The sequence below is a fragment of the Ruditapes philippinarum genome, unplaced genomic scaffold, assembly GCF_026571515.1.
Source record: "Ruditapes philippinarum isolate M1 unplaced genomic scaffold, ASM2657151v2 ctg1028_1_1_1_1, whole genome shotgun sequence".
Lineage (NCBI taxonomy): Eukaryota > Metazoa > Mollusca > Bivalvia > Venerida > Veneridae > Ruditapes > Ruditapes philippinarum.
Genome location: NW_026864813.1, coordinates 188,320 through 311,070, shown reverse-complemented (window position 1 = coordinate 311,070; position 122,751 = coordinate 188,320). Strand labels below are relative to the sequence as shown.

Below are 122,751 nucleotides of genomic sequence, written 5' to 3'. Positions count from 1 at the left end.
AGTATGTTTCTGTCACTTGTTTGCTTGCTGCCGTTAGAGTTATATACGGGTAACATGAAACATTCCAAGTTGTTGCCTTAAATTAATATAGTCATTGAAAACTAATTGCCACTATAATTATAGAATTATAGCAATTTAAAGTGTAACTCGTATTATTATTTTTATATGCATATATCTTAAATGATCATTTTATGTGTCACTGCAGGTGTCTTAAATTGTATAGATGACAACTGGCACAGGTGTTTGAACAGGTCTTTTCATTTTGGAAAAACAATGCAGACGTACAATGATTCCGTCCAATATTGTGATAAGCGTCTTGGAAATGTGGCTAACTTTAGTAAATCCCCATCAAATTTTATCGAAAATCTGGATGGTTCATGCCCAAATGTGTCATTGAATGTGTCCTTGCAAAATAAACAAAATTACTGGATCCGTAAGTAAATTAATACAGTTCAATCTTATTTCATATAATATTTAAATATTGATAAATACGGTTGGACAAACACGGAAAAATGAATGCGTTTTATGTACATAAAATTGATACGAATGTGTAAAGATTCTTAACGGTCCATACTGATACACTTCAAAACCATTGTAGCGAACATATACTGTTAGTGCATAAAAACTATTTATGTTAGGTTTTACGCGGCTGAACACAGTATAGGTCATATGGCGACTTTTAAACTTTACCGGTGGAGAATTCGAAAGACCTCAGGTGCCCTTCCGAGCATCATTTTAGGCACAAACGGCAGCTTGCTTGCTAGCTTCCTCACATGCAAGTCCCCGTCTGGATACGAACCTGAAGCGGTGTGACGTAAGTGATTTGAAGTAAACGACGTTAACCACTTGGCCATGAAAGATAGTTTTATATAAATATGTAAGTGATTGGTTATGTATTTAACTATACATGTTATTGGATCAAGTTTAACAATGAACAGTATCCTTACAAACAACACCACCTGAATGTGAATTTAATGCATGATTTATATTAGTTATATTTAATAATAGAATTAACTAAAATATTGCAGTAAAAACAGAAAGAAAAAATGCACAATGTCAAGTTGTAAAACGTAATGGAGGACACTTTGAATTTCATAATACATCATGCTTGACCAAAGGGTATGCTATCTGTGAAAGTGATTACAACACCAATGACTCATCCAACTCGACATACAAAGGTATTATTTTTTTGTAAATGTTATAACAGATCCGACGGTTGATGCAATCAGTCCGTCTGCATGACCGAGCGTTATGGGAGGTGGAGATAGAAGTGGAAATTAATGTAAGTATCAGAAATGGGACATGAAACCAGTGCATTGATTTAATGTTGGATATGTAGATTGATTTTGAAATATACTTTCACTTTTGAAATAATTTACATCAAAGTACAACTTGCAATAACATTTGAATTTAATTTACTAAGAAATTGTAAACATTAAGTGTGTGTGCGCAAATATTTTTTTTTAATGATTAACAATTCAAAGTGTCATTAGGATATAAAAAAATGTTATAAATATGGGATATAATCGGACTAATACTGCCAGCCTATCATACAGTTGTATTATCTAGACCACCAAAATATAAAGAAAACAATGTACAAATGTATCATGTTACTTCTAAGATTTTATTTGTGTACATTTATTTCAGTGTTGGTAACATTAATCTGTATGCCTATACATGTATACATTTCAATATATTTTTCTGTAATTGATATTATGTTTTATCTTTTTTCTGTCTTTTCTGTCTTCTTGAAGCATCTGAATGGATTTCGTTTCCGTCCGTTGAGTATAATATTAGCATAGCGCAAATGGGGTATTCCGAATGCTCGCAGCACTGTGTAAACATCAGCTCTTTTGTGGCACACAATGTCTCAAATGATCCGGCAAAACTGCTCGGAGAGAAGCTAGACAGAAATAAGACATACTGGGTGAATGTCAGCGAAACTTTACATACGCCAACGGACGCATCAATGTGCAGATTATTAATGGCATGCCCCAGAACAGAGACTGGGTGTTCAAGAGCGCGGTTTCAACCGTTCACTTTTAATTGCACACTGAAAACTCATTGTATATGCGAGAAGGATTCGGTCGAACAAAAGAAAGGTAACCAGTAGTTATGTTAATATAATTATGTAATTTAAATGAAAACCATATGTCACTGGAATTAATAAATACAGCCGTGCGAAACTACTAAATAAAATTTTAATATCATTGCAACATTATGTTCCCCATTCATAAATAATCCTGCATAGTAAAACAAATGTCCCGGTCTTATATTCTTTATTGTGAGACTTTAATTAGACTTTAAATATATATTTATTTCTGCCAAATTAAAAATAGAATTTTCAGAAGTTGGACTTCTATTCCCCAGAGTATTATCCAAATTTTAATGAGTATATTTGTATTATGTGTAAACTTCATAGAAACATTTATATACCTTAAGTAAAAATTATATCCCTTTAACTGTCTTTATACCGAAAAATAAGTTTTCTGCTAACCATGGATGCTATCGCTAGTATAAATTTTATTCTTCAATCTTATTTTTAACATATCTTTGTCGTTATTTGTATCGCCCCTGTAACATCTGCATCTTACATTAACTCCGAAAGCTAGACTTAATAGTTTTCTTACGTGTTTCTGCTGTAAAAGGTCACCAATGTTGTTATATTTTCAACTACATGGGATTGTTCGGTGTTTATTGTTTGTTGCCCCTATTCATATTGAACATCCAACTGACTTTGCACTTATACATATGTTAATTGTAACAGTTATTCGCAGGTCCGTCCCTTCTGTTCTCTGCCCTTGTGCACCCTCCGTATTTTTGAGTGTTTTCTATGTATCGACTAATGCAGCTGTCTGTTTTGGTGCTGCATTCTGTGAACGACGTTGTGCCAAATGATCTTTGTTGTCTTTTTTATATCAAATTGATATCACCCATACTAACATCCAAATTTCTCGATAAACATGTTAAGGCTTATTTTTTATTGCCTTAGTAAGTGCAATGTATATAAGTAGTATATTTTCCATTCAGTCATTATTCCAATTTTTAGAACCATACCTCGATAGTTAGACTATCCTTCACAGTAACACATAAATCATAAGACAGTCTCCACTTTTAGATTTATAGTCTCCATTGCTAAATAACAATAGCTCTTAGTAAATGTGATATCATTTTCTGCAGAAGATGTAACGATTGAAAGAATCACCAGCGGGGTCAATGAATTTGTCATTTTGTATGATAAGAATAACTACACCGAATCTGATAGGATTTGTCACAGCCGATTCAATGCATCATTAATGATTGTCCACAATAGTTTGTCATACATTCAAAATTTGCGTACATGGAGTTTGCGAAACGGCTCGTTTTGGGTTAAAGGTAGATAAACGTAATTACTTTAATATAGACAGGAATAAAACAAAAAGATTATCCATGAAGTAGAGTTCATGTTGGATTTCTCCAGGTACTACCTGTTAACGGGTTGTTAAAAAGTCAGTATAGTTATTTCAGTAATATAACTAGTTTAAAGGCCGGTGTTTTTGGTATGTTTTTTTTTTCATAATCGAATTTTATTATTATTGTTGTATCCTTATTACTGTTTAATACTTGTTTAATTGAGAATAATAGTGATGCTTATTTTTACAGATCATGGTTACCTTGATGAGAACATACAGAGGGATTGTCTATCTTACAATTCATATGATGAAACAATATCTTCAATACCATGTGAAAACAAACAATATGGTATCTGTATTTGTTCCTCACGTAACAAATCAAATACATACGATCTGGAAAACGATAAAATTTTCATGGAATTACTGCAAAATATGACTGTCGATTCGAAAAAAACGTCAAGAAATAGGAGAAAGAAAGGCAGTGCCGAAGATACGCGTCAATCATCAAAAGCAATTGGTGTATTCAGTGCACTTTTTCTGTGTGCAATTGTTTTGCTGATTGTATTAGCAGACCTATCGAAACTTAAAACTAGGAAATCCTCCTAAAACCTCAAAAAATCAGAAAAAATGCATGTACTCTATTTTGTAAATATTGTTTCACATGTTTATAACACTTGTATTCAGATGATAGAGATACATGTACCATGTTCAACAATTTTATTGATCTATTAAGATATTTGATATCATTTTATATGCTCTTTTTCTGTGTTTTTGTTTCAGAATGAAAAGTAAAAACTGAAATGAATATGAGTAACTGTTGCAAACAAATTAAAAATAGATTATTTCCGCTTTACGGGATTTTTCATTCAGCCTTGTAACAAAGTAAGACATAATTCATTTCCGTCTTTCAATATCCGATATATGATGACTTTTGTAAAAATGTTACTTGAACTTGCAAGTTATAATCAGCTAAAAGTGTTTGGGCTATTCAAAGCGTCGCCAGCATATTTGTCAGGTTTGCAATTCAATCATGAAGTTATATTTTATTTAATGTTATATTTTACTATGCAAAAATTCTCAATAATCCACGTAACCCACGGACATTGCTGTAGAATTGGAATTAAATATCTTTAATAAAAATTTCTTTCTCTTTTACATTCATAGTAAGTGACAGTAAGCCCATCAAAGTGTTAATGTTGAGTAAACAGGTAAAAATCAAATTAACAAGTTTATATTTTACTATGCAAAAATAACCAATTATCATATTAGCCCACATACATTGCTGTAGATATCTTCGGAATATTCAATTAGTGGAACAGTCGTTTTATAATATATATAGCTATAATGTTATCCAAAACATTTCTTATAATCAACTATTGGTCAATCACCATTATAATAATCAATCTCTTGAAAAATATTATTGACTCAACTCAATTTGACGGCGAAAGCGGGAGCATAATATCACTCTAGCTATGTGATATGAAATGTGAACTTAACAAACAATGAAAGAGGCAAAGCTTTAAGTAATTTAAATACTAATGTTATTACTTTATTGCATTTGTTTGACCATACTACTATTAAACCTGTTCTAGTTTATGCTAGTGAAATATGGGGAACTTTGAATACAACAACCAGTAAAGTGAATAAAGAGGGTGTGTGTCTATTTCAAAGCTTTAGTGAAAGGTCATTTGAACAATTACGTACAAAATTCCTAAAACATATGTTAAGGGTTCACAAAAATAAACAAAAAAACATGCAATGATGCTGTGTTAGGTGATTTTTTTGGAGATCTGTTTTATATTTTGATTTCATTATCAGTTGTATTAGTATTATACAAGGTTAACAAGATCTCCAGCTTTTCAACTTTTAGAAAAGGTTATGTTGAAAGTGAAAGGTGTGTACTGTACAGGGCAGTTCTCCTTCAATTTGAAGTATTACCTCCAACTATATATAATGGTTAGTAAATTTTGAGATTGCATCTCTTCAGTAGAGCTAAACTACATGTAAAATCTTTATCTATCATTTTTGGAACGACTTGAGAAAACTGAAGATGAGATACAGCAATAAGTTATTGGGTATCTACGTATCATTTTATATGTAATATGAAGTTTAATAGTTAAATCTGGTTAGCAAAATTTTATTTTTTCAATTATTTTCTTACTATTTCAGTTTATTGTTACTGCTTTAATGCGAATCACGTTTTATTTTCTCTAGCATATCTATTTGATCTCTGATCACATTATTATTGTGATTTATATGCCATTTAACATGACTCTTGATTGGAAATAAATGTTATTGTATTCTATTGTATTCTTTTCTAGTGTCAGAGTTAACACTTGCACTCTTCTAACAATATAACCGAATCTCGTTGATCATTTTGTCATAATAAATTGTTGCAAACAAATGCATTTTTACCACGAAAATCTTTAACAACGATGTGTACGTAAAGAGGTTTATTAAAAAATAATATAACGAGCAGAGCGCGTTTAAAACAGCATACATCCCTGCATCACGGACGTAAATGCCTTTGGATAATATGTGAAACGGATTGATATTGTTTATGAACACGGAAATCTTTATTAAACTTAATTTAGAACGATCGTTATTTTTATTATAAACAACACAGGTCTTGTTCAAGTTATATGTAGAGTTATTCTAAGTTCAATTTGCAGCAAACTTCTTTTAATTTTGATTGATTTGTGGCAGTGCAAGAGTAAATTAGTGAACGAATTTTTTTAATCACACACCCGTGTCGTTTTTGCTACTCCGTAAAACTTGGTGTTGCACGGCCGTGCATATTTTTTGACGTGACATCATTTGCGGTATATCAATCTATTGTAAAGAAGCGCTAAATGTTAGATTTACAATGTAGGCGCTTCAATTCTAAAATGATTATCTTTTCTCAATTTTACAGTCTTTACTTATGGTTTGTGATAAATAGAATAATATATTCGTGTAGGTTGCATAATGTATTTAATTTAACTTGTTCAGTAAATTCAGTATTAAACGTACACTCGTAAAAAATCGTCTATTTCTGTTGTTGTTGTTTTGTTTTTTCCTACGAAAGAAGACGTAAAATGTATCACACTTGTTTCTTAGAGATCAAAGGTGAAATAGTGTCGATCCGTGAAAAAACAAGTTCGCCAGACCTAAGTTCAAGGAATTCTTTACATAGTTGATTATAAATTCTGCCCGGAATATCAGAATAAATTCGAAGTAATTGACCAGAACGCCATCTGTGTCTGTATCATAGATTAACATTCATTAAAAGAACAAATGCTTTAAAATTCCTTCTCACTTATACAAACGTTTGTGGGATTAAAGCATCAAGGATATAAAAAGAACAAAAATGTGTGAAAAATTTGGAATTTTACTTTCTTTATTGGTGAGATTTTTACCCATTATGTCTTTTATTAGCTTCCGAGTTTGATACTTAGAATGGATTGAGATAACATTTTTTAAAAAAATAGATTCCAACATTTTGATTTGTTGTTAAAATCTCCTTTTAATCATCTCTTTACGCCTGACGTAACGTAAAAAATGTCCCCATTTTTCTTTAAATTTATTCGTCAAAACATAACATAGAATAAACAAGACATCGTTTTTGCGAAATTCAATAAATTCAATTTTTCATTCAGCATTAATTTGAAATAAATATAAAAGCAACGCTTATAGGCAAGCAACGACACTGTGTAAACTGATTAAATACATATCAAAATTGATTTAACTTGATACTTTTTTTACAATTTTTTTTGTCCATTTTTTAGGTTTTAATGTCCTTCTACTAGATTTGTTTTCAGTAATTTGTCAATTGTATGTATTTATAATAATGACAGGTATTTATCTAACTAATGAATCCGAATTTGTGTACCATCATTAATAAATAACTGCTTCTATATAAGTCCTAACTTAAATCACTGGAATCAGCTTAAGTTATTGGCTTTACTGCTGAGGTACATTTCACCGACTTTTTACTATTGCTATTTTTTCTAGTCATTCGGAATAACTGATTATAATACTATTTGTGTTGAGGAATGATTCCTGCTATCCGGTGTTACGAGGGTGTGAATGATTCACAGATACGAAGAATCGAAATGAGTCTCTGATTTCCACCTCTTTAGTTGTGCTGTCTTTTGTCTCCAGGGAGTATCCCTTTTCCGCCAGAATTTTTTCTCACCTGTACCTTTTAATTGTCTTTTTATTAAAGGGAGGGTTTCATTTAAACTGATTCACGTAAAATCAGCCACCAGGATGTTCATATTTCGACAAATATTGAAAGATTCGTGTTTTATGTAGATATACTTGTAATCCAACAAAGATCAATCTTCATTTGCACTGAATCAGTTTTTGAATTTTTGCATGACAATATAAAAAGTGTTTGCACTAGATAGTAAAACAAAGAGGAAAACGCTTCTATTGTTATTAATATTAACAAAAAGAAAGCCCGAGTACGATAGTACAACACAACTTTTAAAGCACGCCTATTTATTTATTCAACATTCAATACTTTGTACTTGTTTACATTGTGACTAAATGTATCACTCAGCGGACCGATTAAGCGTAAATATGCTAAGATTTTTATTTTTCAAAGCTTTGTATTTTTGCTGTCCTGTTAGAATTATCAACAACGTTATTTATTGATTATAAAGCTATATCATAATATGCTTCATTTGAGTGAAGGTAGTACATTTATAGTGATTAAGATTTCAAACTGCAACTTTGTTTAAACTTTGCTTTTTTCTAAAATGCTTACATTCAGCTCTATTCTTCAAGTAAAAGGCAATTTGCATGATCTTAATCTAATATAAACAACATTATAAAACAAATGTTTGCCCTTTCTAAAGAAGTAAAAATCAGGCAAAATGCGCCATTTTGAAAACAAAATCAACATCCAAGAATAGCATATAAAACTGTCGAATCATCAGGCTTTCTTATAAAAAAATATATTGTTGATTCAATTACTATTTTTCATTATTTTTCATTGTTTTTGTTGTTTTTTTCAAAATAAAATTTCCGTATTTTTTCAAGTCATAAATTTGGTCTTGCTTGATTTTGCAATGGAATACAAAGCATTTTTGTTCTTGAATAGGTCCTTTTCCAAACTCAGTTCGCAGATGGTAATAATAAGAACACAACAAAAGGAGAAGATTTTCCTGTTTACAGAGTAGCAACAGTATTGGTAAGTTCAACTAGAATCATTTCATTACGGGATGGTTTTCCATTTTCTTTTTGTTCGTTTTCTTATTTTATTGCTTTTATTTATTAACCCATTACTGCATGAGCATTTTGTGGAAAAAATGGCTTTTTCATTGAAAAGCCTCTTGTTACAAGTTCAATTTGCTATGAAACCATAAAAGATGCTTCAATATTCATCAAACTTGGCACAATTGTTAACTGGACGATATTCTTTGTAACAGCATGCTCAATCTTTCATATTACCATGTCAACGAGGGAACATCTCAAAAATGCCAAAAATCACTATTTCGCGTTGGTTTTTTCCATCAAAACTGATTTCAAAGTGCTTTTAAGCGTTGGTTACACGTTACATTTTGATCGAGCTGAGGCCAATTTTAGTCACTCACAATTCCAAAATCTTCCCTGGCACCCCCTGATGTATCATTTTGAAGTTATGACATTTTTAACAACATTTCTCAAACGAAAACAAGTGTTTGGGTACTAAATAAGGCATTTTACACCATTTGAGTCTTCCGAAAGGTGGGGATGAAAAAGCGTGAAAAGTAATGGGTTAACATAAAATAGTGAGATATATTGGAATTACCAAAAACGAGATTTTTCCATGTTCAAACATGGCCTTACACATTTTGAAGAAAAATTGTTTTTGGCGGCAATTTGTATTGTTTTCATCTAATTCACTTTAAAGGATTTAATTTTGATTGCTTTTCTTTTTTGATGAGGAAATAAAGTTTAGAAACTTTTAACTCTTATCTTGATAAAGTATCTAAAATAGACCTGTCCTATTTCAATCTGGATGAAACTATTTATCATATGAGGGGAAATTTATTTGAAATTCGTACTTACTGATAAACAAAGACTAAAATTAAACGGCACAGATGTGTCGGCTGATCTAGGTATCCGCTTGTCGCATGGGAAATATATGCTGCCGCCGGCAGACTAAGGATATAATAACCTGTTGTATGAAGATATTAACTGACAACTGACATCGAAAGAAATCCTTTGATTACTATTTTTTCTTGAAATTCTAAAGAAATAACTCGATTAATCTGTCAAAATAATCAGTTTTAAAGAAATAAATATGCATATGTTATATTATATTAATGAAGTGATTAATCGACTTTTTCTTTATGTATAAAGTTGAAAAGATGTTTCTAATGCATAATCCACAAAATGTCTTCAAAACTTAGAAAAGCCATTACTGTAATATCATAGGAGTGTTTGATTAACTGTAATAAGATTTTTTCCAGAATTATCCATGGATGATGGCGGCAAAAACTGGATATGAAGGTATTTTAGTCGACTTACTCGAAGAGATTACAAAAATTGCGAACTTCACGTTCAGTTTTGACAACAGTCCAAATAAAGAGTACGGACGAATAAAATATACAGCTGAAGGCATTCAAGTCAATGGCGTGATTGGGGATTTAGTCTCAAATGTACATTTTTATATATTTCTTAATTGTCCGTGGTACCTTATTAACGCATGCTTAAATTTCGAATTAAATGTTTACTTTCTATGCGAGTCATATTTATTCCTCGAGCCCATTGAATAAAGTGTGCTAACAAGATAAAATTCTTTACCTTATGTATTTTTACATTCGCTGTTCTAAGTTTCAACTTCGATATCTTTTTTTTTTTTTTTGGTTATAAAACTTGTAAAAGAAAATATACAGTTAAATTTCAATCTTGGATTTTTTGAAAACCGTACTTATTAGTGATGTGTTAATACAAACGTTTTTATCCGTTTTGTAAATGTTTTGATTAATTATAAAAATATGTTATGTTTCATGTATTTTTACATCGTTTTCAGACAGCTGATTTAGCGGTCGCCGATCTAATGATATCAGAAATCAGATCTAGTGTCGTGGCATTCTCAAGTCCATTCGCAACAACTGGGGCTCAAATATTGATGCGGCATCCAGATATAAAGGGAACTCAAAGCTTTGGCTTGCTCTTTATGCCTTTCTCACTAGCTCTTTGGATGTGTATCATTGCGGCTTTGCTTATATCAGCTGCTGTACAATATATCATAGACCGACACAGTCAACCAGATGGACAGAGCGCTTTTCAAAGTTTACATTACACTTTGTCTTTGTTTCTTCTCAAAGGTGTGTACTTCTTTCTATAAGGCTTTCCCACAAATCAATATTTTACCTTATGCGATATATTCTGTTTATTCTATAAAGATATGTTATTATGATATCGGATTTTGTGTATGTGTGTGTGTGTTTTTTGTGGGGGTTTTTTTTGTTGTTTTTTTTTCTTTTTTTTCCATATAAATGTAGTTTGATCTGTCACAGTCTCATGACTGAGGCATGTTCCAGGTTTATAACATAAAATGCCAAGTAATGAAATATCTTCTGCTTCTACATTTTGCAGACACTCGAGATTTACACCCTGTTTCAACTGCTCGCAGGATTTCATCGGTATTTTTTTGGACATTTTCTTTACTAATTATTGTCTCATATATAGCTTCATTGGCAGCGTATATATTGTTCTCTTCTACACAAAAACCAGTCATTCCGTTTAAAACATTTGACCAAATGTCAAAACAGGCTGATGTTCAATACGGTGGCTGGTATGAGATGCCACTCAACTTAAATGATAACGTGCAAATATTAATGAATAGACATATTCGCTCAAGATACACCTATTATTCTAACATTGAAGAAGCTGTTGAAAGAGTCATGGACATTGATAAACCCTTTGCAGCAGTTGTAGAAGGGTACGAGGGACAAAAGGTGATAAATCAAAATTGTGAACTAATGCTTTTACAAGAAAAATTGTTTGAAATAGATTACGGTCTAGCTTGTCGTAGAGACAATCAAGGACAACAACTTTGTTCTGACATATCAGAAGCAATAACAAATCTTACGGAAACTGGAAAGCTCTTTGCCATAATGGATAAGTGGTGGCGATCATCAAATACTTGCGATAAAGTATCAGAAGATAGTTTCATAACCGGACACTTAGGTGGAATTATATTTGGAAATTTTAAGCCGATTGACGTATCTGATATGTTATTGGTTTTCGTTTTGCAATTGATAGGAATCGTAATAAGCATATCAGCAACTGTTGTGGAACAAAAATGTTGGAGAACTGACCAATGTCATAAGGTAATTGCTTTTGTTATGGCGTGTGATTGGCCTTACTCAATGATTAACATAGTTCGCCCCAAAGAATTGACTTAATTGCGTAGAAAAAATATTACGATTGAACACACGCTTTTAAATAATTCAAGGAATCATAAAAAATGAATAATTAATGATTATTTGTATAATAATATCATACTTGTAGGGAAGAAAGACATACGATAATGAGAACAATTTAACATTATTCTGATAAACATTACCATTTTGATTTATTATTAAAAAATACTTCCATGGTGCTTTGTATCCTATACAGTTGCAATTGTCACTTAAAAATATATACTTTGCCATTATTAAAGTAGTAGTAACGGTAGTAACGTTAGTAGCGGTATCAGTAGCATAAGCGGCAGCGGTAGTATTAACAGTAGCAGTAGTAGTAGCGTTCCTCTCGTTGTTATTGTTGTTGCTTTCAGGAATGGGGGTTTGTTGCATTTTTGGTTTTCTCTGATTCATTTGGGTGTTTTTGTTTTCTTTTTGTTTTGTTGTGTTACTTTGTTAGGAAATTAAATTAGTGATTTTTTTCTATCATATATTAAGATAAACAATTAAACATCGCCTGACGAGAAAACTCTTAATATGCAATATATTTTAGGACTGTCAAGATGTAATAAAGAGAGAAAGTGGATCGAATGGAACAGATAAACTTGAAAACACAGCAAAAGAATCAAGATTTGAGGAAACAGTTAATGAAATCCCAGTCACAGATTAACCCGAATGTCCTGATATTGATGCATAATAACATGAAATTAAATACTTTTTAAGACATAAAATATATATTTCAACTCTCTTTTGTTAAAGAAACAGCAACATTTATTGTGATCTATAAAGATGTTAACAGCCAGAATATCGGCATATTTGTATAAAATCAGATTAATAAGTGAAAGGGATGTTATTATTGTTGTTTTTAACCAAGAGATAGCTTGTTATGTTTACGAATTTTGCAAGACAATTAATCCAACTTAACTTTGGTTGTACATGTAACAGTGTAACAGTTGTAAATAATTAATATTTATATTTGGCATGTGCGAAAGAATTTTTTTGAAATAGATTTATGTTACGTGTACATATATAAATGTATACATTTAACCTACAAATCAAGCAATGGTTTTCGTTTTTAAAAATATCATATTACATTCTTTGCAATAACGTTAGTAAAAACTTTGAATACGTTTCAAATTGAAATATATTTTTTTCTCAACATTTAATCAACCATAATTGCAGAAATCATCTACCTTTGAATTACTCTGAAACATTTTCTTTTCTGTTTATTTAGTTTTCCATTTTTTTGTCGTTTAGGACAAATTTAATGTTCTACTTTGCGACCATATGTCGTTCTTTTGGGCATTCTAAAAGGTGTTCAATTCTTTTCTATATTCATACTAAGATGGCTCATTTTTTGTATCTTAGTACATGTACTAGATTAATTATCAAAAAACACTTTTAAACACTAGTGAAAAAATGTTTAAACAGAAAATTAGCGCCATGACTAAAGACTTAAGGTTGAATCGTATTTCAATATGTTTTGTTATTTTCGTTCAATTTTTATTGTTAAAGTTGTCAATAGGAACTACTGTCAAAGGGATATTGTATAGATCATTTATTTCACTGATTTAAGCTTTTACTTTCATCTTTTAAATGAATTTGGCTGATCAAGTATAAGAGATCTGTGAAGTTGGCCCATATTATGTGGATATTGATGTATTGAACAAATTAAACTTTCACCCTTAATCTGACACGAATTATGTGTAAATACAATATAGCCATTCATAATTTTATGGAAACATTTCATGGCGTTGGCCCCGGAAATGAGAAATCTAACAATATGTCGGCATATGTCTGACATTGAAAGGTACTTCAAAATGCATATCTACATGTATTAAAACTAAAATGAATTAAAAGTAATTAACGTCGTTAAATATGACCTGGTAAAATATCAATGAATTAAGTTTGTTCAAGGCTTAATAGGCCTTAGAAATGTCAAATTGTCAATATATTCTATAGTAATACTAATCTAAAACTTAACCAGCACGGTTAAGTGAGATTCGGCGACGTTCAAATGTTTTTGCAAAGTCTTACAGTAATGATGCAAGCAACATGGTTCTACATTTACATAATAGGCTCTCTTCTAAAATGTAAGTTTTTAATTTTATCTTTCTTCCTTCTTATGAAATGAAATACTTTCTTTTAAAAAAGCAAAATGAAAAATGAATTTATACAAGGTCTTCTTTTATTTCAATGGTTGATTATACGCTTCGTCTTAACATGTGTTTCTCTTCAACATCTCTATTTATAACTGTGTTGGTCATCATTATTAAGTAGGATCAACCTACGAGGGGTTATCCAAAAATTCGTGGACTTTTTAAATATCTCTTAAACTTGTCAACTTGTATTGTAATGAAATTTCATCATCATACATCATAAAATACTATCAACACATTTTGAGAACAGTTTAATGTGTCAATAAATAGTGATTTTATATTGCTTTTAAATACGCACATACACGGCACCCGGCGCACGGTCGAAAAGCGCAGTAAGTCATCGTATATTTCTTGCTAAAAAAATAATAATTTAACGTAGAAAACCCGCTGAACATCGCATGTTTCTTCTATGATGTTATTTAAGTAATTTTTTTGAAATAATGGACGTCATTTCCGTTTATTTTTGTTGATATCGCTAGAAATGCCAGACGCCTTTATTGTTTACACCGGGAAAATGACGGACACGCGGTAATTAGAAAATCGCGCGATCATAAAACGATCATAAATTTTTGTTGTAATTTGGGAATGACACCTACAAAAACATTTGATAAAAATCAGCAGACAAACAGAGAAAAGAGAATTTCACGATCATTAATGTTAAAGTGGCATACGAAATTTAGTGATGGACATTACTTTGAGAAGCAGTAACATTCATTGACTGCGTAATGTTGAAGCACAAGTTGTACGTTAATATTATGATGTTGACGTCAATAACTTTTTGGAGTAAGCCGCTGTCGCCGACATGTGTTTATGTAAAATTAAATATTGTTGTAATGTAAGAAGCTACTCACATGAAATTTTCTGTGTTTATTTGTTGCTCATTCTTCTAAGCAGTGTAAGAATTTCATATTAATATCTCAAATATATTTAACGCAACAAAGAAAGTCCACGAAGGGCAATACAAAAGTGTAATAAGGCGTAGCTAAAGCGCGGAAACACGATCCGAAAGGCGCTTAATAGATTCGACATTGCTACATCTAAATGATAATTTTTTATCACATACCTGTGCCGAGATTGTGACTCTGTAAAACTGTATTGCACGGCCGTGCATATATATTTTGACGTGATGTCATTAGCGTTATACAAACATAGTGTAAAGACGCGCTAAATTTTAGCGCTATAAGTAGGCGCGTCAATGTAAAAATGACTCTTTTTTTCGGTCCTTATTTTTGGTATGTAATAAATAGAATATTAAATTCGTGTAGGTTCATTACAGTAACTGAATTTATTGAACTCGTCGAATAAAAAATCTAATGTTCGCCAGAGCCTCGCATCAACTCGTTCAATAAATTCAGTATTAAACTTACCCTCATTCAATATCCTCTATTTATTACATTAAGTTTTAAGCTTCAACAATCGAGTCCGTATTAATACAAAAAAAGGTTACACGAAGTGATAAAGCTGGCCGAGAGCCAATCATAAGGCGGCAGGGGCAAAAAGATATTATTCTTTTGCAAGTTTCATTGTAACAGCATGTTGTTGCTCATTTTGTATTCATTATAGCATCGATTGGACGAAAAAGGGTTGTTATAACGGGATTTTTGTGGGGGGATGGTGACGTGAAGTTAGACGTCCACGCCTTTTGCCATTGATTGGTCACGCCAAATTAAAAGCAAAAAAAATGTGCAAAGTCGCACAATTTCGTATCACTTTTTGTGCTTTTCCGCATTTTTCACTTTGTTTTCGAGCTTTATTGTCGTGTGAAATAACGATAGCTCTTAAGAATATCACATTTTATGTCTTTACGTCAAAAGAATGATAAACGATCTGTTATTTCATACTTTTCAATTTTATTTATGTTTGTTTAGAATCCCTCTATTATATCTTCATAAACTAGTATTTCAATAGCTTATTTAAACAAAACAAAATTACAAAGACATATTACTTATTCTATTTCTAATTAATTCATCCATCCATTCAAGAGGTGATACATTAATGTGTATCACATTTTAACGTCTGTCTCATGCTATAATTTTTCGTACAAAACTGATATAAGATTATTAATTAAATATAGGTGCAGACACAAATAGGGGAACATGGCAATGGCAGTTATGTGTTGACACATGCTACCTTATGAGTCCAGCACAGATAACTTACAAAGACCTGCCCTCTCACTGTCTCTCGAGACATGCAAGTAAACCAGTGGACTTTGGATCAAAGCAAAAGGAACAAATTCAGGAGTTGTTGTCTGCTTGCTTATTTGAGCAATTAGAACAGTCACCATATTGGATAAGCCAGTATGGTAAGCGAAATATTGATATTTTTCTGTATTTTTGATACGTTGATGTGAACAATATTTTGAAATCAACCTGCCGCGGTTTCGAACCGTTTGCTATTCAGAGGAGAAAATGTGTAAGCGGCCGGAAACCTCAGTATATTTTAACATATAAAGTACTAGGAAATGGCATGTCAAGAATAACGTCGACAGTTGCAAAATTTGCAAATTGGTTGTGGGCTTAAATATGTACATTATTATTATTTTCGTTATTATTATTAATACAATCACAATAATTATTAATATTATTATTTCTTTAATTATATTTAACGTATTGTTTACCAATTATTTCTACACATTACAGGTAGCGGTGTCTGTAGGACGATTACATTTTCCAAACATAATGTAAGCATAGAAGAAAATGTGTCATGCACTTCTGTAATGCACCCCATCTGTGAGACGAACAAATCGTTGTGTCATCTGCCTGCAAACAATACCTTGAAATTTGATGGTACATTTATTTTCTTTAATAAATATGATTTTATTTCAATAAATGTAGGTGTTACATTGAATACTGTTTGATATTATTTGATCATAAAGAAATACGGTTTTAAAATACTATTTAACATGCTATCTTATCATATTGGCAAAATGAATGGAACACAATGTTTAATTTCTTTTTTTTTCTTCCTTTTTTACTTTCCTTTAATGTAATTAATGATTATTAAATTATTATACATGTATTTTGTTTGGCAATATTGACCGGAAACATTGAAATATTGAATAACCTTTTGCCGGAAATTATCGGATTGCGAAGTAAATCTTCCATTTTTCAATGTATGGTATAATGGTATACATGGTTTAAATATATCTTTTTTTCTTTCTTCATTATATTTTGCGAAAATTGAAAACTTTATTATTGTGCATGCAAATCACCCATTGTGTAACTTGAATTATGAAACATTAATGACAATTAATCAGATTCAGGTCAATATTGATGACAATATTTATTTGTTTGTATATATTATATTCACAGAATGGATAGATATAGGAAAAAACGATACATCGTATTTGGTATCTGAGAATAGATACACGTATTGTGAAGCCAAACAATTATGTGAAACAACGTGGTATGGTACTATGGTAACACCCAATGATAATTTATATATGCCAATATTAGCATCGAAATTAGGATTGACTGGAATGATGACTCTCGAAATCTGGCTGAAAAATTCTGGTAATGCTTTAAATTGGGGATTGGAATGAATACAAAATCATTACTTGAATATTTGGTTTGCTAAATTCTAATATATTTGAATATTCGAATTCTATTTAAGTCACTTACGGTATCGTCATCCAAAATTTGATAAGTGAATACTGGTACTGTTTTATTCAACTTAGTTATTTTGAGAAACTGTCCAATTTGTGCTATGTTTGAATATTGATTCAGATTAGTTATATACTAGTATTATTTAAAAATTAAATATATCATGAGGACTAGGACTCGTAAAATGGTTAAGATCTCGGCCTAGGTATCCTACTTTGTTGATGTCCATGTTACCTCACATACAACTTGTAGTGATAAGTATATAATCGATATGAAAAATATAAATATTGTAAGGCCGAGATCAAAATGGAGCTAAAACAAAAATGTTTCAACGCAGATGTACATGAATATCGTACATTTAAAGCCCTATTTACTAAATCTACCACATTTCAGGCCCATAATTCCTTAGATAGATTGATATTATAACTATGATCTGCTTCTTCATGACTTTTTATATCTTTATTCATTTTTTACCTAGGCATTACATGCCCACAAAACAATGGATCAGGAAATACCACAGTGTTTACAGGACCGTATGTTCAAGTCGAACAAGCGAGAAAAGCAAATGCACGTATCAAAATGCTGTGTGAAAGAAAAACGTCAACAATACTAACGACATCGCCATCTACAGCGAAATGGCATTCAACATGGTCACATTTACCACAACAAATATCATCATTACGACCTACAACGCAACGTCAACATCCCTTGTCATTTACAACATATGGCAGTTCACCATTGGAATCTACACCACAACGACAAACACTGTCTGATTCTACTACAGCAAGTCAAAAATCACAATGGCATTCAACACAGCAACAACAAGCTAAACCACAATGGCAATCACATTCATCATCGCAATTTGGACCTCAATGGCAGCCAGAACCGGAAGCAATAACAGCAATGCTTGCTCTCTCGAAAATGTCGGGTAAGCCCTTTTTGCCACTTTTTCAGATTTGAATGTTAAAGTGATATTATGGTCATATTTTCGTTGTCAAATTCAGCTGAATTGACTTTATATTTCAACAGATTGACTGTTAAAATGGTGTTTGTGACCAACAGTTGATATTGGAAAACGTTCAGGATAAAATTATGAATCTGCCTAAAATATAAAAAGACTGTCCCACTCTTTTTATAAACTGACGTTTTGGGTAAATTCTAATAGATATTTACTTAAAATTTATTTGGATCTGTGCATTATTTATTGTTTATTGGAAGTAAATTATTAAATTAAAAGGAGCAAAATGTAACTTATTTTGATATTCACCTGTTCACTCACTATATACCCTTGGATGGGCATAATGTCACTTAAAGAATACAAATACATGGCTTTTTCTAGTTTATTTCATTTTTTATAATTTTTATAGCAATATCTATTATCTTACTACATATTTACTCAAGATAAAGCTGAACCTAAGTGGCTAAAAGTTGGCAAGAAGAAGTATTTCGTCAATTACAACCTCAGTTTTGAACAAGCAAGACAACTCCATCAATTACTTCAGAATAATGTCCAACCCCGTATCAAAAGCAGATCCTTTCTGGATTGGAGGTAAGAAATGTATACTATTAAATTAAGTGTGAATGTTTCCTTATAAAATTGCAAATACTTTACCAATTATGTTATGCCATTTTATTAGATTATTTACATTCTGCGGTTTATAATTTTGTATAAATGATACCCTTGTAATAGATTATAATTTAAAGTTTTGATTTCATGGACAGACACAATTTAGCAAAATGTTACACTTGTAATATTGGTTAAGAAAGGTTCTCATAATAACTTTATTTTAGTACTCTCCCTTGCCATTTCCAAATCACTATGTTCTTCGCCGTCATCTTCTTTATATTATGTGATATTAATCAACGGTGGAAGTTACAATTATAAGTTATATGATTATTACTTTGTAATTTGATATAGTAGCAAATATTATGTAATTGAATAAGCTTCATACTGTCATTTTCTCAGTAGTTATATCAGTTATTTCTAAAATAAATCTGTGAAATATAATTTATATATCGTACTGTATATAAAACACTTTACATCACTCACATTATATCACTTACTGTATGATATCACTCACTGACTAGCACTCACTGTATGCCTCTTTCTCACTAACACTCAATGTGTGTCACTCGCTGACTAACTCTCACTGCTTGTCAGTGTTTCGTCGAAATAAATCAATACATTAACGCAATTTAAATTTTATTTACTTCGTAATCGGAAAGCCATAGACATTTGCCAAAATACTGGTGTCGAATAACAATAGAACGAAGTACGTAAAATAATATTCAGGTAATTTTGATAAGGTAACCAGCGTTGCTTCGTTGAATCATTTACGAATTCGGCGTTACCTCTTTAAACCGTTCATAGTTATATTGTATCTGCTTATTTAAGTGTAATATCACCAGAGTAGTTTAGCAAAAGTCTCCGATACACTGAATATCAAAAACCATAGTGTAATAGGTACGTTACTGTTTTGATAATATCAGTAATTATATAAAGTCGCCACCAATAGATTTGTCATCGTTCTCACAAAACAACTTTCATGGAAATATTTCAGATGAGGTTTAACACATAATATCTCAACATTTGTATGCGCTTTTCATTTCTTTAAATTTGATTTTCAATAAAAAAAACAAATATTGGTTCATTTTTTTCGTGGTACTCCTTTTGGCCACAAAACTGCACAATTTTGCGTTACGTTTGCACAATTCCTGCGTTATTTGCACATTCGTGACTTACTGGATATACACGGTGATTTTGTATCAATTTTTCAGCTTATATGGTAACAGACAATGAACTGGATGAGACAGATGTCCACCTCATACCGTACAAGAATGAGCCAGTCCAATTCAAGTTGACAAAAGAGAACGTGCAATCTATGTGGAGGCACCTTCGTCAGCAAAGGAATCCCAGTCAGTAAATGACGTCAACAAAGGATAATAAACAACCGTTTGCATAGATAATTTTGAGCTTTGTTGTTTGGTGTGCTTTTTATTGCTTATTAATATGTTTCCGTGTCTTTTAAATAACCGTTTGGTTAATTCAACTTTATTTGTATAAGGTCAAATTCACGACAAGACCATGTCAAGATAATTTATATTTTCCTTTGGGTACGTTTCATTTTAAAACGTTTGGAAATGTAAACGTCAACCTAGTTGTTTCTATAAATTGACTAATAATTCCACAAGATTTTCATTATGTTGAGGTGGGCTTTTTCTGTATTTAAACTATACATTAAGTGAACTCCCTCTGTTTAATTTATTTTCGCTGTGTTTTTAAATTAGTAAAATATTTCGCTTGAAAGGAGCTTCTAGCTATGAACTATGATAAAGCTATAATAATGCTTATGTTTCACTAGATTTATTTATTGTTTTAGTCCATTTTCATTAAATATCTGAACATAGATGTGTATTACGTTTGTTTAATAAAAATTAAAGTATCATGTTTTTTATTTATAGTTTACGAGGGTGTCCCAAAATGTATTGGTTGTGATTTTAAAGCAGCATGCCTCCAGATGAGCCAACATATTTCAATAAAATCAAACTTGAAAAAATTATAACTGAGATTTTAAGAAAAGTAAACGGATTCAAGATTCACCGAATAATTAAAATGCTGTGTGCGATTAACGACTTACTTTTGCAGTATTTATTAACGTACTTTTACTAACGCAGGATTCTGACCTTTTTTGCTAATTTACATGAATTTAAATGCCATTTGCAATGTGTAAATTACTTTCTTTGTTCATTTCCAAATATTTTACTTTTAAATACATTTTTGGAAATTTTCATAAAAATCAGCATGAATCTTGAGGCATTCTGCTTTAATTTTAATTTATAAAAACACGGTTCAATAAAAGTGATGTAGTAGACCTCTCTCAATGTACAATAAAAGGTTCAGACTTTTTTGCTGCCGCAATTTGAATTGTGACTATAATTTTTAAAGGAGCCTATTTTAATTCTTTTTATTTACATTTAAAAAAGATTTAATGGAAATGCTTTGATTAACTTATACGGAAAATATAATTAAATTTACATAATGAAATTATCACAGTTTAGATATGTTTGAAGCTGTAAATTGAATGTATAACACAAGAAGTGAAGTGAAATTTTCAGACTTATTTTGTCAGTTCGTGGACTTTACATACTTCGCAAAGCTTGTACGAACAAAAAGCTTAACTTCATTTGAAATATTAACTGAACAAAAGTTGCAATTAAACACCTAAGGTTTTTGTGGAATAACACAAGTATAATTGATGGTAAATAGTATGGACATAAAAGGAAATTCACAAATCACAATTCGATTTTCCATTACCTGACACACAGAATTTTTATTTTATCTCCGCCATCCCTACAACTAAAAGTGGCAAGTCTTGTATGTCTTCCAGATTTCAGTATACAATTTTAACATTCCATTGCAGATAGGGGGAATATAAAATCTGCAGAGTTGTTGGCAAATTCATGCACAATTTCATGAAAATTTAAAAATATGTAATTGTGAAGTGAACAAATAGAATTATTTGCACATATTAAACAACACTAACAATCCACGTACATTATCCAAAAGAAGTCAAAGTATGCAAAAATAGCCCCTACTGCGCAGTAGAAATATGGCAGTAAATACTGCAGAAAACTGTAGTAAGTAGTTGCACATAACACGGAGATTAATAGATGAAAATTAATTCTGTTTAATTTTCTTAACATCTTAGTACATTTTCTCAAGGTTGATTTTCCTGAAATCTGTTATCTCAACTGCAGGCATGCCGCTTTAAATGCAAGAACAATTTTTGGCGAACTTACCAGTAAATTCGACCACGTCCATATTCTTCTGTACCATGAATTTAAGTGACTAATGTTCAACATTTATAAATACACATCCTTTGTAAATACAATTATAGGCATCTTCAATTTTCCCAATTCTTTCTCAAAGCCATTCAATGGGAACATATTTGGCTTAAAACATCTGCTAACTTCTTTATTGTAAAATCATGAGAAGAAATAAGATAACGGGAGATTTTTTGTTTTGTTTTGAACGTTCCAAAGATAAGTATATCAAACAACCATTCTATCTTATTCAGAAATTTGCCTATAGCACATGTTTATAGTTCTTTCTTCCTGAACATAATAATTATTAACAAATCTCAATTAACCACTTTAAGCATTTTAAATATGAAACCGTTTTAAATGTTGTGTAATAACCAACACCAATGTTTACAAATATATATTGATAAATGGTGTTTAATTTGAGTACATAATAACAATTTATCATGAATATATTTGTTTTGTTTCTTTAGTGGATTTTAAGCCAGACTTCGCTAAATTAAACGCAATGCATATTCGCTTAAACTATAAAGTCAATGTATTGTTAAACCGTTTGACCGGTTACAGGCCGCACACATGAAATTCTTATTGTCAAGAACAAGATGATCCGAGTTTTGCTCTACTTGTAATGCTTTTCGTGAATGATATCACGAATAATATTAATATTGATCTAGGCAATATATTTATTTATTACGAAGTAAAGTTTTTCCTACTCTTCCTTATAAACTGATGACGAAGCACATTAAGTGACTTTATCAGAAACTTTACAATGCTGAAAAAATGTTTAATGTGTGAGATACGTGTATAAAAATGTGTACCTAGAAAACCAAAGCAGAAGCCGCCGTACTTATTAACAAAGACGGAGATGTAAAATTCTTAAAATTATTTGGGATGACTCTCTGCGGAAATGGCAATTTATCTAGAACGCAAAAGGGCATTGAAAATCATGAATTATTGGATATACTAATTTATTCTATAAAAATAAAAGGCTTTTGAAAAATTAAAAAGCATTTCTGAGGCATATTGGGCCTTAAACTAACATTTGTTACCCCAAGGAAGAAACAAATAATTTTACAATATTAGTGTTTTTGTCTTAAATACATTCACGAAACGATTAACCCATAATGAAAATGAAGCTGGCAACGAGCGTTCCAAAATAAACAAATAAAAAGATAAATATAATACTAATTTAAGTGAACACCTAATAGATTCTCTAACGTAATTGCAAATTGTAAAATATTGACTTTCAAAAAAATAACGGAAATTGTGGCGTAATAAGGGAGAGCAATGTAAACGACATTTTTTGTCAAATTATAACAGCACATTGCAAAATACCTTTAATCAAATCATATACACGATTGTCCGTTGATATTGTTAAGCTGATGCCATAATGTCATGTGATTTTATTATAAAAGACCAACCATGTCGTTTGTTTGCGTTTTTTCGTTCTTTTTTTCTCCCATCCCAACCCGCCACCTGCTGAGAATTAATTATTCCTGTCCCAAAAATAAAATAAAACTGTTCACCTTATTTTGCAAAAATATCAAATTTATTATAAGTTTAAATACTGAAAGGAAGTGCAACATATTTGACACGATCCTATCGTCAATATAAAACAAATGCCTTTTCGACATTAACATAATTAAACTAAGAACTATTGCCGCGAATTTGATTATGAAACTTCCTTACAGAGGTATACGTTACATGGTGATATTGAAATACTTAGACATATCAATAACGGTTTCTTAGACATTTAGTTAAAATAATTGATCACGTGATTTGTTTCGATCTCGTTTCTATCATATAAAAGAATTACATTTCTTCTCTCCTGCAGAGTCTAAAAGTATCTCATTGTATTGAATCAAAAATTAAAAATAGGATTTTGGATAAAAATTTAGGATCATCTTATATTTGTATTATATACTTTACATAAACATATACTTTATTAAAACTAGGAAAATATTAAATCATTTTTATTTATTCCACTTTCTGTAGTATTACATGTAATTAAAATTCATAAAAATGTAAATTATTATTTTTATTTATTTTTTTCCGCGTTCTGTTGTATTACATGCAATAATAATTCATACGATCCTTAATCATTAATTTTTATTTGCTACAAGTACATTTAAGGGATATATATGCCAATAGTATCGTTGTATACTTGTCGAATTTATATTAAAATTTTCAAGCAAATAATTGTATGGCACACTGCAAAGACAAGGATACACACACCATTAGGATGATTGCAACAGTACTTGGAGTCATAATTGTTGCAGGCCTCATCAGGACATGTGGTAATTTCATTTTTAAAGATTTTATTTGTTATTAATTAAAGCTTTGTATCATTTCTATTTAAGTCTTTGTCGACTATCATTTAAAGGGAAAATGTATTGTAAAATGTTTTAACATAAAGCATGATGGAGTCATGACCTGCCTTTTAACATAACTGCAATGGTATGGGTGGATTAGAAAGTTCTGATAGATCGTGATTTTGATGAATATAATATACACACTTCACTTTTTACTTGTTTAATTTCAAGATCTTGGCAATATTCTTTGTATGATATAGTAGTATTATAAAATTATATTTATATAATAGATGTAATTAATATATTTCTATTTTTCGCTAGACCTGCAAAGATAAATACAAAATGTACCATCGGAGAAAATGTTTATAACGAATATTTAAAAAAGAAAAAATTCACAATTTCTTATTTAGATGTTGCATTCTGTTTACGCTGTTGCTAGGGATGTGAACGGTAGCTTTCATTTACCACTACTGTGAACAAGCTCAATCAAACTACGCCAGCATTATTTTCAACATTGCAGTTTTAGACTATGTAACTCTATTTCTATTTCAAAACGGAGGAGGGAACTGCATTTAGCGAGTAATCAACGATTTGACATTATATACGTTTGACGTTTAATTGACGTCAGTATGACTTGTAAATAACCATTTTCCATATTGCATAAAATTTTATGTTGTTTTGTTGTTTTTCTTGGTATTTTTATTCCAAGTATGCATACTGAAAATTGTTCGTGTTTCAGAATGTGGGCAAAATTCGGGCTGGCATGCATGCAGGGACAAGTGTTACCATTTTGATAAAGTCACAATGCCATATGACAGCCTAATAGGGCATTGTAGGAATTTGTCTGGAAGTGCACCAGTAGATTTAGGTTCCATGACGTCACAAGGCATTGCACAGTTGTTTAATCTATGTCACGTTTCCAAGATAGATCATACACCATACTGGATAAATATGGAATGTGAGCAATATCTTTCACATTTAATAACTTAATGTCATTGTACTAATGAAACTACATATTGATATAAACAGGGCCAAAGGCTACATCGTACTGTATTTGACTAATGTATACATAATCTCGAAAATGCACGTAATAAGAAAGAGCACATTCAGTTAATCGATTTATACAAGCAAGGCGTATTATGCCTTATTTCAATAGAAAATAGGTGTATATGTGGAACAAAAACAGCTTATGCTCGCAATAAACTAAGATCACCATTGTTAATGTTACATCAGTAATATTATTATTATTGTTATCATCATTATTATCATCATCATCATCATCATCATCATCATCATCATCATAATAATAATAATAATCATCTTTGTAGTTTTTTTTTCTAGAACTCACTATCACTAATACATTTCAAACTGTGTCATTATCAGAAGAACAGCAATAATATATTTCTACGTGCACGTCCAAATTACCTGGCTTCTGAAATTGATTAAAATGATATTAGACGGAATTTATATTTATCATGTTAATTCAAATTTAAATAAAATGACTACATATTCCATATACATTACAGATCCGTCTATGCCTATGTGCCGGACAATTATATTCGATGGAAGTAATGTGGCCATTAACCAAAATGAACAATGCTCGTCATTTATGAATCCTATCTGCGAAAAAGAAAAATCATTCTGCAAGACATCGAACAGTAGTCACACATTAAATCATGGTTAGCACTTTACTTCACAAAATAATATCTTCTTGATATATTAATATTCTGTTTCCGTTTGAAATCGATGGAATCTTCTTTATACAACTCTAATTTGAGAAAAGATTACAAAAAAACTATTCTAATGTACTGAAATATGTTTTTATTAACATTCCTGCTGGTTTATCGGCTTGTTTGTGTGATGTTTTAATTTAAAAGAAACTTCATTTGGTTGTTGGGTGTAGTTTTTTTACAAAAATATAGTAATTATATACATGTATAATAAACTACTTGTTTGAATTTCTGTGATTTGTATATCATTAAAGAAGATTAAGATTAGATTGAGAACTAAGTAAATTTGTTCATATACGAGTTAGTCGTATACTGCATTTCCTTATTAATAAAATAAAATGCATGAAGTTTTGGCTGATGTTTATTTACAGGCTAAGCAAAAATAAGTGGTAGATTCGTTAGGTCAGATCTATCCGCTGTGTAACAATATAACAAGCCATTCATCAGCTAATGATAATTATATGATTTAATAAAATTACTCGGTTCATGCAAACAGTTCATTGTTAATCAATAAGTAATGAATTTTTCTTAAATTCTTAAATTTTGATTTTTTAGTTTTGTATTTCTCTTGGGTTACTTTTTTTCAGATTGGGTTAGAGTTGGTGGACAAGGGCTATATTACAAGTTATCTCGCACTGAATACACCTATTGTCATGCAAAATATCAATGCCAAAACAAAATGCGTGGTCAGTTATTTGCTGGCGGAAACTACACTTATATGGGACTTTTGGGCAAAGAGCTTGGAATAACAGGACGCATGAAAGTCGAATTTTGGTTAAACAGTCCAGGTATTTCCTTTTCATTCAATCATTTTTTTAATATTCAAAAGGTTTTGACCCCTCCCATAAAAAGCTGACTGTAATGTTATCTAAACTTCAATGTAAAAAAGAGACATTTGCAAAGTATGATATTATATTTTATACTGAGAACTAAAACATTAATAATAGAAAAAAAAACGAAAAAAAAACTTATTAATAAGTAAATTAATAATTTTCTGAAATTTTTATACTTTCCCTCTGTTGCGTGTGTTTTTTATTTTTAAAAACTTCTTTTTTAAACAAAAAATGAATTTTCTTTTACCGAGAAAAAAATTTTCATTTTAATCCTTTAAAGATTAAATGTTGAAAAAAAATTTCAAAATTAAATTAAAAGGGATGGCATTTATAAAAAAAAAAATGGGGAATGGGTTTTTTTTGGGGTTTTTTAACCCTAAAAAATGGTTAAAATTGGGTTGGTAAGAATTTCGCTTAAAAATTTAACGTTTTTTTAGTAAATGTTAAATTTCCAATTTAATGTTGAGTCAACAGTTTCAAAATATGTTCAATTTTAATTGAATTTTTTTTTTCTAAAAGTGTTTACAGGGTTTTATTTTATGTTCTACTAAAAACATGCAAAAAAAAATGTTCAGTTTTTTCTGGAAAAATACTTATAGGGGGCCCGCAAGACTTAAAACCGGAACTTTCCATGTAAAATTTTTTTACAAGAAAATTTTTTTGTTAAAAAAGCTATTTGTAGTTTTTTAAATTTTCTGTGGATTAAAGAGAATTTAATATTTTTACTCAAACAATTTTCCTTAAAAGTTTTTTTTTCTGTTTTTGAGGGTTCTGAAAAAATTCTTATTATTGTTTAAAACAATTGACGATAGTAATATCAATTTGTATAGAATTATAAAAACAAAGTAAAAAAGAAATTCAAAATGATGTTAAATTATCGAAACCTTTTCATTTCTTTAATAAAATGAGGGACATGTTTTGAGAAACATTTAAAGTATTTACACCAAAAAGTAACTTTTCTGTCCCGAGAGGGTAGAATTCTCTAGTATTTCTAAAATGATCTATCTTTTGATGGTATAGTTTTGGCAATGAAATAAAAAAAAATGTTCAGTGTCTTCTATTAATTTAAAAGCACCACATTCAAAAGCTTGGTTTTGTTTGAACAATATGATTGTTATACAAGTCGGAATTAAAACTCCTGCAATTATTTCTAAGGCGTCTGTGGTGTACTGTTGGTGAACGCTCACTGTTTATAAAAAAGACGGAAGATTTAAACATTTCTTTCAGTTTTCTTTTAAACTTTGCTCAAGTGTCTGGTCCTCTTAAATTTATTGATAATTCATTCCAAAGCTGAATTGATATTAGGGATAACTGATTTTGAATGGATTTTATTTTGGTTCTCCATGCCATACTAACAAAGTTGATGTTATTTCTTAAACTATTATGATTTTCAATTGCGTTTTCTACCGAAGGGGTGGCACTAAATATTTCTCTTTAAATACTAAAACTAGTTTTTTGTTCTTTTTCTTTCTGCCTAAGATACCCATCCTTTTGCTATTAATAAGTTTTGAATGAGGTATATGTACGACCGACCAGAAAAATACAAACGAAAAAGAAGAGTTATTCTATGTTGTTGTATTTTTTTGGGGGGTGGGGTGGGATTTTTTTCGAAATAAGTTGTACATGTCTTAAAATATTTTTCTTGGTGAATTGAAACGCAGTTTATTCTCAAATTTGTTCCTTAATTTTTTTAGGTGTGTCGTGTCCGTCGGGTAAGGAGGAGGGTAGTGTTATGCAATACAGTGGACCTTATGTGCATATAGCAGCCAATAAAAGTGCACAGTTTCAGTTTATGATGTTCTGCATGAGTGATAAACCGGGCACGACAACTCAAACACAGTCAAGTATACAACAAACATATACGTCACCAAGAAGCACTACGCAGCAAACATATACGTCACCAAGTAGCACTACACAACAAACATATACGTCACCAAGAAGCACTGCGCAGCAAACATATACGTCATCAAGTAGCACTACACAGCAAACATATACGTCATCAAGTAGCACTACACAGCAAACATATACGTTATCAAGTAGCACTACAAAGCCGACATATACGTCATCAAGTAGCACTACAAAACAGACATATACCTCATCAAGTAGCACTACAAAGCCAACATATACCTCATCAAGTAGCACTACAAAGCCTTTAATAAATTTTAAAGCAAAAGTAAACACTCTTGCTCTATCTAAAACTTCGGGTAAGCTCTGCACTTTTTATTTCTTCAGTTCAAATCTTTTCTTTTTTTATAAAATGTAATGAAATATTTGAAAAACACATGCTTGCTTTTTTATTTATTCCGAAATCTTCTTGTTGTTAACAAAATATTAATTTCTTATCATTGGACATCATAATTCTGTTATAATTAAATTACCTTTTCTACATAATAGGAGAACCAGCCTGGCTTAAAGTTGGCAAGAAGAAATACTTCATCAATTACAATTGCAGCGTGTACAAGCAAACCAGCAGTTTCGTTAATTACTTTAGGATATTTTCTAATCCCGTTTCTAAAGCCAATTCTTTCTGGATAGGCGGTAAGAAACCTGGTTTTAATTTAAATGATGGCAGATGTTTTGCCCGCTCTTCTTTTTGTTGTTCAGATAACTGCGTATGATTTCGTAAAATTTGCTACCCTCACTTAGCAGCTGTAGCGAGTATTGAAAAGGCAATACCATTTTTACGGAGTCGTTAAAGCGGCACGGGTATGGAAATAAAGTGAATACATTACCCGAAAGAATATGAACGTTACCGATAAGAAAGTGCACATTTGCATGTTATTTATTATCATAAGCTTCTGCGATTAAAACACAAATTTATTCACCATAGCTATATATTTCTCTGCTCTTTTTGTGATAAGATACTTAAACCTAAACATAGAAAATATTGTAAAAAATGAATAGACATCTGTATGTGTATATGCAAATATTTGATATGACAGAAATAGAATCCTTTTCAAATTCCGGAAATTTATCTGTGGTGCATGGTTAAATTTATTACGTATGCAATTTTCTAAATGTGTATGTCTGCTATGGTTGGGTTGATAGGATGGGGAAGATAGGAATAACACATAATTTAATATTGCGATTATTTTCTTATCATTTTCTAAGCGAGATTTTATTTTCATTCACATAAAACAAATTTTCTTTCATATATGTTTTTATCTTTCAGCAAACATTATAACAGACAATGAACTGGATGAGACAGATGTCCACCTCAAACCGTACAAGTATGAACCAGTTCAATTCAAGATGACAAAAGAGCACGTGCAATCTATGTGGAAGCACCTTAGACAACAAAGAAAGTCCAGTCCTGTAAGAGATGGCAACGCAGGAGGATAATTATTCAAATATAACTTCAAATAAAACTTTGATATCGACATTTGTTGATCTAAACATTGTTTATCAATTTTCTTATAATATTGCATTTTATAAAGTTTTTTCTAATAAGGACTTGCTATACCATGTGATAGTTTAGATATCAGTCCATCCATACGTTTATGCTCCTAGTTGAACATTACATATTAAGGAAGACTCTGGCCAGATGAAGTCATTTTTTAAAACGCCTTTAGTGAGTTTTTCTCTGTGTGTGGCTTTTTCTTTGTGGGTGGGTTTGTAATTGTTGTTTTGCTTTTTTAAGTTACTTCTTGAAATAAAGATTTTATCATCGCTAATATCGTTGTTATGATTACTGATTTAAAATGAACCACATGGATTACTTGAACAAAACATGTCAGAATAAATGCACATTTTTTCTGATTTCAATTTCTTTGTTTCATTACTAATGTGTAAAATTTCAGATCGTTCGCTCAATAAGGTTTTCAAGAATATTCGTTTCTGATAAAGATAAAAATGATTTGAAAATGACACACATTTCACTCGACAAGACTAAGAATCGTTTTAGATATTGATTTCGGTGATAGTCTGAATACATATTTACATATTTTTCTTATTTTCAATTTTAAGTGCCTAAGTTGTTCTATGTAAGATTTTCAAAATTTAGTGTATTTAGGCTTCTGGGCCTCAGATGAACTGTTTTTAACGTGTTACAAGTTTCATCATTTTGAATATTATCAATATAAGTATTGATTTATTTATATTTTTTAGAGTCTGCAATTAATATGGAATTATCAAACGATAATATTACAAAATCCTGCACCCTATATAATGGTGGACAAAGTATCATAATACTTTCTATGTATCATTCTGTCTTTATAATACCTTTTATTTCTCGAAAATCAAAGGCATTCCGATTTTAAAAATGTAAAATAGCAAATACTGGTACTTAATTAAATAGTACATTATATATTAAACGTTCCCAATTAATACAATAATTGGTTGATTATTTGTTTCCTGATATCATATTTTGTTTTTATGAAGATGTGGAAACACACCACCCGTAAAATGTTAACCATGACTTACCTTTGGCTATGGAATTCCTTATTCTTTGAAGAATCATCATGTGGTTTAATTGATGTTGGTAATAATGTTTTCTTTTGTTGTTTTTTCTTGAACTTTTTCCAGAACGTTTACTACGAATTAACTAAACGCCACACATTTTATGTTTTAATCATTACAACCCTAAATATCTTTAATTGTGGAACCACCTTGTACCTGGACAACAAAACATTTAAGGCAAAATTCAAAATATGTAGAAACTGAAGAGCGATCAGAGCAAATCATGGCCAGACAACACGACTAGTTGATCTCGGTTTGCACGGCTTCCATTGGTAGAATCTCCTGCTACCTGAAGGCTGAATTTTGGTCTGGACATTACAGTCCTTATAACCTTAAACCTTTCAGGCATCAAAAATATATATAACCTTGTAATGAGTTGCTTATTAATAGTGTTGGTGTGAGTTAAAGCTGGGACATACGATAACATTTTAAAAATATAAAAATTGTTTGGCATAAATGAATCAAAAACAAAAAGAATTCATATATAAGCATTTATAATGAGCTTTTCTCTTTCCAATCGTTTTCAACAGTGTTGAATTATATAATCACGCTGAAAAGAACGCATTAGTACTCAACAAATGACAATAGAGTGTGGAAATTTACGGCATAAGCCACTGATGCCTGAGATGAAAGAGATAATAGTGCCATTCGAACAATTTTGATTCTCATTTAGCGGAAAAAATTAATGTGAATGATCCATACTTACTTGAGTACAACCCATAACACGGTCGTTGTATAAGTTATCTCAATGTCAAGGAACTAAACAGGAGAAATATATCAATCAAAGTAATATAAGTAAAACTGTACTTTCGCGCCTGCTGATCTTGGTGAATTCTAGTGATAAAGCTCTTTCTAAATAAAAGGGTTACGCAATATTTTTATGTGTTTCATGAGTTTATTTCAGATTACATCCGGGCAGTATGCCCATGCGAACAAATAAGCATTTAATTTAGCCAAATGGTCAATATCAATACTTTATAAATCATTAAGTAACACAGTATTTTTTAGCAATACAAAAAAGTTAACAAGGAATTCTATCACTTAGTGATACAAAAAGTCAACATTTGTATAATAATACTGATATTATTCGTAAGGACAGATGCCAGTCTATCAATAAGTGTATGAACACACAAACACAAATATATATATATATATGTGTGTGTGTGTGTGTGTATATATGAGCTGCGCCATGACAAAACCAACATAATGCGTTTGCGATCAGCACGGATCCAGATCAGCCTGCGCAGTCTGATCAGGATTCATGCTGTTCGCTATCAGTTTCTCTACGTGGTATAGGATTTGTAAGCGAACAGCATGGATCCTGATCAGGCTGGTCGCAAACGCATTATGTTGGTTTTGTCGCTTACAAACCATATAACAAGTAGAGAAACTGATACCGGATGCGCAGGCTGATCTGGATCTCTGCTGATCGCAAACGCATTATGTTGGTTTTGTCGCTTACAAACCCTATAACAAGTAGAGAAACTGATACCGGATGCGAAGGCTGAACTGGATCTCTGCTGATCGGAAATGCATTATGTTGGTTTTGTCAAGGCGAGGCTTGTAAAACATTCACATCTAGCAGCATTGGGGTCAAAGTTTTGATTAATTGTAAAGAGTGTATAAAATGTGTTTCGTACATCGAATGCATTAAAATATCCATTTATATAAATATTAGGATGATATACATATGGAATCAAATGATGTGTACAAAGAAATGAATCAATTTTCCTTATCTGCTATGATTTTTAATAATGATTGCATGGTAGGTAGCTTACAGTTTCGTCGTTCTATGCGTTCTTTAAGGGTTCTGTTTTTCTCTTTTTTAGAGCATCTTAGATGCTTAATATCTGAAAGAAGTGGTGCTTAATGCGACATTTTTTGTCATATAACAACTTTGTCTTTCATACAAATACTGAAAAACTATAACTGTGTTATGTGCCGAAGAACAACAGATCAAAGTATGGTTCGTTTAACTGGCAAATACGTAAGTGAATCTATGGCAACTTGTTGGAAACTATGATAGGATATCAAAAGTAACTGAGATATAAAGTCAACCTGAGGCATAATGTGCCTTAACGACTGGTGATGACGAGATTGCTATTCTAGAGCCTATGTTTAAAAAGTCTACATTACTTTGGCAATGACAATGATTATGTTTTACCAATCATGGAAATATTTTTTATAATGCATCTCTGTTAGAGTTCTACTTCTTCTTCATCAAATATGTGTGTTTTCGTAGAAAACAAATAACAAGAAATACATGTAAATGAAGAATTAAAACACCCACCTATCATACGCCGGCGCACGCTGAATGTCAATTTAATGCAACGTCATAATAAAGTCAACGTTTTTCAAAACACTCGCCGTTGCACTCGTTTTATCATTGATGACAATATGAATTTTCCTATGACACAAACTAAGACATATTCCAATGCCAGTGACAAAATGGTAAATATGGGCAGTGGGTGTCCGAAATGATGAAACCTGACTATAATATTTACACTATCCATGCAATGAATGGAGAACATATTTCCATCACAATAAAAAGAGTTATTCGACAGTGACAAGTACGAAGGGTTAGTTAGTAAAAAAAGTGGTAGCAGTAACACCAAATAATGCGAGTTGAGAGGCAATATCTTCTTGGTGACGAGGTTGTTATTTTATAACCAACTTCATGATTGAGGATCTGTATTCGTCGCAATGTGGCATTGCTTTTAAGATCAGTGCATGTTAATGGAGAGGATATTTATTGTTCGTATTTTTGATTGCAGTTTTGTGCGTCGAACGTTTAATGTGGGAAAAGAAACTAAGAAAATGGAAAAACAAAATTGTCAAAACTATTCTGTGAATTCTCCCATAAGGAAGCTCCCATAAGTTTTGGTCCAACTCTTCTGTATGTAAATTGTAGTATGATGTTAGATTGTGTAAATTTTTTCATGTACAAAGTATACAATAAAATATTATGAAACTAAATATAAATATTTGTAATGAATTATTCCACATAATTATGAAATAACTTAATAAATTACAGAATTGAATTTCATTCAGATCAGAGCGATGAAAACAATAAGTATCAAATTAGTACAAGTAACTGAGAGAACAGCTGACATTCCAGTAATTGCGGAAGAATAAAATCGAACAAACAAGTACTCGCAACAAATGTGAACCCGCGAAGAATAGTCTGTTTCATAACAAAATTACTTTTATCTTGTCTTAAAAATATTGTGGTGATTTCGATGCAGACGGTCAATATGACCTTCATATTCTAATGCTACAATCTTTAAGAAATACTGTTTGCATATTTTCAGCATTGGCTTGAAGTTTGCGGGTTTTTGTTCAACATTTTTAAATTTTTATCTTTCGACGTACGAGATATTCTTTTACAACATTTACACAACCTGTAACACTGACAACCACTTAGCTTTGTCAAGTCACTCAGTACCATTAAACCCATAACAACACCAATAATTAGCAGGCCAATAACCCCAGTAGCTCTCACAGACCAACGGTGATCGTTATTTATGCTCATCCGATGTCGTCTACTAACGGCTGTGTTCGTTCTATCCAGGGTCATATCTTTTAACATTTGTTTAAAGACAGCGTTCTCTAGTATATCGGTGTCGTTGTTACCAAACACTGACCTACTGCATACGCTATATAACGCTCGTGAACAATTGCTTTGGGATAATGACCGTTTCAGGCTGTCGTATGTGAGGCATCCTTGGGCAGAAAGAGCATTGTCATGAGCTGAAATTATAACTATTCATTTTATCACAACTGATACATCACTTATATTTATTCTCTTGATACAGGTTATATCGTTCAGTAATATTATCCGTGTTTTCAAAATAAGCATAAAATGACTTGAAAATATACGTATTTGTTTCACTTTCTCGAAAATATAGCTTGAATTGTAATCATTAGTTTTTAAATTTCTTCATTTTGCTTACTTTACAGTAACATACGATACAAAATCACAGTAAATATCAACAAGATCAAGAAAGGGAAGCAGAATATGGAATTTTTTTCCAGATATCAAACATCAAACCAAACAATGTTATTTGGCAAAAACATATTGTATCCTGATAGAAACAGCAGTGCGCATTAACGTTTTGTTGTGTTTTTTGTTTTGTTTTTTGGTTTTTTTTTTGTTTCATGTTATTGTTCATGTTGCTGTTGTTGTTGTTGTTGTTTTTTTGTTGTTGCTTTTTGTTGCTCTATTTATGCTGTTATTGTTCTTTCTCTTTTTTTCAGAAAATTAAATATTCATTAGATCAAGATCAAGCCGGTCAGCAAAAGGATGGAAAAAATATACACATATGTCATGTACTTGCAAAGCACTGAAAAATATGTGTAATGTTTTCGATGTAATTATAGTTCTTTTAAAATATTAATGCAGATGTTGGTCAAACCACATTTAAAGACAAATCTGAATAAAGTTCATGTCTACTTATTTCTTTATGTAGATCTGATGACAACCGTATATGTTTCGCCTCCATAACTTATAATTCGGATTTCTCGATTAGCCATGCAATCAAATTGATTTTAACATAGACATTAGAAGAACTATCAAAATACAATTATCCGTGAACGTCAAACAACTTGTTGATTTTTGTTAATAAAATTATTTAAAGTAATTCTTAACAAATAAACTTGTAAAAATAGAGATAATTTAGGCAAAACTGTTTTTGCCAACTTGCCATGTTTGTTCTAGAAATCATAAAAATCACCTACTCAGCATTGGTTTTCCCGAGGTTAAAATTAGAAATTATGAAAGCTCGCCGATGATTGGCTGTGTACAATGTCACCAGAAATGATTTCGTATTTGGTCGCGGTCAGATCTAAATGCGGAACCTTATTTAGAGCTGATTTTAATAAGATTGATAAAAGAGCTAAACGAGAATAAGAAGATCTGTCATATTTTGCAGTTCGGATCGGACTATCCGTCTAGAGGGTACCCGCAACTTTGGCGGTAACGAGGGACAGATATTCCGATCATAGCCGCAAATCCCTTGCAGATATTTGTTTACATATTCTAGCATTTTTCTAAATGGTTTACGTCATTAAAACATTTTTTCATTGAAATTAATGTCATTGCTCCCGTTATTATTTTTTACAATAGCGTAAAAATTTACAACCTCATAACAAACTCCTTGCAACGGTTACTCCCCTTAATCAGTATTCTCACAAACCTTTGATCCAGTATTTCCCGTCGCGTAGATTAAGTCGAGACAGAATTTGAATGTAGCGAACAGGACTTAGTGACGTCATAAGAAATGCATTCTTTGTCCGTATGCAATACTCTCTGGCAAAAGTGTAATTGTACAATATATGGTTGACAAAATATTCACTTGTATTGATTCGAACCCAAGAATAATCTGAAAAAAAATGAGTAAATTCGATAAAGTAGAGTATCTATATATGAATATATATTGTTATCTAGCGCATTTATATCTGACAGGTTTTAAAGTCTTAAATGTGACCTATTTTAAACAGCCCGACAGAGTTTGTAAATGTAAATTCACGAGCAAAGATGAAAGATATAAAACGCATTTTTTAAACTTTATTATTATATTTATTATTTAAATCTTGTCCATGCCTGTTCCTGTTGTTGGCGGCACTGTCGTTGTTGTCCTTTTTGTCTTCCACGTGGCTTGCTGATAGTATGAAGTATGTTTTGCTGTCTGTGCCTCTGTTGTATGTTTTGCTGTTTGTGTCTCTGTTGTTTTTATTTCTGTGTGTTCCTTTGTTGGCGTTTTTGTTGTCTGTGTGTGCAATGACTGTCTTGTTATTGGTACGATCGCTACCGTTTTGGTTGCATGCGTTATATTTCGAGCTACTGACATAGACTTTGACTTATTCATTGTTTGCTTATGTTTTGAATTTCTAAATGTTGCCGCATTGCTTAACGTTTTTGCTGTTGGCGCGTTCTTTGACAATTTTGTTGTAGGCGGAAACATTGACTTTTTACTGGCTGCTACATGCTTTGACATTTTTGGTTTTGGAGTATTCGTTTGCTTCTTTGTTCTTATTGAAAACAATTGTGTTAAGTTTATTGTTGTTTGCAGATGCTTTTTCGTTCTTGTTATCGGTGCCTGTGTGGTCGGTTTTGTTGTATGTGTCCGTGTAGATTTTCTTGTTGATGGCGCACGCGTTAACGTTCTTGTTGTTGGTACATGTGTTACCTTTGTTGTTGCTTGCACCGTGTTTCGAGATGTTGTTGCCTGAACATGCGTTGTTGATGTGGTTTTTAAGCCTTTTGTTATTTGTGCGCGCGTAGGTTTCTTCGATGTTAGTGCGGGTGTTGATTTTTTGTCTGTTGGCAGTGCTTTGATAGGCCTTTTTCTTGTTCCGCATATAGGATATGCGATGGTATTGCATGATGTTAGACGGCGTTCTAATTTTTGCCTTTGCTTTTTTAATGTTGTACAATCGCTCTGTGCCTGCCCGTACCAGCATTCTAACGGAAAAAAGGATGACAGTATCAATTTTAGATCGACGTCTACACTTTTTGAATGTCTAGATAAGAATAACGTTCGATCATTTTATATCTAAAACCAATATAGATAACTAAAGGTTACTTACATAATAACAATTCAAAGAAATGGAATAAAATCGAAAAAATATAAACTTTTTCTATGCATGTAATGTTTTAAAAATTTAAAAATAAATACTTGGACTTTTCAACAGATCTTTAATCTTTGATCCTTAAATCTTACCTATCCAGTATTGCCTATTGTCTTTTAAATCAAAGCTACAACTTTTTGCTAAATCTACCGGCTGTTTGCCAAGGTCAGCTACATGAGTGTCGTCTGCTAAATGACCGCAAAATTGCAAAGAGTCATCCCAGTTATATTTCTTAGCACTAAAATAATAAAACACGCCGTTACATTCCTTCCAATATCCACCTGTCGAGGAGGAGCAACTGATCTGAACTGAAAAAAAAAAGAATAGATCATTAAATTCTTACTCTATGCAATGTACATTACAAACTTATCCTAAGTTATGGCCAATGGCAGCATGGGGATGTTCATTTTTACATGTATTTGAATTGTGGGTCTAAAAATATTGAGTATGGTCAGACATTTCGATAAGTTCTTATACATGCAGCTCACAGTGTAGTGCTCAAAAGATAAAAAGCATGTACGATAAATTACTCATTATATTTATGAGGACCATGATAATCTGAAAACACTACATTATAAACAGATGCCATCAAAAGTTTGTTTCATTTAACCTTTCACCTCATATAGATAGATGTGTTTTGACGGCTTTTTGCCCCCCCCCCCCCCCGCCCTCTTCCTTTTGAGGCCCTTTCTATGTAGGAGTAAAAATTTATTCATTTCTGAATAGGCTCCATTCATGTTCCATGATGACATGGTGGGAGAGATTATTTCCTAAGTTATTTCCAATGCATAAGGTATGCTAAAATATATATAAAACGTCGATATATACGTCGTACATATATCCAAGTAAACACTTTAGTGGGAAGTGACTGATTCGTTTTAATTGCCTTCGGTGCATCTTTACGTGTGTCTATTTTTCATAAAATTAATAAAATATATTCATAAAGTTTTCCTCAGGATAATAATAACAATAATAATAATGATAATAATATCACTTACCTGGTAAAAATGGCGAAACCATTAAACATAAAAAATGAATGAATGTGTGCATTTTTGAAAGAATCGAAAAGCATAATGTCGCCTTGTGTGCTACGAAAATCATTTCCAAGTTTGTTCGTTATACTTATTAAAAAAAGAAAGGGGACCGTAAAAAATGAAAGTGAATTCTTCAAAAAGGTTTCGGATAGTATGATATTGCCATGGGTGTTTGTCGAATCTGTAGTAACTGAACCGGGGATAAATATCACCATATCTCTAATAAGACAAATATATAAAAGTATAATCAACATAATGAATGTACAAATTATGCAATTTGTATGTTAATAAATAAGTAAACAGTGCTTCTGACAGCAAAAGAGCAATATATGTAATACTTGTACTCGGAGAGACAACGAAGCTTTCATGGGGCTAATTTTCATTTAGATTTTTGTTTCAATATCATGTATATATATAGCTAGCTAGGGTATTAAGAAATTTATTTCCTATATTTCGTGATGCGAGTTAAGGATGAGACGAGATGAATTTTAATTCCTGGGCGAATTTGCCACATGGTCTTGACGTCATACAATGTTAATACGTTTTTTAGTAGAAAGGAGAAATTATATTCGTAAAATTAGATTGGCTTTTTGTATTTTTTCTGAGAAGTATAGCACTAAAATTATATTAATTCGCACCTCTGACCTGTTGACCATATCGGTGTATTGGCATTTAATCCCTAAGTAACTTGAACTGCTCTCCAAAAATTGTGTTCGATATTTTCAGCTTAATATATTGCCTTGTGGCAACAATACTAATAAACAAAACTAATACCCTAGCAAAAATTATTAAATTAAAACTAAATAAATCTACTACATCTAGTTCCGCAATTATTATCTTTAAAGTCGATATGTACATGTCACTCGCTTTAGAATATTTAATTTCCGCGCTTTGCAATTTAATTCTTACAAAATAGCTACATGGAAAGACTTTTTAAATGCATAGAATGAGCACAACTTATTTAAAGCCAAGAATAACAAAATATGAGCCGCGTCACGACAGAACCAGCATAATGGGTTTGCGACCAGCATGGATCCAGACCAGCCTGCGCATCCGCGCAGTCTGATCAGGATCCATGTTGTTCGCTTATCTACTTTTTCTACTTGTTATAGGGTTTGTAAGCGAACAGCATTGATCCTGATCAGACTGCGCGGATGCGCAGGCTGGTCTGGATCCATGCTGGTCGCAAACCCATTATGTTGGTTTTGTCATGGCGCGGCTCATATAACAAAGACACTCCACTGTGGTTTAATGCCATGGAGGGATCAGAATTTATTTGTTTGAGATTTATACACCATTTGATGAAGTCTGGACCGATAACGTACACGTGTGCGTGTTTTTTGCTAATTTATTAGAATAACAATTTATATTATGAAAATAAATGACCTAAAACAAAAAAAATAGTTGAAACGTTTTACGGGAAAATAAGGCTACGAATCACTCGAAAAGTTAATTTTCACTTTAATTCCGAATAAATTTCTGCATTATATTTGGATAGTTTTCAATTTTAAGTGCCCTAATTGCTGCTATAACAGAATTTCAACTTTCATGTTTTATGGGCTTTTATCAGAGACATAGATAACATCTACATCTCTGCTTTTATGCTTCAGTGGAGCAACTAGAACTCTATTAAAATTGTGTTTTTCAGAAATACGAATATATAACTGATTCGGATCTATTGTTTTTCTTATCAATATTTAAATATTTTTTATTGAAATTGTGCCTATTGTAAACATGTCTTCTTTCAAAACAAACAAAAGTATATTTGAAGAGCTCTTTAAATAATGAAAGAACTATCAAATAACGTAGAGGTCTCGATTTCACTTAGATATCTTAAAATAATTACAGCGCGCATAACATTGTTATGTAATTGATAACTGGATCTTTACATAATTGGAGAGCTCCCTAATTCATATATTAATACTAACGTTACAATTATTCAAAGCCTGAAATAAATAAATTGAAGACCTTTCCAATATAATCGAAAATATCAAAAATTAATTTACTTCAGCTTTTTCAAATGAGAGTTCTAAATGTAACTGAATTAAAGAGGACTAACGAAGGAATGGAATGTGAATATTCTATGCTCATTGAGGGACTACATGGGTCCATCCGCCTTTTCAGGCACTGAGAGTTTACTGACCCCGGACATGTCACTCTTCATGTCCTTAAAGCTTAATTATCATATACCAAAAATGACCTACAAATTTTAAATCGGAAATTCATTGTATGATATTAAATATGTATGCAAGTTGATTTCTGTGATGTTTACTATTTTGATGCACGGAAGGCCAATAAGACCAATATATGCAAATAAGGTGTTGCTGCCAAAATAAACGAGGTCTTGAATTCGATGAGAGACCTCTTTAAATCAATTTGATAATGTGACAGTTTCTTATAGTAAGCAGTAATTTTTAAATGTACACCATTTACGACTACCTGGATAAGTCTCTTTAAAACCTTTGTTATTTTCAACCTTTCGGTGTAATATGGGATACTGTTTCTCAAACCTAAAAGAATTCTTACCGTATGATACTGTTTTGACCATCGGTATATCTACATTTCTTTGATACCTAAAAGAGTAATTGGATTTTTTTTAATTGAACTACTAGGAAATCATTAACGATCTTATATAATTATGGTGGTGATTTTTCGTGACTGTATTTGAACACGTTTTGATTCTAGATTTAAAAATGTAGAGTAAGCATATTTACTTTTTTCAATGGACAACAGTTAAAGTTATATCTAATAAAAGATTTATAAACAAGAAGTAAACATTCTGAATTCAAATTAAACCGTTTATTCTTAAAAGCACATTTAATTGATACACATTCTGGTGATCTGTTTATAAAAGTTAAGTAAAAAAAGTATATGTCTACCCCAAGCAGTTTTACACACAATATTTACAATTTATTATTACATTATTAATTTGACATTGTTGAAACATGAGCGGGTTAGGTTGCATTTTATTCATGTTGAACCAGTTAATATTAATCTAGTTTGCTTTCATTTTCCAAGTTTTATTTCATTAGGTCTAAGTTTGAGTTGGAGAAGGCTAGAGTATTGTCATATATGCATAACTGTAAAGGGTGGACTTATAGATCAATATTTACTGAAATATCACCTCATTATAACTAATTTACATTGTTTACTTTATATAAAACAAATGAGTTAAAAAGTCTATAAAGTAAAAGATATCAGTCATGAAGATGTTGAAGATCAAGGGCCCAAGAATGGATTCTCCTATTTTAACTTTTTGTTTACTGTTAAATAGATAATTTGAAACTGGACCACATACATTTTCAGGCACCCCATATGCCCCTAGGTTGTGGACTGTGAGATCATGCGGTAGACGGTCAAAAGCCTTGGACGGACCCATTAGGGTTGCTGCAAAATGCTCATTTCTGTCTTTCAAGAACGCCATCTTCCAGTCCTCAAGCTGGGATGTACTATACGTATCGTATGTTCCATCCTCAAGTAAACGCAAAAGAGTTTGCCTGGCATTCGTACAGTAGCCTGGTATGATAGCGACTAAATAATTATGAAATTATTACGGATATACGATAAATTTCTTCTTTTTTTTAATCACAACAGTTTAGGTTACAACCTATTTTTATACAGTATCCAGACATTTGAATGAAATTTTAATCTGTAACCAACAGAAAACCCTGCAGTATAATGTAGATGTAGATGAAAAACCAGTACATCGCCAATTAGTTAACATCCCCAATTTAAAGGGGTTTGCTAGTCTTTTAGAAATGGCCTTGGGCAATAGCGTTGTTTTGTTTTTCATTCATTCATTTTTCCTTGTACAATATTTACTCGATTAAAGTTGTAATCTAAAAATATCTTGATATAAATCAAGTGTTAAGTACACACCGGCTGAAAATGTCAAAAACTGAAACTTCATGAATAATTTTATAAAGAAATTTGTGTTTAAAGTTGGAAATACAACATTTCAGTTTAACAGAAATAAAGGAAAGTTAACAGGTAATCGGTAAAGTTTTATTTTGCCAATTGTCACCCAGTTCACGTGTTAGCTGGTTAGTGTAACAGTGCGTAATTTGTCCCGCGTTTCGGATAGAAGATAAATAATCGTTCTTAAAGTGCGTTTTGTTAAAGTTTGTTAAGTTTATATGAAGAAGTCGTATTTTCGGTTAATATCTGAAAGTTACAATTTCTTTAACTGTTAGCAAATGTAAGTAATTGTGTGTTTAATTTTTTAATAGGATTTGTCACAGGCTGACTAGAATAGATACAGTATTATATAATAATGTCAATAACTGGGACATAGTTTAAGTAGTCAGTAATACATATGAATGAAATGTTATCTAATGACAAAGTAGGCATTTTAAATGGTATTTTTATTTAACATATAGATGAAGCAAATGGGAAGTCCTCACATTTTGCCAAATTTTCTGATTTTTGAAAAAAAGGGGGTATATTGCTTTGCACTTGTCGGTCCGTCGGTCCGTCGGTCCGTCCGTAGACCAAATGGTTTCCGAGTGATAACTAAAGAACCCTTAGGCCTAGGAACTTCAAACTTGGTATGGTGATTGGTCATGACAAGTAGATGACCCCTATTGATTTTGGGGTCAAGGGGTCAAAGGTCAAGGTCACATTGACCTTGTAAGCAAAAACGGTTTCCGATCAATAACTAAAGAACCTTAAGGCCTAGGAACTTCAAACTTGGTATGGTGATTTGTCATGATCAGTAGATGACCCCTATTGATTTTGGGGTCAAGGGGTCAAAGGTCAAGGTCACATTGACCTTGTAAGCAAAAACGGTTTCCGATCAATAAGTAAAGAACCTTAAGGCCTTGGAACTTCAAACTTGGTATGGTGATTGGTCATGATCAGTAGATGACCCCTAACGATTTTGGGGTCAAGGGGTCAAAGGTCAAGGTCACATTGACCTCTTTGGTAAAAACGGTTTCCGATCAATAACAATAGAACCCTTAGGCCTAGGAACTTCAAACTTGGTATGGTGATTGGTTATGACCAGCAGATGACCCCTATTGATTTTGGGGTTAAGTGGTCAAAGGTCAAGGTCACATTGACCTTGTAGGTAAAAACGGTTTCCGATCAATAAGGAAAGAACCCTTAGGCCTAGGGACTTCAAACTTGATATGGTGATTGGTCATGATCAGTAGATGACCCCTATTGATTTTGGAGTTAAGGGGTCAAAGGTCAAGGTCACATTGACCTTGTAGGTAAAAACGGTTTCCGATCAATAACGAAAGAACCCTTAGGCCTAGGGACTACAAACTTGATATGGTGATTGGTCATGATCAGTAGATGACCCCTATTGATTTTGGGGTCAAGGGGTCAAAGGTCAAGGTCACATTGACCTCTTAGGTAAAAACAGTTTCGGATCAATAACTAAAGAACCCTTAGGCCTAGGAACTTCAAACTTGGTATGGTGATTGGTCATGATCAGTAGATGACCCCTATTGATTTTGGGGTCAAGGGGTCAAAGGTCAATGTCACATTGACCTCTTAGGTAAAAGCAGTTTCCGATCAATAACTAAAGAACCCTTAGGCCTAGGAACTTCAAACTTGGTATGGTGATTGGTCATGACCAGCAGATGACCCCTACTGATTTTGGGGTTAAGGGGTCAAAGGGAAAGGTCACATTGACCTTGTAGGTAAAAATGCTTTCCGATCAATAACTTAAGAACCCTTAGGCCTAGGAACTTCAAACTTGGTATGGTGATTGGTCATGACCAGCAGATGACCTATTGTTTTTAGGGTCAAGGGGTCAAAGGTCATGTAACATTGACCTTGTAGGTAAAAACGGTTTTCGATCAATTAACTAAAAAACGCTTAGGCCTAGGAACTTCAAACTTTGTATGATGATTGTTGGTGACCAGCAGATGACCCCTATTGAGTTTTGGGTCAAGGGGTCAAAGGTCAAGGTCACATCAACCTTGTAAGTAAAAACGGTTTCTGATCAATAACTTAAGAACGCTTAGGCCTAGGAACTTCAAACTTGGTATGGTGATTTTTCATGACCAGCAGATTACCCCTTTCGATTTTGGGATCAAGGGGTCAAAGGTCAAGGTCACATTGACCTTGTAAGTAAAAACGGTTTCTGATCAATAACTAAAGAACACTTCGGCCTAGGAACTTCAAACTTGGCATAGTGATTGGTCATGATCAGCAGATGACCCCTATTGATTTTGGGGTCAAAGGTCAAGGTCACATTGACCTTGTATGTTAAAACGGTTTCGGATCAATAATAAAAGAACCCTTAGGCCTAGGAACTTCAAAACTTGGCATGGTGATTAGTCATGACCAGCAAATGACCCCTATTGATTTTGGGGTCAAGGGGTCAAAGGTCAAGGTCACATTGACCTTGTAAGTAAAAACGGTTTCTGATCAATTAAGTAAAAACGCTTAGGCCTAGGAACTTCAAACTTTGTATGATGATTTGTCTTGACCAGCAGATGACCCCTATTGAGTTTTGGGTCAAGGGGTCAAAGGTCAAGGTCATGACCAGTAGATACTTGATAACCCTTATTAATTGTTTGATCACTGGGTCAGAAGTCATGCATAATTACCTTATCACATGAATAATTGGCTGCTGATAGGGGGCATACATGTTTTACAAACATATCTTGTTAAATTTTAAAATCAGACTCCTTCATATTCTCTGCATCTAAGAAATAAGGTATATGTATATCTGAACTTGTCATATTGATAGTTTCTTTTTCTCTTAGAGAAGACAAGGCACTGGAGGTTAGGGTTTCCTTGTCTTCTCATTCACTTTGGTGCACAGGCCATCATTATGTCTTGTTGATCAGTGTAAAAGGATACATGTAACTTTTTGTTGGTAAAAGGCTATGTTTGAGTTAACTAGTGGGCCAAGTAAGGTTTAGGTCAGAACTGACCCTGATTCTTTATATTGTCTTGACATGAAGTTGTTAAAATTTATCAATGTAGTTTTCGGAAATAACAAGATTTAAAACACAATTTGTTTATGGATCCATACATGTGAACTTTTTTGATGATCAAGTGGGAGATTTTTCTTCAAAAAGAGGGGAGTTTTTAGAATTTGCAATAAACAAAGAAGGAAGTTCTGACATCAAAAGTAGGGAGATTTCTTTAATTTGTGAAAATACCCCTTTTTTTAAGAAAAATCTTTGAAATACGGCTGCAGAAAGTGGGAGTCTCCCGCTAAAAGTGGGAGAGTTCACATGTATGTGGATCAATTGACAGTCAAGTGGATGCCAACATTAGACCAATAAGTATGCTTACTATAAGCAATGTTACAATAATTGATAAATATAATAATTTGCACTTTAGACGAAAATAAGTAAAAAACAGAATGATCTTGTTCTTAAATTTCAAGAACTACAGAAAGTAAGAAAGTAAGGAAGTTTTAGCAACATTTCATGATGCATCAGAAGGTAACTCTGATCATATAATGGTATGGTGCTTGGTCAAAGGTCAAGGTCATAGTTACATTTGATGTATAATCCTTTTCTGATTTATATCAGATTTATAACAAAAGGAATAAATCTTGGTTAGGGACAATGTCCTTCCCTGCTGATATTTACGTCATAAGGTTATCGTCATGGTGACACTTTGTATAAAATCTTCATCAATAACTTCAGAAGAAATAAGTCTATTGAAGAAATGGGGTATATTGCTTTGCTCAGTGTCAGTCTGTCCGTAGGCCTCACCTTGCCTGACAAATAACTAGGGTATGAATTGGACTAGTCTTGAGATTTTATGTTAAGTTTGGTTATCACTAGTAGATGACACCTTTTGATTTTGGGGTCAAAGGTCAAGTTCCAAGTTTGGTGTGTTTTCTACAAAAAGCTTGTCTGACCAAATGTAGAACATTTTTGCCTACAGTCTGAAGACTCAGTGTTGAGTTTGGCCATGACTAATAGAGGTGCACAGTCCAACCAGTATTAATTTTGGGGTCAGTTTTTCAAAGGTCAAGGTTTCTGTGGCATTGTGTGGGATAAAAGCTGTCCGACCAGTAACTACTACTAGAGAACCCTTAGTGTAGACGTTTTTTACAACAAGTTAATGACTCCTTTAGAATTTTATGTCATTCAGACAAAGGTCAAGGTCATGGTGACCTAAATATTAACTTTTATATTACAGTTTTGTGTTGCCCTTTGCATAATATGTCAAGATTTGTATAAGCTTATACTCACAAGTGCTCTGTAATGAGGTTAAATATCAAGGTCAACATTACTATTTCAACAGTCTTGGTCCTTAAATTGTTCTCAAAGAAGTTGATACATGACAAATTTGTGTCAAGTAGTGGCACATACATATACACTGATAATGTCAGTTTGACACAAAATTTTGAATGACATAGTAGAATCACTTGAAATTTGAAGACCAAGCAGCTGCAAGATCAAAGATCACATTCACTCCCATTTAATGTTACATTGAAAATTTGAAAATCCAAAATATGATTTATATATATTTTGTTGGTCTACAATTGAAAAGTATAGATATTCTTTGATATTTTGTAGAAATTTGTACTGAAATCTGACTTGTACATGTATGACCTATTCATTATGTACATAATAACCAAATTCTACCCTAGCTATGTGGGACATCTTAAAGAATGCTAAAGTTTATCAAATGAAAAATTTTATACTAGTCTGGGATGGTATTTATAACATAAACTGAAATGAGTTGTTGTACTATCACTTAAAATTCACTTTTATGTTATGCTATTTATTACACTTTTGAGGATTAAATGATGATGACATTGATGGGCTTAAATGTATGTTGGCATGGATAGATTGATTGGCAAAATAATTGTTATTCAATTGTTGATTTAGAGGTAATGTTTAAAATTTTGAAAGTTTGTTCTTATTTATGCGCAGATCCAGAAGATGGATTAGGGGTCTTGAACATGCTAGATCCTTACCTGGGAAGGGGAACGGTGGCCTAGTGGTTAAGGTGTCTGCCTCTCAACCCAGGGATCATGAGTTTGAGCCCTAGTCGGGGCACAACCATATCTCTTCATATGACACCAGTACTGGTTGATTCCAGGAAGCTGACCTCGAAAGTGATAAAATATAACTTGCAAAAAGTTTCGCAATCAGGCTTAAATGAATATGTTTAACCAAACCTCTTATTAAACAGTGAAGGTGTTTTATCAAAGATGCATTTGTGTTATGATAACGCATTTTGAATGATATTGACCTCTTATGCCGCTTTGTTTCTGTTCAGTAAGTACTGTCACTTTACTTTCCCAAAATTAAAGGCGCTGGAGAGATCTTTCTAGTTTTGTTTAGCGGACACCAAACAGTATATTGTATATTTTAGAAACTTGTAAAAGTGAGTAAAATTTACTTCAAACCCGCTACCTTTCACCGCTGTATGTTCAAGCTGCACCTTGTCATAGATTCTTTCTGAGGAAAGTATCCATCTTGCTAACAGAACTTTGGTGGTTCTACCCGTTTGTACCTGAAATAATGCAGAAAGTGGCACCTGAGGTTTTCCGGCACCAGTAAAGCTGAAAAATATTGAGAATTCATCAATATTGGATGACAAATAGAAGACATCAATAATGGATGGCAAATATTGAGGATTCAATATGGGATGACAAATATTCTGGATACATCAATACATTTATATTGATTATTACATGTATATAAGATATCTGTGAATACATTTTCTGTGCATCAAATTATGCTGTTTAATGTTTATAAATGCCCTCTGCATGTTATTTCTTTCCTTCTGACCATATGTTGTATATATTTAATGACTTTAAAGTCAAAGTATCTGTGCTTGGGTTTTTTCCAGCTCTTCATATGATAAAAAGTACTCTAATTTTTATGTGTTCATTGTGTACTTTGTGATGATAGAAACTTAACTGGAAACAAGAAACAAACAAATTTTGGCCTTATGGGGGCAAGTAGGTTTGATTGTCATTTGTGTATGTTGTGATGATAGAAACTTATCTATGAACTGGAAACAAGAAACAAACAAATTTTGGCCTTATGGGGGCAAGTAGGTTTGATTATAAATTTTATCATAAATATGGAACATGTTCTACATTTAGAGGTGTAATACCTTTTTCACTGCATTAATGGTAGCTAAAAATAGACTAGTGTCAATACAGCTTAACTGAGATCCTGTTAAATGTGTGGCATGTAATAATTGCCGTGTCATTGGTTTAGACAATGTACATGTAAGATCTAAATTACTCAGTGATCACTTCCACTGCTGCTTGTAAGGAAGTTACAATTGAGTTTTAAATTGTTTAATTACTGTAATTAAAAAAGGAACTAGAACTTATTCAGGTAATTAGGTTTAAATTATTTATTTTAATAAGTTTCATTTATGTTCCCTGTTGAATGTATATTTGTAAGTTAAACTTCTTTAATTAAGCTCTAAAGAATTCTATACAATAAGTCAAAATTACAAGTAAAAATCAAAAACACTGAAATAAATTTATACCTGCCTCTTGAATAGTAAAATTTAAGAATTTTTATCTACTACTTTAATTAAACTTTAGTTATTGAATTAAGGACATTTATAAATAAATAATTCAATAGGTTAGTTTGATTAAGATGTCAAGTGTATTATTAATTTGGATTACAAAGCAAGATATCAAGACTATTAAGGTATTGTCTCAACTAATGCCCCTCTTTAAAATAGAGTGATTTCAGGTACATGCTTTATTGTTTGTTTTTTTTCTTTTTAGCTCACCTGTCACAAAGTGACAGGGTGAGCTTTTGTGATCGCTTTTCGTCCGGCGTCCGTCCGTCGTCCGTCCGTCGTCCGTAAACTTTTACTTTAAATGACATCTCCTCATAAACCACAAGGCCAATTTCATCCAAACTTCACAGGAATTTTCCTTTGGTGGTCACCTTTAAAAATTGTTCAAAGAATTTAATTCCATGCAGAACTCTGGTTGCCATGGCAACCGAAAGAAAAAACTTTAAATATCTTCTTTTAAAAAACCATAAGAGCTAGAGCTTAGATATTTGGCATGAAACATCTTCTAGTGAGTGTCTACCAAGTTTGTTCAAATAAAAGCCCTGGGGTCAAAATTGGCCCCGCCCCGGGGGGTCATTGATTTTCCCTATATGCATATAGTAAAAACTTAAAAATCTTCTTTTAAAGAACTCAAAGAGCTATGGCTAAGATATTGAGCATCAAACATGTTCTAATAGGTGTCTACCAAGTTTGTTCAAAGAAAAGCCCTGGGGTCAAAATTGGCCCCGCCCCAGGGGGTCATTGATTTTCCCTATATGCATATAGTAAAAACTTAAAAAATCTTCTTTTAAAGAACCAAAAGAGTTAGAGCTAAGATATTTAGCATGAAACATGTTCTAATAAGTGTCTACCAAGTTTGTTCAAATAAAAGCCCTGGGATCAAAATTGACCCCGCCCCGTGGGGTCATTGATTTTCCTATTATAATTGCATATAGTAAAAACTTAAAAAATCTTCTTTTAAAGAACTCAAAGAGCTATGGTTAAGATATTTAGCATCAAACATGTTCTAATAGGTGTCTACCAAGTTTGTTCAAATAAAAGCCCTGGGGTCAAAATTGGCCCCGCCCCGGGGTTCATTGATTTTCCTTATATGTGTATAGCAAAACTTAAAAAATCTTTTTTGAAAAAAAAACCCAAATAGCTAGAGTTAAGATATTAAGCATGAAACATCTTTTAGTGAGTGTCTACAAAGTTTGTTCAAATAAAAGACATGGGGTCAAAATTGGCCCTGCCCCGGGGTCATTGATTTTCCTTATATGTGTATAGCAAAAACTTAAAATCTTCTTTGAAAAAACCCAAATAGCTAGAGTTTAGATATTAAGCATGAAACATATTCTAGTAAGTGTCTACAAAGTTTGTTCAAATAAAAACCCTGGGGTCATAACTAGCCCGGCCCCAGGGGTGTCATTGTTTTTAACTATATGTGTATAGTAAAAACTTTAAAAAAATCTTCTTTTAAATAGCCCAATGAGCTAGAGCTTAGATGTTTAGCATGAAACATCTTCTTATGGGTGTCTACCAAGTTTGTGCAAATAAAAGCCCTTTGGTTAAATTGGCCCTGCAACGTTTGGGGGGGGGTTGGGGGGGGCCTATATACAGGTGAGCGACCTCAGGGCCATCATGGCCCTCTTGTTTTATTTTGTGTTTTGTTTTTTTGCTGCTTTTTATTTGGAGGGGGGGGGATATTTAAGAGAAGTTACGGGGCCATCTGACTGTATACAGAACAAAGAGGAACAATAGAATTCATTCCGTAACAATAGAATAAGGGGCCATGGCCCTCTATTAAACAAAAGAAAATAACAAAAGAAATGGCCCCTTAGTCCATTTAAGTGGCACGTCCGTCCGCTCTCACGAGACAGTAATAATGTGGCTAGAGGGACAATAGGTTACTGTTCTTTCTCTTTGATGTCATTCATTCTGTAATGCTTTTATGTGGCTATTTTCTTTTGTGTGGCTAAAAACACGCCCGTTTAACTCACAACGAGTGAAAAATGTCCATCGGTAAAAATGTTGTGAGCAACTTCCGTTCCTCGTTGTGAGCACCCATCTATGACGTGTGACACGATAAACAAGGTGAGTTTTCCATAATTTTTGAAGATTACAGACATTTGTAAAAATATCGGAATGCAGTTACCTAATTTAACATTGAAAACATCGATTCTGACGTCACCAGAATCAACGTTTTCAATGTTAAATTAGGTCCAAAGAGAAGTTGTCTCCAGTTTTCCTGCTACCCCGAGTGACTGCGTCGCACGGTATTTCCAACAAATTGTCCACCAACAGGCAATATCTTTACATGTGCATACTCGGAAAACACATCGCTAGCTAACTGCATTCCGATATTTTTACATAAATGTCTGTAATCTTCAAAAATTATGAAAAACTTACCTTGTTTATCGTGTCACACGTCATAGATGGGTGCTCACAACGAGGAACGGAAGTTGCTCACAACATTTTTACCGATGGACATTTTTCACTCGTTGTGAGTTAAACGGGCGTGAAAAAGAACAATAGAGAGAACAATAGAGTAGCCTTGATAATTACTGTCCTGTTAGAACTTCTGTCCGTCCATCCATCCAATTATGAGTACTGCCAACCCCTCTCGAGAGTGTTATAGGCAGGAATTATCTAAATATTACCTATTTAAAAAAAACAAATGGACTTAAGACAAGACTTTAAATTTTGAGGCCTTCTTTCTTTCATTAACATAGAATTTGAATTTACGTTTTAGTATTTAACTGCTAAAATAGGAAAGTTTATATACCCATGATACACTTAAGGGCAAGTAAATAATATATTTATGATAAGGGGGAGGAATGTTGATTTAGGGTTTACACTACATATATACATTTTGTATTTGAAAACTGTCTTAACTTGATGGCCTATAAGAAATAAGTTACAACAGTATTTAGTTTTTTTCCCCTGATTTATAGCATAAAGAGTAAATGACATCTCATGATATAAATACAACACAGTACAATCATGAAATATATACATAAAACTTAAATTACAACAATGGGATTTTTGTTTTTCAGATTTATTTACATCCACCATTAAGCGGGCAGGCTCACCCGTCTCTTACACAGTGGGCAAGATGCCACCAACACCAGATCTGAAAGCGGTCATCAATGACCTGACCAGCAAGAACAAGGTGATGGTGTTCAGTAAAACCACCTGTCCATTCTGTATCCAGGTAAGTCTTTACCACCAGATTAATCAGAATACCATTGATATCCTTATGAAAACAACGAGCAAAAAGTTGATATGCACCCAGAAAATAGTTCATGAAAATGTATTCTTTTAATTATTGCTTAATTTTTTTCAATTTTATTATCAAGCGCAACACATATGGAAAATTAAATATAAATCAGACAAAAGTAAATCTTCTTACTACATGTACATGATAAGTTATCTTATTTTGTGAGTTTTGAAATCATTGTATCGAAGGCAAAAATAAAAACAGTTCCCTGACATCAAAATATTTAAACCCAGAAAAAGTAACCAATGTAAGAGCATCTGAATATGACTTTTCTATCGTTATCTCTTTTCCTGTTGTCACAATAAGTAAACCCCAGAAAAAAAATGAGCCAATCAACCGGCATGCTCTAGACATACAGTGAGTGCTAGTAACTAACACTGCACTCCAGTTAACGCACTGTGCATATATATGTATAAGACTAATACTATTGACATGTTTTCAATAGTATTAGTCCAACAGTTCCAATAGTAAAAACTATGATAAAACTGATTGAAGTAAATAATGTTTTCATTTTGCACTTTATTAAAATCATATGCTTAATATCATTGTTGACACAGTCTGGTTAATCTATTTTTCCCCATACATTTGTTTCCATAGCTTTGTGTTTTCCCAGAAGTCCTCTTATATGTGATAAAATGCAGTATCAATTTACCTTGATGTGATATGATATCTAAGGTTGTTTAACTGTTTCTATTTTTGTAACCAGTGTTTAAAACAGTTTTGAAGTTTTCCTGCATATTTCTTTGTCTGAAGTAACTGTTATTTTCATATAATTATAGCAGAAAGTGTAATATGCTTGTTTATTCAATTATTAGCTCACCTGTCACAAAGTGACAGGGCGAGCTTTTGTGATCGCTTTTCGTCCGGCTTCCGTCCGCCGTCCGTCCGTCCGTAAACTTTTACTTTAAATGACATCTCCTCATAAACCACTAAACCAATTTCATCCAAACTTCACAGGAATGTTCCTTTGGTGGTCACCTTTAAAAATTGTTCAAAGAATTTAATTCCATGCAGAACTCTGGTTGCCATGGCAACCGAAAGAAAAATGTCTTCTTTCAAAAAACCGTAAGAGACAGAGCTTAGATATTTGGCATGAAACATCTTCTAGTGAGTGTCTACCAAGTTTGTTCAAATAAAAGCCCTGGGGTCAAAATTGGCCCCGCCCCAGGGGGTCATTGATTTTCCCTATATGCATATGGAAAAAACTTAAAAATCTTCTTTTAAAGAACCCAAAGAGCTAGAGCTAAGATATTTGGCATGAAACATCTTCTAATGAGTGTCTACCAAGTTTGTTCAAATAAAAGCCCTGGGGTCAAAATTGGCCCCGCCCCAGGGGGTCATTGATTTTCCTTATATGTGTATATAGCAAAAACTGAAAAAATCTTCTTTGAAGAAACCCAAATAGCTAGAGTTTAGATATTAAGCATGAAACATCTTCTAGTGAGTGTCTACAAAGTTTGTTCAAATAAAAGCCTCGGGGTCAAAATTGGCCCCGCCCCAGGGGTCATTGATTTTCCTTATATGTGTATAGCAAAAACTTAAAAATCTTCTTTGAAAAAACCCAAATAGCTAGAGTTTAGATATTAAGCATGAAACATCTTCTAGTGAGTGTCTACAAAATTTGTTCAAATAAAAGCCCTGGGGTCAAAATTGGCCCCGCCCCAGGGGTCATAGATTTTCCTTAAATGTGTATAGCAAAAACTGAAAAAATCTTCTTTGAAAAAAACCAAATAGCTAGAGTTTAGATATTAAGCATGAAACATCTTCTAGTGAGTGTCTACAAAGTTTGTTCAAATAAAAGCCCTGGGGTCAAAATTGGCCCTGCCCCAGGGGTCATTGATTTTCCTTATATGTGTATAGCAAAAACTTAAAAATCTTCTTTGAAAAAACCCAAATAGCTAGAGTTTAGATATTAAGCATGAAACATCTTCTAGTGAGTGTCTACAAAATTTGTTCAAATAAAAGCCCTGGGGTCAAAATTGGCCCCGCCCCAGGGGTCATAGATTTTTCTTTATATGTGTAATTAGCAAAAACTTAAAAATCTTCTTTGAAAAAACCCAAATAGCTAGAGTTTAGATATTCAGCATGAAACATCTTCTAGTGAGTGTCTACAAAGTTTGTTCAAATAAAAGCCCTGGGGTCAAAACTTGTCCCGCCCCAGGGGTGTCATTGTTTTTAACTATAATGTGTATAGTAAAAACTTACAAAATCTTCTTTGAAAAAACCCAATGAGCTAGAGCTTAGATGTTTAGCATGAAACATCTTCTTATGGGTGTCTACCAAGTTTGTTCAAAATAAAGCCCTTGTGTTAAAATTGGCCCTGCCGGGGGGAAGATCATTGTTTTTCATCATATGTGTGTAGTAAAAACTTAACATGAAACATCTTCTAACGGGTGTCTTCCAAGTTTGTTAAAATAAAAGCCTTGGGGTTTAAACTGGCCCCGCTCCGGGGGCCTATATACAGGTGAGCGACCTCAGGGCCATTTTGGCCCTCTTGTTTTTAACCTTTTTTTTAGCTCGACTGTTTGGAGAAATGTATACTATTTTAAGCTTGACTATTTGACAAAAAGGTTACAATTAACTTGACTCTTTGAAGAAAAATAGGGCTATCCTAGCAATGTCATTTTAAAGCTATTTAGAGAAAAGGCCCATGGCAAAAATTGGGGAAAAGTGTGTTGCATATTGGAAAAATTTAACAGATAAAAAAGATCTACCTTACACAGTCATGACTTCTTAGTTTTTACCCCTGGGGCAAGTGTATATTATTATAACCTGTCACTAAATATTTCAAGAAACATGTCAAATCAGTTCAATTTTCTAAGAAGTTTAAGCAGTTTGATTGCTTCCTGCTGTTGGGATTACATGGCTTTCCCTAGGAATTTCAGTCAGGAGGTCCATGTACATGTCTTAAAATTTTTGGAGTCCATTGTAGTTCCCATATCGAAACTTAAATTCATCTACTGAAATCATTAAAACTTATCATAAATTGTTCATACTTTTCAGTATTAGGCATTTATTTCAAGGACAGCCATTTTAGAGATACATGTAGCGTTTGTAAACTGGTATTTTACAAAGAAATTTGATTTTCAATTGGCAATAGGGCCTTATGTTGGGCCCTTGTAATTCAGGGCAAAGATGCCTGAATTCCTACTAACCCAGTGTCAGTGTCAAGATAAGAGTGGTTTTGTGAGCAACTTTTTGTACAACTTTATAACTCATTAACCGCTACATATGTTTGCTTATAACTTGGTAAATGTCTTTAAGATCATGATAAAGGTCATAATTGTATATTATCCTGAGGGCCCAATACTCTCGACATGGAATTGATATAACTTAATAAGATATTTCATAACTTTTTCAGGTGAAGGAATTATTTTCTTCAATTAAGGTGGACTACAAGGCCATGGAGTTGGACACTGAAAGTAAGTCTTTACATGTATTTGTTTGTTTAATTCAATTTTATTATAATACTGGTATTTATAATAAATATCATCACTCTTAAAGGTATTATGAAAGTTGAAAATTTTCAGTATCCAGTAGTTTCTTTTGACTGCCAGCTATGTAACATTTACTTTGAGATTATGCTTCTATTAATTGACATTTGCTATCCAGCTTGCTTATGGAACATTAGTGGTTCTTCACAGGTGCCGGTTTGTGCCGAGGTCACCTGAGGTCTTCCTCCACCAGTAAAGCTTTAAAGTTGCCATATGACCTAAACTGTGTTTGTGCGATGTACAACTAAATAAAGAAAAAAAGAAAATGTATATTTTGTCGATGTTTATCCTTTAGTTTGCTGGTGCTTACAGAGATTCTACCAATGCAACTAGTGCACACCAAGATCAGTCATCATGGTCTGCACTGTTAGTTTTTTAGTTGGTTATTTGAAATTTTCAAGAATGATGATGAAGGTTTTTTCTCCTGACTGAAAAATGGACAAGTCCATGTAAATTATCAAAGATATGAAGCATGACAGTTAATGGCCTTCTGACACTTATTAATGAAGGAAGAACACATTTAACAGATATGTAAGTTAAGAATGATTTTGATATCCAATATTTATGATATTAGATGCTTAAAAAAAATAAAAAAATTTGCAAGTCAATCTTAAAAAATTCTTCAGGATATTTGGTTTTATGTTGTATTAGGTAATGGGACAGCATTACAGCATGCCCTCGCAGAGATGACGGGTCAGAGAACTGTTCCCAGTGTTTTCATCAACGGTAAACATCTAGGTGAGTGTCAATTATAAATTATAGAATTTTGTTAACGTCTCTATATACATGTATATTTTCATTATTACATTATAATGACAATTACTGACTCCCCATTTAACAATTTGTGTTTAGTTTAAAATTGCACTTCGTGGACAGTGCAGGTTAGTCCTGGATTTTCATGAAAAAGTTTGAAGGGTTTCTGTAGATAATACATTGTAATGTGTAATATTTTGTTTGGTGTAGAAAATCCTCATTTTGTTGATTTTGTTGTTGTTGTTTTTGCTGCTGCTCATAATGCTCTGTTTGTTGTCCTCTTAGATTGATTGCTTGTTAAAAAAAAAGATTTAATGATGGTTGTTAGTGATTCTGTTGAACAATGCTTTGTATTGATAAATGATGAATAATAGTGATGATGATATGTGATTGATGATGATAGTGATTGATGATGATCATTGTGATTACTGATTGATAGTTGTGATTAAGGAGAATTAATGATGATGATGATAATAAGTGATTGGTGATGATCAATTAGAAGTAGGGATGATTGATTGATTGATTGATTGATTGAAAGTGATGATGTAATAATTTCCTTTTAATCTTTCCCAAATTTATATGTCCCAACAAAATAAAACTTGGTTTATAATATAAACATAAGAAGAAAGTTTAAATAATGTACATGTACATTATTTTGTTATCATGTCATCTCATTTTGCTAATCCTGTATTTCTGGACCACTGAATTTACATAATGCATTTGTTTCACCTATGTAAAGCAGGTGTGAAAAGGTGTTTTTTGCAAGGTTGTGAAATCACGTTATTAAATGGGTTTGTTTGCAGTATTTTCTGATTGATGAAACCCCACAAATGAATTTTTATGATAAGGCTGTTACGAACCAGGATATTGATTTGATGAATTACCAATTTATTACTTTATGTTGGTTTTTTATTTTTCGTGAAATCCTGGTATAAATTATGCAAATAACTCTTGTCCTTTTATGTTGAAATACAAGTTTTTGTAGTGCAATTTATGAAATGAAATCCATAGCCAAAGTAAAATCAGGTAAAGATATGAACCATTAAAATATGCAAATGTATTCTTTATAAGTTAGATTTGATTTTGAATTTCATTTACACATCACAGAATTAATGGAACTATTCTATTCTTTTCTCAATATTTATTAATATGTAATTTTTGGTCATTAGAGGAAGAGCTGTATTTTATAAATAAAATTTTGACATAGAAATGACCTAGTGAATTAATACAAAGTATTTAAATTCATATGTTTTTGAGTTGAGTGGGAAAATCAATTCAATATGACCTCTGCAGAGCAGCCCCTCTGTTGGAGCAATAACCTCTTTATACCAACAAACCTTAAAAAACATATATCTTGTGACAAATCAGGTGTAACTGTACATGTTATTTGCTTAAACTAGGAAGAAGTTGCCTTTAAAATAAATAAATAACTGATTTTAATTTACTACTTCAGTTTTTTTTTCTGATTTTAATTTACTACGAAAATATGACAGCAAATGAAATAAAAAGTGTAAAAAAAACAACTGTCAATTAATTTCATTGTTAGGCTTATTTTTGAATTAAACAAACTTTTTTCCCTTACAAATAAAAGTAATAAAACTTCCTGTATTGTATAATTATGTTAAACAAGCATACAGTATAAAAATATAATATGCATTTTAAAAAGAATAACTGACTTGTGAAATATTACAATCATGGAGAATACTATTATTGTTAAATTCCTTTGTATGAAATAATTGACTTATGGAATGTTGTATTGACTAGTTAGGTATGTAATTGATAAAGTGTAAATTTAATTAACATATCTACTTCAAAATGTTAATTGTCATATGAAAAATTATTGGATAAGATTATGTAGGATAGTCATTAATTAACTTTGTAAGCATAAGGGGTGTAGCTAATGGTCTAAATTATTGTATAGGCTTCTGGAGGGGTTTGGGAGCACCTAGGCCAAAAATAAAAATATGTTTGTTTCCCCTTCCCAACCAATTAAAAATTAGGGTTGTTTTCCAGCTAAAATGTTTCATAAATGTAGATGGTTTAATATGGTTGCCTGGTCTTGCCTGAATGTGCATCCCCTACTGCTTTCCTTTTACTCAACCCAGGGATCATGGATTTGAGCAATACTCGAGTCAGGACCGTGATTTTCATAATTATGACACCTGTACTGGTTAGTTCGAGATAGTGGACTCGAAAGAAAGAACTTGTTTCGCAATCAAGCTAAAATAAATATGTTTAAACTAATTTGGAAACTCGTACCCGACCTTCCTTAATTTATTGAGTGCTGGTAGGTAATTGGGAAAAGATTTGTACATTTTGTATAGTCATCATAATTATCAAAGGTGCATCTAATGATGAAATTATTGTACATGTTGTAAGAAAACAAGTCATATTCAAGATGATTCACCATATTTGTTAACATGTTATCATTATTTCTTTGCTTGCAAAATAAAAAACACCTTGTTATAACTGTAAGCTTGCTGCATGATTTTAACTACCAATAGAAGCAGGGAATATTTCGTTTGTTAGTCATAAAGAATCTGGTAGACTGTATCATACAATTAAGAATAATTATGACCAGTTTGAATAAGTACGACATGAGGTTCACCAATTATTGTAAAATATTGGCAATATAGTAATTGTTTCAGTGTTTAACCAAAGATTATCTGTAAAGTAATAAAATGTTATTTCCGGATACTTTATTTGATGAAAGCTATTGATTTAATTATAATATATCAGTACTCTATTCTAAGTTGATCTGATAAAAATTCCAGTGTGGTGAGAGAGATCACATGACCTGAAATAGTTTTTTGAGGCAAAATAGAAAATTACGGTTAAAACAGTTTAGCATGCTTGCTGAGTTACAGAATATACCCATGTGACCAGTGTAGACAATGGTCAGTCAGTACATCCATGTCATCTGATCATGGTCTGCACTGTTTGCTATTCAGTCTGAAAATATTTTTTAAATTTTACCCTAAAAATGATAAATGGTTTAGTCCATATGAAAAGGATAGATTTGTCCATTTAAGATCTTCTCAGCTTGGCAAGGAACAGAATCAGATTGTATAATTACTAGAAAGTGTTACTTTCTTTGAATTAGGCAATAAAAACCGAAAATATCCAGTCAGTTTTTATCAACAACTGATGTTCAAATGGTTGATTTTGACTACATACTTTGAAGTTACAATACATTAGTTATAGGAAACTAAAAAAAAAAATAAAAAAATTCAAGAACAAGATAAAGAAAAAGAATTACAGCTAAATTTGTACCATTAACAGCATTTGCCTATCTATAGTTATGTAACCTAGTACATAGCTTTTAATTAAAGAACATTCAGAAGTATTATTTTAATTAGGTTTTAAATAAGTACTTTTTTGATGTTCTTTTGCAATCAATATAACCAACCTGACTTGCTAATTTCGATGACAGCTAAAAAAAGAGGAAATCCTATTGTTTTGTAATGTCAATGATTTCAGTCTGATGGTAAAAAACAAATCTCTCGCGGGGGATATTGATGGGAATTAACTGATGCACACGCTGATATTGAACTAATTGAAGTATTATACTATCTCAGGCATTGTCATTAGCAACACGCATGTAGGAATCAGTGTTAACAAATGGATACAAAATGTCAGAATGTTAAACAAGCTGTCAAATTTTTTTTTTTACATTTTTGGTTATTGTGCATTTATAGTAATATGATGCTATAGATTAAGCTTGCTATTAAGGGATGTTATGAAATTAGCTTGTTGCAAAGAAATGTTATAGATTAAGCACATTTTGTAATCAAGGTATATTGAATAAGTGTATTTTCAATAGATATGAAATAAGTTCATTTTTGAGGGATATGAACAAAGTAATTTAATGGAATTAGTTTATAATCGAAGAATTATATAATTGAGTAGAGCTGGATTTGGCCTGAGCCGTGGTAAGCTGACTAAAAATTGCAAGAGGAAAGTGATGCTACTGGATTATAGAGATTCTTTCTGTAAAATAGAATATTACTTTAGGCAAAGTTGGGTACTTTGTTATCCTGCCATGGCCATCATTCCATCATAACCCAGACCAATTTACCAGGTACTCATTACTATCACTGTTGTAAATAGTTATATAAACATGTAAGATTATCTGTTCATATTCCAGTACTTATAAATATAAGCTTTTCTTTACTTTTACCGTAACAGCTGTATTTGTGTAATGGATCCGTCCAACTTTAAATTTCGAGTTAAAGGGATTCGAGTTGCTTGGATGTGTGGGTTGGCCCGGCTCTATACTGGTGGCAGGGGCAGTAAAATTGATTGTCTAATTGCCCAGGTTGTCCCACAGCCTGTACAGACAAGTGGAAATTTTCAAGAATTTACTGTATAAATATCATACAGACAAGTTGTGAAATGCTCCAGATAAAAATGAACATGTAAGTCAAAATCAGAGTTTGCCGGCCTTGTGTGGTAAAGGCTGACCACAGGCCCTGTGTAGTAAAGGCTGATCACAGACCTTGAAGGGTAAAGGTTAAACACATTTAGGCCTATGTGGTAAAGGCTGATCACAGGCAATGTGTGGTAAAGGCTGATCACAGGTCCTGTGTGGTAAAGGCTGATCACAGGCCATGTGTGGTAAAGGCTGATCACAGGCCCTGTGTGGTAAAGGCTGATCATTCTCCCTCTTGGATAAAGGTTGATCACAGGCCCTGTGTGTTAAAGGCTAATCCCAGGCCCTTTGTGGTAAAGGCTAATCACAGGCCCTTTGTGGTAAAGGCTTATCACAGGCCTCGTCAGTTAAAGGCTGATAACAGGCCTTGTAAGGTAAAGGCTGATCACAGGCCTTGTCAGGTAAAGGCTGATAACAGGCCTTGGAAGGTGAAGGCTGATCACAGGCCTTGTCAGTTAAAGGCTGATAACAGGCCTTGTAAGGTAAAGGCTAATCACAAGGCTTTTGTGGTAAAGGCTGATCACAGGTACTGTTTGGTAAAGGCTGATCACAGGCCGTGTGAGTTAAAAGCTGATCACAGGCCTTGTGAGTTCAAGGCTAATCACAAGGCCTTTGTGGTAAAGGCTGATCACAGGTACTGTTTGGTAAAGGCTGATAACAGGCCGTGTGTGGTAAAGGCTGATCACAGGCTGTGTGTGGTAAAGGCTGATCACTGGCCTTGTGTGGGTAAAGGCTGATCACAGCCTGTGGTAAAGGCTGATCACAGGCCTTGTGAGTTAAAAGCTGATAACAGGCCTTGTGAGTTCAAGGCTAATCACAAGGCCTTTGTGGTAAAGGCTGATCACAGGTACTGTTTGGTAAAGGCTGATCACAGGCCGTGTGTGGTAAAGGCTGATCATAGGCCTTGTGTGGTAAAGACTAATCATAGGCCTGTGTGCAAAGACTTATCACAAGGTCTGTGTGGTAAAGGCTAATCATAGGCCCTGTGTGGTAAAGGCTGATCACAGGCCTTGTGAGTTTAAAGCTCATCACAGGTTTTGTGAGTTAAAGGCTAATCACAAGGCCTGTGTGGAAAAGGCTGATCACAGGCCCTGTGTGGTAAAGGCTGATCACAGGCCGTGTGGGTAAAGGCTGATCATAGGCCTTGTGTGGTAAAGACTAATCATAGGCCTGTGTGGTAAAGGCTTATCACAAGGCCTGTGTGGTAAAGGCTAATCACAGGCCTTGTGAGTTAAAAGCTGATCACAGGCCTTGTGAGTTAAAGGCAAATCACAAGGCCTGTGTGGTAAAGGCTGATCACAGGCTATGTGTGGTAAAAGCTGATCACAGGCTATGTGTGGTAAAGGCTGATCACAGGCTATGTGTGGTAAAAGCTGATCACAGGCTATGTGTGGAAAAGGCTAGTCACAGGCCCTGTGCGGTAAAGGCTAATCACAGTCGGTTCCAGCATGTGAGGTATTAATATTGAATTTGAAGGTACAAACACTTTGAATGTAAATTATATGTTTATATACAATACCTTGTAATTAGATTGCACTTCACATTGATAGCAGTGAAGGACATGGTTGACATCCTTGAAATACACAAATACGAATTTTTGTGACATGATATTTTTTTAATAGAGGAGAATTATATTATATTGTACATGTATGAAGAAATTTGTAGCTTGACAAGATCTTTTTTGTTACATACATGCCTTCATTTGTTGTGCCTTTGAAGTTAAGTTTGATGCTCAACTGTTAACCCTTATTTCAATGCCAAGATTTAATAACTTAAAAGTATGTAAACATGTTTAGAATGATGTAGATTAGAAAGAAATGTCATGTTACATTTCTTGTTTCTCACTGAGAGGGAAAACTGTGTAAACTACGGACATAAAGGTAGGTGTAATCTGATTGCACCCATGAAGTCCCTTGTGGCTGAGGGGTTGCCTTTAAAGGTTGAGGCATCAGAATTGCAGCCACTGTTTATTCCTGTATGATCATAAGAGGCGATTTATTTAAAGGGGTTCAAATTACTGGAGTCTATGCATCTAGGTGAGGTGGTTTTGACCCCTGATGTTGCTTTTAGTTTGTAGCACCAGAGATTTGCCAAAATCATCTTTACTGTTCTGGTGCCATTTGACCTAAATTGTGTTTGTACGCTGTAAAACCAATCCAAACAAACAATAGCACACATGATAATTATAATGAGTAAATATTCTAAACATTATATTACAGGGACAGAAAAGAATATATAGCTGCTGTTATATTGTATTAAATTGAGGGTTATTAAATTAATTTAAATGCCCCAGGATTATCAGTTTTCATATCGCTTATACATATTATCATAAAAAAGGATTTTGCTGTTGGTACCTGTATTACCTGGGTAACCAAAAAGCCTATTGGGTTTTTTTGGAGCAGATACATGTTTGGCACAGATTTAAGATGCACCCATGGCCTTTTTGTTCTGATTTTTCTTTGCCATGCTCTCAAAAATATCTTTTCTTGTGGCTGTTGTGGCTGCAGTAAGAGTACAAAATGTTTTCTATTTGACAAAGAAATGAATTATAATTACTATTGAATTTATTATCACAAACATATTATGATTGTATCATGTATTCTTTGAACCTAAGTGTAATATTAATATTATAAATAAACCATGTTTTATTCAGATTATAAGAAGTGTATTATTATGAATTTATAACCATGCTGATTTTGCGACTCCCTTATAACTGTATTGCACGGCTGTGCATACATTTTAATGTGACGTCATTTGTGTTATACTAACACAGTTTAAAAATGTGGTAAATGTTAGTGATATACTAAATAGAATATTATATTTGTGTATAATTATAATACCATATGTATCGAACTTGTTAAAGGAACTCCACTGAGGTTTGTTGACATGATGGGACTGAAAATGTTTTTTCCAGATAAATGTACCATTTAAAGTAGGTTAAGACCATTAATCTTTGTGCAAAATATCAGATCATTCAGGCACTTCGATTTTCCAGAATAATTATTCAAATTGTAACAATTATGACCCAAAATGAAAAGCTTTTAAACACTTTTCACTCAAATTGGGCTAAGAAAAGCATAAAAATGTGATTTTCCATTTATTTCAAAGTATATTTGTAAACTATCTTTCCATATATTTCTGTTTAAAGTGCCCCAGCTCATTTATTTAAGAAATTCAAATGATATGTTTTTAGGCTTTTAAACCTCAGTGGAGTCCCTAAAATCATATCATGCTAATGCCAGAGGTTTGCATAAGATAATTTTATTCAACTTGTTCAATAAATTAAGTATTGAACCTACACTTATTTAAAATCCTATATAGTGTATCCTTTAATATTAACATAGTACTAAAAACTGTTGATATATATTGAAATTATTGTTAACGATTTCAGGTGGCTGTGATGATACAAAGAGAGCTCACAGAGAAAATAAATTGTTAGCAATGATAAATCCACCTACAGAAAAGTATGACTATGATCTCATTGTGATTGGGGGTGGTTCTGGCGGCCTGGCAGCATCTAAGGTAACTTACGTTTATCTTATCCTAGTCAATGAAATAGTGAGATACATCAGTAGAAAATAACCCATATCACTCACTTTATTAAGAAATCACTGGTCCAACCACTTAGTTTAGTTTAATGGAGAGCATCAGATATAGTTCAGTTTAAGAGAGAGCATCAGTTTTAGTTCAGTTTAAAGGGATATTCAGGCAAAATAATGACAAAAATATTAAAATGATCTTATGTACTCAACACGCTAACAAGACTTTTCTTGAAGTTTCAGCATGAGTTCGTGTTTAAATTCTATGTATTTTGGGTTTGAAGCGTAAATATATCTATATACCGTAAAATTCCTATCAAACGCCCCCGGGGGCTAAACATTTTCCAAAAGGGGGGCTATTATTACAACATGTTTTTCCTAAATCCAAAAATCATTGAAAATACATTTAGTGTAACATGGGTTGGTAATAACATTAAAATGTGTTAAGATTTTAAAGTTCATGTGATACATTTTTGTGTTTACTATGAAATAAAATGGATTCTGAAGGATTTGAATAAGATTACGGATTTATTTAAGAGTTCACCACTCATGAGCAGATTTTTTTCCATATCGAAAAGCCTGGGGGGGCTTTTATTAGGGGAGGGGCGTTTATTAGGAATTTTACGGTATGTTGAACAAAATTAAGACGTCAATAGAAATACCAAATAGTTTTTAAACAAGTCAGGTGACTTGAACAAACCTTTGAAGTTACAATAACAGATATTGTGGATATTGTATGATTGAAACAAGCCTAATTCATTCATTTGACATTTTCTTTAACGTTTCCAGTGTTCACTTTGACAACTTTTGTGAAATGCTAGCGCTCTAACCTGACCCACGCGGGTCAAATAGGAAACCACCATTTTATTCTTTATATGGAGAAAAGTTTTGTTCCTTTGACTGTCTAATATATTAATTTTTAGGGCATTTACAGAATAATGAACTAAGAAATGAAAATTTTGCCTGTATCTCCCTTTAAGGGAGAGCATCATTTTTAGTTCAGTTTAAGGGAGAGCATTGGATTTAGTTCAGTTTGAGGGAGAGCATCAGTTTTAGTTCAGTTTAAGAGAGAGCATCAGTTTTAGTTCAGTTTAAGGGAGAGCATCAGATTTAGTTCAGTTTAAGGGAGAGCATCAGATTTAGTTCAGTTTAAGGGAGAGCATCAGTTTTAGTTCAGTTTAAGAGAGAGCATAAGATTTAGTTCAGTTTAAGAGAGAGCATAAGCTTTAGTTCAGTTTAAGGGAGAGCATCAGATTTAGTTCAGTTTAAGGGAGAGCATCAGATTTAGTTCAGTTTAAGGGAGAGCATCAGATTTAGTTCAGTTTAAGGGAAAGCATCAGATTTAGTTCAGTTTAAGGGAGAGCATCAGATTTAGTTCAGTTTAAGGGAAAGCATTGGATTTGTTATCCAGGGGTCAATGGCTAATTCTGAATGCAATCAATAAGGTGTCTTAGCTCTCATATGCTGTCTCAAGTCATGTTTTGTAAGTATCTGACCCACCAAGTAGAAGGCAAACTATTTGTTCAATATTTAAGAAATTTTACATCAGTCAAAGTTTGTTTTTAGAAATTTCATTAGAATTCTTTGAAATATTTTTTATTTGAAGTTAGATTTATGTTATTCAATTGTTATTGGTATATAGGCTGCAGCAGCCCTAGGAAAGAAAGTAGCTGTATTTGATTTCGTGAAACCTACACCTATTGGAACTACATGGGGTAAGACACAACTTCAAAAGATATTCTTAAGAGTTACAACAAATAGTTGGACCTGTTTCAGGCTAAAGTCTTGTTATGCATTTGTCTATGTTTAAATTATAAAAAAAATCTTTCTGTTTAATCACAAGGTGGTATAGAGGTCACAGGGCCTTATCCAGAAATTTTGGGAAAAGGCACCTTGCATAAAAGGGGGGGTCAACATTATGGGAATTTTAAGTTGAAAATCTGCCTTATACATGACTTACTTAGATTTAACTCCTTTATTTAATTCTTTTGACTTGGTAATTATATGAAAATATTAAATATCTAAAAAAAAAAACATACTTAACCTTTAGAAAAGCTGTAGGCAGCTTTATAAATTAAGTTAAAACATTTCACCATCAGCTGTGTATTTAGCAAGGGCATTGCTAAAAAATACAGAAATTTATTATAGAAGAAAAAGCTTATTGCCCACTTTTATTATAAAAATGTTGATAAAAAACATGTACATTTACATGGAAGAAAAATGATTTCTACCAACCTCATACCAAAATTGATGAAACAAATGTCCCAAAAATTAAATATAGTGTATATTCCCAAAGAAGTATGTGTATTATAAGTAATCATAATTTAATAATTAAATACATGTATTATGTATATATTATAGGTCTAGGAGGAACATGTGTAAATGTAGGATGTATACCCAAAAAGTTGATGCACCAGGCTGCTTTACTAGGTTTGTTTTTTACCTAAATATATATATATAGTTATATATATTGTATATCAAAATGACTATATCTCAAGAAAATAGAATAGGTGAGTGAAATGTATAAATATACAGTTTATTAGCCCTCTTATTTATATCGTTTTCATTTAATGTAAATGGCTAAGGGGTTGCCATAAAGAATGTAATCATCAGAATTGCAGCCACCATTAATTTACCCTGATCGTATCAGGTGACTAAATGGGTTTGAATTTCAAGAGTCCTTGCTTCTCTTAGATCCAGAAAGTGAGGCGGTTTTGACCTCTGGTGTTGCTTTAAGTTTGTAACGCCAGATGTTAGTTAAAAATCATCTTTCCTGTTTGAGGCTCGCCATATGATCTAAATTGTGTTGGTGTGCCATGAAACCAAACAAAACAAATGCTGTATATAAGGCTTATACCAAGTGTGAGACTTAAGTCGTTTGCACTATGTTCTTAGATTAGTATTTTAGAAAAAAATGCACTGTTGATCAGGCAATATACTGTTGGCTGACTGATTTTGAATTTTTATCTTGATAATCCCCAAAAATTTATAATTGAAAGGTCTAAAAATGATAGCTGGACAAATCTATTTAAGAAATATAGAAGGGTCAGGGTTAAAGCTTTAAACAAACTGTCTATATCATTATATTAAAAAGAATTATATAATGTTTTGATGAAGGATTCGAGTTGAAAATAATGTTTAGCACTTTGTAATTTCAGGTCATAGTTTCCATGATGCTAAAGCATTTGGATGGCAAATGCCAGAATCTAGTAAGTAAAATGATTAAACATTGTAAATTAATGTGTTTTTAGCTTTTTAGTAAATTTAAGAACATATATGTAAAAAGAGATTTTTTAGGTATTTTTTGGTGATATTATTTCTAATAGTTATTATAATAACTGTCACATGTAAACTTTATTCTGGACATTTTATTTATAATTGTTGCTATAACTGTCCACATTTTTTGCCTTACAGTTCAGCATAACTGGGAAACAATGAAAAATGCAATTCAGGTTAGTACCTTATACATGTAAAACCTTAACATTAACTTGCTATTGAAATAGAAGTAATGTCACTGTTCAATGTTCAATGTTCTCACTGATAACATATTTGAGCCGTGTCACGACAAAACCAACATAATGGGTTTGCGACCAGCATGGATCCAGACCAGCCTGCGCATCCAGCCTGTATCCTCTTAAAATCATTCATCTTTACCCTTTGACATAACATTTAATTGTGACCTTGACCTTTCATGTTTCGACATATCGTTCTTCTGAAAGAGATAGATCTTCATGCGGATGTTAAATAAGATCTCAACCTTCAAGGTGATGCTTTCAAAGTTCAGGAAATATCTTCATGTGGATGTTTCAAATAAGATCTAGACGTGCAAGGTCATGCTTTAAAGTAAATTTAAGGGATTGGAGCATTAGAATTTTTTTGGATGATTTATTGGTATGCATTATTTTGTATTCTTATATTGTAACATCATATATATATTATAGGACCATATAGGCTCTCTTAACTGGGGTTATAGAGTACAGCTCAGGGATAAAAAAGTGGAGTACAAGAATGCATATGCAGAATTTGTGGACACACACACTGTTAAGGTATGTTATTTTACCAACATTTGGTAAGTAAGCTATGGAAAATGAAATTGGGGAAAATTTTTCAAAAACAAGACTCCCATCCTAGTTGGTTCAGATAACTATTGTTTGTTTATTAATTTATATTTTAAACATTTACATTGAACAGTAGTATGGATAATGTTATTCAATGCAAAATACAGGTGTTGTGAGAAAGGTTGTCCTGTTACTACAAATAAAATTACATGTTTTTCTTTCCTGTGAGACTTGAAAGCGATGATAAGAATCTCTTATACATGATCATAACAGAATATCAAGGGTAATGAATATGGTGTACAAGAGTCAAATTCCAATAAGTTATAAGTCTTTGATAGAATTTTGAGAATTCTTCCTTCCTGTATGTGAAATGTTTCACTGATTGTGACATTTTCAAAGAACAAAATATTTCTGTAGTAAACATGCATAAGTTATAATATTCAAATCTCTATTTTTTAGTAAAGAAATTACAATGATTGGGGTGGTTATTTTTACAGGCTGTTGACAAAAAAGGAAAGGAGATATCTTATACAGCAGATAAATTTATACTTGCCACAGGTGAACGACCAAGATACCCTGATATACCTGGGGCAAAGGAATATGGTATTACAAGGTATGATTTGTAGAAATAAAATTATTTGAAAAGTTAAGCAATAGCAAAAAAATAGTACTGTGAATTCACTTAATTTTGTGGGCATGAAATTTCATGGTTTTGTCACAAAGAGCAATTTTTTTTGGACTCTAAAATTTGTGGACTGTTTATTTTTCCAAAAGGGAAACTGTAAATAATCCAATGCATAATAATCTAACAGGAGATGAAATGAAATTTCATTGAGTCTTAAATCTGTGGATTGACATATCCATGAAAACCACAAAAAAATTAGTTTCCCATAAATGATACTGATTTTGCAAATTTTAGGTTACTTTTTATGCTTTAGATTAACAGCAAATAATGATAAAGAATTTGTACTTTTTTCATGGCCCCCCCTTGATCTCACTGGATTCTGTCTCAGTTGCTGACTGGTAAAGTCCTGGGCATTATTTTTTTCATGCGGAGTATCTATCAATCAACTTGTAGAAGATTTGTGGATGTACATAGAAGCCCACATCTACATGAAATGATATTCAATTTATAATTTGGCCATTTGACCTCAGTATAGCCAGTTTTCATTTTTCAGTGTTATTAATTATCGTAATTAAAATAAAAATAAAAACTTAAAAAATTCTAAAAAAAAAACAGAAGAAAAAAACAGAAAGAAAACACAGGAAAATAAAACAAGATTTCTTTTTTTTCCAGTGATGATTTGTTTTCCTTGCCGTATTGTCCCGGTAAAACCCTAGTGGTGGGAGCATCATATGTCTCGCTGGAATGTGGCGGGTTTCTACAGGCACTGGGTCTTGATGTTACGATTATGGTACGCTCAATCTTGCTGAGAGGGTTTGATCAACAGATGGCTGAGAAGATCGGAGAATACATGGACAAACATGGAATGAACTTTATACGACCATGTGTCCCTACAAAGGTAAGAATAAGGCAAATGATGCCATGATTTGAACTTAGATATTAATTTGCTTAATGTACATATCAGAAATGTGGCTTTGTGTGGGATAACTATGAAACTAAATTTTGTCATTAAACTGAGACTGATTCATGAATCAAAGTCCCGATGTGTTGAAGTTGTTACACAAGCCCCTCCAATTTTGACTAAGTGGAGTTCTACTGTACAGTGTTATAAGCTGTAATTGAAGGGGAGATTCTATGAAGTTGTGTCATGAGAATTTCACCCTTTCTGGGTTTTTTAGCTTCATTCTCATAAAGTAAGTAATAAGTCACATGAAACTTATTTGTGATTAATTAAGAATTAATCAGTACTAGTCAATGAGTATACTTATTCCTGATGGTGTCCAAACCCTCTGGGTCAGTAGAACCAAATGTGTGTGCCTGAAATGTTGCACATAGATGCAGGTATTTGGTGTTTCCCATTTGTTAATGAAGAAGAGTTTGATTATAGCAATGCTGTATATTATTAATAATGTGATAAAATTATTGTTGTATTATATCTTCAGATAGAGCAGTTAGAGGAAGGTAAACCAGGAAAATACAGAGTTACAGGACAATATAATGATGGAACACCTTATACAGATGAATTCAACACTGTATGTATATTTTTATAAGTTCAATTTTTGAGATTTCATAATAAAATCATGGGTTTCTACACCCATACTTGGGAATTGCCCATGTCTGTCCATCACACTGACAAAGCAGTAGAATGTGTGGGCATCTGTGTTCTTTGGGCACATTTCTACATTGTAACAAATTCATTCATTCAAGAATTTTATAAGACACATTGACTTTCATCCTGATCCTGTTTTTTAAGAATATTTGAATTGCTCTGTGTATATTGTAAATTGTAACATGTATATATATTCTGAGAATTAAATTATATTCTGAGAAATAAAATATGTTTAAACTAATTTCATTTTCATAATGTTTTAGAGAGAGAAATAAATAATATATTTTCTTTCATCCCAATATACATTTCTGAAATTTCATTTTGCCAAGCTTTTTCTTTCAAGTCAAATCTCTTTTTCTGTGTTTATTAACATGCTGAAAATTAAATAATTTTACAATTTGTGCACGCTTTTGCATCCTTTTCATGTGTTTTAATTTTTACCAAATTTAGTTTAATGTTTTCTTTTGGCATATTTTAACAATTTTTTAGTTGACATTTTATTATGTACCTTTTTGCTTTATTCTGATGTTTTTGTGGTATATGTTTCAGGTGTTATTTGCTATAGGCAGAGATGCATGTACAAACAATATAGGACTGGATAAAGTGGGCGTAAATGTCAACAAGTGAGTGCTTACTTTATGTTTTAAATGAACTCAACTGAGGTTTTTGGCACAAAAGCAACTGGAAAATAATTTTTTAAAGATTTTAATTCCACTTGATTTGGGTCTTTACCAATAACTTTTGTGTAAAATCATTTTTTCACTTTCTTTTGCCAGAATTACCATAAGGTGGAAAACAAGATAAAAACGAAAAGCATCTAAATGCTCAGGCTCAGAATCTTACTAGATATTGATTCTCAATTTCATTTTGTGTATTTCTTTATCTTTTAATTATCTTTTAGCTTTAAGTGCCCCAGTTGGTCTATACAAGTTTTTGAAATTCATATTCGGACCTCATTAGACTTTGTTAACCCATATAAGATTAAATAAGTAACATCATATACAGGTTTTTTCTATCATTTCTACGCATAGCATATAATATATATGACCTAACTTGGTATAGGAAGTCAAGTTACAGAAACAAGAGAATTCTAAGTATTAAATTGAAGTAAAATTTAGGAAATCTATTTTTTGTGATTTTCAGTGCACGCGAATATAGCGAAAGTTTAGATACTCGCCCCAAAAAAAACCTGATATACGGTATTCTATGTTAAGTCACAGGACAAGATGAGAGATCTTTTTACAGGATACTGTATACTTACTTGCCTTGAAAATGAATCTTGTGTTATAGATCAGAATCTTTATTGGTTTGTCCAGTTATATCACATTGACTTGTTTTGTTTACAGAAGTGGATTTATACCAGTAGATGACAATGAACAAACCAATATATCAAACATATATGCTATAGGTGATATTCTTGAAGGTAAACCTGAGCTGACACCAGTTGCTATACAGGCTGGTCGACTTCTAGCCAACAGATTGTTCTCAAATAGTACAACTTTAGTAAGTAACTTGTGTTTTCATTAACTTGATTACTAAGACTTCTTGCATGACAGAGTTGGTGGTCCGACATCAACCCCTCCAACCCCCTTCCCAAAAAGTGCTTGAACAATCCTTAAGTGTGATAGAAATTATAAATATAATTGATAGATTTTATCAAGGTTCACTTAGGTTTTGACTTAATTAAAGTTGTTTTCATGGCTGATACTAAGGAAATTGAATTAAAACTTCTGTCATATTTCATTATTTTTTGATATAACACATCTTATGACATACTTGAGAAGCCTAGTAATTATCTGCACTGTTTAAGACTTGATGGGAATCGATAAAATCAAAGCAACCTTAATAGTATGGTTTTGCTCAGTATTTTTTAACAACAGAAAGCGTTGTAAAAGTGAAAATTAAGGAAGTACAATACAGATTTGTCAATAGAACATTGCCTGTTACAGACTGACTACAAGAAAGTGGCCACTACAGTATTTACTCCACTAGAATACGGAGCTATTGGCTATTCTGAAGAAGATGCCATCAAAGAATTTGGCGAGTCAAGCATAGAGGTGAATATATCTGAGATAACAAATTTGTAGTCCAAGTTATATTAGTCTATTAGCTCACCTGAGCTTGTTGGTTGAGTTATATGAATTTACATAGTATCATATAGGTAAAAACCTTTAAAAAATGTTTTGTCAGCAAATTGTAGGCTTAGAGTTTAGGTATTTGCATGTTGTATGTCATAGTGTTTTTTAGCTCACCTGTCGCAAAGTGACAGGGTGAGCTTTTGTGATCGCTTTTCGTCCGGCGTCCGGCCGTAAACTTTTACTTTAAATGACATCTCCTCATAAACCACTAAGCCAATTTCATCCAAACTTCACAGGAATGTTCCTTTGGTGGTCACCTTTAAAAATTGTTCAAAGAATTTAATTCCATGCAGAACTCTGGTTGCCATGGCAACCGAAAGAAAAAACTTTAAATATCTTCTTTTAAAAAACCATAAGAGCTAGAGCTTAGATATTTGGCATGAAACATCTCTAGTGAGTGTCTACCAAGTTGTTCAAATAAAAGCCCTGGGGTCAAAATTGGCCCCGCCCCGGGGGGTCATTGATTTTCCCTATATGCATATAGTAAAAACTTATAAAATCTTCTTTTAAAGAACCCAAAGGGCTATGGCTAAGATATTGAGCATCAAACATGTTCTAATGGGTGTCTACCAAGTTTGTTCAAATAAAAGCCCTGGGGTCAAAATTGGCCCCGCCCCGGGGGGTCATTGATTTTCCCTATATGCATATAGTAAAAACTTAAAAAATCTTCTTTTAAAGAACTCAAAGAGCTATGGCTAAGATATTGAGCATCAAACATGTTCTAATAGGTGTCTACCAAGTTTGTTCAAATAAAAGCCCTGGGGTCAAAATTGCCCCGCCCCAGGGGGTCATTGATTTTCCCTATATGCATATAGTAAAAACTTAAAAAATCTTCTTTTAAAGAACCAAAAGAGTTAGAGCTAAGATATTTAGCATGAAACATGTTCTTATAAGTGTCTACCAAGTTTGTTCAAATAAAAGCCCTGGGGTCAAAATTGGCCCAGCCCCGGGGGGGTTATTGATTTTCCCTATATGCATATAGTAAAAACTTAAAAAATCTTCTTTTAAAGAACTCAAAGAGCTATGGCTAAGATATTTAGCATCAAACATGTTCTAATAGGTGTCTACCAAGTTTGTTCAAATAAAAGCCCTGGGGTCAAAATTGGCACCACCCCGGGGGTCATTGATTTTCCTTATATGTGTATAGCAAAAACTTAAAAAATCTTCTTTGAAAAAACCCAAATAGCTAGAGTTAAGATATTAAGCATGAAACATCTTTTAGTGAGTGTCTACAAAGTTTGTTCAAATAAAAGACCTGGGGTCAAAATTGGCCCGGGGGGGGGGGGGTCAATGATTTTCTTTATATGTGTGTAGCAAAAACTTAAAATCTTCTTTGAAAAAACCCAAATAGCTAGAGTTTAGATATTAAGCATGAAACATCTTCTAGTAAGTGTCTACAAAGTTTGTTCAAATAAAAGCCCTGGGGTCAAAACTTGCCCGGCCCCAGGGGTGTCATTGTTTTTAACTATATGTGTATAGTAAAAACTTTAAAAAAATCTTCTTTTAAAAAGCCCAATGAGCTAGAGCTTAGATGTTTAGCATGAAACATCTTCTTATGGGTGTCTACCAAGTTTGTGCAAATAAAAGCCCTTGGGTTAAATTTGCCCTGCAACGTTGGGGGTTGGGGGGCCTATATACAGGTGAGCGACCTCAGGGCCATCATGGCCCTCTTGTTTATTATATTCATTCAAATCATGGCTTTGTGCTCAAAATTGATCTCACCCCAGGGTGTCACGTTTTTAAATAAAGTTACATAGAAAAAAATTCAAGAACAAGTTTTGTCAGAAAATGTAGTTTCTTTAGTTTTGATATTTGGTGAGTAGCATTATCTAATAGGTGTTTACCAGATTTGCTGAAATCAAGGTCTTGACTTTATCCTTGTCTAGGTCATAGCAAAAATGTATATCAGATCATATTATTTAACTAAATGCCTTCTGTCCTTGGAATTTAAAAATTGTGAACTTTTTGTATTGCACATGATAAAAGTGATCAATTTCAGTTGAAGAATTAATTTACAACTTACTTATGTTAACAACAACTTTGTATTTGACTTTATATAAGCATATGGTATGTGTTAACATTTTGAAGTGCCAGTTTTGCAGCTACCGCTGTCTAATGTATATCTGTACATACTTGAAAAAGTTTTTTTCTGCTTGGCTGTAATCTAGCTACGAACGTACCCAGATAAGGTATGAATCCTGCTTTCAAAGGGAGTAAGAATTGTTAAAGGAAATTGTGGTTTACTTTCGTTTACTTGATTCATTACAGTTATAGACATTGTATTATTGTTGCAACTGTATTGTAAAGATGTTTATAATTTTCAGGTGTTTCATACAAACTTCCGTCCTCTAGAGTGGACAGTGCCTCATAGAGAAGATAATGCCTGCTATGTTAAACTTATATGCCTTATTCCAGATGATGTAAGTACTGTGCTTTATGATAAGGTGTTCACTTTACTTTAAATAGTAATCAGGAATATAAAGTCTGTTTATATCCCTTGCCCTGTTTAATATTAAATGGACTTTAACCATTTTCTGGGAAATTTTCTAAATATGTGCTGACTAAACAGTGCAGACCATGATCAGACAGGTATGGGATGTGCTGGCTGATCCTGATCTGAATGCCTGTCTAATCATGGTCTGCACTGGTCACATGAGTATATTTAGTTGCCATAAGCAGGCTATCAGTTAGATACATTCTTGCTTATGAAATCAACTCTTTAAGACTTATTGTTTATGTCTTAAACATGCATAGAACTATTTTTTTAAACAGATTATGAATGTTAAGTGATATATATAAAAACATTTTTGAATTGATCATCCTCAAAATCTTTTGTTTTTCTTAAAAATAAGTTCATAATTTTGTGCGACTTGGCAGATGTAAAGCAAAGTGACAAATGTAAAGGTTATTCTTACTTTCAGATGCGTGTGATAGGACTTCATGTGCTTGGTCCTAATGCAGGGGAGATAACCCAGGGATATGCTGTAGCAATGAAGCTCAATGCAACCAAAGCTGACTTTGATGATACTATAGGTATCCATCCCACATGCTCCGAGGTAAGAGGATATTGTTAACCCTTAATCTCCCTAAATGTCTTAAATGAGCTTGCCTGTCTTTCAGTCTGGACAAAACCATTCATCAGTTTTAGGGGAAAATTCAAAATACAATGTATGTACTGACAGAAAAGGAAACGGTGCAGATCATGGTCAGACAGAAAGGATGTACCAGCTGATTTTGGTCTGCTTTGGTCCCATAATGAGATTCTTCTGCTATCAAGAGGTTAAATGTTAATCAAATCTGTTAGTTATTTTCTTACTTACTGGAAATGTTTTTTTGATTTCTTTAAATTTATGTCTGTCTGTATGGTTGATATCCTTTTACTTAAGTTTATTCAGCTTCAGTAGCAAAATAATTTTATGTCACAAAACTCTTCTGAGAAGAGCAAATATGTTGACATATATTGTTATATAACTGCAATGATTAAATTCTGAAAGGATTTAAAATGTTTAATTATTTCATACTACAATGTTTTAAGGCCAAAATCTTGATATATTTGCATTCCTTTGTCACAGTGGAACTTAGATCTTCGTTCTTCTTCATTCATGATAGTTTGTTCTTTATTCAATATGGCAAAATACCATGACTGTTGAAAATACTTGCTCAGCATCTCATTTATGCTCTTTAAAGTGTAGTTTGGATGAAAATAGAAAAACATGAATTTTTTTACAAATTTCAATATAATTATAATAATAGTTTTAGTTAAAAAAAATTTGTTCTGAAAGTTTTTAGTCCACCTGTGCTCGTTTCATAGTTTCATTTATATCGGAAAACTTATCAATGGCAATGCATATTTCAGGTATTTACTGTATTAGATGTTACCAAGAGGAGCGGTGGTGATGTTAGCCAGTCTGGTTGCTGAGGTTAATCCCTGCTGCTGAACTTATTCACAATAAACTGACAACCAGTCGACTTTAAAGATTCTTCAATTCATGGAACCAGACGTTAATTGTGTAACCAGTCCAGTTCTGAACAGTCTACAGATTAGTAAACAAGTGAACACTTGTGGAACCAGTCTACTTCTTAGAACACTGAAATTAAAATATTAACATTTAAATAAAAAAAAAACATATGATAGAGGTATTTGACAGATACTGAATACAAATGGAATTTTAAAGACTGCATCAAAGTATTACTGATTCTTATCATTTTGTTCTTTCAAAAAAGTCTAGTCAAACTTTGTGGGGTTAGTGATTCTTTAATGATAAAGATCTTTCGACAGACAGAATTTAAATATGCCTGTTATGAATACAGGAGTTTTACATTGTTGATGGACATTGATATAACTGAATAGTTGTACAATTATTTTTCTGGTTTATTTGATGTTTTGAAGAGTTTATTGTTTTGACAGGTTGGTTTCAAGTTTTTAGTGAATTCAGCAGCAGGGCTTTATGCTTTTTGGTGAATCAGTCTAGCTTTTGCAGACTGTGCTCTGCTTGTATGACAGACTGGTCCAAAAACTCAAATGAGTTGGACTGGTCTTGATGTAAACTAGACTGATTCACAATTTTTTGTAATAACATGGCAGGTAAGAGGTGGAGATCCATGTCTTTCAGGCTTGAAATTTTACAAGTTCTTTTTGCTTGTTATAAAATCCAAGCAAAGTGGAAAATGTAAGGAAAGAGAGATTTGAATGGATGAATTTAGATTGACTTTCTGATTGATTTTAAGTTAATTCTTCGCAAAAAATCATAGAATTTTAAGCAAATTAATATCTTCAAGATTAAGATAAACTTTCATGCATAGATGCAAAACTTTTTGTGTCTTCATTTTGTATTGATTATATTGTTTTGCATCAACCCATTGTTTGTCATGCATTATATTATATGCATTTTAAACTTCATTAACTTTGAAATAGACAATGTTCTTCTTGATATTGGTTATAAACATGTACTATGTTTAAAAAACTTGGGAAATGTTCAAGTGCTCTATGTGACGATATATTCCTAGTGTTGTATGAAGAATTATTGTGATGAATAGAATGGTAATATACCATAATAGTTTGTTCCTGACTTACAATATTTACCTCCCTTTAGAATGGTAATATACCATAATAGTTTGTTCCTGACTTACAATATTTACCTCCCTTGCCAAAAATGAAAAATGACGGCCACATTTGGGGTCAATATTTTACGTAATATAATTGTCAATATTCTATATAATACACACTGTAATTAGACAAAATATGAAAATGTTAATATAAATAGCTGATTTTGGTTAATTGTCAAAAAATTTTACACATTATTATAACACTAATATGTGAAAGGTTTTTATTAGTTTTCATGAAAATGATATAGATAGAATGTGTGAGATATTTATCTAATATTAACAATATAATATATTGGGAATGACCAGGGGAGGTAATAATTGCTATGTGAAAAGCATCTATATGAAACAGTATTGTACCATAACATATTACCTTATAAGGATATATAATAGTTCATCTTAAATAGTGACAGCGATGTTGCACAAACATGTATTTATTATTCATTTTGATGAAATTACAGTATGTCATATTTTATTTAGAGAAGCATCTCAGAATAAAAAATCTTAAATGAAAATGAAAATATACACATGTACCTGCAATACAAAGAAATTTGAAGCTTTAATCAAAAGTGATTTATATTTTTTACATTATTGTAGCTTTGAATAATGGAGATCTAACCTTTGAAAGACTTCAAATTTTATGCTAAGAAATTATTAATTTCTGTTTTATGTCAAGTGATTTTTGTAAGCAATAATTTACATTTGAAGATATAATTTATATTTTCACTTGATAGATATTATATTGTATCAATTTTGGCCTATCTTAACTTTGGTTTTTGTTTCTTTCTTTTTTTATTTCACATTGCTCATCTGTATGTTTCTTAATGATTTTTTTGCACATTTTGCTTAAAGGAATCCTTTTTGTTTCTTTGTTAATAGACTGTGCTGTGTAACATTGAAATCATGTCGTAATCAATTAGATATGTGTAACAATTTTTTAATAATACATGTATATTTTTGACTGACCAAAAAGTACAAAATTAGCTGCATGTACTTTCTACTATTTGCCCCAGATGTAGGTAGTGGACGTCTTATTTGTGATATAAGAATCATGAAATTTATCAGCTTAAAGTGCATTAAAAAAACTTGATAAGTGCTAACAAAATAAAAAGTGCTAACCAAATAAAAAAGTGCTAACAAAATAAAAAAGATACACATCTGTTATGATAACATCATGAAATTAGTAAAAGAAAAAAATAATTGGTTATTGTTTCAAATAAAACTGTTATGAAATAATTGTCTTTGTCATTTCTTTGTTTTGGAGTGAGCTTTTAGCTTTGAGATAAGAGAGTATAATTGTAACATAACGTAACATACATTCAAACTGATTTTTTAAAGTTTCTCTGAGTCTTGGCTCTCAGTTGTAAACATGGCTATGAGTCCTCCAGCTTAGCTCAGTAGGGAGAGCATCTGATATATAAACTCTAGGTTGCTTGTTCAATCCCTGGATAAGGCAATTTTAGTCCTTGAAAGTTGACCTGTGACATTGAGTCTTATGGTTATTTGCCTATCAAAAATCATGTTGGATTAATACGGTACTTGTTCAGTTGCAGTTACTGGTATTAGTTATCTAGGGAAGCAGTTTTGGTGGACTGCATGCCAAGGTATTACCAAAAATGTGTTAGAATCTGCTTACTTGAGAAACAAATAAAAACAACAAATAGGGTTATTGATGCCACGGAAAAATGTAAACTTTTGCTATTTCTTACTCTTATATAAAGCTAAGAACATGTTTTTAGCTCGACTATTCGAAGAATATGACAGCTATTGTAGTCACCCCGGCGTCGGCGTCAGCGTCCGCGTCGGCGTCTGCGTTGGTTAAAGTTTTTTGTAAAGTCAAATATCTCAATTATTACTTGAGATATTCAATTGAAACTTACAATACTTATTAATAGTAACAAGGTACATCAGATAGACAAGTTTGATAACTCTGCCTACAATATTGACATTTATGCCCCTTTTTAACTTAGAAATTTTGGTTAAAGTTTTTTGTAAAGTCAAATATCTCAATTATTGCTTGAGATATTCAATTGAAACTTACAATACTTATTTATAGTAACAAGGTACATCAGATTGACAAGTTGGATAACTCTGACTACAATATTGACAGAATTATGCCCCTTTTTAACTTAGAAATTTTGGTTAAAGTTTTTTGTAAAGTCAAATATCTCAATTATTGCTTGAGATATTCAATTGAAACTTACAATACTTATTTATAGTAACAAGGTACATCAGATTGACAAGTTGGATAACTCTGCCTACAATATTGACAGAATTTTGCCCCTTTGGAACTTAGAAATTTTGGTTAAAGTTTTTTTGTAAAGTCAAATATCTCAATTATTGCTTGAGATATTCAATTGAAAATTAAAATACTTTTTTATAGTAACAATGTACATCAGTTTGCAAAATTGCATAACTCTGCCTTGCAATATTTGCAGAATTATTTGCCCCTTTGAAACTTAGAAATTTTGGTTAAAGGTTAAAGGTCTTCAAAGATATTTACTTGAAACTTTACACATGCACTTAGGGTCATAATTGGAGGGTCATAATTGTATGTCACTGACCAAGTTCCATAACTCTATCTTGCATTAAGGCTGATTCATATCCCCTTTTCTACTTAGTCTCTTGGTTAATGTTTACATGCAAGTTTTACATATCTCAATAACTATTAAAGATATTTATTTAAAACTTCACATATGCATTTAGGGTCATAATTGTAGGTCACTAACAAAGATCCATAATTCTATCTTGCATTTAGGCTGATTTTTCTCCCCTTTTTCAACTTAGAAATTCATTTGTAAGCTGTTATCTCAATAACTACTAATGGGTTTGTGCCTTTTTTGGGACAATTTTATGCATTCATAATAATTAAGCAGTGATTTACTTGATAAAACATCTTAATAACAAGCCTTTGTACCTTTTCTGTCAAATTTATGTATTCATAGGTAATTAGTATTATTATACTCAATAAAACACCCTTGTGACATTACCTTCCGAATAGTCAAGCCAATACTGTTTAATTAGACTCTCTAAGGCCTATAACAAGAATTTATAAAAAAAATAAGCCCTTTTGTAAACTTAAAAAATTTAAATTATCAAGGCTCTTTTATTATCAAGCACTTAGAATAGTCGAGCGTGCTGTCCTACAGACAGCTCTTGTATTAGATTATAATGGTGTCAAAATTAACAAACTTTTATGTTATTACTGCCGTTGTACATGTAGTTTAAGCTTCATCATGATGAAAACTTGAAGATTATTTGAATCACTCCTGAGTCATATTCCTGGAACTATACAATACTGTTGTCATATGTGGTAACCTGGTTTTGGTCCCAGCAGGGCCTGCACCCACAATGCCTATGTTCAGATAAAACGGGTTTAAATAAATGTATGACTAGTTTGCTTTTACATTTCTTACAGGTTTTATTTATTCTGTTTTTCCCTATATATGAAATAACCTCTTAAAACTTGGAAATATCAAATGCTGGTATATATTCCAAACCATAAGTTGGGTTACGTAGAAGACTTTGCTTTTACTGATTTGTAATGGAAAGGCACAATTATATCAAAGCTACAGGTTGCCCTATATATTATTAGTTATAAAGATGTCCGAAAAGTGATACAGGTTGTAATCTTATTTAAAGTAAGACCATCCGGTTGGCTCAATAGGTAGAGTGCTAGACTGTAAATCAGGCAAGCAGGGTTCAAATCCTTTCTACTTTCATTCACAATGTACCTCTACTCTGGTATGTACAGAAGTTATCAGTTCCTTGTGAAAGTGAAGGAAACTAGTTCTGATTAATGGCTTGACAACTTTCCCAGGAACAATGCGGTGGCTGAAGTGTGCTCAGGTAATTTGAATGTTTTTTTTACAGCCATGATATGGAAGGTAAACTACCACTACCACCACATAACCTAAGCAACTAGGGTGAGGCACTTGTATCAGGTACCCCTGAAATACTTTTTTCTACAGCTCTACTGGATAAAGTAAGTGTTTTGGTCTTGAATTACCAAAAGATACTGAAATACATGTATAACTAATTCTTTTAAAGGAAGAAATTAGACATTAAATTGATTTACATTAATTAGACATGAGAGAAAGTGACTTATTGAAGATTTTAGCATATTGTGTGACATTTCGCAAATAAAGTTTTACTGTAAATAAATATTTTCTGGTACACACTTCTGCTAGATAGGGTAGTTTGTAAATGTTACACCTAGTCTAATTTTTTTATTATCGTTATTGAAAGTAGTCGCATTCAACTGAACATAGTGGGGAAAAATGTTATGTGACATGTGGTTTTGTGTATCTTAATCCCGTGTGTTTTCTTGCCATCATTTGTCTGATAAGTGAGATTGTTTTTGAGGAGTGTGAAAATGCCGTATACACATATAGTGGCCGAATATTAACTAATTTATGTGCCGATCAATAAACATTTCTCAGCTGATCATGATCATTCAGGCGCATTTGTAACATGACCGATGATGAAATTTTGGAGTTAAAAGTTGTAAATTATTGAAAATGGCACTTAGAAAAAATGTTCTGAAACAATTAAATGTATTTAAACGCAGTTTAAATGCTTATCAAGTGAGAAACAAGTCAATTACTGGCTATCAAAGAGCGGATGATGCCCTTCAAACCGTGACCGGCGGACGAATAAATCGGTGGCTAGACGCTTATGAAGATTTCGTTGGGCTCTCAGAAGTTCGACAGGCACAAGAGCAGGTTACTACGGTATGACTGCACTCGTTATTTCTCAGAGGATAAATCAGTTAGTTATGACATATAATCAGGAATAAAAAAAATAAGGACTAGACTTTAGAATATATCGGCAGCTATTTTACACATTTTTTTTCTTGCAGAATTTATCAGTTTCTGTTTCTATTAGCATCGTACAGATTGCTTATAGGGTTGCCGTCCAGGGTTAGGGTAAGTGTTATTGGTTAGGGATAGAGGGGTAGGATTAAAGCATATGAATTTCGCTGCGACCAGATTCGAAATGTGCTCTGGCTAGACATATGAGCCAGTATTACTTAGCAATAATAGTTATAGCAGTTCAAGATTAAATCTGTTCACTTCAAACCACTAGTCTCTCGCGCCCCTGTGCTTTGAATCCCACCAGCAACTTTGCATTCTGTCATGGGAGGATTGCCGAGAAGCAATCCAACTAGTTCAGTAGCTTACAGAATGTCAGTGGTTTTACATGGGTGCCAGTTTGTAGCAGAAATAATGCACAAAGTGGTCTTTTGTTAGCTTTGCAGGCAAAGTCTACTTAGTCCACTTCTGTGTTGGCATGCCATAAAACCAAACAGTGTAGTGCAGAATTTTCCATTGCAAACTTGTGTTTCCAGAAGAAGCATTTACAATATATAATGGGTACTTAAATTGTTAATCAATTTACATTATTAGGGATCTTTGCCTTTATATGAAAATTGTCCTAATTTCACTTTGGACCCACTTGTTAAAAATCAAACAAGCCTGAAAATGCGGAATCACCATAATATTAAAGCCAGAATTTACATCTGTTACAGAAATCTAGTCATTTAAAGATCAATGTAACTTTTTTTATTTTGTCATGATATCATTCTCAATGGTGGGACAACATACATAAAGTATATTGTTTATTAACATGTTTGTCAGTATTAAGATGCTTTGTTTTGACCTTTATATTTTTGCTAAGTTTGCTCTAATATAAAGTTTAATTCTTTTGTATTTTTGTATGATTTTAGGCAGAGACCAATTACAGATGCGTTCAAGAGGAGAGACGAGCCACCCAGCATTCTTTAACCACTGTCCAAAACAAAATTAAGGGTGTGGCTTCAGAAATAGAAAAAACTCAAAGAGGTACTGATACCTATTTAGAACTTGTTACTAAAGAGAATGAAATCATAAAGGAAGAAAAGGAGGTTCTTGAGCAGCTAACTGCAGCCGAAGAAAATGAAAAGCGGGTGTTTGCTCTTCTTTCCTCTGCTGTACGAGAAAGTCATGAAAAAGAAAGGGCAAGGGCAGAGAGAATGAAATATATGGGGATAATTGGTTCAATTATAGGTGCAGTTATAGGAATATTTGGAACTACTTTAAATAACTATCTTAGAATGAAAGAATTAAGAGGTATTGTAACAGATGCCACAGATATGAATCAGGTATACAGAGAGAAGACTGTTGATCTGGGGATGACAATAAACGAACAATATGGTAAAATTTTCCAGCTTTTAATGGACTTACGATCAGAAAAAGGAATTGTAACAGATACTTCAAAGAAAGGCAATGTAAAAGGTAAAGCAGTGGCACCAGTGATAGAAAAAGATGCTAAGCTTGAAGAGATTCTGGCAGCTGTTAAGCAGCATAGTGAATTGTTTGATAAAGAAATGAAGAATATCTCACATGCTTTAGCCAACAGGACATTTAAACATTCTGAAAACAGTGAACCTAATGTAGTCTATGTAGCACCAGACATTGAAGCTATGCTGAAAGACACAGAACAAAATATTGAGTGGAAAATGAAAATGCAGGCATTAGGGACGGTGACTTTAATATATGCTGCAGCGGCTATATCTGTCCCAATACTATATAAGTTATTTGGTGGCAGTTGATAATTGTATAAATGTAGACCTAAATTACAATGATTGACGCTAAAGGCATTCTCACAGCTTTAACAATTGCTCATTGGTATGTGATACCTTATTATGAGGATAATGGATATTTAAACAGATACAATGAATGAATTTTTTCAAAATTTTTAGGTGTATGTACAAACAAATATTTGCAAGTTTCTGTTTTTGATATTTTATCAATTAATTATTTTAAGTTTTCTTTGTTGATGTTTTTGTCTAAAGATAGAGCAGAAGAAATGCAGAAAACAAGAAAACTTGGTGAATGTTGGTTATATTTTTAGTCATCAGCTGACTAAGTTTATAAATAATCACACTAGTTTGATTGTGTAGGAAGCTGCAAATAAATGTCAGATCACTCCCTTAATTCATTCCTTGGAACAACCATCGTTAAGCATTGACACCTTCCTGCTCTGGTTTGCTTGGCATCCTGAGTCCTCAGGATCTTCACTCATATTGAGCAAAACACATTTATTAATAGAAGCAGTATATATAAAAGTTATAGTGTGAAAAAATAGGTATTCATTCAAAATCTGTGACCCTTACATGTAATTAATCTAATGGGACATTTGTATCAGAAAAGTAAACTGCAAATTTGACAAGTCTTACTAGAGTTGGAGTGAACATGTTTTTTTGCTCAAAATGAAATTGCTGGAGTAACCTTTCATGAAGTATCAAGCATATTAATTTTTGTTGTTGTTGGTCATAGTATTCTTGGACTTTGACAGTTTAGCCAATGGGCATCTGATTGTGAGTTAATTCTAAGTCATTAGATCAAAGGTTACAGTGACATTTGTGTAAATTCTTTGTACAATCACTCACTTCTGGTTGTTATTTTAAGCTCACCTGTCACAAAGTGACACGGTGAGCTTTTGTGATCGCTTTCGTAGGGAGTCCGTCCTTCAACTTTTACTTTAAACGACATCTCCTCATAAACCGCTAAGCTAATTAAATCCAAACTTCACAGGAATGTTCCTTTGGTAGTCAACTTTAAAAATTGTTCAAAGAATTTAATTCTAAGCAGAACTCTGGTTGCCATGGCAACCGAAAGAAAAAACTTAAAACATCTTCTTTTAGAAAGAGTTAGAGCTTAAATATTTGGCATGAAATATCATCTAGTCAGTGTCTACCAAGTTTGTTCAAATAAATGCCCTTGGTTCAAAATTGGCCCTGCTCCGGGGGTCATTGATTTTCATTATTTGTATATAGTAAAAACATAAAAAATCTTCTTTTAAAAAGCCCAAATAGCTAGAGCTTAGATATTAAGCATGACACATCTTCTAGGGGGTGTCTACCAAGTTTGTTCAAATAAAAGCTCTGAGGTCAAAATTAGCCCCATGCGGGAGATCATTGATTTTCTATATATGTTTATAGTAAAAACTTAAATGTCTTATAAAAAACCCAAAGAGCTAGAGTATAGATATAAAGCATAAACTATCTTCTAGTAAGTGACTACCAAGTTTGTTCAAATAAAAGCACTGGGGACAAAATTGGCCTGCCCAGAGGGGGGGTCATTGTTTTTCCATATAATTATTATGTGTATTGTAAAATCTTAAAAAATCTTCTTACAGTTAGAGCTTAGATATTTATCATGAAACATCTTTAAATGGGTTTCTACCAAGTTTGTTCATATAAAAGCCCCTGGGTTAAAATTGGCCACACCCTGGGGGCCTATATACAGGTGAGCCAATTCAGGGCCATCATGGCCCTCTTGTTTTATTTTTCATATGAGTCCTATGTCACATTATTAATTTTGCTCTTTTCACATTAGCACATACTTCGAGCATATGATGCTCCAACATTTACCTAAATACCCAAAGATAATCTTGTATAATTATATACTTAAGCTATTGCTAATAGACTCCAAACTTTGCCTTATGAGTAGAACTTAAAGGTACATTTTCTTATCATTACAGTCTTCATCTTGTGAAGTTGAATTGTTAATGGGAGACTCTCAAATCTTAAAAGCTGACAACTTTTCATTGTTAGCATTAGAGATCTCTCAAACTGTTGCCAGCTTAAATATAACCCCATGCAACAAGGTTGTAAGGGGGTATACATGTAAACTGGTGTTAAGGTAATTGCTCAAATGAGTTTGAAAATGGGTCGGCTTGGATAAAAAACTAGGTCACATGATCTAAAAATAGAGGTCTTGTGAACACTCTAGTCTAGTGGCTACTGTTTTGACCCAAATATCCTCAAAATTGGTTGTTTTGGTAATTTCTAGGTAAATAAAGGTCACCTGGAGTCAAAAACTAGGTCACACAACCCAAATATATAAAAACCTTGTTAACACTCTAGAGGCTACTGTTTTGATCCAAATATCCTAGACATTGGTGAGAAAGGTTGTTTTGATGATTTTTAAGTCAAGTTTGAATAATTATGCTTCACCTGGGGCCAAAAACAAGGTCACACAGCTGAAATATAAAATAAACCTTATTAGCACCCCTGGGGCTACTGTTCCAGTCCAGGTTGTTTTCATGATATCTAGGTCAAGTTTGAATATGGGTCATCTAGAGTAAAAAACTAGGTCATACAGCCCATGAATGGAAAAAATTTAACACTCTAGAGTCTACTGTTTTGATCCAAATATCCTGGGAATTGGTGAGAAAGATTGTTTTTGTGATTTCTAAGTCAATTTTTAAATAGGGGTCATCTTTGATTAAAAAGTAGGTCACACAGCCTAAATAAAATGGGATTGAGCATTCATAATAAGGTGAGCGATAAAAAGGCCATTATGGCCCTCTTTTGGACTAAAAGACTAGAATTTTCGTTTGAAAAAAAAATGCTTGCATTTATTAAAAATATAGTAACACAGGAATAAGAATATACTTTCAACTGAACCACTAAAACAGTATGTTTTGACTTTCAATAGACCTCACCTCAATTTACCCTATTAGGCTCCTCAATAGATAGCTGCACTTTAAGCTACATCTGTGAAATAAGCATTTTAAGTCCCAAGCTACATGGTAAGATTAGCACAATTCATATAGGCTTCGATATGAACTTTGTTCAGATAAATTGTACGACATTGTGCATTTTTGTTATGCACAATATCGTATATGACATTTGCTATGTATCGTGAATACACTGTTATAATTTGCCCAACTGATGCACAAAAACTTTGTCTAGCTAAAGGTCCATATTAAATGGACTAGGCCACTATTATTCATGGATATATATACTGATCTACATATCTCTGAACACAAATGGCATATAACTATAAAAATTTGAAAGCTTTAATGTTCCCTTCTGAATAAAATGTGTTAAATGTTACAATTAGATACATTGCAGCTATTGCCCTTTAATAAATTAGATTTCAGATTTTATTCAATACTGTCATGGTTCATAAGAACTATAATGTTCATAAGAACATGAGAATGACAAATATATTGTACCTATAAAAAAAGATATGACTAGATAACTGGAAATTATGCTTCAATAACAAAATTTCTAGGAGACAAATGATACAACATTATACTTAAATCACTTTTTGTTTCAAAGACATCTTTAGGTTAGTTTTGAAGATTGACGTTAATTTTTACTCCGAGTAGAACAGACGTTTGGAATTCAAGCTTTCAAGGTAGGCTTAATTTCACAGTTCTCTGTTTATTATTTTTGTTTATAGACTGTTTTAATATCTCTGGTCACTTTAGTGCGCAAATATATCTTTAATTATTGTATTTACGTTATTGGAAAGTTATATGATCAGACTTAAACTGCAAATTGTAAAAGAAAATCATGAAATTACGATCTTTGTCGTCAGACGCTTATTGATATATCACTCACTCTAAGTATGTGGTTAATTATCTGCTTAAAGTTAATTATTTGTTACGTATATTTGATAGATTGTTGTTTTTTGATAGCTTTAATTTGAACCCATCAGCTGCTACACATTTTATGTTTTCAATACACTTTGAACTGCATACTTTCGGCCGAACAATTCACTCAGCTCAACCACACACTACTGGTTGGGGACCACCAAAACTGGACAACCACCAAACCAGGACGGCTCCAAAAATGCTTAATTTAGTATTTTCTTTGTTCAGTGGTTGTCAGTTACTTTTATCAACAATAAATGCATGTTTCTTCTAAAATTAAGTAAATAAATTTATTTCAACCTCCGTAAATGGTAATTTACCGTATTTAATGTCTATTTCAAGAATGTTGACGTTGAAATTTGGGGGTCAAGAAAGCAATGCCTGACCTCATATTCCAACTATAATCATTTGCAAAGTAAACAATAGAATATCCAAAACTTCAGCATTTGTTGCTGAAATATTGTATAACATGTTAAAAATGAAAAAATTAAAACACCCAAGCTTTAATCTGAATATATATGTCCGAACACATGGTACTGTAGTGAAGACATTTTAGGTAATTTTTATACCCCCCTTTTCGAGCCTCAGATATAAGTGTCAATTCAATCAGAAATAGACAAACTAGTTTGTTAGTTAGGAGAAGAACCTAGCTGAACTGTATCAAATTTTTAGGTCTCTAGGTTAAAAATTATGAAATCTGTACGGAAAAATGTTCAAAAAGTGTCCGGTTGATGGTCCTCGACCAGTATATACGGCCATTTCATGTTTTATTTGATCTTTTTCTGTTTTAAAAGTGCCTTTCAATATTTTATACACCAGTTGCTTCTGTTTATTCTGGTTCCCTGTCCTATTATGGTCCCATAGAAGTGCGCAAGAGACCAGACTTCGCATCCGTTTTCAATCAGAATTCCTCACCTTTTATCCAATATCCTTATTTCGTAACTCAAAATGTTGTGATTAATCAATTACCCATAATTTTGTATTACTTTCGATGAAAGTTTCAAGTCCTTTTGAGCTTGCTAATTACAATTATAGCTCTTCATTTTTGATTATTCATAGAGAATTATAGTACAAAACAATAATTTCTAGTTACCCTAAAGAATTTTTTATTTCAGATTGAAACATGGGTCTTGCAGCTTCGAGACAAGAGGCATTTTGGGAATCTTGTGGCTTTGGACATGTTGAAAGAGCCAGGCATTTCCTAGAACAGGGTGACATAGATGTAAACTGGGTATCATACACAGTAGGTATCATTTTCACTTGGTCTAAACAGGGCTCCAGATAAGATGCGTATACGCGCAAATTACGCATGGAAATAACACGTTTACGCATTCAAAACAAAATTTAAGCGTATTAAAACGCACACAAAATTCAGGTTACGCATTGAGAAACATTTCTTTCGCGTAAAGGTAACCGAAAGTAAACTCGGTTATTATCTTTATTTTTAATTTCGTTTGTCGAACGCTTAGCAAGCGTCTACCGGTAACTTCTTGTAGTTTCGACCATCATCGGTTGTTATCGTATGTATAGTATGGTGGTTGAATTAACTTCGTATGAATGCTCTGCAATTACCCCAAAGCGTCTAACGGTAACTTCCTGTAGTTCCGACTATCATCGGTTGTTATCGTATGTATAGTAAGGTGGTGGAATTAACGTAATTTCATAAACATATGGTACAATGTCGCTGTCAAAAGTTAAAACGATTGACTTGTATTTTCAGCCGAAAAAAATCGACCCAAAAGTAATTGTGAAGGTTAATTAATTAATAAAATAATTAGCGCTGCCACGTATGAGCAACAGAAACATGCCTCAGGTTCAGATAAAACGAAAGCTGTTTGGAAATGCAAGATTATAAACCACGGATTTATATTACATGTTTTACTCTTTTACATACATTTTAAGGAGTAAAAATACTCCTGCCAAATTTCAGATTTCAAGTTTTACTCATTCACAAAAAAATCAATGAGTAAATACTCATTGCCCTAAAAAATTATCTGGAGCCCTGTCTAAATATGAAAAACTGTTTGCCATTGGGCATAGATATTTAATTTTCTAAGTCATAGAAGATGATAGTTCTAAGGTAATTCCAAGTATGCTCTCGGCTAAATTAAAATAGATTTGATCAGTGTTTTTTTTTTCACTTTTGGGGGAAGGGGGTCGGTGCATTTTTATATTGTTTTCTTTGCGGTGGAAAAGTCAAGCGACTCATTCAACACAAGTTTAAAATACGTCTCTTTTTCTTAATATACGGATCTAAAATATCGATGCATTGCATGTTAAACTTGTTGGGACACCGGGAGTTGCTCCCCTTACCTACCAGAGAACGATTTGTAAACAACCTTGCTTAACAGTAACTCTAACAGGCATAAAATAATTTTCATCAGCAGGGCTCTCGATTGACACGGGGATCCGGGTTTTGACTCGTGAAAATCGGGAAATGCACATATTTGACACGTGATAAAATCTGCTCAAGAGTCTATTTTCTACATGGGATTTTCAGCTATGCAATAATAATTACCTTAAATCCACCCCTAATTATCTATCAAATCCTACATGTGTTCAAATCACACTCATAAAAAATGTCAACAGGCAGTATAAGATGTGTATAAAATGCTTTACACACGGCAATTGTTTATAAATACCCTGTGCACTGAAGCGCGACAATTCAGTGGCTGCAATTTGACAGCGCTAAAAATAGCTCTACACAACTGATAAGAATTACATACTTGAGGTGTCAATTATTGATTGCTTCTGAAGGTTTATAATACGTCTTTCATTTACTTGGAGTACCTGTGCATTTCTTATATATGTTATAAATATTCCTGGTACATTTTTTATTTAAAATTAATATGATATAGCATACCAGTAAAGATATTTTTTTATATTTTATACATTTAATCAGAAAAGCTGCTGCTTATTTTATTCTTTCACAGCAATTCATGTTTTTGTTTTATTTGTTTTTTGTTTTGTTTTTTAGGTGGTGGGGGTATAGACATTTATAATTAGGCATTTTTTTCTGTCAATTTAGACTTTGGAATCTCCAAAAATGACCTCCAATACAGTTATTTTTGTAACATAATAATGATTCATGTAGTCAAATGACACTAGAAAAAAAATTATTTGACTCATGAAAATTTTAGCCAAAGAGTCTTTGACTCGTGAAATTCTGACCCTACTGAGAGCCCTGCATCAGTTAGTTACCAAAAAAAATGATAGGCATTGCAGGCAAATTCTGGCTGCCATATAGGGGAAATTTAGGCTTTGAGGTTAAAAAAACAGACTGTTTTGAGGGGGGAATGGGGCCGAATTTCGCCAAATATTTTGGTGAAAAAAAACACTGTTGATTTATAAATGTAAGCGGAAAATGATTAAATATTGCCATCATGGGTTTGAAGCCTACTCGAAGCACTCAACCATTCTCCCTCAAACAGCACTGGTTCATGAAAAACTGTTTCGAATAGCTGAAATGATACCACAGTTATCTATGTCAATTTTAAGAAACATATAGAAGCTTAATTTAAAGTTTGCTGTACTCAACTTCATTGATATGAATGAAAAAAATATGTTTTATAAAAATCAGGAAATGTTTAGTTTTAGTATTGCATATTCTTTGCTTTTAATGCTCCCACTATTAGATTGCGACCATCTCCTAGAAAGTCTTTTCCCTGAAAATATTTATTTTAATAAAATTATTATGACAGTATATTAAAAACAGATGGTTATAAATTTAATTTGTTAAATTGCAGAATGATTGCTGTCCAATACATGTAGCATCACAGGGAAAACCAGATATTGTTAAATTGTTGCTGGAGCATAAATGTAATGTAAATGTGAGGGACAATGTAAGTTATTGCTTTATTTATTAATCATTAACAAATAAATTTACATAAACAAATAAAGTTTATTACTTTTGTGCAAAGCAATTACATTTGTATTTGAAATTTGATATCAATGAATTGCTATGTTTGTATCATAACTCTTTGGATACAAAATAATTCTCATATGGGTTTCACTTTTATATGCTTTGTGTGTGTAATTATATGATATTATAGTATTAGTAAGTCTCTCAAAACAGCAAAATTTTATTTTGACTTACATGTCAATTTTATCTGAAGCATTTTTTTTTACTTGTCCATACGATATTTATAATAAATTTTTTAGAAAAATTCCTTTTGTCCATACAAGTTGTGATGACAACCTGGGCAGTACAGACAATTGTTTTTGCCACCCTTGCTTTTGTTGAATTTTAAACTTGTATTGTGGGTATTATGGATATCCTAATAGGGTTGATTATAGAAAAATTTATGTTGTACTGTTCATGAAAATTGTTTGTATTTTGTATTTGAAATTTCAGCGTGATAATCTTCCCCTTCACCATGCAGCAATGAAAGGACATGCTGATATTGTACAGACACTTCTAGACGCTGGGTCAGAAATTAATGCCCAGGAAAAGGTAACTTTTCAGCAAGTAATAATTATTGGTTAAGTTACTTCCCTTTAACAATACATAATACTGTGTTTTTAGTAATAGTGTGTTCTTAGATTGACTTTAGTCTGTGAAATATGAGGGATGATAACGTTGACTTGTGATGATGCTTAAGCACAGGTGATTAAAATTTAGTCAACCATTATTATATTGAATTAACAAGATTCTAATTTTCTATTAGAATATGCCAGACATATTCCTATTCATGATGATGGTGTTGTTTTATATTATGAATGTAGATAGTTCGTTCCCAAAACTCGCAGCTTGAATATTCTTAATTTGGGCGCAAGCTTCGGCAGTTTGGAGATGGACAGAAAGAAATAAGTTAAAGGCACATTATGGGTCAGAAATGAGTAAATTTTTAGAAGTGTATATTAATTTTGTAGATAAAAGTCATGTTATCGTGTCATTTTATCTGATTCTGATTACTGAATATATTTCTATAGACATGTAGATCTTATATAAAATCTGTATTTATACTATATAGAATGGATGGACAGCACTTCACAATGCAGCATACTGGTGTCATCCGGAAGTGGTTCGTGTCTTGTTGAAAAATGGCTGTGATGTTCATATACAAAATAAGGTATTGCATGAAAATAATGTATGGTCAGTACATGCAGATAATCTATGCAGAAAACATTTTGCATTAAGGCTGTTAATAGGTGTCTGAAAATAATTTTTAGATAAAATATTGTTTAAGTCTGTGTATAATCAGGCAAGTTGTAAGGCATTGTTTTCAGGACACAGAAGAGTAATACAGAAATCAGGTTGCATTGCAAAACACCTGTACATTCGTGACTAATAAGTTAGTAAACATAACGAAAATATACAAACATGGGATTTCTTCATTCAGCTACAATTTAGATGTTCTTTTATATCTTGAATGAATATTTTTGTATGGTTTCTAAATGTTGCAGACTAACCATATGGTGTATTACTGTTTTAGCGTTGCAGTGGATCATAACTATTGTTTTTCACTAAACAGAATACAATCCAAATAATGTCAGGACAAAAAATTTAATCCTTTGTACAGGATGAGAGGACAGCATTACACGAGTGTGCCCGCTCGCAGCAGAAAAATGACCAGAAGCTTGGCGAGATAGCTCAGATATTGATTGATGCTGGATGTGATATAAATAGTAAAAGTAGTGACTGGGGAGAGGTGAGTTATATATAATAAATAAGATACAAAAATTGTGAGGAACCAGTGTTACAACATTACTGAAAAATATGTATAACAATGAAATGTGTGGGCATCTGTGTCCTATAGACACCTTTAGTTATGCCTGTAGATGTATCATCATTGAACCCATGATTAACTAAAATGCGTTTTTGTTATTATTCATAACATTGTTAATTAAAACAGAAACAAATTTTAATTGAGAAGAAAGATTATTTTCCTATTCAACTCAAAGAAAGATAAATTTAAACCTACCTGTAGAAAATGCTCTGAGACAAGAAAACTATGTGTAAAATCTGGAAAAAGGGAAAAAAACGTTTTCTACCAAAGCCAAGTTATACCGTCTTTATTTTTGAAGATTACCTTTGAATGATACATGATGTACTCTGTTATTTTTTTTCCAGGCTGACCTGACTGGTTTGATGTATGCTTCATTTCACAACCATCCTGATGTAGCTAGCGCACTTATTGAGGCCGGATGTGAACTAAATTCTGTTGGAACTGTAAGTACAAGCTTTGTAGAGCCTGTACTAAAAATTTGTACAATAGACTTGCCCAGCTTTGTATTTGAAACTGACAATTTTTGATCTGGGGGTATCTTGATTGTACAGATGTCCACGCGTAGGGGTGTCTGTGGCCAAGTGGTTAAGTCATTGACTTCAAACCACTTGCCCCTCAACACTGTCGGTTTGAATCCCAACAGGGGCTTTGGATAATATTACATGTATGTAAGGAAGCTATCCAGCTAGCTTACAGAATGTTGATAGTTCTACTCAGGTGCCTGTTCATACCTGAAATAATGGACCGAAGGGCACCTGAGGGTTTCCACCATGGGTAATGTTGCAATGTCGCCATATGACCTATACTGTGTCAGTGTGATGTAAAACCCAATTAGACAAATAAACGATTAGATGATCATGCTGGCCTGGCTCTAAACTTAGTAACAGAATTTATTTTAGTTTGGTTGTGTAGTATGGTTTACGGTTATAGACAAACTCTCAAATCCTTTACTGGGACCAAACAGCACTGAGCAATGAATGTAAAAATTCTTGCTCTGGAAAACAACAGCTTGCCCCTAGCAGGTTTTGAACCCTCATGGCTAGCAACTCTTACATAACTAGTCTAATGCATTAAGCACTAAGCCTTGAGGCAAATGCTAGGTTTTAAACTGTTACATCATTAAGAGATGGAAAAAAAATCCAAAAATCTTGTGGCTTTGAACTTGTGGCAAAACAATGTATTAAACACCACTGGCATTCAAATGTTTTATAATAAGAACATTTTTATTTCGACATAAAACACAATGTGCAGGTAACAGTCTTTGCAACACTATGATTTACAATTAACCTTTTAACAAAAATAAAAAGCAGGCAAACAGAAAAAGGAGATTTATATTTATTATCAGAATCATGCTGAAAAAATTTGTGTAGATGCAGCATTCTCAGCTTACAAACTTGGTTTGAAACTTTAACATCATTAACTGATAGAAAAACTGTTCTATGTAATTCTCATCTATAAATGGGTAGTCCCTGGACAAGTGGGTAAGATCTTTGACCCAAATCACTTTCCCTGCACTGCTGATAGTTTCAGTACTGCAATGGACTTTGGCTTCTTTCATGTGATAAAGCTATTCTGCTGGCTTACAAAACATTTGTGGTACTACTTAATTACTTATGTATCCACTTGTGCCTGATTAAAAGCACATAGGGACATATGAAATTTCTCCCTCCACCAGTAAAGCTGGAAAGTCACCATATTTTTGAGCTTTATTGTATATGTATGAGTTGAAACCCATAACAAAAAAACAAAACAAAAAAACTATTTACTGCCACAAAAGTCTTGTGAAACTATTGATTTGTTTGCATTTGGATTTTTTGATACAGATATATATTTCAGACATTTTGGAGCGCCCTACACTGGGCGGCAGACAGAGGGAATGATGAGCTGGTCTATATTCTACTTGATGCTGGAATTGATCCTACAATCAGAGACATGGTTTGTAAATCTAAATCTTTTTATAACAAAAATAAAAAATAAAAGCAAATTTATAGAAGCAAATCATGTAACAAAAAATCACAAAGTTAGCAACATTCACTATAACTGTACTTATTGCTAAAAAGCATTAGATGAAAAATAAAGGAGACTAAGGTATAGGAAAACATATGTTATCTTTGTATAGAAAGCTGCTATGCCTCTATATTTGGCATATAGCATTGCCTAGTAGACCTCTATAAAAGTTTTTAAATTATGCACCTAGGGTTAAAATTGCCCCCACCTTGGAGGTCATATAGTATCATAAGGAGGGGCGTCTGTTGCTGAGAAGTTAAAGTCAATGCTTGCCACTCACCACAGTAAGTTCCAGCGGTGCAAGCATTGTCCAATTCTACTCCTGAGAAAGCCATCAGGCTAGCTTACAGAACGTCGGTGTTTCTACTTGTGTACTTTTTTGTGCCTGTAAAAAATACAGAGGAGCACCGGAGGTCTTCCTCCACCAGAAAATGTGGAAAGTAACCAATTGAACTATACTGTGTTGGTGCGACATAAAACCCAATTATTTATAATAAATTTAATTTTTTTTTCTTGAACTTAAATCTTTATAAGTATTTTATCTACATACTTCTAGCTATTTCTAGTGTTTAACAAAACTTTTGGTGCTTAGTGTTGACAGAAAAAAAAACAATTTTGCTGTTCAGCGGCGAAAGAAAAAAGAAACTTCTAAAGATGCTTGACTTTGTACATTTTGCCCTATTCCTAATTGAGTCAGATATCTGATAGATTATTATCTCCAGAGACCATGGAGATATTAGTGTATGTGCTTATGTAGATGTTTTCTACCCGCGTTTTGTGAAGTTTCTTCAAGTTTAAACATCATAATTGAACCAATCGTCAGTCTTCTTCCACTAACTAAATAATTATAACATATGAAAATACGTGTCATATCAAGAAATATGGTAATTACTTCATGAACACTTGTTACTAAGATCCCTTGGCTAAGAGACAGACCTCTATAAGCCATCTACATTTTTCTTAAAGTTACATTAAGCCAAACTAAATGTATATAGTGAGTGAACAGGTGAAAGTCACATTTTGTCGTAATTCCTTTCAATTTTATAATTTACTTTACATGAATGATTAATAACTTGCATGGTCCAAGGGAATTTCTATAATATCCATCAGAAATTACCTGTAATGTTCAATTTATAAAAATGGGAAATGGGGAGGGGTGGGGCTGTCTTATATTTTAAGGAGATTTGTATTTTATTGTTTTTATTCTAAACATTTTTCAATATCAGCTAATGGCCATTCACTAGTTTAACAGTCAATTATTTGAAATACAAAATATATGCATCTCAACTTGACCTTGACAATGAAAAAAATGAACATAATGTCACTTTTAATTGGGACTTTAGTTTTACTTCGACACATCGAAAAAATCAACTGATGGAAGTTTGACTCATAGAAGTTCTACTGTATCATGATTTTGCAATTTCTTTTTTGTGGTACAGCGAGGTGAGACTGCCGCAGAGAGGGCACAGACTGATGATATTAAAGAGTTTATAAAGACAGCAATTGTAATACAGAAAGACTTGACCAAGGTGAAACAACCAGTAATTAGACCTGCTAGACAACTCTGTAAACCTGAGGAACCATTTAAACCTAAATGTGATGCCAACTTTAAGGTAATTACACATAGATTTCAATACTTAGTATTGAATTTGTGTATAACTTTTTATTTATACTACAAATTTTTTTCATGCCCATTTTATATATTGAGTGTTGAGCACAAAACTGTTGTAAGTCCTTCTTTATTTCATATAAGTTACAGCAGTTTGTGGTCAACCCCGATATAAGCAAGTAAAAACTTGACCAGTTACTCAAACCACACACAGACTATATAAAAGAGCAAAATCATGTCCAGGTACAGAAAGAAAGCCCAAGTTGATTTTTTCTTAAATATAGAAAAAAAAAACTATTGGATTGTCTTTAAAATTTTGTGTATTAAAATATCTGATCATAAAACAATTAACAAGTTTTCTTTTTGGCCTATGGCATAAATGTAGTTTATATTGCAGTCACAGTCATTCTTGCCAAAAGACTGGAAACCTTCAAATCCTGTGAATGTGAAAAATCTAATAAACGAGAAGAAATCACGCCTTGCTGCTATGACATCACAAAAATATAGAAATGATCTTGCCAGGAGAACTGGTACTGGTGTTATAAAAGATGAAGATATAAAAACATCAGATGATGATATAAAAACATCAAGTGATGATATAAAAATGCCAAGTGATGATAAAAAAAAATCAAATGAAGAAATAAAAAATTCAGATGAAGATATAAAGAAGTCAAGTGAGGACATCAAGAAATCTGTTGAAGATGTTGAGACATGCAATGAAGATATAAAGAAATCTGATGAAGACTTAAAGAATACAGATGACAATACAAAGATACCAGAGGAAGATATAAAGGACTCTAATTCTAATAAAGACATATTAGAATCTGAAAATGATCTTAAGTTTGAGGAACAGCCTCGTGGTAACCCTGATGCTGACAAGGTTGCAGAGGATTATATAGAAAGAACTAATATAGATGCTTCTCAAGATACAGATGCAAATGAATACAATGTAAACACAAATGTTGAAGAACTGCCAATTTTTGAATGTTCAGAGAATATGAACAGTGTTAATGATAGAACAGACAGTTTACAAAGTGATAAAAGTGACAATATGAATGAAACAGTAAGTGATAATAAAGAAATAAGCAAAGATTCTGAAAATGAAAATATGCAAAAAGAAGATGACCACTAAGAAAAGAAGAAAATAGTTGTGATATACTGATAATTTGATTTGAAAATAATTATGTATGATCTAATTAGTTCTTATTGATCCTTTTTGAATGACATTACACCTGAAATTGTACTGTGTGAGAGATACAAGTCATAGGTTTGTAGAGAACAGAGAAGTAAAAAATGATGATACTGATTATCTCTCATCATAGATATTTAATTAAAATTGTTGTAATGATTATAGATAAATACGGGAGCAGTAGTTTGCTTGGTATAAGAGAATGATCTGGTTATACCCACTAATTGAAAACTAATGAGTTTTTGATGCAATTAAAAAAAGATAATCTGATGAAGAAATGAACATAAATTGATAAGATTTTTTACAAAATCTGATGCCATGTGCACATTTAATTTTCATTAAAGCAAATGAATGCAAAGATTTCTGTAAATGCCAGGCATCAATGTCCTTAACAAATTTGAGAATGTCACTATTCATGCTTTGAATTAAAATGGTTTTTCTAAGAGATACAGATTTCAACAAAATATGCATTAATTTGAATGTTATTTTACAAATAATAAAACTTTTAAGCTGCATTGTCAGGTGTATTGAATTAATTAAAAAGTCCATTATTAAAACTTACACTCCAGTGAAATTTGTGTAAATTTGATACATGTTCATCTGCCCACCTCATTAGTTTTGTATTTTGATATCATTTTTTTATGGTGATACTTTAAGTGCAGTTGTATTGTCATAACGTATTTCCCAGTACCGTCAGATCAATCCTGGTCTTATTGAAAAGGTGGGTTGAATTTTTTTCCAGTATAATCTGACTCGCACAGTTTCTGCATTAAAAGAGGATCCATGGTATTTAATGAAGCTTTGTAATCCGAAATGAATGGCATTTTGTTATTGATTCTTACAAAATTAATGGGAGTTCATTGATCTGTAGAGGAGACTGAAAAGATATGCAAATTTATTTGTTTAAAATCGGTACTGTATATGAATTGATTGCTTGCAAATTTAGACATGTTAGATTATGCTTGTTTGCTTATTTGTTTAAAAAGGCAATATCTGTCAATATTGCTTTTGGTGTTAGCATATACTGTTTATTCAGCGTTTTATGAGTATCAAGCTTTTATTTATTTCTCCTAAGATTTTTTGGAGAACAGGCAAGTATTTGTGCTGAATTCAGAAATACTTTTATATGTTAGCCTGACACTTGGTATATATATAACACTAGATGATGTAAATGTTATGATACTTATATGCTTAACTTTAATGCTTAAAATATATATTCTTTCATTATTTTTGTTTTTTAATATGAAGAGGTAGATTTGTTTATTAAAATTTGAAATGTAATGATGAGGCCATCTTCTGGATAAGAGATGAAAGGTGCAAGTCCAGATATGAACCTTTTCACTTTGAAACGTGTTTGTGTCCTTATTTTAACTCTTAATAGAATTTTTCACTGTCATGTTTTTACACATGCTTGGCCTAAAGGAAATATAGTGTTATTATTTTCACAATTTTGCTTGCTGTCAACCTGTAACATTGCATGTACAAAAAGATAGTAAATGAAACATTGATTACATATATCTTTTTGGGTCTGTACATTGTTTAAACACAGTTTATATGAAGTAAAAAATGTAAATATTTTAGAAAATATTTTAAACTTCTTTATCCTAGTTTTGATTAATCAGAAAATCTGTGGTTTAGTCTTTTCAGTGTCCTTTGATCATGAAATATGATTATTATTATTATATTGCTATGATTCTAACTTTAAGCCAGCTTGTGGCAATTTATTCCACCCCATGTAACCAGTGCTGCCCAAGATCTGCTGGCACATCCATGCTGTCTGATCATTGTCTGATCATTATCTGCACTGTCAGTATATATGATAATATATGTTGAAAAAATTTCCATAAATATAATAAATGGTTTTATCAAAATTGAAGAATGAATGTGTATTCTTTTCTTAGTCTGATTTGAATGAATAACGTTGGGTCACATTTACAATTAGAACAATTATTCAGGCAATACGGAAAACTTAACTTCATTGACAATAAGTTGGGATTTTGAAAATATGATGAAACAAAGGGCTTTTTACACTAAGCCAGTATATATTTTATAGGTATGTGTCAAAATTCTTACCTTTTTAATTTCTAATGTGTGTTATTGTGTGCAATATTAAAATGAAATGTATAACAAGTTTATATATAAGAGTTTTCCCTTATTTATTATCTGTTTGTACCTTCATGAAATAGAATAAATATGTCAAGCCTGTAATCAGGTGCTATATATATTTAGGATATTTAGTCTGGTCATTGTTATTTATCTTTACAGCTTGTTTTGTGCAATCTATATCATTTTTTATCAAATTTATTTGAATATTTATGATGAGTAAAATTAGTATATATTTTACTAAGAAAATTTCAAATTTTAAGACTTGTAAAGCTGTGAGCAAATATAGTTTATGCTAGATAGGGTAAGAGTTTGTTCTTTATAAAATCTGAAACCTTATCATAGTTAGCTATTTGGTATTTGATAAATATATTTATGAAATGCTGGAAATGTTAATGACTTATCTGTGCTACAAATATAGAGCCTGTATTGCTAACAAATGTCAATACAAGCTGACCAGTGCAGGTCTTCCTGCTGGCTACTCAGTTAAAAAAAATGATGTTAATGAAACAACTCAAATTGACAAGTCCTTATCAAAAGACAAACCCTAATTCATAGCAGGACAAGATACATGTATAGTCCAAATACTTTGACATAAACCACGTATTTGAAGCTATTTTTTACATTGGTCAAACCGGCTTTCGCATTTTCCGATAAACGTAAAACTGTTAAAAAAGGAAAATGGGAAGTCTTTCAATGAAGGACTAGACAAGATAGTGCTTCATTGAAAGACTTGCAATGTGTTTCCTAATTCATAACAGAGCAAGACGCTTCTTTATTCAAAGCAGGGCATCACATTTCTTACTTCAAAGTAGGACAAGACAAGTCCTAATTTATAATAGGGCATTACAATTCTAACTCAAAGTAGGGGCATAGAAGCCTATTCATAACAGGACAGAACAAAATTCTGGAAACAAAGTTTAATTCACAGCAGTGAAATATAAGTCATTATTCAGAGCAGGGCAGGAAAAGTCCTAACTTTAAGCAAAACTAAGCATGTCCTTATTCAAAGTAGGTCATATTCATTTATGTAGTTTTACCGGTGAAAACAAAGTACATAATTAGATCTCATAAACTTTAGTATTCATTTGAGGATAACTTACGTAATAAAGGTTTAGTCAAAAAAATGTAAAGGGTGAATTGAAATTTTTATATCCAATCATCTCATAAGAAAGAATCTAACTTTTTCACCGCGTATATCCAGTAACACAGAAATGTGCAAATGACGGAGGAATTGTGCAAAGTAACGCAGATTGGCTAAAACGACCACGGACCAATATATTTTATTGTACGCAAAATTTGAAGAAATAAAGTAGCGCACATGGTTGCTGAGACATTATACTTTAAACCGCATAACAATATTTCAATGAAAACTTTTTTTTTCATGATCATTTGTGAAAATTACGACCTGACTAGCGTATTGATAGCGTTTTTTTAGTTTCAATAATGCAATAACATACATATAACTTTATGATTTTTATATCCGGTGTACCTCAGACATTTTTCAATCTATTCATGTCATATTACACTTAGCAGATAAAACGTAATTGAGACCATTTTTAGCTCACCTGTCACAAAGTGACAGGGTGAGCTTTTGTGATCGCTTTTCGTCCGGCGTCCGTCCGTCCGTCGTCCGTCCGTCCGTCCGTAAACTTTTACTTTAAATGACATCTCCTCATAAACCACTAAGCCAATTTCATCCAAACTTCACAGGAATGTTCCTTTGGTGGTCACCTTTAAAAATTGTTCAAAGAATTTAATTCCATGCAAAACTCTGGTTGCCATGGCAACCGAAAGAAAAAACTTTAAATATCTTCTTTTAAAAAACCATAAGAGCTAGAGCTTAGATATTTAGCATGAAACATCTTCTAGTGAGTGTCTACCAAGTTTGTTCAAATAAAAGCCCTGGGGTCAAAATTGGCCCCGCCCGGGGGGTCATTGATTTTCCCTATATGCATATAGTAAAAACTTAAAAAAATCTTCTTTTAAAGAACCCAAAGAGCTAGAGCTAAGATATTTAGCATGAAACATGTTCTAATGGGTGTCTACCAAGTTTGTTCAAATAAAAGCCCTGGGGTGAAAATTGGCCCCGCCCGGGGGTCATTGATTTTCCCTATATGCATATAGTAAAAACTTAAAAAATCTTCTTTTAAAGAACTCAAAGAGCTAGAGCTTAGATATTTGGCATGAAACATCTTCTAGTGAGTGTCTACCAAGTTTGTTCAAATAAAAGCCCTGGGGTCAAAATTGGCCCCGCCCCGGGGGGTCATTGATTTTCCCTATATGCATATAGTAAAAACTTAAAAAATCTTCTTTTAAAGAACCCAAAGAGCTAGAACTAAGATATTTAGCATGAAACATGTTCTAATGGGTGTCTACCAAGTTTGTTCAAATAAAAGCCCTAGGGTGAAAATTGGCCCCGCCCCGGGGGTCATTGATTTTCCCTATATGCATATAGTAAAAACTTAAAAATCTTCTTTTAAAGAACTCAAAGAGCTAGAGCTTAAATATTTGGCATGAAACATCTTCTAGTGTGTGTCTACCAAGTTTGTTCAAATAAAAGCCCTGGGGTGAAAATTGGCCCCGCCCCGGGGGGTCATTGATTTTCCCTATATGCATATAGTAAAAACTTAAAAAAATCTTCTTTTAAAGAACTCAAAGAGCTATGGCTAAGATATTGAGCATCAAACATGTTCTAATAGGTGTCTACCAAGTTTGTTCAAATACAAGCCCAGGGGTCAAAATTGGCCCCGCCCGGGGGTCATTGATTTTCTTTATATGTGTTTAGCAAAAACTTTAAATCTTCTTTGAAAAAACCCAAATAGCTAGAGTTTAGATATTAAGCATGAAACATCTTCTAGTAAGTGTCTACAAAGTTTGTTCAAATAAAAGCCCTGGGGTCAAAACTGGCCCTGCCCCAGGGGTGTCATTGTTTTTAACTATATGTGTATATGTAAAAACTTTAAAAAAATCTTCTTTTAAAAAGCCCAATGAGCTAGAGCTTAAATGTTTAGCATGAAACATCTTCTTATGGGTGTCTACCAAGTTTGTGCAAATAAAAGCTCTTGGGTTAAATTGGCTCTGCAACGTTGGGGGGTTGGGGGGCCTATATACAGGTGAGCGACCTCAGGGCCATCATGGCCCTCTTGTTATGAGGTAACGCCGAATTCTTGAATGAAGCAATAAAGCAACGGCGGTTATATTATTAAAAGTAGCTAAATCTTATTGTATCAGCTTCCTTCTATTGTTATACGAAACTTGTAGTTTGACAAATATCTTAGGTATACAGAAAATGGAAAAATAATGTTTTAAAGGTGTTAAATGTATATATTTATTTAACGAAACACAAAAGTCACTTTCAAATTGGTAATCAGGCTGTCTTTCTCACAAGAAAACATGTTACTGAAAACAATTGTGACTCTGATTAAAGTATAATGTCATGGCAGCCGTATGCGCTAATTCATTTCTTAAAATTTGATTTAGAATAAAATATTTTGGTTCGTTTGCTTACTATGTTATTCGTTTTGACAATAAGGTTGCACAGATTCGGCGCTACTTTTACGTTATTTGCACATTCCTATGCATGGTGTTTTTAATAATGAGTGAAGAAAAAGCGTGTTTATTATTTTTTTAAGCATGCCATTTGTATGCTTTGTTTATTGAAATAAAATATTATGTTCATATATAAATTGATATAAATTTATTCTTATCCCTTAGTAACTTTTGTCACCAGTAATAACCTTTGTCACCACCGTACAGTCTGACAAGGTTTCATAATTCATACAAAATGAATATATATATATCGTCCAAGTCGTGTGAATCAACTTAATAAATATGTCATTTGCTTGACCTAGGTGTTTTGTTATTATACAAAAAACAATACAATACAATTAATATTTATTATCTGATTATTTCATGACAAAATACTACATGTTTATAAATTCTTTGTACTAATTAAGTATAATAGACTACGGATCATGTTTCATATGAGAAAGTTACACTTTGTGCACACGGGTATAACAGCGCCATTGTCTTTTCATAACAACCATAATTGGGTTGACGTTGATCATATAAAGGCGAATGTTGTTATAAACTGAAAATATTCAGAGTATGTTATTATTACATGACTATAAGAGATCTTTTTAAATGTTGAGGATTGTGATAAAAGTTTTATTTTAAATAATTATGTTTAAAATGACACTGGAAAAAATATTGGACAATTTTTATCAATTCAGAAACACAAAATAAGTCAACTTAAAGAACAGGTTTAAACAGAACAATTAACAAAATGGCGACAGGTGGACAAATCAATACTGATATTCTTTCAGATGAATTTTTTGATGTATCATGTTCAATGTGTAAAAATAAAGGGAAAAACACTGAAGGTGAAAAATACTGTGTAAACTGTAAGGATTATTTCTGTTTAACTTGTGTTCAAGTACATGGTCAAGTGCCTCTGTGTGCTGGTCACAAGGTGCTGGATAAATCTCAAGTTAATTCTGGAACCAGCAAAAGTCTGCCGAAGGCACCAACAGAGAGATGTGACAGACACCGTCATAAACACATTGATATGTACTGTCAGAACCATGATAATGTTGGCTGTTCTACATGTATGGCATATGATCATAGGTAAATTTTAATGAACATATAAAAATAGATTATGTTTAAATTAATATTATAGAATGTTAAATTGGTACTTAAAAGGCTTTACATAATTTTTTGTTTCTGAAATACCGATTTGCTATAGAGAATTACATATTATCTTTTCAGTCATCTCATAGCCTCATATACATTATAACTGTCTAAACTTATTTTTCAGATTATGCAAGGATACATTCTACATACCAGAATTTATCCAAAACAATACTTACAAAGTCAAATCCACAGGAGTAAAAACAAAACTCAAAAAACTAGCAAAGACTCTTGAAAACCAGTCTGATAGATTTAAACAGGATAAACAAAGACTGCTGAAGAAGAAAGCAGAGATACTGGCTGATATTAGAAAATTCCGACAAGAAATCAATGACCATTTGGACAAGCTGGAGAAAAATTCTGTTGATGAGATAGAAAGTCAATTCAAATGTCTTGAAGACAAAGTTGAAGATTGTCTAAACCAGCTACAAATAAAAAAAATCAGCTAATGATAAATTAGCATCTCAAAACACAAATAAAGTTGACGTATTTGTTCATGCTAAGATTGCTGAGGATGCTGCGAATGATGCCAACAGATATATAGAAGATGCAAAATTAAAAAACACTGTAGAGGACGTAAAATTTCACTTTGACAGAACAATTCTTACAAAGCTAGAGCAAAAGAAAACGTTAGGCACCCATTCAGAGAAACCTACTGGTAATTTAATACAAATTAAAAGAAAAAAATCTTATAATGTAAAAATAAAGTCTGATGGATTGAAATGTAACATCACTAGTGCCTGCTGTTTACAAGATGGTACAATAATTCTAGTTGATAGAGACAACCGGAAGCTTAAACGGTTACATGCGGAAAAATATACCGTCATTGACTCCTGTGATCTACAAGGAATTCTATGGCAAGTATGTATGATCAATGACACACAAGTAGCAGTAACTGTGCCATCACATTTGCAAGTACATTTCTTTTCTTTAGAAGGAAAAATAAAAGCAACAAACCAGATTAATACAAAAGTTAAATGTTATGGTATTGCCTATGCAAACAGTAATTTATATATTTCAGACTCTTATACATCAGTATATATGTATACATTGTCTGGTAGGAAGCTTAATCAGTTCAGTTATCAATTAGGATGTGAGCCCGATGCTACGCTCCCTTACATAAACAGTCTAGCTGTCAGTAAGGATGCTACAAGGATTTATGTTGCTGACCATACTAATGGACTGATAGTACTGGACAACAATGGCCAGGTTATTACATCATTTAATAGTTGGCAAATATTCGGGACTCAATGCTGTTATCTCACGGAGGCAGGTTGTGTGCTGGTATCTGGCTCCAGTAATGTTTTACAGTTTACACCTGACGGTGACCTCTTGGGAGAGGTTATAACAGCTGACAGTGGAAAAGGGGGCATTATATCAGTATGTTGTAATCAAGAAATGACAAAGATGTGTACAAGCAAAGTTAACAAAAAGCTCAAAGTGTATGACATCTAAATAAATCCAACGTTGAATAAGCCACTTAAAGAATATCCTTATTCATATGTTAAATACAATATTTAAAAATAAAATATAAAAAGAAAAACACAGTCCCTTAATTACAGGTTTGTAACTTGTATGTACATGTTCAGTCATAGGCCAGTAAATATTTTTTTAAAGTTTAAACTGGGTACAGAAAAACAAAGTAAAGATCTTTGGAGTAATAAAAATGAATGCAATTCTTGGGCATGATGGACCTTCAAAGTATTGATTCAATAACAGTCATATTATTGTTTATGCATACGAAGGGCGGCAATATAATAGTAATCACATTGTCTGTCCATCCGACCGTCCGAAAATTTTGCCCGCACTCCTCTATAACCCCTTGGGGATTTCATTGAAACTTCACAGGAGTGATCAGTACCACCCCTAGTTGTGCATATCGCATGTTGTGCATATCGCAGGCGTATTCCGCTTCTTCGCTGCACAACATGTCCGCCAGACCTATGAATAGGTCGGATCGTGCTCGTCGCTGAGAAGGCACATGGCATCGGCAGAAGATTTGATGACATGGTATGGTGCAAAAGTTCGGCGGACCAACTGCCGATGTCCTGACTAATACCAAGGGGCGTGACTTTACAAAGTAGGCTTTGAGTCAACGAGGATGGTGTGCTAGGATGTGTGAGCCCCTAGCACGGGTAGACGGCTTGAAACACAGGCCTTTTGCTGGCACCAACAGCTCTTGAAAGGGTCACCCTTTCATATTGTCCCAGGTTGCCGTACATTTAGGTTTTCATTGACCGCCGTACAGTGACCTACGTTTGGCTCAAAATCATATATATGGTTGATACTCCATGGAAATTGCTTTGAAGGTAAATTATCACCAATTTGCGCTTCAAAATTAGCTCTTTAAGGTGACATGTCCGGGGACAGTACTCGACAGCAAAAGCTGCATTTTCTAGCCTTACGGGCGAATGAATCCTCCTTAAGCATAGACTGCACAAACACGCGCGCACACTGGCTTTCATAGGTCAAACAGCTGGCTGGATTTCAATGAAATTTCACAGGAGTGATGACTACCATCCCAAGTTGTCCATATCGCAGACACGTTCCGCTTGGCTGAACAAAATGGCAGCCAGAGCTTTAAAAAGAAAAAAAAAATGTCCGGCTTTCACAGATCAAAGTTCTGGTGGGGTTTCAATGGAACTTAACAGGAGTGATCAGTTTCATCCCTAGTTGTGCATATCGCCGGCATGTTCGGCTTTGCTGCACAAAAATGCCGTCAACCCAAAAATTTTAGATACACAAGGCTAAAAGTGAAATCTCTAAACTCTTTGCATCAATGTCATTAACAAATTTTAAAATGCCAAAGAGATTCCAATTTCAACAAAATTGTATAATCCTTTTATTGACATGCAATTTCACAAATACCCGGTAGTAAAACGTTAAAGCTGCATTATCAAGTGTATTGAATTAATAAAAAGTACATAATTAAAACTTACACTTCAGTGAAATTTCACTAAATTTGATACTTGTTCACCTGCCCACCTCATTAGTTTTGTATTTTGATATCATTTTAATAGTGGTATTTCAGTGCATTTCTATGATCATAACACATATCCCAGTGCCATCAGATCAATCCTGGTCTTATTGAAAAGTTAAGTTGATTTTTTTTTAGTTTTATTCTGACTCTCTCTCACGGTTTCTACATTAAAAGAGGATCCATGTTATTAAATGAAGCTTTGTAATCCAAAATGAATGGCATTTTGTTATTGATTCTTACAAGTTAATGGGAGTTTATTGATGAAAATATATGCAAATTTATTTGTTTAAAATCAGTACTGTATGTGAATTGATTGCTTGCAATGTTAGATTATGCTTGTTTGATTTTGTTTACAAAACAATATATGTCAGTATAGGTCTTTGTGTGTGAGCATTTACTGTTTATTTAGCGTTTTATGAATATCAAGTTTTTGATTTATTTTTCATTACATTTTGGAGAAATGGCTAGTTTTTGTGCTGAATCAAGAAAAACCTTTTATGTTTGCCTGCCTCCATGATGTAACACTAGATGTTGTAAATTTCATGTAATTAATATGCATAACTTCAACGTTTGATATATGTTTTCATTTTGTTTGTTTTGCAATATGAAAGAGGAGATTTGTTTTTTATTTGTTTTAAAATTTGAAATGTTTTGATGGTATGAGGCCATCTTCTGCATGAGAGATGAAAGTTTTATGTCCAGATATGAAATTTTTCACTATGAAACAGTTTTTTTTGTGTGTGTGTTTTTGTTTTGTTTTAATTCTTTAAATGCTGCTTAAACATGCTTGTCCTAAAAGAAATATAGTGTTATCTTTTAACAGTTTTGCTTGCTGTCGACTTGAAAATTGCTTGTACAAAGAGATTGTAAATAAAACATTGATAATATCTTTTTAGGACTGTTAATTGCTTCAACACCGTTTATATGAAGTAGAAAATAGAAATATTAAAAAAAATATTGTAAAATTCTTTAGCCTAGTTTTGATTAATCAGAAAATCTGTGGTTTAGTCTTATCGTAGTCCTTTGATCATGAAAGATTGCTATGATTCTAACTTTAAGCCAGCTTGTGCCCATGTTACCAGTGCTGCCCAAGATCTGCTGGCACATCCATGTTGCTTGATCTTTGTCTAAACTGTCAATACATATGTTGAACAAATTTTCCTAAATTTTATTTTAGAAAATATTGTTAACTTCTTTATCCCAGTTTTGATTAATCAGAAAATCTGTGATTTAGGTTTTAAAGGGCCTTTTTGCAAAAGTAAAATAAGTAAAAGATAATATTTCTTTGCATGTTCTAAGCAAGATTTGAGTGAACAAGTTGCAATTTGGGTAATTATTTTCACATTTAGAATAATTGTTCTGGAAAAACAAATAGAGCGAATGATCTTAATTTTTTTACATAGATTATTGATGTATACCTACATCCAAATGGAACGATAATTTTGTAAAATTTTCTGATGTCGGAAATTACTCAGTGGAGTCTATTAAAGTTCATATGTTTTTGTCTATGTATATTTCATGTGTACAATTTTTTCATTTCAAGTTTGCAATAATTGAAAGCTTAAACTACTTTGACAATAAGTGGTATTTTGAAAAGTTGATGAAACAAGGGGATTTGAATGCAAAGTCAGTAGATATTTTATAATATTTGTTTCAAAAGAAAATTAAAATTGTAAATGTTACTAATACATTTTAAATTTCTATTGTATTATTGTGTGCAATATTTTAAAAGAAATAAATAACATGTTTATAATAAACGAGTTTTTCTCTTATTTATTATCTTTGTTTTTTACCTTCATGAAATAAAATAAATATGCGAAGCCTGTGTTAATCAGGTGCTAAATATATTTAGGATATTGAACCTGGTAATGGATAAATATCTATATTACTTTTTCTTTTCCTATCAATTTCATTGTACAATCTATACCATTTTGTAATTAGACTTATTTGGATATTTATGATGAAAACATTGCTTTATAGCAAAGCAAAGATGGATATAAAATGAACATGAAGCTTTCAAATTTTAAAAATTGTAAAGTTGTGAGCAAATATAATTAATTCTAAGGTAACAGATTGAACATTATAAATAGAAAAACTTACCATAGTAAGCTGTTTGGTATTTGATGAAAAACAAACTTACCTATGGAATGGTTAATGACTTAACTGTGCTACAAATATAGAGCCCGTCGAGCCAACACATGTCAATATAATCTGACCAATGCAGGTCTTCCTGCTGGCAGCTCAGTTAAAAAAATTATGATAATGAAACAACTGAAACTCATAATAGACAAGTCCTGATCCAAAGCAGGACAAGACGAGCCCTTATTCATAGCAGGACAAGATAAAGTATAGTCCAAATATTTAGAAGTAAACCGCAGATTTGAAGCTATTTTTTACATTGGTCAAATGCGCTTTCGCATTCTCCGATAAACGTAAAACTGTTAAAAAAGAAAATGGGAAGTCTTTCAATGAAGGACTTGACAAGATAGTGCTTAACCCAAAGCAATGCAATATGTATCCTTATTCATAACAGAGCAAGACGCATCCTAATTCATATCAGGGCATGACATAACTTTGTTCAAAGCAGGGTCGGACAAGTCCTGATTCATAACAGGGTTTTACAATTCTTAATTCATAGCAGGTCAATAGAAGTCCTTATTCATAACAGGACAGAACAAGCCTTAATTCATAGCAGTGAAATATAAGTCATTATTCAAATAAGGTCAAGAAAAGTCCTAATTCTACGCAGGACTAAGCATGTCCTTATTCAAAGTAGATCATATTCATTTATTCAGTTTTACCGGTGAAACAAAATGCATAATTACATCTCATAACTTTGGTAGTTATTTGAGGATAATTATCTTAATAAAGGTTTAGTCAGAAATTTAGACGGTGATTGACTTTTTCCTATCTTACCATCTCTTTTGATAGAATCTAATTAACTTTTATCCGGATCAACAGTTCTAAGTTAGTTAAAGTTATTTTAGTTTATTTTTTATGATAATTGTTAAATGCACAAATAATGGCTGTACGTAATATATGACCATTTGATGACTTTCTATTATCTTATTGTCAATGAAGGAAATACATGTTTATATTTGTTGAGCAGTTGATTGCTTTGTTTATCGAAATAGATTAATATTTGAAAATATTCGTTTATGTTTATATATATATACACTGTGTATATAAATTACTAATTTACAGATTTGATATAATATACAGTCGAACTTGTTCGCTCGACCTCGGAGGGCCTGTGCAAATTTGTTCGAGAGATCAGTAGTTCGAGTCGATCGAGGTTGAACTATTATGACGAGGTTGAACTATTATCACGTAGGTCGTAGGCATAAACGTTTCCATCTTATGTCCATCGAATGATAAATACGTCATAATAATTGTTTGTTAGTAAATCAGTTCGTCGAATACGTCATTTCTTTTAAGGTTCCTTCTTTTAAATATAAGGAATTATTATCCCAGTGTTTTCAAATGAGTATTAATTATTTATCATTTTAGTGATTAGCCTGTCCGTGCTCTGCCTTGTGCCCTGTCCTGTTTTTGTTTGGGGTCCGCCTGGGCTCCTTGCCACTGGTTCTTGTTGCTTGGTCGTGTGGGGTTGCATTCATTGAACGCCATCTTTCCTTGTTGATCTTGTTTATCATATTTTTGTCGGTACTGTACGCTGTTAATCTATATTCATGCATATTGAAATTGGTTGAGTTCGATTGGGCAGTCATTTACCTAACTGTTTATTATGGGATAAATTTAATTTTAAACAATGGATTAATAAAATATATAAAAAAAAAATAAAATAAAAACAAAATTTAACAGCAGCATTTATTTGTAGTCGTTTACTAGAAAACGCACGTACAAGTAATATTCTATAGATTACACTGTTACAATTCACGTTACATGCACCACAGCCGTCCAGGTAAACGTCATCTATTTATTGACTTATTTCACTAGTTATTTTCTTTTTATCTATTTTTAAAAAGACGTTTTTTGGTAGCTCTTTTTTTGAATTAGTAAATGTGTGTGTTATAGAATAAAGTTTATAAAAAAAAAACACGGCGGGTAGAAGGTCAAAAAGGGTAGTCGATCAAGTGCCTATGTACAAAAGTATCACACCAGCTCATCCTTGAACACGTCCAACTCATGTGAATCAACAAGAATAAAGTGCTTAATAAATATGCCATATGCTTGGTCTTAGTTTTATTATTTTACAAGAAAGTCATTGATACAATTAATAATTTATTACCTCATTATTTCATGACAAAATATTTTTCTCAAAACTATTTCTGTTATTTTCTACCGAGTTATATGGCTATTTCTTCAAAATACTACATGTTTATAAATTCTTTGTACCAATTTAGTATAATAGATTACGGATAATGTTAATAAGCTAATGTTACACTTTGTGCACAGAGGTATGACAGCGCCATTGTCTATTCATAGCAACCATAATTGGGTTGACGTTGATCAAATAAAGCGAATGTTGTTACAAACTGAAAAGATTAAGAGTATGTTGTTATTACAGGAATATAAGAGATCTTTTTAAAAGTTGAGGATTGTGATAAAAGTTTTATTTTAAATTATTATGTTTAAAATGACAGTGAAAACAAACTTTTATCAATTTAGAAACACAAAATAAGTCAACTTAAAGATCAGGTTTAAACAGGACAGTTAACAAAATGGCGGCAGGTGGACAAATTAATACGGATACTCTTTCAGACGAAATATTTGATGTATCTTGTTCAATGTGTAAAAATCAAGGCAAAAACGCTGACGGTGAAAAATACTGTGTTGACTGTAAAGATTATTTCTGTGTTACTTGTATTAAAGTTCACAGTAAAGTGCCTTTATGTGCTGGTCACAAGGTGTTGGATAGATCTCAAGTTAAGAGTAAGTCAGGAAATAGCAAAGGTTTGCTGAACGCACCAACAGAGAGATGTGATAGACACAGTCATAAACACATTGATATGTACTGTCAGAACCATGATAATGTTGGCTGTTCTACATGTATGGCAGATGATCATAGGTACAATTTAATTAACATATAAAAATAGATTATGTTTTCAATTAATATAAGGAACGTTTAATTGGTACTTGAAAGCCTTAACAAAATATTTTATCTGAAATACCGATATGCTATAGAGAATAACGTATTATCTTCTCAGTCATCTCATGGCCTCATATACATTACTGTCTAAACTTATTTTTCAGATTGTGCAAGGACACATTCTACATACAAGAATTTATCAAAAAGAATTCTTACAAAGTCAAATCCACAGGAGTAAAAACAAAAATTAAAAAACTAGCAAAGACCCTTGATAAACAGTCTGATAGATTTAAACAGGATAAACAAAGGCTTCTAAAGAGGAAAGCAGAGATACTTATTGATCTTAGAAAATTCCGACAGGAAATCAACGACCATCTTGACAAGCTGGAGAAAAGTTCTGTTGATGAGATAGAAAGTAAATTCAAAAGTCTTCAAGACAAAGTTGAAGATGGTCTCAAACAGCTACAAATGAAAAAGTCCAGGATTACATCAGCTTTTGATAAATTAGCATCTCAAAACACAAATAAAGTTGAAGTATTTGTTCATGTTAAGATGGCAGAGGATGCTGCGAATGTTGCATACAAATATATAGAAGATGCAAAATTAAAAAGTACAGTAGAAGACCTGGAATTTCATTTCGACAGAACAATTCTTACAAGTTTAGAACAAAAGAAAACCCTAGGCACACCAAAGAAAACCCTAGGCACACCAAAGAAAACCCAACGCACACAACCAGAGAAACCTATTGGCAATTCATTACAGATTAAAAGCGAAAAATCATTTAATGTAAAAGTAAAGTCAGATGAAGATGATTGTAATATTACTAGTGCCTGCTGTATGGAAGATGGTACAATAATTCTAGCTGATCAAAGCAACAACAAGCTTAAACGGATACACAGAAAAAAATATACTGTCACTGAGTACTGTGATCTACCTGGAGAGCCACATCAAGTGTGTATGATCACAAGTAGCAGTAACTGTGCCATCACAAATGCAAGTGCATTTCATTTCTGTAGAAAAAAAAATTAAAACAAAAGACAAGATTCATACAGATTTTAAATGTTATGGACTTGCCTATGCAAACAGTAATTTATATATCTCAGACTTTTATACGTCAGTTTATATGTATACATTGTCTGGCAGGAAGCTTATTCAGTTCAGTGCAGGTAATCCAGGACATGAGCTGTGTCCTAACATATACAGTTTAGCTGTCAGTAAGAATGCTACAAGGATTTATGTTGCTGATTTGAAGAATGGATTGATAGTACTGGACAACAATGGTCAGGTTATTACATCATTAAATGATTCGCAAATGAGCGGGGCTCAATGCTGTTGTCTCATGGAAGCTGGTAGTGTGCTGGTATCCGGATATTACTCCAATAATGTTTCACAGTTTACATCTGGTGGTGAACTGAAAGGAGAGGTTATAAAAGCTGATAGTGGAAAAGAGGACATTTTATCAGTTTGTTGTAATCAACAAATGACTATGATGTGTGTAAGCAGAGAATATGACAACATCATTGAAGTGTATGATATCTAAATAAATGCAACTTAGAATGAACCACTTAAAGAATATCCTGATTCATATGTAAAATACAATATTTAAAAATAAATGTAAAAAAGAAAAACACAGTCACTTTAATAACTTGATTGTCAGTTGTATGTACATGAACAATATGTAGTGATACCAGTTTAATTTATTGTGAATATACATGAATAATTTTGTTATACATGTATTTGATTTATCACATACGTTGTATTCTTGCATTATGATTTCATACAAAATTGATATATATATTTAATTGTATTTTGTGTAAATGAGATAGTGTTTATGAGTGAAATAAATATAGAGTTTAAAATCATTTTTCTATCTATTTTAGGAACCTTTTATTTTGTGTAATTTATTTGTGTTTTCCTTCTTTTCGACTAAATAATACTGAAAAGCCCAATTTTTTCCTAAAAACGAATACTATTATTTTCTTTCTTTAGAAAGCACTTTTTTGTTTATATAAATGTTAAAGTGCCGCTTAAATGCTTATTACTAGTAGAAATTTGAAGTGAATGTGAAATATATTTCAATAAAGTAGCAAAATGTAAACAAAGCATAATTTTGACTTTCAACCAAAAGCTAAATAACTATAACTGTACTCATTTGCAAAATATCAACAGAAGCAAAGGATTTGTTCAGTCATAGGCCAGTGAATTAAGAAAAAAGGCAAAAAAGTAAAGATCTTTTGAGTAATAAAAATGAGAGCAATTCTTGGGCATGGGCCTTAAAAGTATTTAGTCAATAACAATCGTATTTTTTGTTATGCCTGCGAACGGTGGCAATAGTAATAATTACACTGTCCATCCATCCATCCGTCCGGACATTTTGTTCGCTCTTCTCCATAACCTCTTAGGGTTTTCATTGACACTTTACAGGACTGATCAGTACCACCCCTAGTTGTGCATATCGCAGGTAGTGCATATCGCAAGCATGTTCCGCTTCGCTGCACAAAATGTCCGCCAGAGCTATAAAAAGAATAACAAACGTTTTCCGGCTTTTACAACAGCCTGCATAGCTCAATCGGTTAGAGCGCGAGTCTTGTAATCTCGACATTGTGGGTTTGATTACCGGGCTGGCCAACTAAAATTACTTATCAGTCTTTCGGATGAGACTTTAAATCGAGGTCCCGTGTATGGGTGCTTAAACACTTGGCACGCAAAAGAACCAGGAGAAGCTTCTGGAATCGGGGCATCTTTCTGTATCTGTAATTGCACTATCCTCCAAAAATCTAAAATGAATAATACTCTTTTGGAGGTCTCGCCCATATGTGCAACCGGTGGCGAGTATAAATAAACGCAAATACTCACAATCCGGCTTTCACACTTCTCATTTCCCTTCGGAGCATGCTCGTCGCTGAAAAGGCACAGGGCATCGACAGAAAATCTGAAGACTTGGGATAGCGCAAAAGTTCAGAACTTGTACTGTGGACCAGCTGCCGATGTTCTCACTAATGCCGAGGGGAGTGGCCCTACAAATCAGTCTTTGAGTCGACGAGGATAGTGTGCTAGGGTGTATGAGCCCCTAACACGGATAGACGGCTTGCACAGCAGATGGCCTTTTGCTGAAACCAACAGCTCTGTAAGGGCTACCCTTTCATATTGTCTCGGGTTACTGTACATTTAGGTTATAATTGACCGCCGTACAGTGACATACTTTTGGCTCAAAATTTATACATTTTGCTTATACTCCATGGAAATTGCTTGGAGGTAAATTATCATCACTTTGTGCATCAAAATTAGCTCTTTAAGATGTCCGAGGACCGCACTCGACAGCGAAAGCTGTATTTTTGTGCCCTTACGGGCGGATGGACCCCCATTAATCATAGACTACACACACGCACAGGGGTGATAAGTACCATCCCTAGTTGTGCATAACGCAGACACGTTCCGCTTCGCTGAACAAAATAGCTATAAAAAGAAAAATTTTGTCCGGCTTTCACCTGTCAAACTGCTGCTCGGGTTTCAATGAAACTTCACAGGAGTGATCAGTACCATCCCTTGTTGTGCATATCGCCGGCATGTTCCGCTTTGCAGTTTAAAATGGCCGTCAACCCATTTAAAAGTATTTGTGTGTTTGTTTAAGCAAATGAATGTAAACGCAGAGCCAAAATTGTTTCGATACACAAGACTAAAAGTGTAATCTCTAAATGCCAGGCATCAATGTCCTTAACAAATTTGAGAATGTCACCATTCATGCTTTTAGTTAAAATGCTTTTTCAGAGAGATTCAAAGTTCAATAAATTATGCAGTATAATCCTGTGCCTTTATTCAAATGTCATTTTACAAATAATAAAACTTTTAAGCTGAATTGTCAGGTGTATTGAATTAATTTAAAGTCCATTATTTAAACTTACACTTCAGTGAAATTCATGTAAATTTGATACATGCCAACTTGCCCACCTCATTAGTTTTGTATTTTGATATCATTTTTATAGTGATACTTTAAGTGCAGTTCTATTGGCCTAGTGCCATTAGATCAATCCAGGTCTTCTTGAAAAGGCGAGTTGATTATTTTCCCGGTATAATCTGACTCGCACGGTTTTTGCATTAAAAGAGGATCCATGTTATTAAATGAAGCTTTGTAATCCAAATGAATGGCATTTTGTTATTGATTCTTACAAAGTTAATGGCAGTTCATTGGTCTGTAGAGGAGACTGGAAATATATGCAAATTTACTCTTTTATATGAATAGATTGCATGCAATGTTAGATTATGCTTGATTGCTTATTTTGTTTAAAAAGGACAATATTTGTCAATGTTAGTCATGGTACGAGCATTTTCTGTTTATTACTCTTTATTTAACGTTTACTTAGTTTTCTTTACATTTTTTTAAGAATAGGCAAATATTTGTGCTGAATCCAGAAATACCTTTTATGTTAGCTTATAGCACTAGATGTTGTAAATTTTATGTTATTTATATGCTTAACTTCAATGTATAAAATATATATTCTTTCATTTTTTTCAATATGAAGAAGTAGGTTTCTTTAGTATTTGAAACATAAAATGTATTGATAGCACAAGGTCATCTTCTGGATGAGAGGTCCAGATATGAAACCTCTCACTTTGAAACAGTTTTTTGTTTTATTTTTTAAAGAACTTGTCACTGTTGTGCTTGTTACGTATGCTTTGTTAAGGAATTGTGTTGTTATTTTTTTCGCAATTTTGCCTGATGTCAACCCGTTACTTTGCATATACAAAAAGAAAGTGAATGTAACATTGCTATATTTTTCATATATTTTCTTATGACCTTGAAATGATTAAACATAATTTATTTGAAGTAGAAAAAATAAATATTATAGGATACATTGTTAACTTCTTTATCCTAGTTTTGATTAATCAGTAAATCTGTATGTTGTATTTTTTCTGTGGATAAAAAAGCCTAAAAACATAAAATTTGAAAGGCTTTTATAGACCAACTCAGGCACTTAAACAGGAAGATGTACAAAAGTAAAATAAGATATACATGTGTAGACTTAGAAATAAATTGAAAATCATATTTTTGTGCTTTTCTTAGCCTGATTTGAGCAAAAAAACTTTGCATCTTGGGTCTTTTTTCACAATTAGAACAGTTATGGTGGTATAACGGAGTGAGCAAAGAATTTTTTCACAGAAATTATTAATGTAGACATACATCCAAATGAAACACTAATTTCCAGTCCCATCATGTCGAAAAACCTCAGTGGAGTCCATATGAATTCATATGTTTTTGTCTGTGTGTATTTTTGTGTACAATTCTTTCAAAAGGTCATAATAATTGAAAACTTAACTTCTTTGACAATAAGTGGTATTTTGAAAAGTTGGTGAAACAAGGGGCTTTTAATGCTAAGTCAGTATATATTGTATTCTTATGAGTCAAAATAAATTAATTGTAAATGTTAATTATACCTTTTTAAGTTCTAGTGTGTTATAATTTGCAATATTAAAATGAAATATACGACATGTTTATGTATAAAAGAGATTTTCCCTTATTTATTCTCTATGTTTTTTTACAGTAATCAAATAAAATAAATATGTCAAGCCAGTTTTAATCAGATGTTAAAATATATTAAGGATATTTAGCCGGTCAATGCTTTATAATCTTTACATCTTGTTTTTTTCTCATCTATTTAATTGTACAGTCTAAATCGTTTAGTAATTAAATTTATTTGGACATTTATGTTTTATATTTTACAAAGAAAAGATAGACATGAAACTTTCAGACTTGTAAAGTTGTGAGCAAATATAGTTAACGCTAAGGTAACAGATGTACATCATAAATCGAAAAACTTACCATAGTTAGCTGTTTGGTATTTGATAAAAAAAAACTTACCTATGAAATGGCAGCAATGTTAATGACTTAACTGTGCTACAGATATAGAGCCTATATAGCCAACAAATGTCAATACAAGCTGACCAGTAAAGGTCTTCCTGCTGCTGGCTACTCAGTTAAAAATTCATGTTAACAAAACCACTCAAATTCATAATCGGCAAGTCCTGATTCAAAGCAAATCTTTACAAGTCCTCATTCATAGCAGGGCTTTACAATTCTTAATTTAAAGCAGAGCTTTACAAATCATAATTCATAGCAGGGCATTACTATTCGTAATTCAAAGCAGGGATTTACAAGACAAGTCCACATTCATAGCAGGGCAAAACAAGCCAAAATGCACAGCAGTGAAATAAAGGTCATCATTAAAAGGAGGGCAAGAAAAATCCTTATTCCAAATAGGTCATATCTAGTTCCGTTAAGTTTACCGATGAAACAAAGAACATAACAAAGTACATAATTACATGTCATAACTTTGGCATTTATTTGAGGATAACTATCTTAATAAAGGTTTAAGTCAGAAATATAGACGGTGGTTGACATTTTCAAATCTTACCATCTCTTTTGATAGAATCTAATTAACTATTAACTTTTTATCCGGATCTACAATTCTGACTTCTGAATTAAAATAATCCTAGTTTATTTTCTATGATTATATCTGAAAAGCACAAATACACGCTGTAATACGTGACCTTTTGATGACTTTGTATTATTTTAATATGACTGTTCAAAGGAAAAATGTCTATATTTATTGAGCATTTGTATGCTTTGTATATTAAAATAAAGTAATATTTGCACATATGACTTTTATTCGTTTATTTTTATCCCCTTAACACGTAACATCCTTTGTCACCAGTAATAACCTTTTTTACCACATTACTGGCTGACCAGGTTCCATACTTGTACATAATTTTCATCTAGATTTTTACCAATATTGATAATGGACATTCCCAAAAACTGGAAGCTTTATTATTTATTATTTTACATCATAAAAATCATATTTTTCCTAACAATTGTTTTATCATATAAACAGCCCAATCCCTTCAAACAATAGAAAGGTGAGTTTGTTTACATTAATAATTAGAAAATCTTTGCTATTATCCGTTCCAAACGTGACAGAACAATCCATTTCAATAACAAAATTATAGCCCATTGTGACATATGAATTGCACCCACCGTTTATCCCTGCGTGATCGTAATAGGCGACTTAATGGGTTAGAATAACTGGAGTCTATGCACCCTTTAGCTCCAGCAGGTGAGGTGGTTTTGACCCCTGGTGTTGCTTTAAGTTTGTTACACCCGAGATTAGCCAAAATCATCTTTCCTGTTCCGGCGCCATATGACCTATACTGTGTTGGTGTGCCGTAAAACAAAACAAACAACGAAATAACATTGTTAAGTCAATGGATCATTGAGGTAATCTGTAATTTATTGAACCGCTATTAGCGTTTTCATCTAATGGGGGAGTAATAGAACGGAGACAATGTAATACCTTAATACAATATAATTTAATTACTAACCATTTGTGTTTTATCATAAAGTAATATTTCTTTTCAGGGATTCAACGATAAACGGGAATACATTGCAATTAAACCTTTAATCGGTGTACATGCATTGGCTTTCCATTAAATCCGTTTGAATCGGTGAACATCTACAGGGTTCATGAAATCGGTGAACGTACACTGACTTTATATTTAACCGGTTTATATGCACTGGTTTTCAATTAAATCGGTGAACATAAACTGGCTTTCCATTGACACAGGGTACATGCACTGGCTTTCCATTGAATCTGTGAACATGCAATGGCTTTCCATTGAATTGGTGTGCATCCATTGGCTTTCCATTGAATCGATGTACATCCACTGGCTTTCCATTGAACCGGTGACATGCACTGGCTATGAATTGGATCGGTGTACATGCAATGCGTTTCAATTGAAGATGATGTCATTGTGCTGGCTTTAGGGCGTATTTCTACTTCATAAGTTTGTTTGTTTGTTCCTTTTTAAGAATATTTCAGTAATGAGTTGCATATATATGTATCTTTATCCTATTAAAAATATTTTAAAAAGATATGTACTTTTTAGCGCTTCATTAGTGACAACTGATAAAGAACATGTTAATGTTATTAACTTAGATATAACTAGGTTAAGAAGTTTTTACACCCACCATAGGCGGAGATAATTCTAAACCATTTATTTGACATATCTGATAAAATCCATACGTTTTACGTACATCTGAGAGATTCTCATCTGAT

General features: G+C 32.6%; 10 protein-coding genes across 12 annotated transcripts; 8 read left to right on the top strand and 2 right to left on the bottom strand.

Annotated features, from left to right (window-relative positions):
- The first annotated feature begins 6,666 nt into the window (after window positions 1-6,666).
- On the top strand, window positions 6,667-13,567 carry LOC132726905 (glutamate receptor U1-like). The gene is made up of 6 exons (XM_060712318.1): window positions 6,667-6,777; window positions 8,482-8,571; window positions 9,836-10,024; window positions 10,399-10,696; window positions 10,968-11,704; window positions 12,330-13,567. The coding sequence occupies exons 1-6, from the start codon at window positions 6,742-6,744 to the stop codon at window positions 12,444-12,446; spliced, it is 1,467 nt and encodes a 488-aa protein (XP_060568301.1). The 5' UTR covers window positions 6,667-6,741; the 3' UTR covers window positions 12,447-13,567.
- Window positions 13,568-16,068: 2,501 nt separating this feature from the next.
- Window positions 16,069-20,461, top strand: LOC132726899 (uncharacterized). Its single transcript, XM_060712310.1, has 5 exons — window positions 16,069-16,237; window positions 16,575-16,721; window positions 17,247-17,447; window positions 18,016-18,465; window positions 20,316-20,461. Exons 1-5 carry the CDS (start codon window positions 16,069-16,071, stop codon window positions 20,459-20,461), a joined length of 1,113 nt encoding a protein of 370 aa, XP_060568293.1.
- Window positions 20,462-26,202: 5,741 nt separating this feature from the next.
- On the top strand, window positions 26,203-30,744 carry LOC132726890 (uncharacterized). The gene is made up of 5 exons (XM_060712300.1): window positions 26,203-26,349; window positions 26,988-27,188; window positions 28,928-29,437; window positions 29,628-29,771; window positions 30,406-30,744. The coding sequence occupies exons 1-5, from the start codon at window positions 26,205-26,207 to the stop codon at window positions 30,573-30,575; spliced, it is 1,170 nt and encodes a 389-aa protein (XP_060568283.1). The 5' UTR covers window positions 26,203-26,204; the 3' UTR covers window positions 30,576-30,744.
- Window positions 30,745-34,721: 3,977 nt separating this feature from the next.
- LOC132726911 (uncharacterized) lies at window positions 34,722-37,069 on the bottom strand. The gene is made up of 2 exons (XM_060712322.1): window positions 36,887-37,069; window positions 34,722-35,441 (listed from the first exon to the last, which is right to left on the bottom strand). Exons 1-2 carry the CDS (start codon window positions 36,963-36,965, stop codon window positions 34,999-35,001), a joined length of 522 nt encoding a protein of 173 aa, XP_060568305.1. The 5' UTR covers window positions 36,966-37,069; the 3' UTR covers window positions 34,722-34,998.
- A 207-nt stretch (window positions 37,070-37,276) lies between these two features.
- LOC132726898 (uncharacterized) lies at window positions 37,277-39,341 on the bottom strand. The gene is made up of 3 exons (XM_060712309.1): window positions 39,320-39,341; window positions 38,414-38,629; window positions 37,277-38,154 (listed from the first exon to the last, which is right to left on the bottom strand). The coding sequence occupies exons 1-3, from the start codon at window positions 39,339-39,341 to the stop codon at window positions 37,277-37,279; spliced, it is 1,116 nt and encodes a 371-aa protein (XP_060568292.1).
- Window positions 39,342-43,198: 3,857 nt separating this feature from the next.
- LOC132726904 (thioredoxin reductase 1, cytoplasmic-like) lies at window positions 43,199-80,086 on the top strand. Of its 2 annotated transcripts, none has more exons than XM_060712316.1 (19): window positions 43,199-43,345; window positions 52,876-53,033; window positions 56,461-56,521; window positions 57,245-57,331; window positions 65,170-65,300; window positions 66,960-67,032; window positions 67,679-67,747; window positions 68,476-68,526; window positions 68,732-68,769; window positions 69,259-69,363; window positions 69,873-69,988; window positions 70,673-70,898; window positions 71,443-71,532; window positions 72,159-72,232; window positions 72,956-73,112; window positions 73,559-73,666; window positions 76,072-76,167; window positions 76,669-76,803; window positions 77,604-80,086. In XM_060712316.1, the coding sequence occupies exons 1-19, from the start codon at window positions 43,264-43,266 to the stop codon at window positions 77,664-77,666; spliced, it is 1,920 nt and encodes a 639-aa protein (XP_060568299.1). In that variant the 5' UTR covers window positions 43,199-43,263; the 3' UTR covers window positions 77,667-80,086. The 2 variants fall into 2 exon arrangements, with proteins under 2 accessions (XP_060568299.1, XP_060568300.1); XM_060712317.1 differs by lacking the exon at window positions 43,199-43,345 and adding an exon at window positions 49,462-49,641.
- A 3,196-nt stretch (window positions 80,087-83,282) lies between these two features.
- LOC132726891 (mitochondrial potassium channel-like) lies at window positions 83,283-85,631 on the top strand. Its single transcript, XM_060712301.1, has 2 exons — window positions 83,283-83,583; window positions 84,579-85,631. The coding sequence occupies exons 1-2, from the start codon at window positions 83,371-83,373 to the stop codon at window positions 85,440-85,442; spliced, it is 1,077 nt and encodes a 358-aa protein (XP_060568284.1). The 5' UTR covers window positions 83,283-83,370; the 3' UTR covers window positions 85,443-85,631.
- A 3,354-nt stretch (window positions 85,632-88,985) lies between these two features.
- On the top strand, window positions 88,986-100,152 carry LOC132726892 (ankyrin repeat and sterile alpha motif domain-containing protein 1B-like). Of its 2 annotated transcripts, none has more exons than XM_060712302.1 (10): window positions 88,986-89,035; window positions 90,397-90,524; window positions 93,028-93,123; window positions 93,636-93,734; window positions 94,255-94,353; window positions 94,804-94,932; window positions 95,355-95,453; window positions 96,847-96,945; window positions 98,457-98,630; window positions 99,024-100,152. In XM_060712302.1, the coding sequence occupies exons 2-10, from the start codon at window positions 90,405-90,407 to the stop codon at window positions 99,756-99,758; spliced, it is 1,650 nt and encodes a 549-aa protein (XP_060568285.1). In that variant the 5' UTR covers window positions 88,986-89,035; window positions 90,397-90,404; the 3' UTR covers window positions 99,759-100,152. The 2 variants fall into 2 exon arrangements, with proteins under 2 accessions (XP_060568285.1, XP_060568286.1); XM_060712303.1 differs by having other exon boundaries at window positions 89,009-89,043.
- Window positions 100,153-100,287: 135 nt separating this feature from the next.
- On the top strand, window positions 100,288-107,059 carry LOC132726897 (transcription intermediary factor 1-alpha-like). Its single transcript, XM_060712308.1, has 2 exons — window positions 100,288-106,547; window positions 106,738-107,059. Exons 1-2 carry the CDS (start codon window positions 106,207-106,209, stop codon window positions 107,057-107,059), a joined length of 663 nt encoding a protein of 220 aa, XP_060568291.1. The 5' UTR covers window positions 100,288-106,206.
- A 6,986-nt stretch (window positions 107,060-114,045) lies between these two features.
- LOC132726896 (uncharacterized) lies at window positions 114,046-116,183 on the top strand. Its single transcript, XM_060712306.1, has 3 exons — window positions 114,046-114,622; window positions 114,808-115,616; window positions 115,747-116,183. Exons 1-3 carry the CDS (start codon window positions 114,276-114,278, stop codon window positions 116,181-116,183), a joined length of 1,593 nt encoding a protein of 530 aa, XP_060568289.1. The 5' UTR covers window positions 114,046-114,275.
- Window positions 116,184-122,751: the final 6,568 nt, after the last annotated feature.

Bases quoted from the DNA above. Each gene is read 5' to 3' on its own strand.
- LOC132726905 (XM_060712318.1), top strand. From the start codon at position 6,742: ATGTGTGAAAAATTTGGAATTTTACTTTCTTTATTG. The intron at 8,572-9,835 runs GTAAGTTCAACT...GATTTTTTCCAG, and splicing joins ACAGAGTAGCAACAGTATTG to AATTATCCATGGATGATGGC. The intron at 11,705-12,329 runs GTAATTGCTTTT...AATATATTTTAG, and splicing joins GAACTGACCAATGTCATAAG to GACTGTCAAGATGTAATAAA.
- LOC132726899 (XM_060712310.1), top strand. From the start codon at position 16,069: ATGAGTCCAGCACAGATAACTTACAAAGACCTGCCCTCTCACTGTCTC. The intron at 17,448-18,015 runs GTAATGCTTTAA...TTTTTTACCTAG, and splicing joins AATCTGGCTGAAAAATTCTG to GCATTACATGCCCACAAAAC. The intron at 18,466-20,315 runs GTAAGCCCTTTT...TCAATTTTTCAG, and splicing joins TGCTCTCTCGAAAATGTCGG to CTTATATGGTAACAGACAAT.
- LOC132726890 (XM_060712300.1), top strand. From the start codon at position 26,205: ATGCCTATGTGCCGGACAATTATATTCGATGGAAGTAATGTGGCCATT. The intron at 27,189-28,927 runs GTATTTCCTTTT...TAATTTTTTTAG, and splicing joins ATTTTGGTTAAACAGTCCAG to GTGTGTCGTGTCCGTCGGGT. The intron at 29,438-29,627 runs GTAAGCTCTGCA...TCTACATAATAG, and splicing joins TGCTCTATCTAAAACTTCGG to GAGAACCAGCCTGGCTTAAA.
- LOC132726911 (XM_060712322.1), bottom strand. From the start codon at position 36,965: ATGACGTCACTAAGTCCTGTTCGCTACATTCAAATTCTGTCTCGACTT. The intron at 35,442-36,886 runs GTTTGTGAGAAT...TTATAATTTCAG, and splicing joins CGGGAAATACTGGATCAAAG to CTCATGACAATGCTCTTTCT.
- LOC132726898 (XM_060712309.1), bottom strand. From the start codon at position 39,341: ATGGTTTCGCCATTTTTACCAG. The intron at 38,630-39,319 runs GTAAGTGATATT...TTTTTTTTTCAG, and splicing joins GGTTTCGCCATTTTTACCAG to TTCAGATCAGTTGCTCCTCC. The intron at 38,155-38,413 runs GTAAGATTTAAG...TTTTTCCGTTAG, and splicing joins CAATAGGCAATACTGGATAG to AATGCTGGTACGGGCAGGCA.
- LOC132726904 (XM_060712316.1), top strand. From the start codon at position 43,264: ATGAATAATTTTATAAAGAAATTTGTGTTTAAAGTTGGAAATACAACA. The intron at 65,301-66,959 runs GTAACTTACGTT...ATTGGTATATAG, and splicing joins GCGGCCTGGCAGCATCTAAG to GCTGCAGCAGCCCTAGGAAA. The intron at 69,364-69,872 runs GTATGTTATTTT...TTATTTTTACAG, and splicing joins TGGACACACACACTGTTAAG to GCTGTTGACAAAAAAGGAAA.
- LOC132726891 (XM_060712301.1), top strand. From the start codon at position 83,371: ATGGCACTTAGAAAAAATGTTCTGAAACAATTAAATGTATTTAAACGC. The intron at 83,584-84,578 runs GTATGACTGCAC...GTATGATTTTAG, and splicing joins CACAAGAGCAGGTTACTACG to GCAGAGACCAATTACAGATG.
- LOC132726892 (XM_060712302.1), top strand. From the start codon at position 90,405: ATGGGTCTTGCAGCTTCGAGACAAGAGGCATTTTGGGAATCTTGTGGC. The intron at 94,354-94,803 runs GTATTGCATGAA...TCCTTTGTACAG, and splicing joins ATGTTCATATACAAAATAAG to GATGAGAGGACAGCATTACA. The intron at 94,933-95,354 runs GTGAGTTATATA...TTTTTTTTCCAG, and splicing joins AAAGTAGTGACTGGGGAGAG to GCTGACCTGACTGGTTTGAT.
- LOC132726897 (XM_060712308.1), top strand. From the start codon at position 106,207: ATGGCGACAGGTGGACAAATCAATACTGATATTCTTTCAGATGAATTT. The intron at 106,548-106,737 runs GTAAATTTTAAT...CTTATTTTTCAG, and splicing joins TGTATGGCATATGATCATAG to ATTATGCAAGGATACATTCT.
- LOC132726896 (XM_060712306.1), top strand. From the start codon at position 114,276: ATGGCGGCAGGTGGACAAATTAATACGGATACTCTTTCAGACGAAATA. The intron at 114,623-114,807 runs GTACAATTTAAT...CTTATTTTTCAG, and splicing joins TGTATGGCAGATGATCATAG to ATTGTGCAAGGACACATTCT. The intron at 115,617-115,746 runs GTAACTGTGCCA...TATATATCTCAG, and splicing joins GTGTATGATCACAAGTAGCA to ACTTTTATACGTCAGTTTAT.